Source organism: Brachyhypopomus gauderio, chromosome 3, assembly GCF_052324685.1.
Source record: "Brachyhypopomus gauderio isolate BG-103 chromosome 3, BGAUD_0.2, whole genome shotgun sequence".
Classification (NCBI taxonomy): domain Eukaryota; kingdom Metazoa; phylum Chordata; class Actinopteri; order Gymnotiformes; family Hypopomidae; genus Brachyhypopomus; species Brachyhypopomus gauderio.
The window spans coordinates 29,036,937-29,144,782 of record NC_135213.1 but is presented as its reverse complement, the minus strand read 5'-3'; the positions used below and the strand labels follow the sequence as shown (position 1 = coordinate 29,144,782).

The window sequence follows — 107,846 nt, the reverse complement described above, 5'->3', positions numbered from 1 at the left end:
GATGTGGGAGTCTCCTGTGTTAAACTGGCGCTTAGCATCTCCACAGATTGCAATTCGGGTACTAGCACACTGCTTTGGATAAAAGCATCTGTTAAATGTAGTGTACTTCAATGTGATATAATTAACAGGGGTATATAAACCTACTAATCTAATGGTGAACTTACTTTGATGTGTTTTTTCAAGTTTGACAGCGAGTTCCTAAATGATGACAACGATGTGTTCTTCGGATTGCAGAGGAGGAATACGAATAATTCTTCTTTTCGAGGAATACAAACACTTCGGCTAAATAAGGCCGGGGTGTTGGGGGAAGACATCTGTCGCAGCCATGTCAGATACTCAGCCATTTAGCGTACAAATCTTAATCTCTTACTGAGCGCTGATTGGTTATAGTCTGTGACATGGTACACTTTTACCTTTCGGTATTTAATTAAACGTTTATTTAAAAATGAAAAAGGAACGAGATGTTTCTGTAAATGTAACGAAGTGAAAAGTACAAATTTTCGCTTTGAAATGTAGTGAAGTAAAAGTATAAAGTCTTACCAAATAAAAGTACTTGAGTAAAGTACAGATACATGGAAATGTTACTTAAGTACAGTAACGAATTACATTTACTTAGTTACTGTCCACCACTGCCACTACCACATTTACATTTATGGCATTTAGCAAACATTCTTATCCAGAGCAACTTACAAAGTGCTTTTGCATCTGATCACAGAATTCATCCTAGGTAATAGTACGGATAGGCCAGATTTCAAGATACCATTGAGTCAGACTACTACTAAACTACAGGAGTCAGTGTCATTACCTAGTGTTTTGCAAGTAAAACGTTTACCAAGAAGCACAAATATCCATAGACAGACATACAATTTATGAACAACGGCAAGTGCTATCTGCTGAGATATTCAACTCAACAAACAGGTGAGTCTTCAGTCTACACTTGAAGACAGCAATAGACTCTGCAGTCCGAGCAGCTAATGGAAGATCGTAGCACCACCACAGGCTCATCTGGAGACAAGAGCGCTCTCCTTGACGTCTCCAACATCGTTGGTGGTCATCATTTCTGCTCAGTATGAATCGACTTTCATCAGTGAACAGCACTGAGGCCCACTGGTTCCTCGTCCAGCGTAAATGCTCCCTGACCCGTGCAAGACGATGACACCTGTGCCTGGTGGTGTGGTCAGGTGCCCTTGCAGGTCATCTAGCATACAGACCATGCTGATGTAAATAGCTTTGAATGGTCTGACATGAAACTTGGGTGCTTCACCTCCATTAAATGTGTCTGGAGTTGTGTGGCTTTCATCATCTGGTTCCACAGGGCACTGTCCAATGAAGTGGTCATCAGAGTGGGATGTGGCCAAAGGACATCCACTTCTATGACTTTCTGTGACTCTTCCAGTCTCTCTGTATCTCTGTTGCAAACTGATGATGACACTGTGACACTCTAAACTCAGTGGCCACGTCTGTCTGAGAACATCCTGTTTGAAGCCTCACAATGGAGAGGTGCTGTTGATCAATTGCTCATCTTTGTCTCATGATGTCAAAATGTGAGCAGCATGATGAGGAGGTCTGTTTAAATACCAATTCTAATTGAACCAGCACATTTATTGGTCGATTCAGGGATCAAAGACTTGTTGTGAATTTTGCCATAAAGCTCCTTGTTAGACAACAGCAGAAGTACCAAAAGTACTGAAACACCGACCAGTTGGACACGTGCATTCAGAGGTTTAGAGAAGGTCACATTAAGTTCACCTCTAAAGGTTAGAGTGCACTTTAGACTCATCCTGAAATCTCACCCACCTATATATGTACAGTGTGTATATATATATATATATATATATATATATATATATATATATATATACACACATATATATATATATCAATCAATATATATATATATATATATATATATATATATATATATATATATATATTGATTTTTTATTTGATCATATATACATGTAGTTTTTGAAATATCAACATTGTTAAAACACATTTGGTCATCACCATGCACATCCGCCCCACCCCCCACTGGCATTTCATTGGTGCATTTTAGTGAGAATTGTGGCGGTTTTAAGCCCAGTGCATGGTATGTCTTGCCCCATACGGATCACAAGCCCGTTTGTATGTGAGAGTCAAAAGACGGAGGAAGAATAAACTCCATTCACACAGAACTCTTCAGACACCTCCCACACTCTCCAGGGCCAACAGTGTATCTGCACGCGTGCGCGGGTCTCACTCATAACCACCAAGGGTCCCGCTCCAGTGAAAGTGTCCTGCTCCAGTGGGTCCTGCTCCAGTAAGAGTGTCCCACTCCAGTGTGAGGGTCCTGCTCCAGTACATTTTTTCTGTGTTGTTCAATATTGTATGTGTAGGCACACGGAGCATTCGTATTGTAGGGGAATACTTACAGACTAACTGACCTTTCGTTTTTGTTCCTCAAGACTTTAATATTCACCAAGGGAAATTAAATATTACATTGGCAGATACAGACTGGCAGAAGATAGACGTAATGTATGAGATAAATGCAGATCACTAATTCAGCCATACTAATCACCCAATTACAAATGCAATTCAAAAGCAGGTCTTTAAATGTTTAATTCATTAATCAGTAGAGGACATAATGAATTATGTAGGTGTTTGAAAACCCACCTTGGATACACAGAGGGACCACAGCACAAAGCTAATTGGGCTTATTTGATCATTTTTAACTAGGCCATATCCTACTTAATAAATCCAACTGATTAATTTCAGCAAACTCCTGCTTATTAACCTTTTAAACTATGAAAAGGACATTTAAAATGCATCATATAGTCAAATATAATTTTTGGTCCTGGGGAATTGTTGAAAATAAACAGACAGCATGGGCATAATATACATATATTATAGACTCTTCACAAATGTTTTGGCCCATAAGTCTTTATCTGGATGCTAATGGGATTGAGACCCATAACCCCCTTATGTACTGTACACTGTACAAAGGAGGGAAATCCCCAACACCACGTCATCAGTCGCAAGTCTATGACATCATCAGCCACGTGACAAGCCAGTATAAATAATACAAAGGATGAATAGAAATGGAAAAATTAGGTTTTGTCCACACACAAACCACAACTTCAGAGTTGAGGGAAGAGAACAAGTCTGTCCATGTTTATGGTGTATCTACTTGTGTTCATGTAGGTGAAACTACACGCCAGTTACAAACCAGAATCTGCGAGTATAAATGTGCTCTCAGAGACAGGGATGAGAAATTTCCCGCGTCAACATACTTCAATGAGGTGGGACATGAAGTCAGTTATTTACATTTTATGAGACTAGGGACCATCAATCAGCCTCTGGAGGTGGAGCCTGTGAGGAACTGTGAGACCATCAATCAGCCCCTGGGGGTGGAGCCTGTGAGGAACTGTGAGACCATCAATCAGCCCCTGGGGGTGGAGCCTGTGAGGAACTGTGAGACCATCAATCAGCCCCTGGGGGTGGAGCCTGTGAGGAACTGTGAGACCATCAATTAGCCCCTGGGGATGGAGCCTGTGAGGAACACCGATTGCAGACGGAGGCTTGATGCATTTTGAATCTCAACACCATCTCCTCATGGGATGAACATTTGAAATTTTTTTTCATCATGTCATTTATATTCATTTTGTATATAGTAATATGCCTCTCCCATTTTTATGTAAGATTAGCTGTACAGTTATTGTATATTTATTAATATATATATATATATATATATATATATATATATATATATATATATATATTAGTAAATATATATATATATATATATTCATCCCTTGATTGTATTATGGATACCAGCTTGTGATGTGACTGACGTCATTGACTTGTAACTCTGACGACGTGGTCAAGGGAATTTCCCTCCTTTATGTCACTGTATAAGGAGGTTGTAGGTTTGAATCCCACCAGTACACTGATGAAGATAATTATTATATGCAGGATTCAGCATGTTTCTTCATTTTTCTTAAACTGGTTCTGTGGAATTCCAACCATCAATCTGCTATAAAACACCTTCATTTGACAGCGTATGAGTCATCCTGAGGGCCTCGCTGGTGCAGGGGTGTAGCGTCTGTGAGCGCAGTCCCAGAAACTATCGCTTCAGATCCCCCCACCCCCTTCAGTCCTGGCTGAAGGGGGTGGGGGGATCTGTTGGAGGGGAGGGGGCACTGAACTGGGCCTGCTGGAGGGGAGGGGGCACTGAACTGGGCCTGCTGGAGGGGAGGGGGCACTGAACTGGGCCTGCTGGAGGGGAGGGGGCACTGAACTGGGCCTGCTGGAGGGGAGGGGGCACTGAACTGGGCCTGCTGGAGGGGAGGGGGCACTGAATTGGGCCTGCTGGAGGGGAGGGGGCACTGAACTGGGCCTGCTGGAGGGGAGGGGGCACTGAACTGGGCCTGCTGGAGGGGAGGGGGCACTGAACTGGGTCTGCTGGAGGGGAGGGGGCACTGAACTGGGTCTGCTGGAGGGGGCACTGAACTGGGCCTGCTGGAGGGGAGGGGGCACTGAACTGGGCCTGCTGGTCAAGCAGCAGCATAGCAGCCCCATTTGCCTGTCCCACAGCAGGGTCTATGGGAGGCCCTTCCTCATGTGGGAGTTAACAGACGGGCGGCAGATTTCAGCCAGCACCTCTGAAAGACAGCACCCCCCTACTGCATGGCACACCACAGACCACAGCAAGGAAACCCCTCCCTCTGCCTTCTGCATTCTAAGTCTTATTTCAGCCAAGGCGAGGTTGAGCCAGCGCTGGAGTGATGGACACGAGAGCTGTGCCTGGCATGGAGTAGTTCGAGGAGGGCAGAGAGAGCAGGGAGGGGTCTGGGGCACATCTCTCTACGGGCCTTCGCTGGGGCAGAGGTGCTCCAGAATGAATGAGCCAAACACCATTAAACAGTAAGAGAGTTTTATTTGTTTCTTTCTTAAAGCTTCTTCAACACACATCTATGTGCAGGGTGTCAGAAGAGGAAAGTGCATTATCTGGGGAGGGGGGTGAGAGAGAGCGAGGGAGAGAGGAGGGGAGGGGGAGGGGCGGGTCCAGAAGAGAAAGGGAGGAGGATGAATGTGCACAGGGCAAATCACAGGGAGAACATGGGTGGCCTCGTTTAACACATTGACAAGAACAAGGGGAAGTGGACGTGTCAGGATACTAAAGTGAGACTCCGATGTTTGTGGTAACCCCTTTGAGTGGACCTCCAGAGTCCATGGTGTTCTTCTCTAATGTAGTGAACCCCTGTAGGGGACCTCCAGTGTCCACGGTGTTCTGTTATAATGTAGTGAACCCCTGTAGGGGACCTCCAGTGTCCACGGTGTTCTCTACCCTTGTGCACTCGTGACTGCTGCAGGCTGGTGTGAGTGAAGGATGTGGAATGCACAAGAAAGTCATGGCTGCTCAGGAATATCTCCAAACGCCTGAACCGTCCTAACATCAGCCACCCCATCGGGGGAAATCAAAGAATGAATTAATTCCACTGTGTCTGGGGAAGAATTCAAAATGGTACATTAAGAATCATTCGTTTGATAAAAGCATTTCCTACCAGTACTAGCTACAGAGGGCTCATGAATGAGGTCATCTGGGGGAGTTTTTAATCCTGCAATCCTCAATCTCAGTGAGAGCAAACAAATCACAAGGAACTGGCCAAATGTGAACATGCCACTGCAGTGATCAGTGATCCCTGTGCAACATCAGACACGTCCAGACCGGACAGCCAAGGTAGGAAAATAACAAAAGGTCCTTCAGTTTAACACAACTCACTGCATACACTCCACATCCTCCCATCAGACCAACGTCTGGGTCACATCTGTAACACACACGGACACACCAACACACTCTCACCTATCGACTTTTAGCTCACACATGCCTGAAAGTCACACCAAAGTTCAAAAAAGCACCCAAGAAGGTCAAGCGTCCATGCTAGTGTTCAGTCCAGTTGATGTACACGAGAGATGACGAACCATTAGATTACAACCAGAGAGATTACGACCATCTGACAGGAGTGTGTGGCTGTACCAGGTGCTAGCAATCTGTGACATCATGGTGTTCTCAAACCATATCATGAAAAAAAGTAAGAAAACCGACATGACAAACTGGGGACAACCTTCAGTGGTTTATTTTCATGGTTTATTACCCCAAGCACCGGAGTTCCACATGAATATCATTTAGATTCTCCTGTAATGCAAGACTCTGAGGGTTTTCTTTATCACTGGCAACCACAGACCCCTGCTTCTACATATACATCTCCCTTTCGAGCACTTTAAACCTCTCAGAGAGACTATATTTACCCACCAGCTTACTGTCTTACTCACTCAAACACACACACGCGCGCACATACATGCACAGAAAGTGCACGAGAGCCAGTAGTCTGGCTGTTAAACACAAGTGTTTGATTTCTCCTTGGTGAGTATTTGTGAGTACCTAACGCACCCATGAACAAGCAAGAGAACAGACAAAGAAAGGCAAAGAACAGACATGGCACCAGAAAGTGGAGGTTTGTGCGGTACTTAAACAGATGAAACACACAGAATTACTTCTGAAACATGCAGGAACTGGTGACTAGTTAAGGCATCAAGACAAGACTCAGTGTCCTGCTTCATCACATCGGGTAGGACTCGGATATGGAAGGTCTTCAGAGCATGCACTGAACACAGCTGCACTGGTGAGTGTTACACGGTCACCATGAAAGGCTAAACACACACAGGAATCAAATGCAACACCCCCCCCCCCCCCCCCCCCCACACACACACACACACACACACACACCTGCCCCCACATGCCCATCCTTACATACACTCACCCCCCCACACACCTACACACACTCACGCAACCTCACCCCCACACACTCGCACCTGCCCTCACACCCACCCACACACCCACCCACACACCCACGCAAAGGTAATGTAGGCGGTGAAATGTATCTGCTCAGTGGTGAGATACCCTGTCCATAGTAGACCACCTCACGTTAAGAACACCGCAAAAACAACAATACAATAACAATGCACAGTGTGGTGAGCAATACACTCTCATCTGCACCTCAATAAAAAAGGAAAGAAAGGAAGAAACACAGAGGAAGGCTTCATGTCCAGACTCCTCTACTCCAGCTCTTCTGCTACCATTCCAGCTTCACCAAACAGGAGGAAGGAAGGAGAAAAACCACACGTCTGGCCACCATCCACAGCTCCACAATATTTCAACAAGAGTGCTCAGGTTTCAAGGTTCTCCACTGATAAAAGAAGATAAAGGTGTTGAAGCAGAACAGGGTGGAGGAGCTTCCGCTGGCTACACTGGGAAAGTGTCTAAATCTTTGGCTCACTGACCTGCTCAACCTCCCTAGGCCCTCTTCTGCTCTCTGCTGGTGAAGGCCAGTACTGCACCCTGAGGATGTACACACCAAGGGGAGCTTTGGGGGTGGGGGGGGCCTCAGAACCCAACAACACTGAACCGACCTGGAAGCCCTCCCGGACTCAGAGGTTTGACAGGCACCATACGCTAGCACTGGTTCTCAGACACAGCACCAGAACCGCACGTCGCACACCTCACACGGCAGGCTGTGGATATTCTTAAGACACTATGTACAGATGCTAGAGGTGTGGGCCATGCTTCAACAAACTCTCACTGAGAGTGAACTGTGCCAATACAGGTGTATGAAAACCAGATGTATTCTACTCAAGGCAAACATCAGTGAATGCAAAGATCAGATTTCTAACTGAACATGATGGGCACTCAAAGGAACAAGCAAAACCAAAAAAAATCCACAATAGAAATTTGGTAAAAAATAAGTTGTAAACAGACAGATGGAATTCATAAACTCGGCCACAGGAGTCATGCAGGAAACCACGGAGAATGAGACCCATCCCACTCCGGCTCCCGCTTGCCCTGATTGGAGGGATATGACAGGAGGGGGCGGGGCTCTGAGACCAGCTCCTCCTATTCTAGCTTGACTCCAATTTTCTCGGTGTTGAGGAGGTGGAGGCTGTCATCTATGAGGAAACTGAAGAGGACACAAGAGGTCAAGAGAAGGCCAAATGAAAGGAGTGACTGACATGCTGCCTTCCTGAGAGCATTCCTGTAAATAATCATAAATACGTTGAAAATATGCTACAGCTGTCATGCATCATACAACAAAACTTGTTTTGTTTCAGTGTTTGGGGGACACTCTAGTAGTCAGTCTCAACCTCAACAAAGAAAAACACGTCCAAGACGTATCAGTGTGATATCACACGATCTGCCAAAGGTGTGCACCTGTGAAACGGACCGCACTCACTGCTGTGTGCAGCTATGATTAATACTGTTCTTTGGCCTTCTAATACACAATAAGGCTGATATGTACGTTAAGACCAATGAAAGTTTGGATTCAATAACTGTAAAAGTAAAAGTATTAGCAGTAAAAATATAAACTGTGTATATATGTAATATACTGAATGTAGTATTAATAATATAGAGTCTGTGTTTAGACACGAGTATACACAGATGAACACAAGTAAACACAGACAAATACAGATAAACAAGTAAACACAAACACAGACAGGTCACTGTTGCTCACGAGCTGTTGTGAAGGGGCAGGGGTACCTGTAGAAGAGGAAGTGGACTGGCACGGTGCTGAGGTGCCACACGGCGTGGGCGTCCAGCACCCAGAAGAGCGGCGGGAAGTCCAGCAGCTCCAGCAGGGCCAGACCGTGTAGCAGCAGCACCACCACGCCACACTTCCACCAGTACGGCAGCGCACGACGGTGGAGCCAGCACCAGCACAGCCACCACAGCAGGTTCACCATACCTGCACACCAGCATTACAGTCCTTACAGGGGGACGAGGGGGACGAGGAGGGGACACAGGTGCCTTGTGTGTGTGTGTGTGTGTGTGTGTGTGTGGGGGGGGGGGGGGGGGGTACCTACCTATGGTGGCGTTGGCAGCCATGTTGTATCCGTAGTCAAAGCTGACGAAGGTGAGATAGGAGACGTGGGAGGTGAAGGCCAAGATGAGCAGGACTCCAACCATGCTGGACACACCGGGACGCCTCAGACCCAGAGTCCTGCAACACACACACACAGGGACACCTCAGACCCAGAGTCCTGCAACAAACACACACAGGGACACCTCAGACCCAGAGTCCTGCAACCAACACACACAGGGACACCTCAGACCCAGAGTCCTGCAACCAACACACACAGGGACACCTCAGACCCAGAGTCCTGCAACACACACACACAGGGACGCCTCAGACCCAGAGTCCTGCAACCAACACACACAGGGACACCTCAGACCCAGAGTCCTGCAACCAACACACACAGGGACACCTCAGACCCAGAGTCCTGCAACACACACACACAGGGACGCCTCAGACCCAGAGTCCTGCAACAAACACACACAGGGACACCTCAGACCCAGAGTCCTGCAACAAACACACACAGGGACATCTCAGACCCAGAGTCCTGCAACAAACACACACACAGGGACACCTCAGACCCAGAGTCCTGCAACACACACACACACACACACACACACACAGGGACGCCTCAGACCCAGAGTCCTGCAACAAACACACACAGGGACACCTCAGATCCAGAGTCCTGCAACAAACACACACACAGGGACACCTCAGACCCAGAGTCCTGCAACACACACACACACAGGGACACCTCAGACCCAGAGTCCTGCAACACACACACACACACACAGGGACGCCTCAGACCCAGAGTCCTGCAACAAACACACACAGGGACACCTCAGATCCAGAGTCCTGCAACAAACACACACAGGGACACCTCAGACCCAGAGTCCTGCAACAAACACACACAGGGACACCTCAGACCCAGAGTCCTGCAACACACACACACACAGGGACGCCTCAGACCCAGAGTCCTGCAACACACACACACCGGGACGCCTCAGACCCAGAGTCCTGCAACAAACACACACAGGGACACCTCAGACACAGAGTCCTGCAACACACACACCTAGCTGACTATACATACATGCACACACAAAAACAAGTAGCTCAGTAAATATACACATATCTATCTCAGTGAATATACAAATACACACCTCTCACAGAGTCCTATTACACACACAGCTCAGCTAACACACACAACACTATACTCATAAAACATGATGGCACACACAACGCATACACACACAGCTTACCATGCATAATGTGTGACACCGAATTTAAATTTTATTCAGAAATTCACCATGGTTGACATGATAATTAGCGCACCAGTGTCAACTTATCGCTGTGGTAAATTAATCTTTGCCCAGGATAAAAGCCAATCAAAACCAATATGTAAACGAGTCCTTACATATTAAAGACCTACGCCCACAGATGACTTACCAATGGCCAATTACTCAAACGTGTATCGTATTTTTAAGTTTTACCAAGATGGGAGCTGTGTGGGGACACAGTGTTGATGATTTCAGTTCTTTTATAGCAGAGGCACAAAACACTGTCTCCTCAGTCTGTGTCTATTCTGTGTCTGTTTTCTCATGGTTCACCGTCACTTTCGTCTTCATAAACTCCACCCACCGTAGCTGCTCGGGTTGCCGTGGAGCTCATTCCAAACACATCAGAAATATCAACATTGTGATGTCATTGTGATATCATCAGTGTTGCTGATGACCAAACATCGTTAGAGAACAGATCACCACACTCATCACGGTGCGCTTCTGTTATAAACCACCAGCGTCATATGCAAATGAGATCAAAAGACATCAGCACCTCACAGATCGTACGAACGAGGATACGTTAACAGGAAATACTGCCGCAATTATCACGCTGCGTTAAATCTGGAGAGGTTTTATGAATCTGGCACAGTGTCCTCTCTCTCACACAAACACACACACACACACACATTTCATCTCCTTCACAGGATTTTACTCCAACATCTAATTTGCTGCAGCCATTCAGAATGACGTAGAGGAGCCCAGAGCTTCTCCTCCAGCGTGGAGACCCCGCCTCCTCCAGCGTGGAGACCCCGCCTCCTCCAGCTTGCCCCTCCCATCCCTCCATCCTGACCACACATGGGGAGAGGTCTGCCCGCTCACCTGACGCAGCACAGGTAGATGGAGTAGAGGATGACAGCGGAGGCACAGAAGTAGTCCATCTTCTGCAAAGAGAACACAGTCACCCAACATGTCTAACCAACATGTGTTCTAACAAACGAGTGTAGCGTTCCGCTCTCGCCTCTTCTCCACGGTCACCCTTCACACCTGGACCCAGTGTATTAGTCTGGGAGGAGTTAGCAGGGCTTATATAACCTACAAGACCTTACACTACGCTCTGACAAGCCTGGAACTTATCAGTATACTACCGGCTCACTGTGATTGGCTGCTACTAGACACACCAGACACAACACCTGTGTGATGAAAAGGCCTTCACAGACTCGACTTGTTCATTCGGAGTATGATGCGAAGTTTGAAGCGCACCCACTCTCTCTGTGTGGGGTGTCCAGTACCTCGGTTAGATAGGTGTCTCTGGTGTGAAACACTGTAGACCAGAACCAGGCATTCAGGGACACCTGCAGAGAAGACAGACAGACCAACCTAACCTCTCATGTGCAACACCGCAGACCTGCTCACATTTGTTTGGATACTAAACTACAGATACTTGTTCCTACAGTTGTAGTTTTCCATGTCATGTAACCCTATGACTTTACATGAAGACAATGAGCAGACTGTGAATGAGTGTGGACTAGCCTACATATGCTTGCATCAGCGAGTTCGATTCTTGCTTGTAAAGCAGCCACACACACACAGACCCAATGCCCACACACACACACACACACACACAGCCTCTCTCTAACCAGGGAGAAGGCGGTGATGGTGTGGTACATGGGGCACTGGCGTGGCACGGCACTGCGATAGCGGAGTAGCATGAGCAGACAGGCCAGACCGTTGAGCAGAGACGCCAACGCAGACGCAGGCTCCTCAAAACACAGGAAACGCACAAACGGCCACTGAATCGAGGGGGGGGGGGAGGGGGGGGTTTGAGAGGGAGAGAGAGAAAGGGAGAGGTTTCAGCTATCAACACAACATAGGGGGCACAGTATACAAGAGTCCATGTAGAAATGACCACAGATCCTCCATTAGTATTACATGTGTGGTTCTGGAACGAGATGTTTCCATCACCGTCGTGTGGCATTGAGACCGTGACACAAACCTTCCCGTGGAACTGAGGAACCCCGAACCCCTCAGCCTGGTACAAGCCCACTGTGGTCCACATGCACTGATAGCGACAGTCGTCTCGGCACGTCCAGCCTGCACGACAACAACAGCTCACTCCACATTTATTCTGCAAACTGTCACCCATAAAAGCTTAAACACTGAAGCCCGTGTCCAAACGATAAATTAGCAGATAAATATTGAAGACATAGTCTGTTTTATGGCTTCATCAGTCACTTAGTTATACTTCAGTGATTTCCTATGTTTTCATCTTAAATTGCTTAGTCTTAAGTAATGTATTGATGTTTTTAGGTTATTAAATACTTCACTATCAGGAAAAACAGGTATTTCAAGTGACACTAATGCACGTGCTCGAACACCATGGAGGTGAAATCACCTGAGCTCTACCAGTGATGGTGGTCTGGTGCTTATCCTGCTAGGCAAGATCTCACATCTTTTCTACCACAAAGATGAAACCTGCGCGTTTCAACCGTAGATATATATATTTTCTCTAAAGTAAAAGCGTTCGTAAGAAATAACAGGAGCTGTCTCCGGTTTTGAATGCCGCACCATTGTCATTCTGATGGTTAGTTCGCTACCCACCTGGACATCCAAGTGACATTACTAAACAACAGAACGCGAAGAGGTGGACACGAGAAGCGCACAAGACAGAATGTCCTACACGGTACGACAGACAGAGAAGCGTCACTAACCTGTAAGGCGAAACTAACACACACACACACATACACTAACGAGGACCCGTCCTCGTCCTCTCACCTGTCAAACGCCTCACCTGTGAGCGCCATGTACGGCGGCTGAGCGGACTCGAAGCCCCTCAGCCTCGCCCCGGTGCAGTTCGTCCGGGAGCACTGCTTCACGCAGTCCCGATACACCGGCTCTTTGTCGCCCTGAGAGGCATTGGCGGCCGCTGACAGGAGCAGCACGGCAGCCGTGAGAGCGAGCAGGCCCGCGGTGCCGCAGCGGTGCAGTCCGGAGGCCATGGCAGCGCTTCAGAATCGGCCTCTCAAGAATTGCAAGGCACAGCGAGGCGGAGTCGTCGTGTCAAGCCATTGGAGCAGATCGACGGATATTGGCATTACCGTGACATGACAGTCATTACTGCGGTTCACTACAGCGCTGCAGATTAATTTACTGTAAACGTGCAGAGGATTTTGCTTCACCCTGAAATACACGTCTATATTTTGCAGGCAGACAAGCTACAGATAGTGATGACATGCAAGATGGTTCACTTCGGTTTCACCCGGAAGTACATGTCGCTCTCCCCCGCCCCTCTCTCAAGTCGCCTTTGTTGGCATGACAGTATAAAATACAAAATTGCAAAAGCACTGAAAATGTTTACATTTAACTTCACAAAATAAAAATAATATCATCAATAACATTAATAAAGCACTATCAACCACAACACTAACAATATTAACAGATTTGTGTGTTAAAGGAGTAAAGGAGAACGTGCATCTCTGTCTCCACCTCCATCTTGTCATGCAAAGACCTCTTTGTGCAGCACCTGTTTTACTGCAGGACTGCAGGACTGCCTGTATCTGCCCTGTTCTACAGCAGGACCATGGTCACTGAGCCTATACTTGGTTAGGATCCGTCTCAGCTCTGGCAGTAAGGAGATACTCTGTCAATTCATACTCGCTGTTTAGATCCATTTTAATTTACTTTGAGTTTTAGTTCCACAGTCCCAATGTTCTAAACAGATCATTTTACTTTGCTTTATAATCTGATATAGTTTGTGTGGGATGCTGGTCTGTGTCAGAAGTTATAGGGTCAGTGCGCCTCACAGCCAGATGACCAAGAGCACTAAGGGTTCAGCTCTTGGGTCTGTAGTAACTTAAAATGCAGTGTGTATCTGGGACTGGTCTTTAGATGCAGTGTGTATCTAGGACTGGTCTTTAGATGCAGTGTGTATCTGGAACTGGTCTTTAGATTTAGTGTGTATCTAGGACTGTTCTTTAGATGCAATGTGTATCTAGGACTGGTCTTTAGATTTAGTGTGTATCTAGGACTGGTCTTTAGATGCATCCAAAAATTTAGGAATCTTTTTTGTATGTTCACTGATAACGGAAATCACCTTATTCAGCCCTGTATGCACTTGTTGGTGTTTTTATGTGAGTTTTAAGAATCATTCAGCAGAGTCCTGCATGCAGGGCCCCTATTGGACATTTGTCCCACCTACTGTAGTTATGGTGACTGAGTGGACCCCATACGTCATTCCCATATTGTACACTAGCAAATAACATTTGAAGTTGAATTGACCAAATTGAAATGGGTTGTTGGAGCTCCTCATTATTGTATATAGAATTTTGTGAGCTTTTTCCTTTAGTGCATTCACTGCCTTGCTGATGAAATCAGTAATGGTGAGACTGAAACTCCCTGATGCAGAAATGGTGAGACAGAAACTCCCAGATGCAGTAATGGTGAGACTGAAACTCCCTGATGCAGTAATGGTGAGACTGAAACTCCCTTATGCAGTAATGGTGAGACTGAGGAAAGTGTACTCGTGAGTTCTAAGGCAGTGTTGCCCAGAGTGAACTAGTGTCTGAACTACTGAGGTCTGGGCTTCTTTTGGAAGATCATGGCATTTGTCTTTTTGAGGTTTACTGCCAGGGTCCAGTTCTGGCAGTATATCTCCAGCAGGTCCAATTCTGGAAGTAGTTCTCCAGCAGGTCCAGTTCTGGCAGTAGTTCTCCAGCTGGTCCAGTTCTGGCAGTAGTTCTCCAGCTGGTCCAGTTCTGCCAGTAGATCTCCAGCAGGTCCAGCTGCTGTAACCCTGTGTGGTGGGTGACAGCAACACCAGGTCATCTGCATAGAGCAAGAATTTAACTCGGGTCCCGGAGAAAAAGACTCTTCCAACTGGACCACCTACTCATTTATGTAACAGTGATGGACGATGCTGGACTGAGGCTGCATCCCAGTCTCACTCCTCTCTCTTGTCTGTCTGACTCATTCTGCCTCAGTCTCACTCCTCTCTCCTGAGTGAGGAATTCTGTATGTTTATTGTCAGATTTTACACTGCATTTGTTTCCAAAATACATTGATTTAATAACACCATAGACTTTATCCCTACACCACTTTGTAAACTTAATTAAGGTCTGTAGGGTGTACATGTGCTCAGTTGTATGGTGATTTGGAACTAAGCCAATCTAATTCTACAAAGTGCTCATGAAGGAAGGGAACAATCTTTGTGTCCAGAATACTGCTAAACACAGTCCCCAGGTTCCTGCTCACTCAGATGCCTCTGAAGCTGCCTCTGAAGCTGCCTCTGAAGCTGCCTCTGAAGTCTGTCTCCACTCCTATGAACTGGGGTTATAAGCCTGAGAATTGCTGTTGTACTTCAGGTGTGATGTATTTAAGCATCTCATTTACGATGCTGTCAGGGCCACAAGCTTTTTCTGATTTTAAGGATGTAAATGTTTGTGCCAATTCTTCCTGTGGTTTTGGATAATCCAGTGGGTTTTGGTAGTCTGTAATAGTGTGAATAATGGGCATTAACAGTCTTTAATCCACCCCCCTCACACACACACACGCACACACACACACACACACACACACACACACACACACACACACACACACACACACACACACACACACACACACACACACACACACACAGACACACACACACACAGACACACACAGCTTAGCAATGTTTTAATGATATTAATTTGATACAGGCAGGAATTAAGGAAAGGAAAGTACACTATAATCAACAGTAATGACCAGCTCTGACTGCATTTATGAGACCTATCAGTAGATGTCACCAGACACTCATGTTTGGTTAGGGCCATTATTGCATGAGTCTTGTTTATTGCAACTGTACATTGCATGTTGTGATAGTGTTGCTGACTAGCAGCAAATAGTGGAAGTGGTTGTCATAGAAAAATCCTGCAATGGCTGGAAAAGGCTGGATTGAATAGCGACAAGGTCTGAATAAAGCATTAGCAGAGGCTGGGATCAAGCCCACCAGGCAGGTCCCCAGAAGCAGGCTGGGATCTAGCCCACCAGGCAGGACCCCAGAAGCAGGCTGGGATCTAGCCCACCAGGCAGGTCCCCAGAAGCAGGCTGGGATCTAGCCCACCAGGCAGGTCCCCAGAAGCAGGCTGGGATCAAGCCCACCAGGCAGGACCCCAGAAGCAGGCTGGGATCTAGCCCACCAGGCAGGACCCCAGAAGCAGGCTGGGATCTAGCCCACCAGGCAGGTCCCCAGAAGCAGGCTGGGATCTAGCCCACCAGGCAGGTCCCCAGAAGCAGGCTGGGATCAAGCCCACCAGGCAGGACCCCAGAAGCAGGCTGGGATCTAGCCCACCAGGCAGGACCCCAGAAGCAGGCTGGGATCTAGCCCACCAGGCAGGTCCCCAGAAGCAGGCTGGGATCTAGCCCACCAGGCAGGACCCCAGAAGCAGGCTGGGATCTAGCCCACCACGCAGGACAACAACAACAATCCCACTCATACCCACCCCACACAGACACAATCCTAAGGTGACGGTGTTCACCTACACACAGACACACACACACGCACATAAACTCTATGCATAAACACAAACACTTCTTTCATGCCATATACACACCATCAATCACACACAATCACTCTCACACTCTCAATCACTCTCTCACACACACACCAAACTGTGCACACTTTCATACACACAATACACACCTTCATACACATCATACACACAATACACACTACACAACTTCATTAACATCATACACACAATAAAAACCTTCATACCCCATGCACACACCATATACAACATATACACAATACACACATTCATACACACCACTCACCTTCTCACACACCATACACAGGTTAATACACATTAGACACACTAGATTGGTCCCTATAACAGTGACCTCCTTCTTTCGTTTTTGAATGAACTCTACAAGCAGAAAGGGAACAGGTGGGAGGAAACATGAGGACATTTGTGATGGGACAACGTAGCCTTCCACCACTCTCATGTCATCACAAACTGGTTTGCAGACCATCCAAGAGTGACGTCCCTTTTCCTCCCGCCCTACTCGCCTTTCCTCAACCCCACTGAGGACTTGTTTTCAGTCCGGAGGTGGAAGGTGTATGATCATCAGCCACATGACCAAATGTCAAGTCAAGTCAAGTCATATTTATTTATATAGCGCTTTTTACAACACATGTTGTCACAAAGCAGCTTTACAATCTTATGGGTCCAGATCCCTAATGAACAAGCCAAAGTTGGCAGTGGCAAGGAAAAACTTGCCAGGAAAATGTCCCTCCTGGATGCAGTGGATGCAGGCTACAGAGACATTTCAGCTGAAGACTGCCAGGGGTGGATAAGGCAAGCCAAGCGGGTTTATCCTAGGTGCATAGCAAAGGACCACATCAGATGTGATGTGAATGAAAACATGTGGCCAAATGCTGAAGATGCTTTAGATCACACATAATATGACTGTTCAGATTTGTGTTCTGTTTTTTCCCACTTCTACAGTTTTTTTTTGGATATGTGTATTTTTACACATATGGGACCATGGTTAATTATGTTTACAATTATGGTAATTCTTTTTTGAGTTAGGCTACAATTTCATGTCCGTAATAAAATATCACCTTTACTGCAAGACTGTCACATACTCCTTTTTTGTCTAATCTACATTCCATACAATACGTTACAGTAAATATCACTCAAAAATGCACACATTTGCGTAAAAATTCCAAGCCGATTACAGTAAAATTAAACTGATTTATAAGAAAACAACAGATGTTATTGTATAATGTCTGATGACTGCTGGGAGAGAGTAAAATATTACATGTAATACTGTTTCTGTAATGCCATCAACTGTTAGTTTTTTGACAGTGGTTGTGCAGTGATTGACCTTATATTCCCCTCGAATAGAGAAACTGCGTTAGTGTTTGAAAGAATGATTGAATACTGAACCAGGTTAGCTGTGTTTTAACAAACTTGGTGTATATAGAGAAAACTTTGTTTGAGTTGGTATTTAGTTAAGTAAATGTGCTTTTGATATTAATTGATTAATTGGCTATTTGTATGAGGTAGATGTATTGCTATGTTTAGAGATTTGAAAAAGTATCTTAAGTATTGGGAATGTTTGTTAGCAGTCATAAAAAACAAAAACTGTATTATCAAAAATCCTATCTGGACTATCACAGTATCGCAGAATACTTAAGTACATCAGTAGAGACACAAGAGTACGAAAGACTTAAGAATTCTTTATTTTGAGATGGAGATTTTTTAGTTACAGTGTTTTTAACAGAATGGTGAAGCATTATAAAGTAAAAGAAAACCCAAGAAGAAATGGCACTGTGGAAAGGGAGGGAGGGAGGGAGGGAGGGAAGGAGGGAGGGAAGAGGCCAAAACAAAGATCTTCTCTTTTGTTTGGTTTTCTCATCTTCCCTCCGTCAGCCTGCTCTCTTCTCCTGTCAGTTACCCTTTTCACCTTTCCCCCCACCACCCCCTGTAAAGGGGAGACAGTGAGAGAGGGGTGTTGTTCTATTGTAGACATCCACCCTCCTCGTCCACCTCCCCTCTGTTTCACTCAAGCACTACTCCGTGTGTTCAGAGAGCCTGCACAACCAGCCCTGGTGACCGAGCTCGACACGCCGACCTGTTTCAAGTCAGAAGCCGCAGAGCACAAATCACAGCACCCGTGGTGACGGGCCTTCCTTGCTTCTCAGCGGGCGCTGAGATGAAGCGTGCTGAGAGTCCAATCAGGAGGAGATAAAGGGGAAAAAATTAAAGTAATGGAAAGGAATAGAGCCCAGCAAGAGGGTGTAGTTTGCTGACATTTTATTGAAAGCATTGCCACTAGCTCCACTGATGCTCGCATTCAGGCAGCCGAGACGCCAGCAGCCCTCTGGCTCGGGGGGTCAGTGAGAGAGCCGGTCTTTCATCGGCTGTGTGAGCGGGAGGAAGAGTGGGCATGCGGCGAGAGGGAGCATGGAGGGAATCGGAGATAATCGTCAGGGAGGTGAGGGGTGAGAGGTCAGAGGTCAGACAGGTGGTTGAGTTTACTCCTCCTTCTCCTCTCCGTGTGTGATGACGTAGCAGATGTTCTTGTAGTCGACGTTGCCAGCCACATCTGGGGGGAAGGCGGCCCACAGGTTCTTCATCTGAAGATGGATTACAGACAAAGAGAAGCACAATTACAAACTATAAGTATAAATTCAAAATCAAAGTCTGAAAAGCTTGTAATGTGTGTATTAGGTGTGGGGATTCACACCTCCTCTGCGCTAAACCTGTCGCACTGGGTGGTCAGAAGCTCCTCAAGGCTGCGGAGACACAAACACATCCAATTAATGTTCATCCAGAACAGCACCATGAACAATCACGACCAGACCATGCCAGATCACAGCACTGGGTTAAACAGGGTTAAACAAGAAATGCACATACAATTCCTTCTTGATGGAGCCAGTGCCTTCTGGGTCCAGGACTTTGAAAGCGCTCACGATGACGTCCTCGGGATCAGCACCTTAAATAGTAATCAAGAACAACTGTACTACTGAAATTATGCTAAATTATGAAATTATGCTGTAGGTATTATGTAGTATGCAGTGTAAAATGCAGTAGGTATTATGTAGTATGCAGTGTAAAATGCAGTAGGTATTATGTAGTATGTGGTTTATATTATGTAATGTGTAGTATGCAGTAGGCAGAAGGTGCCTCACCCTTCAGCTTCTCTCCAAACATGGTGAGGAACACGGTGAAGTTGATGGGGCCGCTGGCCTCCTTGATCATGGCCTCGAGCTCCTCGTTCTTCACGTTGAGCTGACCCATGGAGGCCAGCACGTCCCTCAGGTCATCTTTGCTGATAATCCCGTCTCTGTTCTGGTCGATGATCGTGAAGGCCTGTGTGTTTCAAAGACAGGACAGATACTTATGCCATATTCTAACACAAAGAAAATTATGATTACATTTCACTGATTGGGTTTATCTGTAGTTGGTTGATACAATGCTGAGATTAGAAATGCATTCCTGGACCGGTCTAACTCACATTCCTGGACCGGTCTATGTCATTCCTAACATTCACTGTCTTTCTTCCTTCTATTCCTGGCAAGCAGCAGGAAAAGTGGTGCCAAGGGAAATGCACTGTTGTTTCTTGTTAACACTTCTGTAGTACTGGTCAGGCCAGTCCGCTTGCTGTGTGAAGCTAAATGACAATCACCATCAAACATGTGTGAAGCACACTTGTTTGTGCACTGTGACATCTCTGAAGTCATACCTCTCAATCAGCCTGCTTGTTCCTGTCAAGCTTGTGCAGTAAAGCATGAGCACATTTTACACGATCACAAGGACACACCAAACGCCTCCATGGGGATAGTTCTGATGCTAGTCTGCTGACGTGAGTATGAACTTCCAACGGCGCAGCATGCTCTTCACGTTCCTCTGCCTAAGAGCCCCATGAAACTGGAGAGTACAGCTGAGATCGGCAGGGGTCCTGGCAGCTGCTGAACACTTGTCCTTCTGAGGTGCAAAAATGGTCTCGGAATTCACGACAAGACTTTGGGGACATTTAAGGAGAAGGGATCGATTACACTCGCCCCTTCTGTTGCCCCAGCCCCATATCACCCTTCTTTGCCCCTCACCCACCCCATCCTTCTGTTCTCTGCTCGGATGACACCGCCCTACTTCGTATACTCATCTTCTACTTGTCCTTCAAGGCTTCCTTACCAAATAGTTCAACAAGTCACGAAATGTTTTGAAAATGTTTCAAATCTTCCCCCCACTGCACACCAGCGGATCCCAAAGAGATGCTTGGATGCACAGATCCAAGGGGAAAACAGGATTCCTCGTGGGGAAAAAGACTTTCTCAAAATCCTTGTGAATGTGGTGATCCTCACATTTGGAGAACCATTTTGATCTATCCTTGCTTTCCTGAGAGTATGTCATCCACAAAAAAGCTCTGGGAGTCATATGGTGTTAGCGACTAAGACGTGTCAGCATCTCCCAGCTGTTGACGAGCACATTCTCTAGGGGTCATCAGACCCCACTGGAAAAAGGGCTGACAGCCAACAACAGCAGACTCAAGGTTAGGAGCTTTTCTTGCTGACATCATCCAAAACAGGTAAAAAAAATTCAGCTCTGTTAACCCTGGATCTCACTATTTTTTATGACATAAGTTAATGAGCTGATGGAGTAACTCCGGCACAAACGCAACACCTATAGAATACGTGGAGGGAGGGCTCAGCTCATGTGCTTGTGCAGCATTTAGCCATGTTCCCTCCACACATAGACACGCCAAGTGCTTCCTGCTTTCTGGTTATGTTAATGATAAGCTTAAGTGATGAATTGGTGACCTTGTGGATGGGATAGAGGCATGGCCTGCTGCTAAGCTATGCCCATGTGTGCTGCAAAGTGAGGAAATGGTATGGTAAAGGATTCTCACCTCCTTGTATTCCTGGATCTGGCTCTGCTCAAACATGGAGAACACGTTGGAGCTGCCGCCCTCTGCCTGCTGTCTCCTCTTGGCCTTCTTGGGTGCCTGGAAACATGGCCAAAGGATGACCTTCAAAACCTTTGCCAAACCTTCAAAACCCTTCCCCCAAACCTTCAAACCCCTTTGCCAAACCTTCAAAACCCAACGTTGATAACACACCAGAACCTGTTATGTCCTGGCCGACATATGTCCTTAGACGAGGTCTCTCTAATACTGTAAACATTCAGATGTGGGACGTATAAAACACATTGTTAAAGTCGCTAGTTATGTTGTAGCGCAGGCTCTATACTTTCTTAAGACAATGTGGCATTGCTGTTACTAGTCCTTGCCTGAGAATAACAGACGTGCAGAGCAGCATCACAAAGGTAAATGTTATCTGGCCAGGCACAGAGAAAGTGATATCTTGGCCCTTGAAGCCATTTTGGTCCCCATCTGCTTTCAAGGAAGGATCTCTAGTTAAGTCACCACAGTCACTCCACTGTAGCTTTGAGACCTGCCATGTTGCTGTGGTAACACCAAACCAGACCCACTCCAGCTTCCACAGCTGCTCTCTTCCGCGGGCTTTATTAGCCCTGAGCAGATTCTACTGAAGCTCCTTCACCATGTTGTTTTCTTGTATTGGTCCCGGTCGCTGGCGTGACTCCTCGTCTCAGCCGGTTGTGTGCAGGGATGGGGCAGCACTCACCATGTCTCTGTGGAGGTTTGGGTATGATGGTGAAGAGAGAAGCCGGGCGCCGAGCTGCTGTGACTGACATGTAAACGCAGTCCCTGTGGAGGGTTATATACCACTACCCTGTGGCTAACTATAGCCGTTCCGTCAGGTTTGGCAGCGAAACAGAGCAGGGGAAAGTAACAGAGCAAAGGAGGCGTGCGCCTGCTCTCAAGTGTCACCTTTCGCTCCCCAAAAATAGGATCCATGTGCCTTGGAATGAGATGAATTCAGTCGTGTGATTCTGACTGCAGTTTGGTACAGCCCTCGGACTTATTAGGAGAGACGTCCGACGCGCTGATCAGTTCTGCAGTGCTGTCAGACTTTTTCATTTCATTTGGTTCATTATTTGAAGAAATGTTTCTAGTTTCCTATGAGCTTCAGGTTCTTTACAAAAGGTCAGCTTCTAAGCCAGTTGGGTTAAACTCCCATGTGGCCCCTGAGAGTGTGTGTGTGGACTACTGCCATTTAATGAAAAGCCTCATGTGTCAATGTATTATTGTCATCATGGGATTATGAATGGACTGTACATTAGATATGCAGAATGTAAACACAGCCGTGACACTTTAAGCATGTTTGCCAAAGGACTGTCATGCTGTCACAGCTACCAAGGAGTTTTCTATAAGTGAACTGTAGTCAAGTCAAGTCTGTGGTAGTTATAGGGGGGAGGGGCATTCATCAAAATATACAGAAGTATTTATGAAGGTGATGAGCATGAGACATTTACTTGATGGAAATTATTTTCCAATTGTTTTATTACTTAATTTATCTAATTTATTTCTAGTTCTCTTTGCAGATCTATTCTGGAGAAAAAGTAATATTTCAGTTCAGTGGCAAAACTGTAAAAAATGCATTTTGTTTAGCAGTAGATCAGGCGGTGTGATATTTTGCACTACAGCGGCTCTATATGGGGAGAGCCCCAGTATAGCGTAGAGATGTACAAGACTTACCACCCCCCCCCCCGGTATACACCGCACCATATAAGAGGTCTGCTGTCAGCCATCCGTCACGACTCCGACCCGGTGGGTATGCACGGAAATACTGAGTTGTGAGAAGTGACACAGGATCCTGAAGAACGCCGTTCCTCTTTCTGCGTCTCTCTCACATTCAGCGCACTGCGTTCCCCTTTTCCGTGATCCGAGCCGCACGCAACGTTAGGTCTTGGTCAAGGCGACAGTTAAGGGCCTAAGCTCCGTCTTATATGTTTTTTCTGTCCCTTTCCCTAACAGCTGGAAGAAGAGAGAGGGACTCAGAAATATACGCAGTACAAGCATTCTGAGAACCCAAAAAAACATCAGCTGTTGAGACTGAAATAGCTTCCCCCGATTCCCCCAGCCGTTTCTCTTTTTTCTCACCCTTTCTGTCCAAAGCGACAGTTCTAGGCAGAGTTCACACATCACTATCTCTCCATCACACGCGCGCGCACTTCCTCTTGTCAGCAGCGATGCTGAAACGGCGGTGCAACCATCAGACTTCCCTACAGAAGACGAGGCGTATGAGCGCGCCATTCATCACCACTAGAGAGCGTTTGGGAGCCACTACGTACCCACTCATTTTCACGTGTCACTTTTGGAAATAACATCAATTATTTTTTTCTTATTATAATACCTTCTGTGGATTTTATTTGCATGTTTCCTGTGGGCATTTGTGTGTAGATGTCTGACGTACACACGCGCGCACGCTCCTCTTGCTCGCGCCTGTTTACTTTCTCTCTCTTCCCTTTTACTGCGACGGCTGCTGTGTACCACTGCACTCAGGACGGAGAGCTTTTTTTAAAATCCGTGGGCGACTGACTGACGGACTGACTGACGGACTGACTGTTTGTGTGTGTGTGTGTGTGTGTGTGTGTGTGTATATATATATACAGTATACTACTGTATATATGGCATATATTTAAGTGGGATATTTGGCTTTAGGGTGAAATATATAATATATATAGTGCTGCAAGAAATTATTAATACTGTATTATTAATACTGTATTATTATTATTATTATTATTATTATGTAGGAGGCATCATTGTAGTAAAAAATATTTCTCAGCTTTTATTTACAATTGAACAAAAAGGGGCATGTATGCCATGTAGGAAACTGGGATGAACTGGACAGAAGAGTGAAAGCAAATCAACCTACCAGTACCACACATTTACTAGTACCACACATTTACCATCACCACACATTTACTAGTACCACACATTTACCATCACCACACATTTACTAGTACCACACATTTACTAGTACCACACATTTACCATCACCACACATTTACTAGTACCACACATTTACTAGTACCACACATTTACCATCACCACACATTTACTAGTACCACACATTTACTATCACCATACATTTACTAGTACCACACATTTACCAGTACCACACATTTACCATCACCACACATTTACTAGTACCACACATTTACCAGTACCACACATTTACCATGACCACACATTTACTAGTACCACACATTTACCAGTACCACACATTTACCATCACCAAACATTTACCATCACCACACATTTACTAGTACCACACATTTACCAGTACCACACATTTACCATCACCAAACATTTACCATCACCACACATTTACCAGTACCACACATTTACCATCACCAAACATTTACCATCACCACACATTTACTAGTACCACACATTTACCAGTACCACACATTTACCATCACCAAACATTTACCATCACCACACATTTACCAGTACCACACATTTACCATCACCACACATTTACCAGTACCACACATTTACCATCACCAAACATTTACCATCACCACACATTTACTAGTGCCACACATTTACCATCACCAAACATTTACCATCACCACACATTTACCAGTACCACACATTTACCATCACCACACATTTATTACTGCCACACATTTACCATCACCACACATTTACCAGTGCCACACATTTACCAGTACCACACATTTACTAGTACCACACATTTACCAGTACCACACATTTACTAGTACCACACATTTACCAGTACCACACATTTACTAGTGTCACACATTTACCAGTACCACACATTTACTACTGCCACACATTTACCAGTACCACACATTTACCATCACCACACATTTACCAGTACCACACATTTACTAGCGCCACACATTTACCAGGACCACACATTTACCATCACCACACATTTACCAGTACCACACATTTACCATCACCACACATTTACCAATACCACACATTTACCAGTACCACACATTTACTAGCGCCACACATTTACCAGTACCACACATTTACCATCACCACACATTTCCCAGTACCACACATTTACCAGTACCACACATTTAGTAGCGCCACACATTTCCCAGGACCACACATTTACCAGTACCACACATTTACCAGTACCACACATTTACTAGCGCCACACATTTCCCAGGACCACACATTTCTGGGAACTTCTGCAAGAGATTTAAGAAGAACTTTCTGAGGAATATTTGGTTTCTATTATAGACAGGATGCCACGAGTATGTTCAGTTCTCATCAAACTTTTCACATCAAACGAGACCACTTGTCATTTGCAGAAAAGACTTTCACAAGAATGAAGCAATCACACAGCTCTCTGAGAGATGCTTTCATAGGCAGAACACCTCTGACATCACTCCAGTTAGTGTTCCATTCAGTACTGTTATTATGCCACTTCAGCAGCTCACCTGACCCTGTATGCAGTCTTACTGTAGAATGGTTAATATTCTAACCATCCATCTTCTCCCTGAAAGTTATAAGGAAACAATCCTGGATGTTCTATTTTTTGAATACTTAAACACATTTGCAGTGAGAATGAAATGTGGGAATGTGTTCATAACTGCAGATATTCCTTATGGAAGTAATATATGATGCTTTGCTCATGTGGCTGCACTGACCTATAAAAACCTACAACTAAGCCATCTAGAATTCCTTTGGTTTATTCCTACAAAATAAAAGTGTCTAATATTACACTGAAACATCCTCCAGGATGATGTAGAGGCCACATCCCTTTCAACTAATCTATTACAGACAAGACAAAAACATCAGACATGCTCATCAGGAGTGAGATAAATGACCCTTCATATCATAGCTGTGGCACTGCAGCCTGCAGCCGCTCTGCACCTGGTATGTTTATTAAAATAACAGGCACGATGATGATCACTTGCCCCGTGCTCCTCCTGCACTGCTTCAGGGGTTGCAAGAGATGCAATCAGGGTTCAAGTGGATAAACCGAGAGGTTGTCGTCAAACCATCAAAATGAAAGGATATGTCATTTTCATAGCAAAACATTTTAATACCACTGGACATTGTATTAATGTGTGTATGTTGTGGTGAAGAGAGAGCTGAGCCAAAAGGCAAAGCTCTCGATTTACTGGTCGATTCCGACTAGATTCCGACTCTCACCTATGGTCACGAGCTCTGGTGACCAAAAGAATAAGATCGCGAATACAAGTGGCTGAAATGAGTTTTCTCCGCAGGGTGTCCAGGCTCTGTCTTAGAGATAAGGTACGGAGCACGGTCATCCGGTAGAGGCTCGGAGTAGAGTCGCTGCTCCTCCACGTAGAGATGTCACCTGGTCCGGACGCCAGCCTAGGGAGGCGCTCCGGGCATATCCAACTAGGAGGAGACCCCGGGGAAGACCCAGGACACGCTGGAGACATTATATCTCTTGGCTGTCCTGGGAATACCTCGTTATCCCCCCCAGAAGAGCTAGACGAGGTGGCTGGGGGGAGGGAAACCTGGGCTTCTTAGGCTACTGCCCCCACAACCTGGACCTGGATAAGCGGATGAGAATGGGCATGTGTGCGTTTGCACTACCAGGCGTATTATGGAAACACAGACATTAAGAAACTCAAATAAATAAATAAAAACTAAAAGAACCGATTTTTATTCTTGGAAGTTTATGACCCATGGAATTATTGTTGATTTAGACAGATAACATACAGATCTATAAGACAAATCTATAAGACAGATCAATAACTCATCCTTATCTCTTATGGAATATAAACTAGCTCCTCCTAGAACTTCACCAGAACTGGGTCTGGGTGAAAATATTTCCAGAGAAACATTGATATTTCAGACAGACGTCCTTTCAGAAGTTGTGGAAGTAAAGTCTGTACTGTATGTTTATGTTATTTCACACTACACACACACCAGTACTATTCAGTCATTATATTAAAAGCACTTTGCCTAATAATGTGTGGGTTGCCCATACATAATAAAACAGAATATCAGATATCATAATACATTAGGTCATTTTATCCATAAAACGTTATTTACTAAAGTAACAGTTCAGTGAATTTGGGCCCTTTGCATCATCTGAATTCATTCACAATGTGATGTTAAATAATATTTATATAATATCAATTATATTACATACAACATGCATTCATATTAAAACATTCTTTAATATCGTCACAGGACTTTCAGTATTCCTCATACATTTGCATGTTGAAATAAGAGACGGTTCTACAAAAATGTCTTCACAGTAATGTTTGTAGTTTATGTCCTCAACCCAAGTCAATCAGGTCTTCCTCGGGCAAAGCCGCCTTCGCTGCCGCTTTTGCCTCCGACTTTTTCCTCCATTCAGCCATCAGTCGTCTCACCTCCATTCCGAAGTTCTCGTGCATCTGGCAGAAGTCCTCCGTGGGCTCTGGCCACTCCCCAGGGGGCGGGGCCATACCTTCCAAAGCTGGCACATGAGCGTGCCGTTTGGGCCAGAGTTTAGGGGACCGTTTGCTGATTGGCCTGTTGCTTTGGGCCACGGGTGGGGTAACCTGTCTGTTAATAGGCGCTCCTGGTCCTGTCACGCCGGGCTGCATGTAAAACGTGCATGAAGGATAAGATATACCTCGCGCTGCCACAGGGGGGCACTCCACCACTTCCACGCCAGCAGTTTTTGCCGCTTCTAGAAGAACAAGAAGACACTTAAGAGTCCAGACAGGTAACTTATATTAATCAGTACACTTCTCACCAATCTAGACTGCATGGCACCCTTATCGGAGCATCCGTGCGCCTCAGGAAAGGGAAAATGGCGGCGTGTGCGGATCGGGCCTCACCCAGGTACTGTTGCCGCAGGTCCTGCAGCAGCAAGGAGAGGAAGCTGTGCTGGGCGGAGTGGATGGCCTTCACCCAGGACTCCTGCTTCTCCTGGCTCTCCGCAGAAAACTTGTACGTGCGTAGGCCTCCGCCACCGGTGCCGAAGGCCAGAGAGAAGGCGAACTGTTCTTCCGACTCACAGAGCTGTGGCACGCAGCCCTCCAGCACAATCACCCCCAGCACCACGCGGTCGCCAGGGCGGTCTTGGTAGAACAGGAGGTTCCCACGGAGGGTGAACCAGCGTTTCTGATAGGAGGTGTTCACCTCACCCTGCAGCCGTGTCCCAAGGACCACCAGGGAGACACGGGGAGACACATCGCCACAAGTTTTAGTTTAACTTCACACAAAGACAAAGCTGTTCTCAAATGTTCCTGAACAGAAAACACCTGATTCAATAAAGTATCACAAAGGAGAATATATAGCCCACAAAATGTTACATATATACATATGGAAATATAATTGCAGTCTTAGAACACTTGCTGCTAAAATAGAGTACAATGCAAAAGTAATTAAGTGTATTTTATGTGCTAACTTTAAGTACCAAAACCAAAAGTTGAAATTGAACATCAGTGAAGTAACCGGACCGCACAATGTACTGATGCGTCCCAAAATACAGAACATGACCAAACCAAAGTGCACACAGTCTGTGGGACAGGGAGTCAGAAAGCGGACACAATGGTTCTCGTGGCTAAACAAATGTGGTTTGTTTTCGATTACAGCACTTAGCTGTGGATCCTGTGCGACTTATTAAAGTGCTTAAGGTTATTTCTTGTTTAAGATAAATAGACGCACGTAAATTGTATGTCTGTCTATGGTTATTTGTGCTTCTTTTTTTTTAAGTTTAACTAGTGTTTAAATGAGCCTGTTTTAACCAAAACACCAGGTAATGGCACTGACCCCTGTAGTTTAGTAGTAGTCTGACTCAAGGGTATCTTGAATTCTGGCCTATCTGTACTATTACGATAAATTCAGTGATCAGATGCAAAGCACTTTGTACGTCGCTCTGGATAAGAGCGTCTGCTAAATGCCGTTAATGTAAATGTAGCCTACTTTTTTGTACAGGTAGCCCTCCTTGTCCACGGGAGCATTGCAGAACAGATAGTGATTCAGAATTTTCCCATGAATCTTCATTACTGTGCCATAGCTGTGCAGCGGTCCGACAAAAGATACGTCAACATTTGATTAGCGCGCGACAATATAAAGCAAACACTAAAAACTATTTCGTGCCCGTTTAGGACTCAGGATTCAGGCTGACACGCTCATGGCTGACGCGATAAATATCCAAAAGTTGAAAGCAGCCAGCGTTATCACTACTTTTTAAAACAATATTTAAAATAAAAGTTACTAAATAATAATAAATGTTAAAAACTTTTCGTAATTTTCTCTAAAAGCTTTACACTGATCTAACGCTACTTACCAAGAATAGTCCAAGTACGACGAAGAATTTCAATAATTTCAAAGTCCTTACTTCCGCAAACCCTTACGCTGTGTACGAGGGTCTGAGTCGCGCGGGCAGCGAGCGCATCGCGTTCAACGAGGTGTCTGCTGTTGACTCGGCTGACGTCACTTCCTGGTCCCGAAGGTGAGCGCGCTGTTCGCGCACGTTCACCTTCGCGGTGCACTACAACCAACTCCGGACTCTGACATGACTCTAGTCTGTTTTGCATACGCTTTGAATCTGTCACGACAACGTATCAGAAAGGCAGCAGGACGCGTGAAGATTTATCACACTGATCACAGGAAAAGCGGTTACGTAGCACCTTTCTAAACGAGGCAGGTAAAGAGTTTATGGCTCGCTGCTATCTCTGTCCAGCTTGTACTTTCAACTGTCAAAGACAATGTCAGTTCACTCGCTAAACAGAGCAAGTTAATGTGACAAACTACATGAATCATGTCAATTAGAGCATAAAAGAACTCAAAACACATCAAGTTCATTTTGGCACTTCTACCTAGACACTTTTTTTTAGGAAAATTCTTTATTCGATTAAAAGAAAACATGATAATCCAGGTCAAATCCATGCTTTCTGAATAGTGCAGGAAGCCATCACGCTATAACTGCCTGTTTTTGAGAAGTCCACTTATCAAAAGAGGAAATTTAAAACCAAGCAAAACCACTGCAGACAGTGACCTGCTTCTCATATAATTAACATAATTACTACAACACAAACAAACTCCGCCCTGAAATGCGAGTGCAAATTAGCCTCTGGTTGCCAGTGTATGTCTACGTTGCCTCGCAGCTACGGTTTTGGACCACGTCATCCAAACTGCTCTGTTCAGGTTGCTAAACCCTGAGGGTCCCTCCAGGAATGCTGGCAGCGTAAGAGCTCGCCTATGTGGATCTTCTGATGCCGTTTAAGGTTCTCCCCGCGGCTGAAGCTCTTGCCACACTGGATGCAGTAGTAGGGCTTCTCGCCTGTGTGCACACGTTTGTGCTTCTTCAGGTCGCCGGCCTGGCTGAACCCGCGACCACACACCAGGCAGCGGTACGGCCTCTCGCCCGTGTGGCAGCGCTGGTGCGTACGCAGGTTCCCCACACGGCTGAACGTTTTCCCGCACGCCTGGCACACGTGGGTCCCCTCGCCCTGAAGCCCCGGGGGGCGGGACTGCGCCTCCACGAAAGGCCTCGTTGCCCTGACGACCCCTGTGCGCCTCACGAGCGTGCCGGGACTGGAGCGTGCGAGGGGCGGCCCGCAGAGGTTGGCGGCCAACGGCGACAGCCTAGCCGTCGGGCCCCGCCGGTCCCCAGATCCCTCCGAGCCACCCGGGCAGTCACGCGTCTGCGTGGGGGAGCAGTCGGCACCGGCGGGTTCAGTCTTAACGTATGAAGCAGTGGGCCCGAGGCCGTGGTGTGCGGGCAGGCCGTCTGAGTCACACCGAGCCTGTTTGCCCGCGTCATCCAGAACCGCATCGTCTGTGTCCCGCTCCATCTGCTCCACCTCACCGCCGCAGGCGTCTGCTAACGTCAGTGCCATCTTCACGTCGCACACCTCCGTCTCCGGGTCTCCACTCTGGCGTGGATCACGGAGGCCGTCCTCCACTTTAACCGCCTGATCACTGGTCCAAGGCGGGCTGGAGTCCGGCTCCCAGTTGGGCACATCTGAAACGTCAGGAGCCTCAGACGTCTGCCCAGACTGGGCGGAGAAGAAGTCGGCCGACACGGAGATGGAGGCTCGTCTCGATGCTGCAAAAGCAGAAGAAATGACGTCTGATTCACACTTCGCAGCTTCTACCAAGCATGTTTATTTTGGCTGCGGTCCACTCGCCTTCACGCTCCTTCTGCAGCGTCTCCAGGGCGTCGCTCAGTCTCAGACGCAGCCGCTCGTTCTCGCGCTGCGTCCGTGCCGCCCTCTCCTGGTACTCGCCCACGGTCTCCCGCACCGCCTCCAGCACCTCGCGCACGGCCGCCGCCAGCAGCCTGCCCACCCGCGCATTCAGACGCTCCAGCTTGGACACACTGCTGCTCCTTCAGGGGGAAAAGTGTAAACACACGCGTGCACACGCACACACACACACACACACACACACACACACACACACACACTCCATGAATCTTATGATTCAGAGGACTGCAAAAATTAAACAAATACCACACTATAGCAGAAGGAGATACTAAGTAAGTGGTTTGGAACAGAGAAAGTACACATCATCAACACGCAGTAAACCAGCCTACAATTCAGCATAAAAGTCCTGGTTGCAAAGGAGAAAAGATGTAGTGGGAATGTGAGGGGGTGATTATTCTGCTCCAAGACTTCTGTAGTCCAAGAAAAGTAGCATTAGGTGGGAAGTGACTCACTCCCACCACTATTACCATAGCTTTTCACTTCCTGATCTCAAAGTCACATGGCCACCACTGCACATTTCCTGCTACAATGAGCCTTGGTTAACCTCAGCCAAACAAACCTGCATGTCAACACCGTAACTGCACACGGTCATTAGGACTGAGTGACCTAAAGGTGAAGCCTGTGCTAAACATCAAAGCCAACATGCACGTTTGCTCATGAGGCTGGAACCATGACAATCATTTATTAACTTTTAACCCCTGAAGAGGTTAAAGGGGCTGTAACAGTAGGCCAGAACAATGGTTGAGGAGTGTGATTGGTCGTGCCTGAGTTCATCAGCTTAGCTTATTGGTTACCACTCCACCACTTAGATATGCGCTTTCCTACACATTTTAAAGTTCAACACCTACTGAGTAACCTAAGTGCATGCATTATATATCATAAATGAAACAAGTTGACACAGTTAAAAGCAGAATAATTAGCTTAACGAACCAATTCTCAAAAGTTTCGAAAAACCTATTTAAAAAGTACAAATGTTAAAACACAAAAACGGGGGTGGGGGCGTGGTCTATTGGCTGCGCAATAAAAACTCTTAACGAGACGTAATTAAGGACGTCGTGACGCAGCCCTCTCTCGTGGACGGCTGAACCGAACGAGCGGGCCCGATCACACAGTACACACGCCCTCCTGTGCTGGTCAGTCCTGGTTCACAATTTGTTCTTTTCTGTAAACAGAAACCATTACTGCATCTGTGGCGTGGGGCGCAGATCATGTGGAGGGAGGTAGGACGGGGGAAGCCATTTCTGTAGATATCACCTTTAAACGAGAACTACACACTTAACGTTGAGAAGTAATTGCCCGCTTTCGCTTTACACTAGGGGAGAATTGCATCGTTGGGTGGCACACGGGCAGTCGCACATGAAGCCATCCAGTAGTACATATAGGGAATATGAATTTCTTCCCCCGTGTAGACATGAAATGGCTGACAACGCGGGCTTAAAGTAGCTTTGGATGGTGACTTGGTCGTATGCGTCTTGTCTGCTGATGTGAGACTGTAGGATTAATGTGTTCTGTTGTTGGTCTGATGTGTATTGAGTAAAGGTAAGAGTGTATGCTGATGTGAGACTGTAGGATTAATGTGTTCTGTTGTTAGTCTGTGTATGGAGTAAAGGTAAGAGTGTCTGCTGATGCCTTGTTCATATCTGAACTCTGATCTGAACTCTGGTCTGGCAAGCAAATATTTTGGACACTTTTTACAAAACCGAAAGTGATAAACAACTAACTAATTAAAATGGAGAAATGACCAGGAGCGCTGAAGTCTAATTAAACTGGTTTTGAGAAATGCAACAAATAATGTAATCACTAACAGTGAACACCATCTGCTTGTCTAGGGTTACTGTTGATTGATAACTGCTAATTATACATGCATGAAAAAGTTATTACTCAGGAGCAAATAAGTGAATAGCTGTCGGGTTGATTTGAACCATCGGCTCATTTTGAACTGAACTTAAGGCAGTTTTCCCCTCACGAACAGCACGTTAAGGCGACGCTCACATTCCAAATTCGTAGAAATAAAGGGTGATTAAACGAGTCGTGCATTACCGGGAGAAAGCCTGACTCTTCTCCAGCGTCGCCGTGGACATGGTGGGTCTGCTGGGCTAATACCGCTGTTTCCCTCTGTGGTTATTTGTTCATAACTAGCTAGTCCGCTAACGTTAGCTTTAAAATCGACCAGCTGGCAGACCGGTGCAGTAAACGGACACAACCAACAGCCAGAATTCGTTGAAGCTCAGAAGTACGCCAGCTTCTTTTAATTACGAAATTAACTTGGTGTACTCTGACGAATAAAGCCAGCTAGCTAAAACGAATTAATTACAAATTTTCAGTGTTTATAAGTCTATGACTGTCACCTTTCCTGTCCTACTACGAGGACTTATTTACTTCCCGTAACACCCTGTATTTTAAATTAAAAGTCCCTGTACCCAGAAAGTTTACGTATTGGCACTTTACGTATGACTCATTCAGGGTCGCAGTGATGCTTGAGGGGGACGACGACACTGCTCATGACATCCAACCAAACACATTATATGAGCTGTGGGAGCAGGCATTACTGGGGATGACATGTCCCCAACGTCCTCCTGCCAAACTACACCTATGTAGGGGACTCAACTCATAGAACGTGTGAGGATACTTTTTTCCAGAATTGAACAGTGTTATTAACAGTTATATAACTATTTATTTGGTGATATGGTTATGGGGATGCCCACTGAAACTCTTATTTTGAATTTAAGAAACAAAAGGTTTAAAGCACACAGAGCTCCAATGTTGTTGCCATTATTGCTAGACTAATGTAAAATCCTTACATATAATTTACTTATTGTATCCTTCTGTAAGTATGTAAGCACCATAGGCAGCTGGTACAGAATATCATTTTATTGTTCAGTTGATAAATAAGACAATAGTCAAGATCTAAGAATTAAACTTGATAGAATGCACAATTTTAGAATTAACTCATCAAAATAAAAGTATTTCAGTTTTTAATACATTTGTTTGGTGAATGCATTATTGAGAGATTGACACAGACATTGTGGAGACATGGCTGCAGTCTCCAACCTCACAGAATGCAACTTGGACACAGAACCTTGTCACCATCATCATCATTTGGGTACAAAAGTAAATCATGATCTTGAAGCGCATTGACGTAAATGCGATTCGTTGAAACGCGAGCAGAGCCAGCAACACGTTCCCTCAGAGTTCCATCTCTCTCCTCCCCGTGGTCACGTGTCTGCCCGTGTGGATCATCTGATGCTTCTTCAGGTGGCTGGACTGGCAGAAGCTCTTGCTGCACTGTGGGCAGCGGTAGGGTCTCTCCCCCGTGTGAACCCTCTTGTGTTTCTGCAGGTTCCCGCTGTGGCTGAAGCGTCGTCCACAGTGCAGGCAGCCGTACGGCTTCTCCCCGGTGTGGCAGCGTTGGTGGATGCGCAGGTTCCCCACGCGGCTGAACGTTTTCCCGCACAGCAGGCAGCCGTGACGCTCCTCCCGTCCCTGCTGGCTCGCCCGCTGCCTCCAGGCGTCCGGGATGGGCGCGGGAGCGGGCTCCTCCTCGTAGGGGAACCGCTCGACGAAGGCGTTGAGCGCTTCCGCGTTCACGCATGGGGGCGTGGCGGGGAATTCTGGCCCGGCCACCAGCAGGTCTGGACGGACCTCCTGGCGGACCTCGCTCCGAGCCGCATGGAAGTTTGAATCTGCGCAGGAGAAGAAGTCCGTCTGCAGCACGGCCTCCTCCACAACGGGGTACTCTGACCTCTCCATCTCTGTCTTTATGTAGGAAGGACACGGAGCCTCCTGGCTATCGGCTGGTGGCTCCTGCTTGAGGGCCAGATTGTCCTCAACCGCCGTGTTCAGCTGCTGACTGAACACAGACGGGCCCTCCTGCACAGAGGACGCAGCCGCAAGCGTGGAGGCTGTGAGCTGGACAACTAGAAGGTCATTGGGAGAAAGATCGAGAAAACAGCAGTAAGACGCAAGACAAGGCAAAAGTACAGATCTTTAAGAGATAAAAATTAAAATCTGGCACCCAGAAAACACGGTTATTACATGCTACCTAGCTATATAAAGCTAAATTGAAAAGTTGGCCAAGAAAAGCAATAATGTCGATTAATTTATTAGTTAAATCATCAACATCATACTCGCGCTGTCTTTGTCCAGCTGGTCCTGTAGCTCTTGAACTCGCCTCCGTAGTCTCTCATTTTCTCTCTGTGTCTGCGCAGTTTTCTCCTGATATTCGGACACAGTCTCCCGCACAACCTCAAGCACTTCGTGCACGGCCACAGTCAGTAACTTTGTTACCCGGTCATTCAAGCGTTCAACTTTTGACATGTCGTTGACGATTGTGTTTCTCCTCTTCTGTGCACTTGATCGTACGCGAGACGAAGGTAACGTTTGATTTCTTTAGCTAGCTAGCTCGCTGGATATGAAGATGCTGAGTAGAGATTCAATTATGTAGTCTTGGTACTGGCAGTGCCAGAAATTGAACAGATATGGTGGCGCGTACGGTATTTTGAGGAATATATTTATTAATAACGAAAATTGTCACCACGAACACCTCTTCAATAGCAAAACTCGATGTTGACAACGACCAAAAGCGGTTCACTTCCGGTTGAGAGGACGAATAAAAAATTTGTCATAATAAAAGTTAAGACATCATATTACGGCCAAGCTATAAGTGAAATGTACGCGTGTTAAATTGTAGCTAAACTTAAGTCATAAATGTCATTTATATAGGTATATTCAATAACTTGTACATCACTGCCAATTTTGTCTACAACTACATGCTATTTCAAGGTAGCAAAATGAATGAAAAAACTAAGAACATAAAAAAACCCCACAAATTGCTACTACAGAAGACGCAAAATTCTATAGAGTATATGAAAGATAATGTACAGTCAAATACTAGTCCCTTTTAAAAACACTTGGAAATATGACACTATTAAAATATATTTGAAGCAAAAAACCAATTACTTTTAATAAAATGTTTTGAAATGAGAAAAGACGTCTGCTAAGAGCACGTCTGCTAAGAAGGAGGCATACATGCATCATTCCAGTTACACAGTGACAACCCGTCTGCACAATAAAGCACAAACTATATATTTTTTCACAAACTTTGAGAGAAAAACAATCGCTGCAGGACAAACAAGCGGTACAAATATTATTCCAGTTTTGTAACATGCCTGGGGAATAAAAGTGTGTTCCATTCATAAAAATTAGTGCACTGGACAACACATAACTTAAATGTACAAACAGACGATATAAAATGACCATTCAAACAATCAGGAAAACAAAGAACTGAATAAAAGTATGAATGTACAAACTATGTATCTAATATGATTATAGTAATTATGGTATAATCATAATGAATGTGAAATGTTAAAGAACAAAGACGCACTTTGAAAGTTAGCAGCTTTGTGAACTGTATATATTCATGAATAGTTCATATTCATAAACTCTTTGAGAGTAAGAATAATGCTTCATGTGGTCAATGCTGCCATTATAATCAACGTATGAACTTTTAAAACATTTTGTATCTTTGAACATTGATGGAAAAATGCACATGTACACACAAGCTCAAACCTCTTTGCCACGGTAACAAATCAAGATTTACATGGTGTTTGGTAGTGACGGAGCCGAGGGTGTGGGTGTCTGGTGGTGACGCAGCCAAGGTTGTGGGTGTCTGGTGGTGACGGAGCCGAGGTTGTGGGTGTCTGGTGGTGATGGAGGTGAGGGTGTGGGTGTTTATGTGAGCTGTTGAGGCCCCCCTGCTCAGGTCCATCTACCTCTAACCAGGATTCTGAGGCAGGCAGCATCCCTCCGCCCTCTTAACTCAACAGAACAGTACAAGGCACCTTCTGTTTAATCGGAAATCTTGGAGCACAAATATTAACAAATGCAGAGGCTTCGTCACGCAGCAGATCTGAACCACAGCTGCACACTGTGCTGCAGCCCTTGTAAGCACACAGTCAGCACAGGAGCGTTCCACACAAACAGCCAAAGAAAATGAAGACCACAGTGTCACACCAAGCATGCCAAAGACCGTACACAGACAGACCATCAGTGACAACGCCTCCTTAGTCTTATTACATACAGAGTAACATTGAATATGCCTCCTTAGTCTTATTACATACAGAGTTACATTGAAGTTGGATATCTGAAGCTACCAGATCAAAGGCAGGTTTGTCACACAGTTTAACCCCTGTGTACATGCCAGTTTAAGTTCACTTTTGAAATCATTTACAGGAAGCATAATTACAGAGGGCAGTGCCTTATTCCAACAGAAACCCAGTGATTATTGCATTGAAATCAAAATGTTATTTTAAATATATGACAAGACTTGTGCACAAGATGCATTTGTGCTGGTATTCTACATTAAATCCAAGAATGGGTCTAGAGTATGTAGGTACAACCACAGTTCCATTAACCTTGAAAATGTTAATTGCATGGCAGATGTGTAGTATTGCGAACAAGAATTACTGGCAGAGCAGAACCAAACAAAAACCCCAGATGTGAACGAAACCTTTGAGATTAGGAGCAAATGAAAAACAGTGGGGTTCCTTCATGTGGAAACAATTCCAGCTCACATGCTGTAGCTCTAGCCAGTTACCCCATGCTCATTGGTTGCTAACTGACATAATGACCATCCAATTGGAAAACAGAGCAAAGTTAATAAAGCCAGCCTGTATGTGGCCAGGTGCACTGGTGTCATCACTCCTGGAATGTAGATCCTGGCAGATCATTGGTCAGTGTGTGCCAACGCTCCACCTTCGTGCCCTTGTTCTTCAAACAGTCTATCCAGTGCTGTAGAGCATCACCCTGTGAGTGACAGCCAAGAGACACGCCCCCTGGGAGATGCAAGCAGAGAACAATACATGAAATTATTACTGGCATTGTAGGGGGGCAGTGATGTGCATGAGTACACACGTAATCAGCCTTCTAAAGCCTGGGATGGACTGTCTGTGTGTAATCATCTGAGAAGAATGTACTGGAACAACACAGGGGCAGTGGTCACTGCTATGACAGGTTCAGAGTTTTTGGGTATTTGCCAAATGATCACATTTTTCTGGAAGAACAGTGCGAAAATAATTCACTGAAAAGCTTCCCAGTTACCAATTTAGTAAAAAAAAAAAAAACTAGCAGTAGGCTGGTACATCCATGACTGAATGTACGGGTGGATGACTCTGAACTAAATGAACATTTGTAGCTGGTGCAGAGTGAAGCGCAGCACTAATTCACCAATGAAGTCGTTGGACTTTCCCAGATCGTAGTCCCATACGGTGACCTCCAGAGTCTTGCCTGCCAGCTCGTTAAATGTGATCTCATAGAAGAACTCCTGCAGAGAGATGAGCAAGGAGATGTGGGGTTTGCCGGTCAGGACAGGGAAAAAAACATGCATCCATTACAAAATGACATGTCACACAAGTGACTTTAATGCGTACAACACTTCACACAACCACTTGAAATGTTAATACATGAAAACATGTTCTGGATTATTATCATGTGTAGGTTCAAAACATCAATTACTACAGATTAAGATGCAGTTTAATACTGAAAATGCAATCCATGTATGTAAACAGATATGAACATGAACACACACACACTCATATACCTCATTAAACTCAGGGTTCAGTGTTTTTTTTATAACAGCAGTCTTGTGTTTTGATTTCTTCTTCAAGTCTGGTTTGAGGTACCTGCAATTGAGATAAAGTATGTGTGTATGTGTGTGTGTGTGTGTGTGTGTGTGTGTGTGTGTGTGTGTGTGTGTGTGTGTGTGTGCGTGCGCGTGTGTGTGTGTGTGAGGGAGAGGGAGAGAGAGTGAGAAAGACAAACAGACAGTGATATTCTCAGTGTTATTAATGCAGTAGATTGCACGTCTAGAGGCTCTCTGGCCATTGGCTACCATCTCTGATCCTCCTCAGCTCCTGAGATCACACGCGTGCCACTGCATACTTCACACTCATCTCAGAGCTTCAGCCACCCATCACAGGGAACTGAGCGTGTGTGTGTCAGTCTGCTGAATATAGTATGCAACAAAAATGAGTACAACGCTATGCAATAAAATATGAACGTGAAATGATTCAAATGGCATCACCTTACAGTATCTGCATTACTTCCAAGTTAAGCAGCAGGGCATTAGCTCCGATGTCAAATCTTTACTGTGTTAAATCATGTTTTTACTGTTTTAAACAGTCCTTCTCAATCAGGGTTCCTAGGGAGATACCAACTCGGATGCTCTGCCTTGCTGCAGGGATGTGTAAGTGTAGGTGGTGCTTCTCCACCTTTTTCTGCTACATCCCTAAGGTGTTCTGTTGGACTCATGTCAGGCGGTACACTTGGACAGGTGCAGGTTTTCCTTTAGAAACTCATTCCTGAATTTGGCAGTGTGTGTTGGATCATCATTCTGGAATATTCTTTCTCTGCCAAGTGTCTGGTGACGGGAAGTCATCTGATGTGCCAGTATTTTGGTACATCCACAGGAATTCATGGTACCATCTATAACTGTCAGGTCTCATACAGAAGACCTCATACAGCACTCGTACAGCCCCACATCACCACACTCTCAGCCCCAGCTCATTCAAAAGGCTTCATGTTGTATTCTTTAGCAAAGATTAATCACCAGCAGGGGTTTTTTTTGTCTGTGTGTTTTTTGGATGCCGTCCATAGAGGCTGACTATGTAATGTCCTTCACATTGTCTGAGTTGTAACAAAAACTCCGGTTTCTGGTGACAGCAAAGCCCCCAAAATGTGGAGTTGGTCCCTCCCCTTTGCAGATATAAAAGCTTCCACTCTTCTAAGAAGGGTTTCTTCAGGATTTTGGATTATGTCTTTGGTACTTTTTGACCAATCATCCAGATGATCATTTGTGAGGTCAGACAGTGATGTGGGATGATGGTGCCTGGCTTGCAATTTACATTCTAGTTCATCCCAAATGTCTTTGATGGAGTTGATGTCTGATGGGGTTGAGGTCAGGGCTCTGTGCTGGCCAATCAAGTTCTTCCACACCAAATTCACCCAACCATGCCTTTATGGACCTTGCTTTGTGCACTGGGCCAGAATCACAGAACAGAAAAGCTAGAACAGAAAAGGTGTTCCCCAAGCTGTTCCCAGAAGGTTATAAGTAAAACAGTAGTCAAAAATGTATTGGTATGTTGAAGCACTGAGGTTTCCTTTCACTAAAACCAAGAGTCCTAGACCTACCCCTGAAAAACAACCCCATAGCATTATCCCACCTCCACCAGACTAAACAATCAGACTAATCCACCAGACTGCCAGATAGAACAGAACTTTACTGGTCTACAGAACTCTACTGGTCACTCCACAGAACACGTCTCCACTCTAGAGTCCAGGGGTAGTGTGCTTTAAACCACTCCATCCCACGCTTGGCGTTGTTCCATGTGATGTAATGCTTGTATGCAGCTGCTCAGTCATGGAAACCCAAGCCATGAAGTTCCTGGCGTTTTAGTGCAGATGTTAATGCCAGAGAAGGTTTGGCGTGGTGCGGTTATGCGGTTGCACTCAGCAGCCCCGCTCTGGAACTTCAACGTTTGCCATTTTTAAATTAACTTTGTGGCTGAGTTGCTGTGGTTCCTAATAACTTCCACTGTTCAGTAACACATAATTGATGGAGTATCTAGGAGTCAATTTTAGACAGTGTTCCAACAGTGGCATCCTATTACAGTATCAGTGACCTCTTATATACGGTTTTCAGACACACTCTTTGTAAATATGCCCCAATACATTTGTCCAAAAAAGTGTATCTACTCTCTGTTCTAGTGAAATAATTGTCGAGCTTATTTATGCCAGCAAAAGTGTGTGTGAGAGTAAGACAAATGGTACCTAACAATGAAAGAGAGAATGAGAAGAGCAGAAAAGCAGTAGTAAATGAGATGTAACCTTAATGTTTGCACCCCAAGAACCAGAGTGATCCTCAAGTAAATATATCAGAGATCTTTCTGTCTGATTTGTGCCACTGTTGTGACACGGTTTGTGTCTCAGTGCCCTCGCAGACTTTAATTTAGCAGCTACACAGTACAGGTCAGACTGGATATAACATTAAAGTCCCCACTCCGATCTGTGCACAGAGACGCTTTACTGTCTGAATGCTTGTTAACTAAGCCTTTTCTGCTTTAATGACCAGTGTGTGAACTCAGTGGTCCAGGACAGCCCCAATCTGCAGTTAATGGGAGAGACGATGCTCACGTTTTGACGTAGGGGTCAGAGAAGCCGTTGACGTCCATGGCGGCCAGGTGGGCACAGCGGCGGACGCCTACACACAAGCCGCCCTTGAACCGCTCCTTCATCTCCGGGAGGACATCTCCGCCCTCGGGGGCTGGGGGCAGGAACTGTAGACACAACAGCAAACGGCCACGCTCCTCCAGATTCTGCTGCTGTTCATTCTCCCACTGTGGGGGCGTACACATACACACACACACACAGACGTGTCACTTTGATGAATTATCTGCTCTTCCCAAAACAATGAGCTCTCTACTGCACATCACAGCGCGCTACTCTGGGCAAGATCTTTTGAATTTCCGGTATTCATCCCCATCAAGCCTGAAAAGCTCTGTGCTGAAATACATGAATAGCAATCACACCCCTACTGAAGCTGTGTGTCCAATCTGAGTGTCTTCAGAGGCACCTCCCCAATTAATTGGCACACGTGTCCTGTGTCTCCACCTGTTGGTTGGTTTGAAGTGTGTTGTTTTCTGCATTATTGTTTCTCACACAGCTCTTTCATCAGTCTGTATCGTACTTTCATCATACCGTAGGTGACAAAGTGATTCCACATTGTCTAACAAGACCCTTGTGGTACTTGTACATAAAACAATACTGTCAGTCCCAGATGTCACATGGATCCTCAGAATGGTTCAGCTGCTGAGCAATAAAGTAGGTTTCACATGAAACCAGTGATCACCAGCCTAGCATCACTGGATCCAAACACTGGGCTGGAGGGCAGTACCCAGAGGGCAGCTGGGAAGCCTTTACAAAGCTCCTCCTATTCATACTGGTTCATTTAGTTTGAGTGTTTGCTGGTGAATACTGGTGATCTGTTGGAGAAACCTGGAGTCCTGTTGGGGAATGCTGCTGTTCTGTTGGGGAATGCCGCTGTTCTGTTGGGGAATGCCGCTGTTTTGTTGGGGAATGCTGCTGTTTCGGTAGTTCTATTGGTGAATAGGCTCATTCAGTACTTCTCTTGATTCCATAGCTGATGCTTTTAAGTGTAATTTAAAGTATATTTATATTTCCAGACTTCTGAGTCTTCTTAAATGCAGGGTTCGTACGGTCATGAAAAACCTGGAAAAGTTATGGAATTTGAAAATAGCAATTTCCAGGCCTGGATAAGTTTTGGAAAAATAAAAAATACTCAAATGTTTTGGAAAAGTCATGGAAATTTGCTTGCCACAATAAATGTATGTTGTTCTGATAACCGGAAGAAAAAATTAATAAATATAATATAGCCATTTTTTTTCATTGTGCGGACCGCTAACGTAACTTCACACATTAGTTCACTGCGTTAGCGTCGGACTCCAAGCGGAGCTGTAGATTGTACTTTGATGTAAATCAGCGTAATGCTGGTAAATGCCGATTAAACAATGACTGCTTCAGTTGGACAAATACAAGCTATGGCTTGTGAAAGACAAGGACACGGGGCGTGCAAAATGTGCACGGTTAACGATGGGGTTAGAGACTGAAAAGTCCGTCATAAAGCAGTTTTCGTCGTTAAGCGCGACCCTAGATTTAGATACGTTTTGATCATAAACACAGTATAGAAAAAAAACTAACGATGTCCTCGTGCGTACAACGCGAGAAAGAGCGATCGTGTTGCCGAGATGGGCTGCAGTGGAGCCTGTGCTGCCTCAGCTTATCGTACACAACACTCCACAACACTCCACTGTGCTGCCACTGCTCCTCCGTGCACGCGCGAAAAAAAAAAAAAAGTAGGTCGTAACTCCGGTTTATATTGATATTGAAAATACGGTAAATGTTTATTTTTTCAATTAAACCACGTGGCTTGTGATTAATTTATGATATACTGTGGAATTTTGGCCTGGATTTTTTTCTTATTTTTCATGTCTACACATATGTTTAGAGAATGTATAGTCATTAAAATTTGCCTCAAAGTCATGGAAAAGTCATGGAAATTGATTGTCAAAAAAGTGTATGAACCCTGTAAATGGTATTAATGCATTTTTATTGTTTTTCCAGGTAAACTCCTACTTTGATTTGACTTTGATATGCTTGTTTTATCCTTTGGTTTTATGTTTTACAATTTTTGCTATTCTTTTAAATTTTAGTTTTAAGAAAGTTTATTACAGTTTTTTATTTCATGCATTTGTTTAAAATTGTTCATCACTATGGCCAGCTCTGCTTCTCCTTTGAAATGTTTTCTAAAATGAAGCTGACCGACTTCATAATGAGCAATGCCACAGAAGCTCTGACATATTCTCTCTCCCCTGCACCGCTACACTAGACACCAATAACTCAAAATCTCAAATCCCATCCTGCATGATGCTGTAATAAACTGGCATATAACTTATGAATAACGATCGCACACCAGGTCAGAGGAAGGGAAGACGACCGGTTAGCAGATGGAAGAGTGTGCAAAAGCGCGCAGGGGTACGAGGCCGGGGCTGGGGGGGTGGGAGGCGTTAGGGAGTGAGTCACTCGTGACTACGGCAGCGTCAAACATGCAACTGTGTGTACTTATAGCCGTCCAGTGGCACGTTGCTTTTTAGATGTACACACGGCTCGGTTCCCTGCAAGACATATTTGCAACTCATCACAGAAACAGCCTGCTGAGCATGCCTGGGTCAGTCGCTCTAACGGAGGGTTGTGGGTGCACTGAGACCTGTTATTCCACCGGAGCGCTTCGAATGCAGTGAAGAGACACAACGCACCCCATTCGAGAAGTTTACACTCAAGACTTCCCATTTCTGTTTACCCAAGGAAACAATTTAGTTACCGGTGAGATATTCATATATTCGCTAATTCCATTCACTGCGAGCCTCGTCAACGAATCCATAAACTTTAAATTGTTGGGGACAAACTGGCTTCCTCCTAACGTTCCCCTACTGTTTATCCGGTTTTATTCGTCAGGCCTCGTCCTGCGCTCATGCATCTAATTAGCGGGAAGTGGCCTGCCAAAGTAGGCCGCCATGTTGAACGGCGGAGACGGGAGCGATGAAGCGCCCTCGGCCCATTACTGAAACAAAAGAGATAACGGACTGGTGGGGAGAGGGGGGGGGGGGGGGGGAAGGGAGGGGAAGAGAGAGTGCTTTACCTCTCTGAGGTAGCAGGAGATTCCTCTGAGTGCAGAATTCATAGCAGTTGGAGATGCAAGCTGAGGAACAGAGGTAGCAGACTGTTAGCATAACGCTCTGATAGTGCACCCCACTAATAACACATGTAAGCTAATGGGGATAGGTTAACCTGATTTAGCACAGTACTGTGGAGTGCTAAATGGATTTCACTAATATCTGGCTGTTGATCATTGTTAGTTTTCTTTGTGACTATTTTCTGTTTGTCTTTTGTTTATGTCTTTGTTTATTTACAGTTAAAATCCCAAGTAGACGTGTCTCCAGGCCACAAGCAACAGGAAAGCCACAGTAGAATACAGAACAAGCTGACTTTTCCCCTATATCCTCTTGGGCTCTTAGTATTACCACAGTACTCTAAAGCAGAGGTTGTTCAGTGATTCAGCCACTCCTAATCGGGGTTTAAGGAGTCTAATCGATACATGTCTGAGCTGTTTGCTTCCCCTTTGTCTGTATCCTCCTTGTGAACCTCTCTGCACTTTGATCACAAATGAGAAACTTGTTGAATAATTCATGTGTTGTGTTGGCCTCATCTGGTCATACTGAGTCACTCTTCCAAGGCTAGACACACACACACACACACACACACACACACACACACTCACAGGGGGCGGGTGTTCCAGACAGACATTGAAGTGTTTGGGTTGGTCAGGTTTCACTCTGCGAAGGGCTACCCGCAACTCCCCGATGAATTCATTATGCGTTAGTTTGTCTTCATCGCACACAGTCACCCTGAGAGAGGAGCACCAGAGACATATAGAGGGCAAGAGAGGGAGAACAGAAAGAGGAGCACAGTCATGCCTTGTTAGTCTTTACATAGGAAAACTGTAACAGAGACCTACACCCACCCACAAAGGTGTATACCATGACCTTCCACTTCATTAGTGGATTGTGTGTGTGTGTGTGTGTGTGTGTGTGTGTGTGTGTGTGTGTGTGTGTGTGTGTGTGTGTGTGTGTGTGTGAGAGAGAGAGAGAGAGAGAGAGAGAGAGAGAGAAAGAGAGAGAGAGAAAAAGGCCTGTAGGCTCAGGCTAATCAGGAAAATAATTTACAGCACTTATTCAACACTACCTTGTGTTGCTATGGTGACAAATAAAATAACAATTTGCTCAACTAGAAATATTATTTTTTACTTTTTTGAACCTGTGGCCAATGGGCAGGCTTTTTGAAGATCAGGATAAACAAATTATTCATTATTGCTTATTATTCATTTTTATTATTACTCCATATTATTTTTATTGTCTGTCCCTTGCTCTTCCATTATTGTTGTATTATGTTGTTCACCTTCAGACTTTCACTTGAAAACTTCTGATATTTGAATTGGCCACAGACTAATCAGATGGCTTGCAACATAGGGTTTATCATTTAAATAATATGTTAACTGTAGCAGTTTTAATTAGTCAGTATGCACTGACTTTCTAACTGAAGCATTTAAAGCAGCCTTTAACATCTGAGAGCTGAACCGTGCTTGTTTCTCACGTGTGGTCACATTGCATTTCCATCTGTTTGTGTTTCTTTGCTATTTTGGTCTATGGACTACAGCTTCATTATACTAATGGTGTCTGCTGGGGAACAACACCAGTATCTCCTGGGACGCAACGCCAACACCAGCACTGGTCTGGACTGCTGTAGCTGCTGCTAGGCTGTTAAAATTGGTTATTTGTTGTGTTTGTCATTCTGTCCTGTTATGGCACAGCAGACCTGCTGGACTTTACATGTGGTAATGTGAGGTACACGTGAGGTGGTTATGTGAGGTGGTTAGAGGTACACGTGAGGTGGTTATATGAGGTGGTCATAAGTACATGTGAGGTGGTTAGAGGTTCATGTGAAGTGGTTATGTGAGGTGGTTATAAGTACATGTGAGGTGGTTAGAGGTACACGTGAGGTGGTTAGAGGTACACGTGAGGTGGTTAGAAGTACACATGAGGTGGTCATAGGTACATGTGAGGTGATTAGAGGTTCACGTGAAGTGGTTATGTGAGGTGGTCAGAGGTTCACGTGAAGTGGTTATGTGAGGTGGTTAGAGGTACACGTGAGGTGGTTAGAGGTACACGTGAGGTGGTTATGTGAGGTGGTTAGAGGTACACGTGAGGTGGTTATGTGAGGTGGTCATAAGTACATGTGAGGTGGTTAGAGGTACACGTGAGGTGGTTATGTGACGGGGTTAGAGGTACACATAAGGTGGTCATAGGTATATGTGAGGTGGTCAGAGGTTCATGTGAAGTGGTTATGTGAGGTGGTCAGAGGTTCACCTGAGATTGGTTATGTGAGGTAGGTACACGTGAGGTGGTTATGGGAGGTAGTCATACGTACATGTGAGGTGGTCAGAGGTTCACCTGAGATTGGTTATGTGAGGTGGTCATAGGTACATGTGAGGTGGTTAGAGGTTCACATGAGGTGGTCAGAGGTACACGTGAGGTGGTTATGTGAGGTGGTCAGAGGTACATGTGAGGTGGTCAGAGGTACACCTGAGGATGGTTATGTGAGGTGGTCAGAGGTACACGTGAGGTGGTTATGTGAGGTGGTCAGAGGTACATGTGAGGTGGTCAGAGGTACACCTGAGGATGGTTATGTGAGGTGGTCAGAGGTACACGTGAGGTGGTTATGTGAGGTGGTCTGAGGTACACCTGAGGATGGTTATGTGAGGTGGTCAGAGGTACACGTGAGGTGGTTATGTGAGGTGGTCAGAGGTATACGTGAGGTGGTTAGTTGAGGTGGTCATAGGTACATGTGAGGTGGTCAGAGGTTCACCTGAGGATGGTTATGTGAGGTGGTCAGAGGTTCACATGAGGTGGTCAGAGGTACACGTTAGGTGGTTATGTGGGGTGGTCATAGGTAAGAGGTAGGAGGTTCATGTGGTCAGTTAGCCTTTTTCCCCCTCCTTTTCCTAAGCCACGTGGACATGTGAGAGCTTCATACTGCACCTGTTCTGCAACTGTGACCCACTAACACTGCCAGCACACCCTCCTGGCAAACCGGCTGTGGAGTTTAGACCTCTGACTTGGGGCAGTGGTGTTTGTGTTATTAAATCAGCACTCTGACTGGGAGTTATCAGCATGTCAACAGAATAAGCCAGAGTACAGACCACACTAGGCCAGAGTATGCAGTCTCCTCATGGTCCTAGAGCATGCCGGTCTTGACACAAAGCAGTCTGGCTTCACTCATGAGTAGGTAAGTCAAGAGAAGACAGCAGGAAGAGGACGAACACGCAGACCTTCAGCTAAGCGTTCTGAACGGACAGTCTGGCTTCATCCATGTTCTCTCATTATTCTACCACCAGCCCACCACAATAATCACTGGCTTTCTGGAACTGTCTGGCCATGAGAGGGCAGGCAGAGTGTGCCAGACACGCGTTGCCCTGGGAAACGGAACAAGACGGTGGTTGTTTAAGGACTGGCTGGTAATTTAGAGCAAGCCACCTTGTCATCCCAGCAGAACATGAGAATCCAGCCTCACACACTTATACTGGAGGGAGAGAGAGAGAGAGATGGAGAGAGAAGGGGAACAGCAGGATAACAGGTCATTTGTATGCAGAGCTGCTGATTCTGAGTAGAATTTATCATTAATACATCCCATCTTTAATATCAACCCATCATTTTGCTGACTGAGAGTGAACAATCAGTATGAAATGGAAAGCTAATAAGGTGAGGTATTTCTAATGGAAAAGACATCTAATGTGTTTGGAGTGCCTTAACACTTAAAAGTTATGACAGCACTGATTCCCATTTTCATTAATGTGATTCTTTTGTGCAGTATGAGTTAAGAGAGTTTGAATTGTCATGTGGCATTGTGTGTAGCAGACCCGGCTGCAGAAACATTTTAAAGGGGGGGCATTTTTTTCAAAAAGCCTTTTATTTGCTTAAAATTGAACAGCGGCTCTATGGCGACTCCAGTGCTGAGAAACAACAATCTGTCAATAAAATCCCAAAATCTAAACAAACAAACAAAAAAAACAATAGTGCAGTGCTTTGTTCATTAAATTAAATTAAAAGTAAAATATATGCAAAAACACATGCAGTGAAAAACATAAGCACTGATGTCAGAACACTGACTGAAGTAAACATTCATGCTAGGAGGGTTAACTACAACAGCTAGGGAGTACAAGCAGCAGAACAGAGAACTGTCAGGCCTGCAAGAAACCTAAGTTTGTGCATGTGAGGGAGGAGGTGTGATGAGCAGAAAGAGGTTTACTCCACTTTTAGTAGAGTGGCAGACGGCGTTTGTGTAGTGTGTGAAACTAACTAACCCTCCTAGCATGAATGTTTACTCCAGTGTTGACTTCAACGCTTACGTTTCCAACTGAAATGAATGGTGCTGCTTCCTGTCCATTCTCATGTACTCCAGTGTCACTTGTTGTCCTCTTATTTGTTTGGAAATAAGTCCGAATATCCATGCCACACGAACAACGGTGAGCGTAGCTGTTTCTCAATTATGAACTTTAGTCAGTGACCCGCCCCCCTCCAACTGTAATTGGCTAGAACGTTGCCTTCCTTCACTGATTGGTTGAATTGTATGACTGACAAACTGAGATAGGAAAAATAGAAAGATGGTCACTCAGAGGTGAAAACAAAACAAACAAAAAAAAAAACATATACGGCTTCCAGTCCAGTCAGGGGGGGCATAGCTGACTCTGTGGGGGGGCACTGCCCGCCAATGCCCGCCCATGCCGCCGGGTCTGGTGTGTAGTTGGCCAAACCTCAGTGAAACAGTTTCTAACGAAGGTTCCTACTGAGGTAATTCCATACTGTTCTCAATACTGTTCGCGACACTGTTCTCAGGATGTCCACTGACAGCATCACTGTTAGTTTCACTATTCTCTTTTAATAAGGCATGGATAGTTTTCTCTCATTCAGAAAGTGTACTACAGTCATGGGGTCACCATGGGAAATTTAGTCCACTAGCACAGTACAACAAACCTACCTAACTAATTAAATAGAAGCTGGTTATTATACAATAACACTACATATATAATAGTACATAATAAAGGAACACCATAAAGATAAAGCCACACTTCTTCCAGACTTCAACCTGCTTTTCTTTCCATTTGTAAAGGTTCACAGAGGGAGGGTATTTAGTAATGCTGGTAGTTTGCCAGCAACTTGGAAGCTCTATAGTCAATGAAGTGCAGCTGCTACAGAAATTCACACGTACGTGTGTGTGTGTGTGTGTGTGTGTTTCTGCAGAGGTTAATGTGAGTTCTCATTAGCCTTAAGCAGTCTAACAGCCCTGTAAGCCCTCTGTTTCTTTCTCTTATGTACGCGCGCACACACACACACACACACACACACACACTGCTCACAGCCTCTCTAAGGGTCAGTGAAATTAAATGCCCCAGGGAAGTAATTCTGACCTCAATCTGTCACTACTGCTGGAAGTGACAGAGAGAGAGAGAGAGAGAGAGAGAGAGGAAGAGAGGTAAGAGAAGAGGAGAAAGAAAGAGGAGAGAGAATGTGCTTAGAGGAAACTACTGGACAGGGTATCAGTCCAGACTAGATAAGAACGCCAGTCTCACTGTTTCTCACACAGAAACAATTGTATTGAATCAGATTTCAATACAATACATATAATCCCCTGAGTTCCTTCGCTGGTATTTTAGCAGCATTCCTAGGAGGACCTTTCCCTAATGTACTAAAAGAATGCAGTGCACAGCACAACAAGGACTTACATCACTGTGAGTCAACAATGTTACCACAGTGCTCAACACACTCGACAACATCTAAATGTAGCTGACACAGCATGACACGTCTTTGCATCATTCAGCCCTAGCAGGTACATAGAGCGGCAGGTAAGCAGAGAGGGATAGAAACTTATGTATGTAGCCCAGTGAAAAGGATGCTGGGAAGAATGCTGTGATCCAGCTGTTGTTGTGAATGCTAGTTGCCGTACTTGTGAGTGTTTTGGTTCGGAAACACTGCAGAGAAAGAATCTGGACAGGCTTGCTGGAGCGTCCATGGCACAGAGAGAATCTGCAGTTGATCAGGAATGAGGAACAGGTGATGGAGAATGAGGAACAGGTGATGGAGAATGAGGAACGTGTGTGGTGCCCAAGTCAACTCCCAGCCACTCCTGGCCAAAGGCTCCACCCATGGCTCCGCCCACCTCTACTAACCTTCAAGTTTTAAGACAGAGGAGGTTCTTCAGGTGATGGACTCTTAAATTATATATAATTAAAATAACTTGACTCTCAAAATTCATAAGTGCAAGGTGTTATGAGGCGGAGGTGATTGTCGGAGCACCATCTGTAAACAGTGTCGTACAGCACGGCAGCCATAACGCAGAAGCCACGGAGCAGCTTGTCTGCGTTGTCGGCCACGCCCGCTGTGGAAGGTGAGTCAGGATCAGGGCAGCGTGCTGGGTTTCTGTAGCTGTGACAGAATGTCATGGATTCTGTCATGGTCCAATAGACATGTGGTGCCGGTGGTCCTGCAGGCCCAGATGTGCCAGAACAGATGTTGGTTTGGCTGGTCCTCAGTCAGAGTGCTGACTTTCAAGGCAGAAGACCGCAAGGTTAGAGAAAGGCAGAGTTCTCTGTGGGGTATTCCCCATTAGTCTGAGATCTGTTCGCTTAAGAAGGCCGGCTGCACGCTAGGCTTCTCAGAGGAACTCAAGGATCGAGATGCACGTGCCCGCTGTGACCCTGGGGTCCATCAGAGACTGGGCAGGAGACCTTTATGAGGCCCTGGGGTGACTCATTAGCTGGACATGAATGTAGAACAGGTACCTGTAATGGTTTTGCTACAAAAGATGAAGCAGAACTTTTTTTGGCTAATTGTACTCTTTTATACTGTGTGCACCATCATTTTTTAAAGGGTGCTTGTTAAGTTAGGCTGCTCCCGTTCAGATCTTCAGATCTTCAGATCTTCGGTTCAGACGTTTTGAGACATCCTCACAGAAACAGCAGCCTTTCCAATCGCTCCTTTCTTCCTCAGTAAACCTGGCTTGCCAAGGCACATCATTTCTCAGGTGTGTGCAGACAGCTGTTACATGTGCAGACAGACACCTTGGCGGAGCAAGAACATAGCAGCGTCTGCCAGCTGCCGGGTGGGTGGAGTAGGCAGGATGGAGGAAGTGTGCTGTGATTGGACGAACTCCAGACGAGCTGCGTGTGGTCCCAGACCTATTGTTATGTCTCAAATGCACAGAAGGGAGACAGACAATCATCCTGGCTGTAAAATCAGAGGACAGTTCAGGTGGCAAGCTGGAATGTCTGGGGACCCCAGCACAGGAGTTAACCTGGGAAGTGCTACTCCATGTGGGTGTTAACCTGGGAAGTGCTACTTCATGTGGGTGTTAACCTGGGAAGTGCTACTCCATGTGGGTGTTAACCTGGGGAGTGCTACTCCAGTGTGGGTGTTAACCTGGGGAGTGCTACCCCAGCACAGGTGTTAACCTGGGGAGTGCTACCCCAGCACAGGTGTTAACCTGGGGAGTGCTACCCCAGAATGGGTGTTAACCTGGGGAGTGCTACCCCAGAACGGGTGTTAACCTGGGGAGTGCTACCCCAGAACGGGTGTTAACCTGGGGAGTGCTACCCCAGAACGGGTGTTAACCTGGGGAGTGCTACCCCAGAACGGGTGTTAACCTGGGGAGTGCTACTCCAGTGTGGGTGTTAACCTGGGGAGTGCTACCCCAGCACGGGTGTTAACCTGGGGAGTGCTACCCCAGAACAGGTGTTAACCTGGGGAGTGCTACTCCAGTGTGGGTGTTAACCTGGGGAGTGCTACCCCAGCACGGGTGTTAACCTGGGGAGTGCTACCCCAGAACGGGTGTTAACCTGGGGAGTGCTACCCCAGAACGGGTGTTAACCTGGGGAGTGCTACCCCAGAACGGGTGTTAACCTGGGGAGTGCTACCCCAGGGCGTGTGTCAACATGAGGGATAGATTACCTGAGCTGCGTGCAATGTGAGCCAAAAGCAAAGTTCTGTATGCTGTGAAATGGAAGCTCATCATAGTATAGTCTTTAAATTCACAACCTTTGCACATGTGAAAGAAAACACTGCAGTGTCCCTGTGTCAGTCATTAAAGTGACCCGACTAGTGAAGAGAGAACATTACAAAAGGAAAATAAGGAAGCTGAGAAAACTGGAGAGAGAGGGAGGAAGAGAGAGAGAGAGAGAGAGAGAGGACGAGAGAGGTATAGTGGGATATAGTGGGGTAATGTGAGGTATTGTGTAGACTACCTGAGTGTTTTCCTGCTCATATCTTCCTCTGTAATGCCACAGTAGGTTAAAGTCTCGTTCCACACAGGGTTCAGGTTGTTCTTCACAATCTTAGTCTTCAGTTTATTTGCCTGCACAGGTAAACATCATCATCATCATCATCATCATCATCATCATCATCATGACCATCACCATCAGGGACTCTGTAATGATAGTGTCAGGAAGAATGACAAATTCACAACAAAATCGTGTTTTATGTCACAGCCCTGAAGCATGTCCTTTGGAAAACGTACAGGCTGAAGTAGACATGCCTCTACATAAAACCTTTCACATTGTAATGATTCACGGGGGCGGGTGTGACGCAATTGCAAAAAAGATAATTTATTAAACAGAACAGAAACCAAAGGGGACCAGAGAGAATAACCAAGGGTAGAAGAAGACACACTAGATCGAACATAACACTATAAACACGGCGACTAAGTAACGTACTATACAAAACACTAATGAACACACTACTAGAAATATTCGAACATAAACACACTATGAGGAAGGGCTCCGAAATTAAAAGGACTCCTTTACACACGACAACGGACGAACTAACAACTCAAAGGCATGACAACAACAAATATAAACAGGACAGAAAAAAGCTGGAAAACAAAACTAAACGCACAGGGATAACTATACGAACCAAGGGGCAAAACGAAGGCTACGACAAGGTTTAACTGCAAAAGAGAAAACTGGTAGACGGAAACAACGACAAACGAGGAAACTAAAACAGAGTGACAGGGAGGCGGGGTACAAAATACTAGGGAAGACCTAACTAACCAGGAACAACTAAATGAATAAGCAAAGACACAAGAGAATACAACAGGGAAGACAGAGCTAGGACTAACCATACCAGCACACAGGGAACGAAGGAACAACACAGGTACAGAGCATGGAGGTGAGCAAAGGCGGGCAATACAAACAAAGACCGACACGGGAGTGAAACACCACGGGGATTAAATACACTGAAACAAGGGAGGTAAACGAGACTCAGGTGTTTGTGCTAACGATGAGGACAAGACCGACAGAGGGAGGAACAAATGGGAACGGGGAAGCTAGGCGGGACTAGGGAGGAGGGAGGGGCTAAACGTGACAGAACCCCCCCTCAAGGCGTGCAACTCCGGGGCACGCCAAACAGGGAGGGCCGGACAGATGCCGGGGACAGAGGCATCAAGACACAGAGGGAGACGAGTGGGCGAGGCCGGGGCAGGGACTACAGACACAGGGCAGGATGGACATAGTGGATCAGACACCAGACGTACGGGAGAACCGGGACAAGGAATGGGAGGCGACGTGGGAACAGGACCAGACAGGACAGGACAGGGAACCGGCACAGGAGGCGGGACCAAAGGGGCCGGACAAGAAGGGGTCAAGGGCACAGGACTGGACACTCGGGAAGACTGGGACACCGAGGCAAACAGACGGAGGACGACGGAGACAGGGACGGGAACAAAGTGGGTGACCACCTGGGGAACAGAGACAGGTACAGGGACATGGAGGACACCACCAAGGACGGACACAGGGACAGGTACGTGGACGCGGACGGAGACGCACACAGGAACAGGGACCAACAGGAAACCAGGGAGGGGGCATGGCAACAAAGGGAACACAGGTAAGTGCAAAACAGGTCCAACACGGGGGCTAGCATCCAAACGGTTCAGCACTGCGTCAGTCTTAGACCCACAGGCGGGCAAAGTAGTCATTGTGGCGACGTGCGCAGACTGAGGAATGTCCAGGGGAGCCGGCGGAGCCGGAGGAGTGTCCAGGGGAGCCGGGGAAGGGTCCAGGTGCACAGGTAGGTTCAATTGAGGGACAGCGGAGACCGGGGAGGCCGGACGGCGGGCCACAGGGACCGGATGCCGGGCCGCGGGGACCGGTGGGATCGGACGCCGGGCCGCGGGGACCGGTGGGATCGGTCGCCGGGCCGCGGGGACCGGTGGGACCGGACGCCGGGCCGCGGGGACCGGTGGGACCGGACGCCGGGCCGCGGGGACCGGACGCCGGGCCGCGGGGACCGGACGCCGGGCCGCGGGGACCGGTGGGACCAGCCGACGGGCCGCAGGGACCGGCAGGGCCTGTCGGGCGGCAGCGGGAACAGGAGGAACAAGGGGGGTCTTAAGGAGCCGGGACGTAGACTGGACCCTGGGGAGCCTGAGAGCCGAGGAGGCCCTGGGGAGCCTGGGAGCCGAGGAGGCCCTGGGGAGCCTGGGAGCCGAGGAGGCCCTGGGGAGCCTGGGAGCCGAGGAGGCCCTGGGGAGCTTGGGAGCCGAGGAGGCCCTGGGGAGCTTGGGAGCCGGAGACGTTGAGGCGACGCCGTCGGGAGCAGGCGGGAACGCAGGGCAGACGTCGTCGAGAGCTGGCGGGAACGCAGGGCAGACGTCGTCGAGAGCCGACGGGTTCGCCACGCAGACGTCGTCGGGAGGAAGCGGGTTCGCCACGCAGATGTCGTCGGGAGGAAGCGTGGTCGCCACGCAGACGTCGTCGGGAGGAAGCGTGGTCGCCACGCAGACGTCGTCGGGAGGAAGCGTGGTGGCCACCGGAGCGCAGTCGTCGGCGTGGGGCGTGGCCACCAGAGCGCAGTCGTCGGCGTGGGGCGTGGCCACCAGAGCGCAGTCGTCGGCGTGGGGCGTGGCCACTGGAGCGCAGTCGTCGGCGTGGGGCGTGGCCACCGGAGCGCAGTCGACGTCGTGGGGCGTGGCCACCGGAGCGCAGTCGACGTCGTGGGGCGTGGCCACCGGAGCGCAGTCGACGTCGTGGGACATGGCCACCGGAGTGCAGTCGACGTGCACGGGGGTCCTGATCCTGTCTATGACCAACAGGTCAGCAGGTATTCCCCGTGGAGCTGACTTGCTTGTCTCCTTACCGAACCTGTCGAGCAGTAGCTGACAGAATCCCTCCACTGTCCATGCGTCCGAAACGCGACGCGCCAGGATAATGTTCGCCCATTCCAGGGCTTTTCCTCTCAGCAGAGACCTTAAAAACAGCACCAGTATCTCCTCCGATGGAGTGGGGATCGTGAGGAACTGAACATAGGCCTTACTCTGAAAAACAAACACCCTGACATGCCCGTTCTCGCCATCATACTCCTCCGGACAGAGGCATAAGGAGGGTAGAGCCACAGGCTTACCCACGGAGTCTCTAACGAGCAGAGACTGGACAGAGTCTAATTGTTCCATGAACAATTCCATGTTAAACGGCTCAATCGGTAAGATTAATGTTTTCTGATCTTGCTGCGTCATGTTAAACTGTTCGGTCTTTTTGTAATGATTCACGGGGGCGGGTGTGACGCAATTGCAAAAAAGATAATTTATTAAACAGAACAGAAACCAAAGGGGACCAGAGAGAATAACCAAGGGTAGAAGAAGACACACTAGATCGAACATAACACTATAAACACGGCGACTAAGTAACGTACTATACAAAACACTAATGAACACACTACTAGAAATATTCGAACATAAACACACTATGAGGAAGGGCTCCGAAATTAAAAGGACTCCTTTACACACGACAACGGACGAACTAACAACTCAAAGGCATGACAACAACAAATATAAACAGGACAGAAAAAAGCTGGAAAACAAAACTAAACGCACAGGGATAACTATACGAACCAAGGGGCAAAACGAAGGCTACGACAAGGTTTAACTGCAAAAGAGAAAACTGGTAGACGGAAACAACGACAAACGAGGAAACTAAAACAGAGTGACAGGGAGGCGGGGTACAAAATACTAGGGAAGACCTAACTAACCAGGAACAACTAAATGAATAAGCAAAGACACAAGAGAATACAACAGGGAAGACAGAGCTAGGACTAACCATACCAGCACACAGGGAACGAAGGAACAACACAGGTACAGAGCATGGAGGTGAGCAAAGGCGGGCAATACAAACAAAGACCGACACGGGAGTGAAACACCACGGGGATTAAATACACTGAAACAAGGGAGGTAAACGAGACTCAGGTGTTTGTGCTAACGATGAGGACAAGACCGACAGAGGGAGGAACAAATGGGAACGGGGAAGCTAGGCGGGACTAGGGAGGAGGGAGGGGCTAAACGTGACACACATTTTGGTCTCCCCTGTCAATCAGGGAAAGGCAGTCACATGCTTCCTCCAAGGAGTATACAGCCAGTCATCATATCTTATCAAAGTGCAGTTCATGTGTAACGGTGTTAAGAAATTGTTAATTTAATAGAATAAATCCTGCATAAATGGTTTGAGACTGTTTTGTATTGTGCGATTTCTGCAGGGAAGAGAATTCTATTGCTGCAGGTAGGTGGGACAATCGTGGGTCTGAGAAAAATTATTTAAAGCCATATTTACACTATCCCAGTTAAACATAATATACTGTATAAGATCTATAAATTGCATTTGTGGGATATTTTACTTTGTTACAATTTTTGTTGGCCTTAATGTGTTCGTATTGGAAAATGCTATTTATAATGCGGCATTTGTTTTGTTTAGGCGGACACACGATCCAGAGTGACTAGCTTGGAACGTCGTGGCTGCACTCCACGTGCAGCACCAGTGGTGACCAGAATAATACTTTTTCATTTGTAGAAAAAAATGGATGAAGCAATGTTTTATGGGATAATACTTTTTCATTTGTATAAAAAATGGATGAAGCAATGTTTTATGGGATTTCGGCAGAGAGAAGAGAATTCCATTGCTGCAGGCAGACTCCACATATAATTCCACCCTAAAAGCAAATTTAACAACCCTTGTGCAGGGAATAAAATGTCTTCACCAAATTGAATCATTTGCAACGACACATCGCAGAGTCAAACACAGACCAGTGACACATTTAGCCTCAGGGGGTGGAGTAACACACTCAGAGGCTGGCACTTTCTGATGCGTATCTCACAGACACCTGTGATTGGCCAGTGTGACCGTGATTGACAGGGCAGAGCAAGTATGCCACACCTCCATCTGAGAGTATGGCCGGTTTTGCTCTCTCAGGCTGTCAGAGCCAGTGATATCATCAGGCATGACATCATCAAAGACGAAGCTCACGATCACGACCCAACAGTCTTCAGGAGCCTATAAAACGCTTTCTGATGGAGCTGGTCAGCATGGTTATAGACAATAAGCAGTTAACCTTTATGAGGAAGAGCTAGAACAGATGGGCACATCTGTGCTAATGCTGGAGAAACATCACAGGCAGTCCAAGGATTCAGCTGCAGTTCATGAGTCACATAAACTAAACGAAATCTTACCTCCAAACGTCATTCTGACTCACTGTTTGTTATTGACTCTAACAAGACTGACAGTAAGGCTGAAGTCAATTACTCTGACACTAAAAACGCCTAAAATGTCAGCGCCTGCAATAAATTGGACAGTGTGCGTGTGGGGTGTAAGTGTGTTTTTACTTCACACTAATGAGACTCCATGAAGTGTGTCAGTCAAGTGTTTTGAAGGCTTCCTCTTTTTTTCCCACCATGTGGACAGAGAGCGTGGGACAGGACACGGCGTGCCTTCACACTGCTGGTTCTGATGCCCGAAATACCCTGTGTGGGGGCGCGTGTGTCAAGGAGGGTGTGCTATGACCCCTACCAAGCTAGCCGGGTGAAACGACAGCTCTCAACATGCGAGTGTAGGAACAGACAGAACACCAACTTTGGCATTCACAACAATGCTATTGATGCTTGTTCAGTAGTTGGTGGTTTTTATAAGTAATTAGGAAATGTGTATGTGCAATATGGCCTTGATCTGCTAAACACACGTCACTGCAATCACGCAATTAGTGGAATGAAATTATGCTGAAATGTTACCAGTAAAATTGCTTGTAAGAAAATATGTGACAAAACTCTAAGAAATGTCCTGACACCAATCTGAATTATTACAATTTGTTTAACAATGTAATAATACCTTTGTGCTGTTCACATATCTTTAATATCTTGAGTGACTCCATGTTCTGGCTCTGGCTGGTATCTGTACATTAATGAGCAGAGTCATCTCAGACTGGATGTGTCTTGAGCCAAGGTTGAAACGTTTTCCAAAGTCAACATGACCCTCACGATACACCCACCTCTCACCTATACACCACATCTGTTCCACTGCCACACAACGCACACTGCTGTGATCTAAAACTCACAACGTCAAACTCAAGATGGATCTTGGCATATTTCTGAGAGAACAGGGCTAATAAACTCTACAGGTGAATATTATTAATGGAGCTAATAATAGAACTACGGCACTGGATCAAAAAGAAAACATGCAATAAATGTGCAGTGTGTTTCTCTCCTCTGCTGTTTGGAATACACTGTTTCCTATAGACATAAGCAGGCTTCCAATCTTCTGACACTCAGGTTTCCAGGCGTATCTCAGCTTGCTTAACACATTGTGTCATGGTGTGTTGTCGTGTACATCCCAGGAACTGCCGACCCTCCCAGGACCTCCCTGGGGTCACCGTCTGATGCTCATAGGTCATAACTGGACACCCAGCAGTCTCGTGTTTCAAATCGAAGTCAGTCTCATCCTCCTTTGTAACGTATGAGGCATTCAGCTCTTTCTCTCACAGGAAGCTACCCGGGGGTTTGTGCAGTCTGGAGTCTCAGAGCTAGACTAGGCTAGGATACGTTCCATGAGTAGACGACTGAATGGCATAAAATGTAAATGTATGAATGGACTATTATAATGAAACCATAACTATGTCTGACACTACAGTAGTATTTTGCTTTAGACTTGCTCCATCGCCATGGGAATCAGTGTTAGTATGATGTCATTTATGCCTTCATAGTAATTACTTAACTGTTCAATGACAGGGGACAGGTTGAATGCAACTGTCAGATTGTCAAGGTTACTTTGCTGTTAAGTGGGAGGGGACAGGATGATTGACAGTAACAAAGTGTCATGGCTGTGTGGCTGTTTAGTGGGAGGGGACAGCATGATTGACAGTGGAGGAAGTAGATCAGACCTTGCAGGCACCAGGGAGCAGATGCAGTTTCACATAAGGGTCAGCCAAACCATTGAAATCCATGGATTTAAGACCCTGTAACAGAGAAAGAGAGGGATAGAGAGATGTAGCTGTGTGCACAGGTGCGTAAACACAACCTGGTAACAGACAGCATATTCAGATCATCCCGGTATCATGTTCAGACGATGTATGTCTGTGTCTCTGCAACAGGCCCACTGGCTCAGGTTCTGCTGAGTGCTTCAATGTGTTCACAAGCCAAAAACCAGATGCTCCTGAACCTGAGAGACTGGGATCCTTTGGGAACCCTTGGGATTTTTCCGCCCGTTGGGGTTAGTAATCATCAGTTAATGACTAGCTTTCTCACTGACAAATGGGACTATACAAGATTCTCCTCAGACAACACAGCACAGACGACTAAGACAAAAACAACAGAAAGGTTTTCATCAATCAGAAACAGCTCTATGCATGGTCAAATACATCTACATGTCTTCTGCATCTTAAGGGTTGGGGGAGGGGGTTAGGGGCGGGGCTTGATGCATGTAGGACTCCCTGACCTGTCAATCTGAGCTCATTAGCATAGACTGGCTGTTTGCATTAGTACTGGCAGTCGACATTAAGGTCTATAGCCTGCCCCAATTCAGTACATCACTACACTACAGCAGAGCAGAGTACACCACTTTACTACGGCAGTGTGGAGCTACTTTACTCTGGATGCATCATTCTACTGTAGTGACCTAAAGAATCATGGAGTTAAAATACTTTTAACTGTTAATATTGTAACGGACCAACTTTAATCATGGATGAAATTAGTGAAGTGATATAGCGGGGGAAAGTTGCACCCCTGCCAATGGAGATCTACTAGCTCCTAATCCAATATAACCAGTGTCCAGTATTAAGGTAATTCTAAAGGCAACAGCTATGTTGTGAATGTAGATCTGTGGTGTAAAGATGCTGTTCAGGGGAGAGGAACTCTGGCAGGGAGCCAGTGCTCATGCGCTCTGTGTCCTGGTTTACATGCTGGGACAAAATCTCTAAATGCTAGAAAATTATAGTTCTGTGAAAAAACTGCAGAAAAGTTGTGTGATCAAACAAGAAATCTGGGCGTCATTCCCTAATCAAATCTGTGGCTTCAGCTCAGCATTCATCTCAGGGGAATAAGAATCATTCCTCTCCAGGTGCCTTGGAGCACAGAGTGATGGAGTGAACGTCATGGACATCGCAGGAAGCAGGAAGCAGGAAGCAGGAGTGGTGTGGGTACCTTGGCTCTGAGGATGGTGCAGTGCAGGGAACTGCTGGCCGACTCATAGAGCAGGTCAAACTCCAGCGTACCTAAAGAGGCTGCACACGACAACCAGGCCACACACAACTCACGCAACACATTACATTAACGGCATAGAACAAAACGTTTCCTACTTCTGGAGACATATGGCCTTATTTAATACAAGATGGCGCATGTGTGTTTACACTGTTGGATACGGATGCTGAAGCCACATTCAGAAAACATTAATGTGTTGAACCCATTCAGTGTTGTATGTCAGTGTACTGTCAGTGTTTTGTATTGAAAGGTTTTTAAAACCCCATACTACATACTATGTAGATATTGTTAGCACTTAGTGTTCTGTCATCAGTTAATTCATCAGCTAGTAGCCTAATTACATCACCTGCTGTAGTGCTTCAACAGTGGACAAATGGTAATAAACTCCAGGCAGAAGGGAGTGCATTTCAAGCGCCCATGAGTATGCTCTGACAGAGCTGATCACGATGTTGAACACGTGAGCAACCGGACACAGTCCACTCGGCTCCACAGACAGGCTGACATATCTAAAGGTCACTGCAGAACCTGTAGTTGCATGATGGAGACGAGCTCTCCACAGCTACGGTGTGCACCACACTCACTGTTGTCATCACTGTCACCGCTGTCAATCTCCACAGACGTGTCCACGCTGCTCAGCAGAGACAGTGTCCCTCCGCCTCCTGCCAGGCCTGGAGAGACGGGAGAGAGAAGACCGCCTCCTGCCGCCAGTGCCGCTCCTCCAGCTGGACATGTTGTGGAAGGAAACCCCGCCTGGTTTGGCGACAGCGAATCAGAAAGCGAAGATGTAGGGGAGAGGCGGGGAAAGTAAGAAGAGATTTGCCTGATTGGTCGAATGGGGCCAGGGCAGACATTAATTGCCATGTGCTCCTGGATGGAGATGGTCATTCTTTTTCCTTTCTGCACCGTCATCTAGCTGAAAAAACAGACAAAGAAGGCAACAGACAGGTGATCAAATGAGCTAAAATGATTCTGACAATTACTCAGTGATGACAATCAACAGTGATCTGACCTACTGACAATAAACAACTATTCTTGAATTTAGAAAATGCACACAATGTAACTCCAAGTCAACCACACTTCTCTGTTCAGTTAGGAAGCAACACCGATTGTGAATCAATTTCACCTGCTCTTGTGCAAATTGAACAGACAACTTCTAGAAATGAGAGGCAATTAGCAAGACAGTCCCTATAAAGGAGTGGTTCTGCAGGTGGTGACCACAGACCTTTTCTCTGTTCTCATCCTTTCTAATTGATGTTTTGGTCACTTTGGCATTTTGTCAGTTCTCTCCCCTTAGAAGTAGCATCTCTCACCCACAGAAGTGTCTCAGCTCATCCAAAATAGCACATCAATGCGAACTGTGGCAAGAAGGTTTGCTGTGTCTGTCAGCAGTGTCCAGAGCATGGAGCAGATACCAGGACACAGGCCAGTACACCAGGAGACATGGAGGGGGCCGTAGGAGGGCAAGAACCCAACAGCAGGACTGCTACTTCCTCCATTGTGCAAGGAGGAACAGGAGGAGCTGTGCCAGAGCCCTGCAAATTGACCTCCAGCAGGCCACTAATATCCACGTTTCTGCTCAAACTGTCAGTAACAGACTCCATGAGGGTGGTATGAGGACCTGACGTCCACAAGTGGGGCATGTGCTTACAGCCCAACACCATGCTGGGAGATTGACATTTGCCAGAGAACACTGAGATTGGCAGATTCGCCATTGGCGCCCTGTGCTCTTCACGGTTGAGAGCAGGTTCATACTGAGCATGACAGACGTGATAGAGTCTGGAAACACCAAGGAGAACGTTCTGCTGCCTGCAGAGGGCCGCACAGACCTCCATGTGCTAGCCTGAGGTACCCTGATACCCTGATACCCTGTACCCTGTACCGGGATGAGATACTCGGACACATTGTGAGACCATATGCTGGTGCAGTGGGCCCTGGGATTGCAGGACAATGCTAGGCCTCATGTGGCTGAAGTGTGTCAGCAGTTCCTGCATGATGAAGGCACTGATGCTATGGACTGGTCTGCCTGTTCCCCAGACCTGAATCCAATCAAGCACATCTGGGACATCATGTCTTGTTCCATCCACCAACACCATGTTGTACTACAGACTGTCCAGGAGTTGACTGACGCTTTAATCCAGGTCTGGGAGGAGATTCCTCAGGAGAACATCTGCCACCTCATCAGGAGTATGCCCAGGTGTTGTAGGGAGGTCATACAGGCACGTGAAGGTGTGTGTGTGTGTGTGTGTGTGTGTGTGTGTGTGTGTGTGTGTGTGTGTGTGTGTGTGTGTGTGTGTGTGTGTGTGTGTGTGTGTGTGTGCGTGTGTGCGTATTGATGTGGTTTGCAGCAGGGCTTAATTTGTAAATCAAACGTTGCCAGAACGCAAGCGTAAATTGTTACACTGGCGGTATAATATTTTATATTTTGCCGGATCGAGGCAGACAGTTCCCGGAACGCACGCTTCAAAATGAAAGAGTTCCCAGATCCTGTTCCGGCAGGATCCGGCTCAAATTAAGCCCTGGTTTGCAGACTTTGCATGTTCCATAAAGCAAAGCATGAACATAACAGACAAATGGATCCCTGGTTCATATCATACTGCACTAACAGACAGCACTTATTAGTGGAAGTCACATGTCTCTGGTCCAGTTACTCGAGGAGTGCCCCAGGGACCAGTTCTCCTCTTCACCATTTACCTGCTCGTCACTTCAGCAAATCATCCATGATATTGTTCTCAGATTTAAATTTTCATGTAGAGTAAATCTGATTTGATGTCAGCGATAAGAATACTAATGTTTTATCACTTATCACCGGTTCACCTGGTCTCCCAGCAGGCAGGACACGCCCACTCTTTCTCTCTCTCTCTCTCTCTCTCTCTCTCTCTCTCTCTCACACACACACACACACACACACACACACACACACACACACACACACACACACACACACACACACACAACACACACACACACACACACAGTGTTTCTGCATTAGATGAACCCTCTGAATCATTATCACTGACTTCATTGTCAGCTTTGTTTTCCAAGTACACTCAAGTCAAGTAGTAATGGAGGAGGAATGGAGCATAAAGTAGGGATGGAGTAGTAATGGATATTATATATATATATATATATATATATATATATATATATATATATATATATATATATATATATATATATATATATATATATATATACACATCTGAAATGTTCTGTTCATGTTTAATCTAGAAGCCTTGAGGACAAATTACTGTACATTGCATATAACCAGTTCCTAAAGATTCATTATGGTTATCACTACAGACATTGTGGTCTGGGAGTAGGACTCTCCAGATGTGCATAAATATGTGCAAATATGCACATATTTATTAATATATGTACATATATATCATGTAAACTTTTCTTAGAATAATGCATAATTCATTATGCATCATTTCAACCCCATTCAAAATGGAAGGGATGACATGCCAGCAACATCGTATGTGCAAGTAAGACATTCTCATGCTAACCCTCATGGGATTAAGACCATTGGAGGATTACGACCACACTCATCTTCAGGATAGTCTTCATTACAGCATCCACCAAGAACGAGCTGTGCTTAGATGGCTTTGCCAACTGGGCCATAGTGATTGTGATGTGATATTGATGTATTTCATGTCCAGAGACATTCTCCTCAGCAACCAAATCCCAAGAATTATTCTGCTGGACTGATCTTAAATGAATATTTTTGGGAAATGTCCACATATATAATAGATGCAGGTGTGTTAATGTGTTGACAACTAATTCACTATTTGAAATCATTCCTGAAAAGCCCTGAAAAGTTCTGCAATCACAATAAAGTGAAAAGATGATGAATCAGCACTTCACACTTATCCACAGCTCAAAGCTGGAATGCTATATGCAGAACTCTTAGCTCTTCAGAGCCAATAGGTGTATAGGCTATCTAGTCTCTGAAACTTTAGAAATGCTAACTGATTGTTCAAAGATTTTTACTGAAGCAACCTCCACTCCGCCTCCTGAGACGTCCTCTTTAACTGCAACGCTCGTGAGACTTCCACTTTAACTCCAGTGCTACTGAGACCTCCACTTTAACTCCAGTGCTCCTGAGACCTACACTTTAACTCCAGTGCTACTGAGACCTCCACTTTAACTCCAGTGCTCCTGAGACCTCCACTTTAACTGCAACACTGCAGTCCCATGGGTAGTCTAGGCTGTGGAATTTGGGTGTAATATTTGACCAGTCGTTGTTGTTTGACTCTCATTTAAAGTAGCTGACAAGTAGCTGTTTTTACCAGTTGAGGAATATTTGTAAATTGAGGTCTATAGTTGCAAAGCCAGGGTTAAAGATGCTTGTACATACATCTCGTATTGATTATTGTATTTTAGCATTGTAAAGCACTTTGTGGCATTTGTCTATGAATAGTGCTCTATGAATAGATTTTACTTACGTACTTACTAACCACTGCTGGAGACTCTCCAAAGACACTAGGTCACTAGGTACCACCTAGCTGTGGGAAACCCGCTTTCCTCACGGTGGCTCTCTGGGGAAACCTTGAACTAGGGCAGATGCAACTGTCCACCTCACCCTGCTGCCCGCACTTCCTGCCCTCCTGGGCTTGTAGTGAGGGAGCAGAGTTATGGTCTCATTTATAATATGCTGAAATACACTGAACAGTGTAAGAACAGTGTGATGATCACTGTACACACATCTGTCATCATCGTTGCTCGGATTGCAGACTCTCTTGCCGTCTTCAAACGTAGACTCTCACCTATTTGTTGAGTACTTATATGAGCACTAACAGCGCAGATAGCACTTGTTGTCCTTGTACTTAAATTGTATGTTTATCTGTTTATGGTTATTTGTGCTCCTATGTATAAGTTTTAATTCCTGTTGTTTAAGTGAGCCTATGTTTATTTGCAGTACTAGGTAATGACATTGATTCCTGTAGTTTAGTTGTAGTCTGGCTCAAGGGTATCTTGAATTCTGACCTATCTATCAAAGGCCAACAGCCCAACATTCCAGCAGCCCAACACTCCAAAGGCCCTACACTCCAACAGCCCAAAAGCCCAACATTCCAGCAGCCCAACACTCCAGCAGCTTCAGCAACACATGGAAACTCAAGCCAGGTACATTTGACCTTCTCCTGCAGGACACGCCTGCTCACCTGACTTGGTTCATACTTGTGTTTTATCGTGCAAAAAATGTAATCGCTCAGCTGGCTGTGAGTCATCATTCAGGATGGTAGAGAGCAACAGATGGACTGTACTGATACCAACAGGGTATACAACAAAGGAGTTGCCTCAAGAACTATTGAGTTGAGGTGTCCTACTGTTCTTCTGTTCTTCTCCTTACCACCCTGGGGACAGCCACACTCTATTCTCTATTTACACTGTTTTCTATCCTGTATTTCTCTGTTGTGATATCTCTGATGAAGGTGTCATTTTTCCAGCCATAGCCCTGTCCTACATTCTCAGCCTGTATTCTACACCTTTGCTTGGCAAAACCGTTGTTGTGTATTATCTGCTCGACCATCACTTTGTCTCCAGCCATTATTTATGATCAAGGTTATGATTTGGTTTTTTTATTTTATTTTATTAAATGTGGGCTCCTGCCTCTAGTGGGACCTAGCAGTCTGTGTAAATGTGTGGATGCACCTGTGTGAGTGTGTGTGTGTGTGTGTGTGTGTGTGGGAGTGTGTGTGTGCGAGTGTGTGCATGTGTGTGTGTGTGTGTGTGTGTGAGTGCGTGCGTGCGTGCGTGCGTGTGTGCGTGCGTGCGAGTGTGTGCGTGCGTGCGTGTGTGTGTATTGTTTCGAACTTATGCCTGAGGTGTAATTTTTCAGGTGTAATTTATGTTCAGAAAATACTCTCAACTTGCAAACTGCACAGCACAAAGACAAGGAGTCAAATGGGTCACATGATTTAAAAAGAAAACGTTCCATAAAAAATTCTACATGATTGGACCTGACATTCAACTGACATGTTGACAAAGTGACACAAAGATATTCAGTGGCCAGTATTCACTGTACAGCTCTCAACAGTCATGACACAGACAAACAAAGTCATGACATAGTCAAAGTCATGACACAGTCAAACAAAGTCATAGTCAAACAAAGTCATGACACAGTCTAAGTCATGACACAAACAAAGTCATAGTGAAACAAAGTCATGACATAGTGAAAGTCATGACACAGTCAAACAAAGTCATGACATAGTCAAATTCATGACAGTCAAACAAAGTCATGACATAGTCAAACTCATGACACAGTCAAACTCATGACATACTCAAACTCATGACATAGTCAAACAAAGTCATGGCACAGTCAAACAAAGCCATGACATAGTCAAAGTTAGCATGGGGATAACTATAATTATATACCCCAGGGTGGTGGTCTTTGGATCCCATCCTGCCCCAGTTTGCTTCTATGGCCCCATCACACCTGGTCCACCTGACGAAGAACTCGATGAGGAACTAAACCATGTGTGTTGAGCACAGAGACAGCAAGCTACCGAGACTGGAGATCAGACCCCCAGAGTACTGAGATTAGCAGCAGGATGACGGATAACTGCACCCTGTGTCATTCTGGCTTTTTCACAGAAACTGTGTGTGGGATTTGTTGTGTGTGATGCCCTGAAGATCTCAGGATTAAAGGTTTGGATATGAGAATGATGGAACACCACTGTTTAAAAGTTGCTGTGCACAGTGGGTCGTAAAATCAAGTTTGATCTGAGCACCTAAATTCCCTCCTGCACACAAGTCCCGCACACCCATTCCAGTCTCACCCAATCCCTGAAGCGTGTTAGTGGCACCTTCCCTGACAACAAACATGTCTCCGACGATTGGGTCCCTCAGCACCGCTACATTCTTTAGGCTGCAGCAAATTAGGCTGCCTTCCTTCAGACAAGGGAGCATCAGTCTGCTGTGTCCATGATGGTGTTGGCCTTCCTGCATCAGGGCACTTGTTAATGATGAAGGAAGTTTCTCGTAACAGCTCATCAGTGTGAATCTCTGTCGGTGTCGGACCTGGTGACTGGTGCCTGTGTATCACATCCGTCCCCCTGTGTCCAGATCAGGGTGGGACGTCCTCTGGGGATGCGTTTGAAACTGTGGTGAAAAGGCTGTTGATCTAGGTGGTGCGGTCTTTTATGATGGTATATGTGGTGTGGTCTATTAACTTTGGTATAGGTGATGTGATCTGTTAACACTGGTCTAGGTGATGTAGTCTATTATATTTGATCTAGTTGCTGTGGTTTATTATATTTGGTCTGGGTGCTGTGGTTTATTATCTTTGGTCTAGGTGCTGGGGTCTATTAACTTTGGTTCATATTTCAAATCATACTGAGCCTGCTTTTCAAATTATAAAATTATAAAAGCAGAATGGAAAGGTAACCTAAAGTTCTAATAGGCTACATGCATGTTAAAATGAAGAGTGTATTGAGAGAAAGAAATAAGTCTCCATTAGGTCTGATATGAAAAAGGTGTATTCAAAAGAGAAATGTATTCATCCAGCAGTTCATTTGAAGAAAGATCATTTTGTTTTACAGATCAGCTGGTTGTGAAAGCTGGTTGTGATATCCAGGTGAGGCATCTCGGTTGCAGAGCAGACAGATGGTACATAAAAGCTTGACCAAAACGACCAAAACGGAATCATGCAGGAAAGTACCAGCAGGTAGTTCCAACAGGTAGTTTCCAATAACTGAGAAACATGTCAACAGAATCATAGCAACATCAGAATCAAATGTCCCAGTGCTGCTCTCAGCTTGGCTGGGTGAAATGACGGAGTGACTATGGATAAAGCTCCCTCGGCTCCCTAAGACCTTTCAAAGGATCTAACGGTGTTGACAGCCCATGCAGACAATATAAACTCCAACTATCCTAGCAAACTGGGAACGTCAGTGGGCTCAATGGACCTTAATTAGCTCATCAGTGGATGAGAGGAAGAAGAGGGGTACACCAGCTGCACGAGTGTAAATGCAAGAGGAAAAAGCGCAAATGTCCACGCTGTCAGCAGAGGAACGGGCCGTCCTGCAGCACATACGTCACCTCCATCACTACAGAGGAGAGCAACCCCTCCAGAGGAGCAGCACGAGCCTGTAACGCAGCGCAGTGACAGAACCGCCTGGGGAGCAGCATGTGGCGGAGACTAGCGGGCTCGGCTCGGAGGACAGACACAGCAAGCGAAAGCATCAGAGACCGAGGGCAGTTGTGTCATCACAGCTGTCCTGCTCTGTCTTGCCACTAGCTGTCACGGGGCTGCTCACATCTCTGTATTCAGAGGAGCTGCATGTGACACATCTGCTAAACGAGTTCTATTATATAACGGCAGTTTACTAATATATAGCACAAGAGCAATACGTCTCATCCATGACATCTAGGCACACAGGGAGCTGTAACTATTATTCAAATACTATTATTTGTAACTCCACGTTGGTGTGATGTGACACAAGTGTGCTGACAGAGGGCATTCTGGGAATAAAAATGGCCAATAGGAAAAAAATGGAAGCACCATGTGAACCAAAACACCCCACCACCACCACCACCATCACTGTCTTTCTTTTTCTCTTTCAGTCTCCCAGTCACTCCACTCGTCTACTCTGCTCTTCTCTCTCTCTCTCTCTCTCTCTCTCTCTCTCTCTCTCTCTCTCTCTCTCTCTCTGGTTTCCTGCGTGTATCTGTTCATCCTCCTGGATGCTCTGCTCTTTGCCTCAAATCCACTCCAGCCTGTTCCTGTCTGACTGAATCATGTGGAGTTTGTGTAGAGTCAAATGAGGAAATTGCTAATGCACCTGCTTAAGCACTTAACACCACAGAGGGGCATCATGGGCATTAACACCAGCACCAATAACACTGAGGAAATAACACGAGTTTAAACTTAGTAAAATGACTGTGAGCACGGCACACCTGTACGGTTAACTACAGTCATATTCATTACACTCTTCATTACAGTATAATAGTAGCATATTATTTATTGATATTTATCATTTATGGGGATATGATTACGAATACAGATCCTAATGTCATTCACAACACTAAGATTACAGTGTTGCAAATGACATCATTACAGCAAACCTCCACGTGTGTCAGCACCTGCCTGTTAAGTACTAGTATTTATAGAGCGTAACAAGTTCATGTGAACCAACAGGAGTGTTTGTGTGCAAGTATGTATGGAAAAGAGACCACAGCACCACACTGCATCTAATAATACATATGACTCAACGTGTGTGTGCACATCCACAATAAATCGCTTTCCTCCTCAAGCCAAGGCAGGTCAGTGGCACATAACGTTGCTTTAAACTGACAGCACATGTAGAGGGGGAAATGTGTACACACGTGTACCAAACGCAGGCAGGACCACGCGTGACCACACTGCTGGAGGCTGATCCAGTGCACTCACATTAAGACAGCAAGCAACAAAACATCTCGGTTCATCAACATTACGGAAGGATGCAAAGAGTCATGCAGGACTGGTGAGGAGATTTACGAGATATACAAGATATGGGATAATATATACGAGATATATATGAGATATATGCAAGATATACAAAAGATATACAAGAGATATATGAGACAAAAGAGAGACTGACAAGCCGCAGCAGGACAGTGAGCGCTGACACACAGGTAGACCACCTCAGGGACGCAGCCCTTGGCAAACATGTGGGTACAGGAAAGGACAAAACCAGAATGACTTCACACCAAAGAAACGGCGCGAGTGTGTGAGTGGCAGCGCAGAGACACGTGCCAAGGCTTTTCTTACCTCTGAGATCAGCTCGAGGTGAAAACTTCTCCTAGACGACTGAATTCCAGAGCGCCTGAGCTTGGACTAACAGGTGGTAAGAGGAGGAGGACGAGATGAGATGATAAAATGAGGCAAGAACCCCCGGCAGGAAGAGAGAGTGAGTGAGAGAGGGAGAGAGAGAGAGAGAAAGGGAGAGGGTGACAGAGTGAGAGAGAGGGGGCGACAGAGAGATAGAGGGACAGATGAAAAGTTGCTTATTCCTCTGTCAGGTTTAGTGTCAATAACTTATCAACACATAAGAAAAAAACAGAACAAAACAGGGAGGAAAGAGCAGATTTACAACAAGGGCAAAACAAGCTGCAAGAGTGGGCAGGAATTCCTAGAGAGTATGGTATGTGTACGTGCCTGTATCTCCTCCCCACTCCTCTCTCCTCCTCCCCTATCATCTCCTCTCCTCTCCTCCCCTCTCCTCCCCTCCCCTCTCCTCCCCTCTCTTTCCCTCTCATCTCCTTTCCTCCCCTCTCCTCTCATCCCTTCTCCTCCCCTCCCCTCTCCTCCCCTCTCCTCTCATCCCTTCTCCTCCCCTCCCCTCCCCTCTCCCCCCTCTCCTCTCCTCCCTTCTCCTCCCCTCCCCTCTCCTCCCTTCTCCTCCCCTCTCCTCCCCTCTCCTCTCCTCCCTTCTCCTCCCCTCCCCTCTCCTCTCCTCCCTTCTCCTCCCCTCTCCTCTCCTCTCCTCTCCTCCCCTCATTTCACCGTGAGGTTGGATGCCCGGGTAACCCTTCCTCTCAGAGTGAGCGTGTGCTCACCCTCCTCTCATTGTCACCCTGCTCTGTGCCAGGACCTGACGCTCACTCTCTGGGTATAATTACAGTAATGGCACCTCTGTCTCAGTAACACGCTCCTCTGTGCTATTTATCACCATTTGTTCACAGTTTTTTTAGGAAACTAATCCTTTCTTATCTCTCTGTTAGACACACAGACACACATTCATGCTGCTCTCACACATGGCACAAAGATACCCACACACACACATACACACACACAAAGACCTACACACACACACAGAAGTATGGCACAAAGATACACACACACACACATACACACACACACACACACACACACATTCTGAAGCTTCAGCATTACTTCCAGGAGTTGCCGGAGTGATGGTGAAGGGGTGTGTGGGGTTACTGAGGGTCGTGAGGTGTTGGGGGTGTGGGGGGTGGTATTGAAGGTCATGGGGTTTTGGGGGGTATTGAGGGTCATGGGGTGTTGGGGGTGTGGGGGGTATTGAGGGTCTTGGGGTGTTAGGGGGAATTGAGGACCTGGGGGTGTTGGAGTGTTGGGGGAATTAGGAGAATGAGAAACGTCTTTTCCTCCAGCAGTATCTGAGACAGCAGACGCTCCACGTAAGTAGCTCATGAGCTCTGTATCCTTCTGGGAGTGCGCACACACACTCACACACCACTTTATGTTCAAGCATTTGAACTGACACATTGAGACGTTCAAAACTGGATTTGAATGGGTTCATCGGTGTGCCATCACTGACAGTGGTGACGTATCGACAGCCTGTGACCACTCGTGTGCCAGAGTCTGAGACGGATGCCAACGCTTCCTGTGCTGCTAACACCACGCACGGCCAAATTTCACAAGCAGTCATCCATCAACCCAGCACAGGAGCACAGGTGCACGATTCCTCTCTTCCGCATCTCTGGGTAGCAAATCCTCAAGAGATCTGCTGCCACCTCATAACAATACAAAGCAGTACGACAGTCAGAAAATAACAAGTCAGTTACTGTCATGAATTAAACATCATTACAACTACAGTAATACTCGATTGAGTTGGAGATGTCCTAGGACAATGCTTCTCCTCGGAGGAAATCTGTGATTCCACAAATGACTCCTTAGTCTTCAAATACAAAACTGTAGTGAGACGTTTAAAAATGAAAAAAAAAAATCGTAAAAAACACACATTAGTCCTTACAGATTCCACAGTAGTTTTGAGACAGTTAGTTACATAGACAGCAGCCTGTGACAAACTTAAACAATATTAACTACACCAATAATGAACATTAATGTTATTTAGTTTTACACCACCCTGTGTAGTCCGCAGCTCAGTTGCTAGGCAACAAGGGTGATCAACATGTAAAACCATCATGACTGCAGACATAGTGAATTGAGTCTTGTGCCTGTTTTGGAGGGATGGAGTATGGTAGGAGGGGTCAGTTGGGTGGAGTCTGGTGGGAGGGGTCAACTGGGTGGAGTCTGGTGGGTTGGATCTGGGCAGTTTGAGGTTTAGAGAGACTTTTTTCTCATTGTAATGGTTCCTTGGGGATTTCTAATGAGCAAACCAGACTCATAAAGTTACCAAAGCATTAGGGCAAGACAAACTACCTCAGAAAAGGATTTGACGACATGGATTCCTGCTTCGCTCCATTTGATTCTTTCTTATGTATGAGGGAAACACGTGTTCGAGCTGCTGCTGTCACACTTTGCTCCCCCGTGCCTCCATACTTGGGCCGATTTTATTTTTCGCACTGGCCACTGTGATGCGTATTCACAAAAATAAATGTAACTGGACCAAAATGAAATTGCCTGCACACAATTTTGGAGGGCCTGCACACAATTTTGTAAACCCAAGTTTATATTGCATTTCTTTAGAAATTTAGAAATGTACATCATTTGGTTTACACTCGATAATCATCCAATATAAGTTCTTTTTGCCTTGGATGTAGCTTCCTTTGCAATAAATTTCAGATGTGAAGTAATTAGTCTAGTCCCTCAGAGACAGGTCAGAGTAGTGCTGATGGATGACATCATTATTCATGGCAGCCCACTGGTGTGTTGTTGTCTCCTTGTGTTTATTGCTCCCCTGTTCTGCTTGTGTATGTCTTTGAAGGCAGAGCTCTATTGAAAGCAGGGGGATACATTTCCATATATAAAGGCTGGAGAACCAGGGTCTTGGTTTGCATTTGAAGTGCACCCAGATTAATTAAAGTTGCATGTCATTTTCATACATGTATTTGCAGTCACAAACTCTTTTATACCTGTTGCTGAAGTCACATCACTGTGACACATTACTGATGGCATGAAAAACAAAGAAGCAGAATAGAGAAGAAGGGTGTAAAGGCCAAGCATACGCCAGCACACTAGCACCCTATTATACGCCAGCACACTAGCACCCTAGTATACGCCAGCACACTAGCACCCTATTATACGCCAGCACACTATCAACCTAGAATATGCCAGCACACTAGCACCCTATTATACGCCAGCACACTAGCACCCTATTATACGCCAGCGCACTAGCACCCTATTATACGCCAGCACACTATCAACCTAGAATATGCCAGCACACTAGCACCCTATTATACGCCAGCACACTAGCACCCTATTATACGCCAGCGCACTAGCACCCTATTATACGCCAGCACACTATCAACCTAGAATATGCCAGCACACTAGCACCCTATTATACGCCAGCACACTAGCACCCTAGTATACGCCAGCACACTAGCACCCTATTATACGCCAGCACACTAGCACCCTAGTATACGCCAGCACACTAGCACCCTATTATACGCCAGCACACTATCAACCTAGAATATGCCAGCACACTAGCACCCTATTATACGCCAGCACACTAGCACCCTATTATACGCCAGCGCACTAGCACCCTATTATACGCCAGCACACTATCAACCTAGAATATGCCAGCACACTAGCACCCTATTATACGCCAGCACACTAGCACCCTAGTATACGCCAGCACACTAGCACCCTATTATACGCCAGCACACTATCAACCTAGAATATGCCAGCACACTAGCACCCTATTATACGCCAGCACACTAGCACCCTATTATACGCCAGCACACTATCAACCTAGAATATGCCAGCACACTAGCACCCTATTATACGCCAGCACACTAGCACCCTAGTATGGGCCAGCATAATAGTATCCTTCCATGCTCGGTTGTACTGTAATCCTTTTTAGGATGTTAGTGGAATTGAGATTACACTGTAATATACTTGCACAGATTACTCCTTAATGCAACTTTGCCATGTAACGAAGGTGTGTCAGCTCTAGAAGTGTACAGTAGAGTAAAGAAGAATGTGATCCAGTGTGTCTGTCAGGAGTGAATTTAAATCACAAGAATAAGAATCATAATCATGATACCTTGAAGGAAGTCTATCTTTACATCTATTTTACTGAGGTGGAAGAATTAACAGTAAATGTTAACACCTTCAGTGCATGTTTATACTCCTGGATCGAGAATATAGATGTTGTTTTGGTTGGGACTCACAGCCTGAGGAACATGCTTCTGCTGTGAGGGCGTTGTGCTGACAGGACTAAGGAAAAGCTTCTTGGCTGCTTCTCGCCTGCTAGCAATGTCAGCCCGCTATTGTTCAAAATTCATTTGAAACTATTGAGGTGGGAATTTTTAACCTGCCAATACAGTTTCCCTTCAACATTTCCTGAGAGTGCATGCTGTGCTTGTTAAAAGAACAAAAAACAACCCCCATCCACCCCCTCCGCCACCACTACCCAAAAAAACATTGTTTTAACCTGACAAGATCTGGAGCAATGCACCTCTAAAAGCTGTTATAAAAACAAAAAGAAAAACAGCACAACCTTTCAAATTATTCACAGCCACTTAAAACCATTCCTGTTTAATATGCATATTTTAAACCATTCCTGTTTAATATGCATATTCATATGTGATATCTGAGACTCCTTCAGCACCATATGTTGCTTCTCTCACGGTACTGTCAGTGTTGAGCTGATCGTCTTGATCATGCATTATGCATTTACTTTCTCTCCTCAGTACAGCCACAATGCTTTGTACTTTATACTGCATGTCTTGTTATGCGTGGGTAGCCCAGCTTCTACACACGTGTGGTAGTCTGCCACACACACACAGTCTCCCTGTGTCCCCTCTCAGGCTATTACTGTTACAGCTATGGACACTGTGCACAACCCAAATTGTGTGTGGAAAGTCACTCACCTGCCACTACACTGCAAACATCCACTATGCTCTCACATTTGCTTGGGTTGCTGTGAGGCACATTAATGCTGTGGGTGCATTTCTGGGGTACACCACAGTTGTGGGTGCATTTCTGGGGTACTCCACTGTTGTGGCTGCACTTCTGAGGTACACCACTATTGTGGGTGCATGTCTGGGGTACACCACAGTTGTGGCTGCTTTTCTGGGGTACACCACCCTTGTGGTTGCATTTCTGGTGTACACCACTGTTGTGGCTGCACTTCTGAGGTACACCACTGTTGTGGGTGCATTTCTGGGGTACACCACAGTTGTGGCTGCTTTTCTGGGATACACCACTGATGTGGCTGCACTTCTGAGGTACACCACTGTTGTGGGTGTATGTCTGGGGTACACCACAGTTGTGGCTGCTTTTCTGGGGTAAACCACCCTTGTGTTTGCAGTTCTGAGGTACACCACAGTTGTGGGTGCATGTCTGGGGTACACCACAGTTGTGGCTGCATTTCTGGGGTACACCACCCTTGTGGTTACATTTCTGGGGTACACCACAGTTGTGGCTGCATTTCTGGGGTACACCACTGTTGTGGCTGCATTTCTGGGGTACACCACTCTTGTGGTTGCATTTCTGGGGTACACCACTCTTGTGGCTGCACTTCTGAGGTACACCACTGTTGTGGGTGCATTTCTGGGGTACACCGCTGTTGTGGCTGCTTTTCTGGGGTACACCACTGTTGTGGCTGCACTTCTGAGGTACACCACAGTTGTGGCTGCATTTCTGAGGTACACCACTGTTGTGGCTGCATTTCTGGGGTACACCACTGTTGTGGCTGCATTTCTGGGGTACACCACCCTTGTTGTTGCATTTCTGAGGTACACCACTGTTATGGCTGCATTTCTGGGATACACCACATTTGTGGCTGCATTTCTGGGGTACACCACTGTTGTGGGGGCATTTCTGGGATACACCACAGTTGTGGCTGCATTTCTGGGGTACACCACTGTTGTGGGGGCATTTCTGGGATACACCACAGTTGTGGCTGCATTTCTGGGGTACACCACTGTTGTGGCTGCATTTCTCATACACCTTTAGACCTTTAGCCCATCCGTTGGCATGCATCCACCCTCTAACCCATTAATCACAGTCAAATTCTGACAACTGGACTTGTCAGACTTGACTTCAGCAGTGACACTGACACGATATGGGGACACATGAGCAGGGTGGTTAAACAAGAAAAACAACAACAAAAAGCAACAAACTTGTGTGAATGTGTAAAGAAACGGTGAGTCTTAAGCACCACTTCACATCAGGATTCCTCTGCACACCCAGTAGAAGGAGAGGAATAAGTCCATTAATGTGAATCCATGTGAAAATGCGTTCAGTTTTTCTCAGACTGACTGGCTCTAGGATTTGATCCCATGTCTTGCAGGTTTCCCTTCACAGGTACCTGCGCCTGTTTTGAACCACATCACTTCCTTTACTTCATACACCAGTTGAACTCCTGTCCAGCCGACGCTTTGTGGCTTAACTCTCTCGCTCTTCTGGGTTTTTTGTAAATAGCCCCAATTCCCCCGAGATGTAATGAACAGTGACATCTACTCCACGCGACAAATAACCCTGTCTACACTCATAAGATGCTGAACGTGTGAAGTGCCTTGGCCTAATAAAGGTGGATTTGTAGAATGCTGCCTCATATCTGGTACATTACTGGAATTTTTATTACGTTTTAATTGAACAAAGTCACAACACTTTAACTGGGTCCCTTTAATCTGATGTTTATATTAGCATTCAATGTACGCTATCTAGTGGACATCTTTGTTTTCAACTTCCAGAAAAGTTAGGCTACGTTCAGCATTATGTTGTTTGACACACCCTCAGCAGGCAGGTGGATGTTTCTGGCATTAGATGACCTGACATTTTTATAAAAGTGCTATGTCCTGTGCTTGTTGTCGTATGTATGTCAAAGGGCTTTGCCTTTTGTCTGGCTGTTATTGTAAATAAGATAATTGTTCTTAATGACTTGCCTGGTGAAATAAAGGTTTAATAAAAAACAATTCTTCACAAAAGTGAAGTTTGAAGGAGGTAGTGATGGCAAAGCTTCTTGGTATCATTTCAGAGTTCCCTAATAACACAATCAGAAAATGCTTTTGCTTGTATTTTATGTTAAACGAATAAACACAGCATTTTGTAGAACACATTTTTTAAACAAAATAAAATGTTAAACAATTGTACTACAAATATATTTGAAGCTACAATGCTGATACATCTTGCATTATTCAGCACCATCAGGCCAAAACCCTCTGTCCTGTTGTAGTTGTAGTTTCTAGATTAAAAGTTAAAATACAGAACGACAGAATTGAATATTTAGTCTGTTTCTCTATTCAGAATGAGTTGAGATTACTCCTCATCTCTGTTCCTCACCGATTTTACCAAGGGGCTCCTGGTCATTGCTATGAGAACATCACATGAAGAGAGGGGGCTAACACAGAAGGGGCCAACATACAATCTTTCATTATACGCAAATGACCTTCAAACAAGTTCATACCTACTGCAGTGAAAACAATCTCCACATCAGAGCCAGTACCTAGACACCAAATAAATGTAAACAAAAAACCTCCTCTTTCCTATTAATGAGAAAACACACAAAATGTCACTCCTTCCCATTTTTTGATCAATTAACCTATCTAGGCTTGTCTGTAACCTGTACAAAGACCTGTTTGAAACCTCTGGATAAGGCCAAGGATGATGGGAAGGAGTCATGTGTTCTTCACCTCTCACTGGGGGAATCAGCAGAGTAAAAATGAAAATAATGCCCAAATCCTTATGCCTTGTTCTTTATTCAGATATCTAAATTAATTTGGAAGAGAACAGATTATATAAGAGTTCACAGAAAAACAGATAGAGAGAAGAGGACTGATCCTACCATTCTGAAGGTGCTACTAATGAGTGTCTATAGCTGTCACCGAGGGTGTGGACCTGTAGATGTAATGTAGGGGATTGCCACACTGGGGAAACCCCCTTAAAATTTTAAATAGCTGGCCGTTTTTTTAAAGGAGGTAAGAACCCACGTGCTAGGTACTGTCCGAGATACTAGCAAACAAAAACCTCCACTGATATGATGCGTGTAAATATGTTCTGGCATCGTAAAAATCAGAAGAAAAAAACAAAAACAAATAAAGGATGCTAAGGGAAGAGCTGAATATCTCAAGGAGTGAGAGAAACTACAACAAAAAAAAATTCCCTAAAACCAAAGACAAAAAAAATCAGGTAAGAAAACGTTAGAAAAACCTGAGAGTGGCACAGAGAAAAATAGATAAATGGAAATGAATCCCAGGAGGGAAAGGAGGATTAGGAGGAAAATAACCACAAATCAAGATATCGTATCAGCTGACTTGTGACATGAGAACACTCATTATTTAAAAGACAACTACAAAGAATCAGCCTATATAAAGCCCTCAAGACAGGTGTAGCTCATCCCACCTAATTAGGCTGGCTTAGTGGATCAGCTCCGTCTAGTGGTGATTGGTGGTGTCGTCCGGGAGCCAGACCTTACAATAGATGTATGAGAGGAGTGTACTCCAGTGGGCTATGCTGGAACAGTGTTCCCGCAACCCAGTTTAATGATGTTTTTTATATTTTTACATAAATATTTTTACAAATAACACTGTGGTCAGTTTAAGTTCAGGTTACATGTTAATAACAAAGAGGCTCTTCCTTCTGCACCATTGCAGACAGTGCTTTATTTCTACATCGGCTAAGGCAGCAGTGAATGTTACAGATCAATGAATACCCTCTCCAATGACAACAATGAAACACCCTCACAATGAACAATACCCTCATCATCAACAATACAACAACCTCACAATGAAACACCCTCACCATCAACAATGAAACACCCTCACAATGAACACCCTCATAATGAACACCCTCACTATCAACAATGAAACACCCTCACTATCAACAATGAAACACCCTTGCCTTCACAATGAACACCCTCACAATGAAACACCCTCACTATCAACAATAAAACACCCTCACTATCAACAATGAAACACCCTCACCCTCATAATGAACACCCTCACTATCAACAATGAACACCCTCACAATGAACACCCTCATAATGAACACCCTCACTATCAACAGTGAAGCACCCTCTCTGTAACGATGTGCAGACAGGGATCCATATGCAGGAAGGGAGATATTTGAATTGACAGTATTACTCAGGGGGAGAACACAAAAAAACCAAGGAAGGGCAAAGTTCACAAGATAACAGCAGGCAGAGAAAGGCTGAGGTGTCCAAAAAGGGGCAAGGCAGAGAATAAACCAGAGAGAGCAAAAATAGTCTAAACACTAGAAGGCAATGAGAGAACAACCGCTCAAGATTTGGTACGCACGTTAGAAAATAGTGGCAATACTTCACACAGATTCAGGTGAGGTGATCATGACATCTGATTGTAATCAGTAGTCCGGGGATGTGGACCTCTGCAGGCGAAGGGTGGAATCGCCGGTGCTAACACTCACAATAAACACTTTCACCATCACCAACGAACACCCTCACCATTAACAATGAAACACCCTCACAATGAACACCCTCAACATCCAGAAATGAAACACCCTCACAATGAACACCCTCACCATCCAAAAAAAAAACCTTAACCATCAACAATGACCACCCTCACCATTACCAATGAAACACCCTCACAATGAATACCCTCAAAATCCAAAAATGAAACACCCTCACAAAGAACACCCTCACTATTAACAATGAAACATAACAGAGGATGTCATCCTCTAAAGAACTAATTTCATTCTTCAGCATTTCCCTCCCTTGAATTATATATGGTGTTGCTGAAAGAAAGTTTCACTGACTCTTTGTCCAGCACATGTACAGACATCATCACTGTAGAACAGGGGTACTCAAATAGAAATGATGACGGGCCACATTTTATTTTTTCAATCACTGAAGGGGCCATTTACGGGGGGGTGGGGGGGTGGGGGGGGATTGTGGCGAACGTAAATTGTTGACGGGGGGCATGGGTGGGGGGGGGGGGGGGGGGGGGCTGAACGCATTTGGGCGTCTGCTACCTGTTTGTTGTTGCCATAGACGCAATCTCCGGCATCGCGGTGCGCGATTTCAAAATAAGAGCGGATAGCGCGATTGAAAAAAAAAATCATTAAAAAGAAAACACTTTTCAAAACAGCTCGCGTGCCAGAAATAGATGGCGCGCTGGCCGCATGTGGCCCGCGGGCCGCTGTTTGAGTATGGGGGCTGTAGAAGGATGTTTTCAACTGTACGTTGACGAACTAGCTGGTGTTAACATAACTGATGTTCCAGTTTTGCACATGGACCATCACACAAGTTGACTGATCCATGAGAAAATGTGCAGGTGGACTTGCACCATCACACTCTGCAGCTTTATACGTATTGTTCAGTGTGTCAGTTGGACCATGTCAGGACCTGGAGCTGTAGGTGTGGACCATGTCAGGGTCTGGGGGAGTCTAAGCCTTTCTTGAACATCTGCTAGTGTGCTGGTTACTGGATCCTGTTCAGTTCCAGGTTGCTGTGGTCTTATCTCAGGTTCAATGACCAATGTTGTGACGTGCCTCCTTCTCCCTTATACGTTAACAGTATTGTTTAGTTTCCAGCTCTGAATAGAATAGAATGCATTTTATTGTCACTATACACAGGTACAGTGTTATTGAAAGCATCTCCTTTTCAGTGCAAACATGTATGTATTTAAAAGCATACGATTAAAAATTGTAAGGTGCAGTTTGGAACTATATATACTGTTGGGCATTGAACTTCTATCAACCACTTTAGCCCAGCGCGTTAGTTTGATGCAAAAGGAGATAGCAGGAACAACATACCAATTATTGCAATAGCAAAAAGGCCTTTATTAAAAACAGAGATATCTCTGGGGATTTCACACATTCCAAACATTTACATCAGAGAAATCAGAGAGACCAGTTTACTGGTAACAAGCAGGTTTTATATACTACTGCTCCACCCCTTCAGTCCACTTGAATGGTCATACATAGAGTTCTCGTACATACATACATGCATGACTTTGCGCTATTTCATGTTCACTGTGTCCCAATCTGATAGGGTGTCATTACAGCCAGTTGGTGCAAGTCACCTTCTGTGGAGCTTATCAGTACCGAACATATTCTACAGTTTGCAAGAGTCTAACACTTGCCTTAGACCAAAGTATTTTCTGATGCAACAATAGGCTGTAATTATTTATCTAATTAGCAATTATATATCTATTTTTTATATCAATTTTACTGATGAGCAAAATATACTTTTGCTAATGTTATTGCTAAGCAAAAATTTTCCCAACAATACATACAAGTTTAGAGTGGTTATGGCTTATGGGAAGAAACTGTCCTTAAGTTGGTTTGTCCTCGTCATGATGGTGGGTCTCTGGTGGGTCTGTCCTTATGCTATGACTCTGCCACTGAGAGTGCACTCGGAATGGTTCATTGGAGAACATCCTGTTTGTTCTCCTGTCTTCTACTCTTGTGTGCTTCTTCAGAGGCCGCCAGAGCTGTAATTCTTTGCTTGGCAGACTCCAAGGCCTCGAGTATGGACATCCTGTTGTACGTCTCCGGTACATCAACCTTCATGCTGTCCCGCAGTCCTGACAGCTGGCTAACATCTCCACACGACGTCCTCCTCGTGGCCTCCATCCTCCTCCATGGAGGGAGCTGAACTATGATGCTGATCATCTTGACACCAAGCAATGAACCATTTTGGTTTTTGTTTGGTTCTCACAAAGCCAAAGTACAAATGAACTTCCAGATTGAGTGTAAACACCTACTACAGGGGAAAGTTTCTGCCACACATCAATTAATGCAGCAGATGAGTAATCCAATACAATGCGAGATGAAACCGGAGCGTATCTCATGCACAGGGCCCAGTGGGCATTGTAATGTAAGTTCTGGACATACGTCAGAAGAAGCCATCCCAGCACAGTGGAACCAATAGACCTTTTCTGGACTAAACATTACTGAAAATAAAAGATTTGCATAAGCTCTTTCCACAAATCCCCTAAGTGATGACTCACTTTGCCATTTTGCCAACGATGACATCTTTCCCATAGCCAATGACATTTAACATTATTCCCAATTATTTATAAATCATTCTATTTTACCACCTGACATCTAAATATATCAGTTTATCTATAGTAGTTCATCTCTGGATGTACAATGATTCATGTCAAAAAGGAAACTCCGCCTTCTGCTATATTGTTTACTGTATTTGTCACTTACAATTTTTGCACACCACTAGATGTCGCAGAGTTTAAGAGTGCTTTCAGAGACTGAACTCTTCCTGTCACAGTTTCCAGGTTCGCGGTTTTCACGCCAAATTGGGCTTGTTTGAAAATCCAGTCGCGGGTAAAAATTCTGGGGTCGCGGGGTGCGGTTTTTTGGGCTACTTTTGAGATGGGCTACCGCGGTAGTTACAAGTCAACACTAATAATCGATCGCGATATAATACTCAATTTGTCTCCATTTTAACCCCCCCCCCCTCCCCCCCCCGTCAACAACTTTGGGCTTTGGGCTAGTTTAGGCTTCTGAAGGGCGGGTTTTACACTGACTTTGTGCGGGATATTTTTGGAGGACCTGGCAACACTGCTTCCTGTACAGGCAAACGGGACGCAGCGAAAGTTTCACGACACGCTGGACCAGCATCAGCAAAAAAATTTATAATAAAAAATAGAGCACGATCCTCCAATCGAAATCGCTCCTCAACGCTCTGCTCGGCGGAGGCGCTTATACATGGCGATCGATCACGATATAATACTTAATTTGTGTCCATTTACACCTCCCTCCGCTAACAATTTACACTCGCCACATATATATATATGATGTACAAATGATGCAATACGTGCCATAAAGGAAAAAAAACATGAAAGTGCCGTTCCAGAATAACAAGTGAGAAGTATTTAAAACTTTTATTTAAAAATGTCTAAAGTCATGGCTCTTCTATGTATTTATTTAGCTACTTTTGTGCAATAATGGCATATACTTCTGTAAAAAGAGCTTCTCCGTGCAGTTTCCGCCTTCTTTTGGCAGATCTGTTAAGATGATTGGCTGCAGTAAAAAATGATTGACAGCTAACTCTGGCTGATAATTGGCTTAATAAAAATTGATTGACAACGAAAGTCTAGTATCTGATTGGCTGCATTCGAAAATGATTGACACATGCTCCGCCCTTTACCCACGCCCACCGGGGCTCCGGGCTGCAGCATTACATATATGAAAGTTTCTTCCGCATCTGTCCGTCACTGTAGTTCAAACACACCAAACACACCCGGCAAAGCGCTGAGACGAGCGAGGGAATTCAACATGTCGTGGTAAGCAAACGCAGTCCAGACTGTTTTCCGTCCTTATATCATTATATTCAACGTCAAACGCATTGCCAACGTCATTTCCTCGCTAATCTGACGCATTCCTCAAATTGTGAATATTTTGGTACGTTTCTTATAGATGTTCACATACACGCGGTAGTGTGTTTCGGCGTGTATGCACGCCCTCGTCTGGAGTGATTTAGGGGACTGTTGTCGCCTTCAAACCCGACCCTCACTCCGCAATAGCTTACTCATACCTGTCAAGTCTCCCGTTTTGGTCGGGAAACTACCAACTTTCCCGTCGTCCTCCCGTATTAATATTTTCCCGTAAATTTTCCGTATTGTAATGTAATATTTTCAGGGTTGCCAACTTTTGAAGATCGCTTGGAGTGAGATTTGAACCTGGAGGAGGTGGCGAGTGTAAATTGTGTGAGTGTAAATTCAATTGCGAACGTAAAATGGACACAAATTAAGTGTTATATCGCGATCTATCGATCGCCGGTGGTTGGCGCCAGAGCGAACTAGTAACTCATTGAATCATAGATGTGGATCAGAGGTAAATAAACTAGATTTTTTTCGGCGTGAGATATCGGAAGTGTGGCGTGAGAGCGTGTGAAAACGGTCAAATGCGTGTGTCTCACGCTCAATGCGTGAGAGTTGGCAACGCTGTATTTTTTTAATGCATTCGAGTGCCCCTCCAAAATGATTTATGTCGCTAGCCCCGCGAGAATGTCAACCTGCAGTAGCCCGAGTGTCCGTTCTCGCGAGATAAGTGCTGACAGCGGGAACAACAAACCCGAAAATCAAATCAGAGATGGATGAATGTAACGAGAGAAGGCGATCCTACCAAAAAAGTGAAGACTTTGTGTAAATATCTTGAAAAATGCGACAGCGAATTTACTTTACTTAATAAGAGTAGAATGAGCCACAATTACGCGTTTTGTAAGATTTGTAGCTGCAATTTTAGTGTCTCTCACGGGGGAAGGAACACCGCGGTGAAGTTAGTTTCAAGTTGGATATTGGATATTCAAGCTCCGCGGAGATTGCGGCATCTACCTCACGGTTAATCCGAATCAGGCACTATGAACTCGGCCAGCCGCTCTCTGTCGCTCCCTCCTCTCACGCGCGGAGGTTCACTTAGGGACCATCAATACATTTCCCAACTAGACACTCTTGAGAAACCAAAATAATTATTGTTCTGCCCTCAGTTAATGAGTAAGTTTAAATAAATAAATTAAATAATTCCTCATTTGATAATTCATGTTATTGTGTAAAGTTAAAAAAAAAAAAAAAGAATTGTATAGCTTACATTTGTTACCTGAGTTTTATTTTGAAACAAAACATTCGTTGTGACAAGCATCGTGGGTAACATAACGGAAAAAAGAAAAAGGGCTGTTGCCAGTGCGAACGAAGTGCAGTTTAGTTATGTCCCTCTGCCGTCTCAATCCTCCCCTAAGCCTTCAGAGAGCAATGGCTGTAAGTTTATTAGTGTTTTGAGATTATTTTGATTACATTGTGTGTTTCATATGCTTGTTGGAGATAGTTTGTAGCTTGTTGTTTCCCGCTAGCATGCTGTAGCTACCGAATTAGCATTTCAAAGCAACTATTTTTAGACATTGTAACGAGCTCGTTGGCATAACGATGAATCGATTTTTCTGTTGCCTTATTTCTGATTACAAACTGATGTATGTTTTTCCTTTCTTGTTTCTGTACATTTCAGTTTCACTCGACCTTTTAGAGCCAGGAGTTCTTAAAGCATATAATAAAGAGAATAGTGGCTTATGAAAGCGAGTTTGGCTTGCTGTTGATCTACGTTCACGTACAGCATAGAGTATCAACACGTAGTGGTAACAGTACAGTGAAAAGCCAAACCAGCAGTTGGCGATAGGAGAAAAACGAGATACAGCGATGGACAACAATAAAGCAAGCAGTTACAAAGAAGATAAGGATGTCTTGGAAGCTGTGTATGCTCGTTCAACTTCATTCAAGGCATCATCGAAAGGTAACTCTAGACATTCATCCTCCACGAGGTCAAAAATAGCCGAAGCAGCCGCCATGGCCCGAGCCTCAGCAGAAGCCGCACTAGCTAAAACATCCTACATCAAAAAACAATTAGAAATCAAACAACAACAAGCAGCACTTGATGCACATTTAGAAATATTAGAAACGGAAAAGGAAGCAGCAGCTGCTTCAGCGAGAGCCGAATTCTTGGAAGCAGCCGCAGAGCAAGACGACGTGGTCAGCACAAGAAGCCCAGTCTCACCACAACTTGCCCAACACAGAACTAAAGAGTATGTGCAACATCAAAATCAGCTAGGTGTCCCAGCTCAACCACCCCAAGATAAGGCATTTAAGTATGACAGAAATTCCCCTCCAAAGACACTGCCAATGTTCACACAAGTGAGACCTGTGCAAAGCCCTTTCCCCTCAGTCTACAATGAAGCAAACACAACAAATCTACCTTTAAGCGAACAAAGGGATCACGTAAGCCCATACAGTCTCAATCCTCCTCCCCATGGGTCTAGTGACACACCTATGATAGACTTTGCTAAGTTTCTTGCACGCAGAGAGTTAATTACCACAGGGCTCTTTAAGTTCGATGACACCCCAGAAAACTTTAGAGCATGGCGGTCATCCTTTTTAAATGCAACTGAAAATGTGGGGCTAACATGCAGTGAGGAGTTAGATCTCCTTGTTAAGTGGCTCGGTAAAGAGTCCTCTGACCATGTTAGAAGAATTAGAGCTGTTTACACCACTGATCCCAAAGCTGCCTTAGAAATGTCATGGGATAGGCTCCAAGATTGCTATGCTGCTCCAGAAATCGTTGAAAATGCTCTCTTCAAAAGGCTAGACAACTTCCCTCGCCTTACTAACAGAGACAATGTAAAACTAAGAGAGTTTAGTGATTTGCTTATGGAGCTGCTGATTGCCAAAAATGAGGGCTATCTTCCAGGTCTAGCTTACCTTGACACCCCACGTGGCATCAGGCCTATAGTTGAAAAACTGCCCCCAAGCCTACAAGATAAGTGGGTTCACACAGGCTCAAAATACAAGCACAATTACGAAGTGACATTTCCTCCTTTCTCTTTCTTCGTAACATTTGTTCAAGAGCAGGCCAAAGTCAGAAACGACCCAAGTTTTGCCCTAACATATGTCAGCCAGTCCTACAACAAAGGCGACAGAGCCCCATTCAAACAAACCAGTTACAAAGTGCCTATTTCTGTCCACAAAACTGACATTAACACAGCTGCTACAAGTGACAAAAATGAAGATCTAACACGTTACTGCCCAGTTCACAAGAAAATGCATCCCTTAGCCAAATGCAGAGCCTTTCGGATGAAATCACTCATAGAAAGACGTAACATCCTGAAAGAATACAAACGCTGCTTCAAATGTTGCTCTCCTAATCACACCGTAAGAGACTGTGGAATAACACTGAAGTGCGACGAATGTCGAAGTGAAAAACACTGCTCTGCTATGCATCCTGACACCGCACAACAACCTCAGTCACCATCTACACCTGAGTCAGAGGTAGAACCACCAGTCAGCTCTCCTCCTGAGGTAACGTCACGGTGCACCGAGATCTGCGGCGGAGCCAGCCTTCCACATTCTTGCTCTAAGGTATGCCTAGTCAAAGTATTCCCCAAAGGTCAGCCCGAACGCTCTGTCAAGATGTATGTGATCCTTGACGATCAGAGTAATTGCTCGTTAGCTAGTCCCGAATTCTTTGAGCTCTTTGGAATAGAAGGAGGCTTATTAGCATACAATATGAGAACGTGTGCAGGTTTAACAGAAAAGCTTGGCAGAAAGGCAGTGGGGTTCCAAATCGAGCCAGTAAGTGGAGGCTTATGCTTGGACCTTCCCCCTCTCATTGAATGTGACGAAATAATGTTTAACAGAGACGAAATACCGACTCCCGAAGTCGCCCTCGCACATGCCCACTTGAAACATCTCGCTCCTCACATTCCCAAACATGACCCCAATGCCCAGATAGCAGTCCTATTGGGTAGAGACCTTATTTGAGTCCACAAAGTGCGGCAGCAAGTCAATGGACCCCACGACGCCCCCTTTGCGCAGCGGTTGGATTTAGGGTGGGTAATCGTGGGTGAAGTGTGCCTCAGTGCTCATAAGACAACCGTTAATGTGTACAAAACTCAAGTGCTTCCCAATGGACGTCCATCTCTCCTCACTCCTTGCCACAACAGCATCATCATTAAAGAGAAACCATGCTACGGCGGGGAGCACAAGTATGGCCTCTCTAAACACGCAGTAAAGCCCACTGCAACTAAAGATGAGCTTGGGCACAGTATATTTGAAAGTACAGAGAGGGATAACAAATGTGCCATGTCTTTTGAGGATGAAACATTTCTAAAAATAATGGAAAAAGAAGTTTATCAGGATGAAAACAGTAGCTGGGTCGCACCCTTACCATTCAGGTCTCCTCGCTTACCACTCCCAAACAACAGGGACCAAGCAGTGTCCAGACTCAACTCTCTAAGACGTAACCTAACTAAAAAGCTTCAAGTGCAACAACAGTTCCTAGAGTTTATGGAAAAACTGTTCGAAAACAAGCATGCAGAAATCGCACCACCTATCAATGACAACACTGAACGCTGGTACCTGCCTATTTTCGGGGTATATCACCCCCAGAAACCCGGTCAGATACGGGTCGTCTTTGATTCAAGTGCTGAACATTTCGGTGCGTCCCTTAACTCAGTGCTGCTAACAGGTCCAGACCTCAATAACACTTTGCTTGGCGTGCTCATCCGGTTTAGAAAAGAACCTATCGCAGTCACTGCCGACATACAGCAGATGTTTTATGGATTCCTTGTCAAACCCGACCACAGAGACTATCTCAGGTTCTTATGGCACAAGGACAACGACCTATCAAAGGAGGTGCAGGAATACCGCATGCGTGTACATGTTTTCGGAAACAGTCCATCGCCAGCGGTGGCTATCTATTGTCTACGGAAAGCTATCCAGGAAGGTGAGCAGAAGTTTGGAACTGACACAAGGCACTTCGTTGAGAGACACTTCTATGTGGACGATGGGTTGATTTCACTTCCCACAGAGTCTGCAGCAACAGACCTGCTCAAACGCACATGTGCATCACTAGCTGAGTCTAATGTCAAGCTCCACAAAATCGCCTCAAACAGCATTTCAGTCATGCGAGCCTTTGAACCCAATGATCTAGCCACAGGCATCAAAGACCTAAGCTTAGACAACGACACTCTACCAGCGCAAAGAAGCCTAGGTCTATGCTGGGACATTAACACAGACACCTTTACTTTCAAAGCAGCTGTGAATGACAAACCCTACACTAGACGTGGCGTGCTCTCAGTGATCAACAGTATCTTTGACCCCTTGGGGTTAGCAGCGCCAGTAACAATAAAGGGCAGACTGTTGCTACGTGAACTTGCAAATGGAGTCCAAGAATGGGATGCCCCTCTCCCAGAGGACAAAATGAACACATGGGAAACATGGAAAATGTCACTACAAAATCTAAGCAGCCTGAAGGTCCCACGCTGCTACGTGCCAGCTTCTCTCTCACAGTCCACTTACACCGAACTGTGTGTCTTTTCCGATGCGTCAAGCTGGGCCATTGCTGCAGTAGCATACTTAAGAACTGTCAATGAACACGGACAATGTAAGGTCGGTTTTGTACTTGGAAAAGCAAAACTGTCGCCACGGCCAGAGCCCACAATACCTCGCCTCGAATTATGTGGAGCTGTTCTAGCGGTAGAAATAGCTGAGCTCATCCTGGATGAACTGGATCACAAACCGAACATAGTCAATTTCTATTGTGATAGCAGAGTGGTCCTTGGTTACATCTGCAACGACTCGAAACGCTTTTATGTGTACGTCCATAATCGTGTCCACCGTATACGTCAGACCACAACTCCTGAACAGTGGCACTATGTCGTATCAGAACAAAACCCTGCCGATCTAGCAACCAGATCTGTACCAGCATCACAGCTTATGGACACTATGTGGTTTAAAGGACCTGACTTCCTCTATAAACCTCCTAAATCAGGGACATTTGAGCCCTTTGATCTAATCCAGCCTGAAAGAGACATTGAAATCAGACAAGTCACTACCCTTGCAACAAACATTCAAAAAAGAGGCCTCACACCAGAACGCTTCCACCGCTTTTCTACATGGAACTCACTAGTGCGTGCTGTTGCCTTTCTGATTCATCAAGCTCGCTCCCACACAACTAACAAATCATCTCATCACTCATGCAAAGGCTGGCACCAGTGTAACAAGCCACGCACACCTGAGGAACTGGGAAGAGCCAAAAACATCATTCTTCAGTCTGTTCAAAGAAATACTTATCCAGAGGAGTGCACTGCTCTCCTAGCCAAGCAAGTTGTCCCTAGCTCAAGTGCCATCTTACCTCTCGACCCTTATATAAGTGAAGGCCTCATCAGAGTCGGGGGGCGTCTCAGACATGCTTCGCTGAGGACAGAGGTAAAAAACCCTATTCTCCTCCCAAATAAGCTCCATGTAACTAAACTACTAGTAAAACACTATCACAAAAAAGTAATGCATCAAGGAAGGCAGTTCACAGAGGGAGCCATTAGGCAAGCAGGATTCTGGGTTGTAGCTGGCAAAAGACTTGTCTCATCTATTATTCACCAGTGTGTAACATGCCGAAAACTCAGGGGAAAACTAGAGACTCAAAAAATGGCAGACCTTCCTCCCGAGAGACTCAACACGTCCCCACCTTTCTCCTATGTCGGCCTGGATGTATTCGGCCCATGGACAGTAGCCACACGACGCACACGAGGTAGTGCAGCTGAAAGCAAAAGGTGGGCCATACTGTTCACGTGTATGACTACCAGAGGTGTACACATCGAAATCATAGAGTCTATGGATGCAAACAGCTGCATAAATGCATTACGTAGATTCTTTGCAATTAGAGGACCAGCCAAGCAACTCCGATCCGATAGGGGCACAAACTTCATCGCAGCCAGTGTGGAACTAGGCATGGCGCAAACAAATGACAACCAACCAAACATTCTCAACTTTCTCCATACCAACGGCTGCACGTGGGAGTTTAACCCTCCTCATGCCTCCCACATGGGTGGCGTTTGGGAGAGGATGATCGGAGTGACACGCAAAATACTGGACTCTATGCTCTTGCAAAATAAACATGCACGTCTGACGCATGAAGTGCTTTGTACCTTGATGGCCGAGGTAACCTCCATAATCAATGCTAGACCCTTAGTTCCCATCTCAACAGATCCATCATCTCCATTCCTGCTTTGCCCCGCAATGCTCTTGACCCAAAAGCAGCACGTGGCTAGTCCACCTGGAGATTTCACCGCCAAAGATCTACTCAGAAACCAGTGGAAGCAGGTGCAGGCACTTGCAAATGAGTTTTGGAACCGCTGGAGGAACGAATATCTCAGCACCCTTCAGTCCAGGCGCAAGTGGCACAAAACACACCGCAACCTCCAAACAGGTGATGTCGTGCTGCTAAAACAAAGTCAAGCACCGAGGAATGAATGGACAATGGCGATTATCACATCAACCTTTCTAAGTAGGGATGGGAGGATCAGGAAGGTCGAAGTGAGGACATCATCTCAAGGTGTTACAAGGACTTATCTGCGTCCCATCTCAGATATTATTGTTCTCATAGAAAGTGGACAGTGACTGATTAAAAGTAGTAGTGGCATCAGTAATGCCAAGCGGGGAGTGTTCTGCCCTCAGTTAATGAGTAAGTTTAAATAAATAAATTAAATAATTCCTCATTTGATAATTCATGTTATTGTGTAAAGTTAAAAAAAAAAAAAAGAATTGTATAGCTTACATTTGTTACCTGAGTTTTATTTTGAAACAAAACATTCGTTGTGACAAGCATCGTGGGTAACATAACGGAAAAAAGAAAAAGGGCTGTTGCCAGTGCGAACGAAGTGCAGTTTAGTTATGTCCCTCTGCCGTCTCAATCCTCCCCTAAGCCTTCAGAGAGCAATGGCTGTAAGTTTATTAGTGTTTTGAGATTATTTTGATTACATTGTGTGTTTCATATGCTTGTTGGAGATAGTTTGTAGCTTGTTGTTTCCCGCTAGCATGCTGTAGCTACCGAATTAGCATTTCAAAGCAACTATTTTTAGACATTGTAACGAGCTCGTTGGCATAACGATGAATCGATTTTTCTGTTGCCTTATTTCTGATTACAAACTGATGTATGTTTTTCCTTTCTTGTTTCTGTACATTTCAGTTTCACTCGACCTTTTAGAGCCAGGAGTTCTTAAAGCATATAATAAAGAGAATAGTGGCTTATGAAAGCGAGTTTGGCTTGCTGTTGATCTACGTTCACGTACAGCATAGAGTATCAACACGTAGTGGTAACAGTACAATTATAAATCATTGTCTTATGACCACCTGAGTGGAAAATGATATCAAATCATGCCAAAAAGATTACATCAGTGAGGCACACTCATTTAAATGCCATTTTAGGCTTTTTTCCATTTTTAGCGATTTTTTTATTTGAAAATATCACGATTTATCTTCAATAGCTTCAAGGTTGTTTGACCCACTGTCTCAGAATCAGAGTGAAAATATTCTGCTAGACTGGACAGATGAGGCACACTCATTTATATGCCATTTTAGGCTTTTTTCCTTGTAAATCTCTTGTAATGCTATCAGGTAGACTAACTGATTTAGCCTAAATTTAGGCTAAATTTAAACATGGGTCTGTGGCGGGAGCTGAGTGCAGAGCATTGAGAAGCGATTTCAATTGGAGGATCGAGTGTTCAATGTAGAGGAGGCAAAAATATCTTTGCCAACTCGACAAGCGGTTCATGTGCAACATTTCTCTGTCGACAATAATGTGACTCTTTGGCACGACTGTCCCATTCACAGATGAAACAACAGGACTTGGTATAGCCGAGCTGCAGTCCCAGTAACAGAGCAACGACTTTCAGATCTCCACAGATATCCCAGTTGTACCTGCTGTACTGGATGTGGTTGAGCAACAGTTACAACAGAAACTGTCTACTTGTGCAAAAAACAGCAGACACCATCCCTGCAGTCTGGAACCCAGCAACTCTGCTTTTGCTTTTGACACACCCAAATCTCTGACCAAATCGTTCAATTCTGACTGCGTTATCAGATGTGAATCACCTGATGAGCAAGGTTCAAAATCTGGGTCAATGTCACTATCAGTACCCTGCACTGGAGTTCCTTCATCTGGTTCGTCTAAGGTCCAGTCCTCGCGTGGTTTTGGAATTGGGAGTTGTCATATGGCACAGGTCTCATTGCTGAAGGCAGATTAGGATATTCAGTTAATTCAGAAGTTGACTTCTTGTTTTTGGCAGAGAAACCAGATACATTAGTCAAACAAAAATAACCGTCACATGGTGTTTTTGTTCTCGGCAGATCATCAGAACAGCCAGGCTCTTATGGCGCATTTCCACTAGGGCCTGCTTGGCGCGGTACGGTTCGATTTGCAACGGAACGGTACGGTCGCGTTGTTTCCATTACAATGGTGAACCACCCCAATGTGGGTGGAGTCGCTGTTGGCGCGCGGGTTGTAGTGTCGTGACATCATTTGTATGCGACCACAACACCGGTCGATGCCCCTTAACACATAGCATTATTGTATCTTATTTATCTTTATCTTCATTATTGTATGTGGTTGCTCTAATTATTGATAATAATTTGGTATTACTCAAACAGGCTGAACACACCCTGCATAAAAAGCATCAGCCATACAATCAAATGAAATCAAACTTTATTATGAAATATAGATATTTAAAGTACAACATATGTAAATAATATAGTTATAGTTTAAAAAAGTGCAAAAAGCAAATTACCTAAAAATAACGTATAGCTTTATATGAAATAAATATTTATAGTACTACAAGCAACATTTTGTGTGCTTTTACTGGTGTCCGTCTCGCATGGTTCACAAGTTCGCCAAGCACCCCGAGGAAAGCCCGGTTGAAGGAAACATTTTCCGCCAACTCCACTCGCCTCGTCAGTGGAAGGGGAATCTTGAACGTAAAAAATAACAAATATTAAACACAAGCATTCCCGTGAAAGCAACAACAATATAGCGTAACTGCACAAAATGTGTAGCACGTCATCGCTGCTTATGCTGTGTTTATGGCTACAGCTAACTAGCAACTAGCAAGGCTAAGAGCTAGCTATTGTACAGTAGTGACTGTGGTGGTAACTAACTACAAACACAGCTCTAAATTCCTGCGTTTACAATAGATGCGTTCCTATTACGTTCATATTACATCTTTTACGAGCCTAGTAGTAATACTGTGAAATCACAATACACTCACCATTCTCCGTGGCCTCCAGCACCGACATTGTCCAGCACGTTTTCTCTTCCGTTACTGGCTGGCCGGTGACCGTATATGGCATCCATTTGCTGGAACCATTTCCAGTCTTTGCGGTTTGCTCCGCTGTGTCCGTTATGGTCCTTCACCGCCCGGTAATCGCTTTAAGCTTTTTTAGCTTGGACCGACCGGCACTGCTGAACGGACCGCTGGTAGCCATGAGTGGCCATTAGCGCGGAAACCTCGCTAAAAACCTTTACATTTCTAGTGGCCCCGTCCAGTTCGCCCTGGATTTTTTGATCGCTGATTATTAACAGAAAGGTTTGTACCTCGGCATTTGACCAGGGAACAGACTTCGCTCCTTGAGTTTTAAAAATGGCTGAGGAGTCCATAGCATAGCGGAGGAGTCGCTCTCCTGATGCAACCTGTGACGACACTCCCTGGCCAATCAGTGTCGTGCTGTTCCTCCACGTCACAGAACTGTACCGCTTCGGAACGGTTAGAACCTTGAGAGAGTCGGTACGAAAAAAGTACCCGAAGGAGCCGGCTCACTGGGAACTGGTACTAATGGAAACAGTCACAAACCGTCGCGAATCGAACTGTACCGCGCCAAGTAGGCCCTAGTGGAAATGCGCCATTAGACAGTGCATGTTGTGAAGCAAATGTGAGGTGTCCATTTCTTGTCTTGGTCACCAATTTTGCAGCCGAAATACAAATGATAAGCTTTCTTCACAAGAGCAGTTATAGAACGTCTCTGAGACGCAAGTGTATATTTTGCCACAAATATAGCAGAATGTATCGCGGCTGTTACGACATTGACAAGACATATCGCCAGACAGCAAAACGGCTATAGCATTAAATTTACTTACTGTTATATTGATAGACACTGTACTTTACTAGAATGATGCACACATACACACTAGCTTACTGTATTAACCAAAGGAGCAGGATCGGTTTATGCAAGCCACCTTCACAGCATGCTGAGAAAGCGCCAAGCTTGTTCTGACTTGCCCAGGTATGCCCAAGATGTCATATTTCCACAGAACAGCTTCCACCCTGGTCACCTAACAGTGTTCAAGAAGCAAAAAAAATGTTGTACACTGATAATTATCAGTGTAGGCTAACAGATAGAGTTTAAACTTTAAGGGAGCTTAAGGAGTGAATATATTGAAGTCAGGCTCTGGAAGACTGCAAAACTACGCAGCAGGCCGAGAAAATGCCTCTATCGGTTGAAGACAAGTAGGGACACACTTCCTCCTTCCTCTAAGCCTTGAGCCACACTATGACAGCGAGTGGGCGTGGCCCCAAGGAGACAAACCAGTACTAATGGCAGGAAACTATCAAAACAAATCCACACTATCCATAGTAGCTCTGGAAATAATCTGAGCAAGGACTAAATTTGAAACATTGATTGTGTTGCAGAAGAGGCTATAAGGCAGGTAAAATAACTACAGGCAAAGCTCTAATGAATATGGGCTATAAGGTGCTTCCGTAAGATGCTGTTAGTTTTTAGATTGACTGTAATTGAATAGAAACAGAGCCCAGAGTCTGGCTGTTAGCGACACTGAGGTTTGAGTGCAGTCACATTGGTAATGAACCGTGCTCTGTGTAAACACTGAGTGTTTATGAGCACAGGGTGACTGCATCACTGCAGTTGAAGGGCATGAGTGTGGATGGGACTGACGCCTGTGTTCTCACTTCAGCTCCGCCTCCCTCAAGCACTACCAGGCCGGCATGGTGCTTAGCGGCACTGGAGACGCTCTCGGCTACCGCTGGGAATTCGTCTTTTCCGGGAAAGCCATCCACCAGGTAGGGTCTGCACACATGGTTCTGACTAATTAAACAGGGCTGGATTAACAGCAATACAACAGCAAAGCAGTGTGTGATTCTAATGCAGTGTATGATTCTAATGTAGTGTATAATTTTGCTTTGCTTCATTGATGTGCTCTTACAAACCCCAAAAGATATTCCGTGATGGTTGTTAACGATGGTGATGATAACTGTAGTGGATGTCTGGTGTGGTGTTTAGCAGCAAAGCGCCTTGATGGAGGCACAAGAGGGTGAAGACATGCTGCCTTTATATCTGAATAACTGTTTTATCTGGACAACTAGCTTTCTTAAACCTAATAAATAATATAAAGGTCAACATGTGAAAGCATTCCAAAGAAGGATGTTGTGATGGAATGCTGAAACTATGGTAACGTGTGATGTCACACCTTTGCCCAGAATAAAACAGTAGCATCTCTCTTGGCATCTCTTGGCTAACAGCAGCAGTGGTCTGGAAGCTCGTTTCTGGTTTTAGCTTCTGGATTTAGCTTCTGGCTCCTGCATGGCGTGCAGATGGCCACACAGATGTTACCACCTTGGTTTGGTCATGATGCACCAGTAAGGGGTCTGGGTGGTCTTAAAGGAAGCTCATACTGGAAAAACCAACTCTACTCACTCTCCAGTGAGCGACATGACAATCCATATTCGGTTTCATGTCAGCTGTTCTAATATATAAAAAATAGATTTTTATGATTTATGTCCCCTGTTCAGTCTCTCAACCTTCTTGTTTTCTTTTGGTAGGATGTTCAGAAGCTGGGAGGTGTAAAGAACATCAGTGTTAAACTGCCTGACTGGCCGGTCAGTGACGACACGGTCCTTCACCTGGCCACGGCCGAAGCCTTAGCAACAGGTCTGTCCACCGAACCACCTAGAGATGATCCCTCAGCTCACCATGTGTGAGAAGAGTACCAATAACTCCTCACTGCTGTCTTCCAGGAAAGGAAGGGGAGGAGCTCCTGCAGGAAGTGGCTTTCCGTTATGTGGAAGGGATGAAGGACATGGACGGGAGAGCACCGGGAATGACTACCATCAATTGTATAAATCACAAATTATTTCAATGGCATTTTATAATACTGTTGCAGATGAGCTTGTTACTGTTTCTATACTAGATTTGGTGTGTGTGTGTGTGTAGCTGTGGCTCGGTTACAGCCGGGCAGGATTGGGGGCTACAGGATCCCGTATGATGAGAAGAGTGGGGGCTGCGGAGCTGCCATGAGGGCCATGTGTATCGGCCTGAGGTGAGGCCACGTGTTCACGTTACCATACAACACGAGGTGAGGCCACGTGTTCACGTTATCATACAACGCGAGGTGAGGCCACGTGTTCACGTTATCATACAACGCGAGGTGAGGCCACGTGTTCACGTTACCATACAACGCGAGGTGAGGCCACGTGTTCACGTTACCTTACAACGCGAGGTGAGGCTACGTGTTCACGTTACCATACAACGCGAGGTGAGGCCACGTGTTCACGTTACCATACAACACGAGGTGAGGCCACGTGTTCACGTTACCATACAACACGAGGTGAGGCCACGTATTCACGTTACCATAAAACATGAGGTGAGGCCCCGTGTGAATGATAAAATAAAAACACGAGGTAAGGTTACATGTGAGTTACAATAAAAACACGAGGTGAGGCCACGTGTGAACGTTACAGCATGAAGTAAAAACACTTCTGTGCTTGACCCCTCGTGCTTGTGCCAGGTATCCTGGGCCGGAGCAGCTGTCCTCGTTGGTTGCCGTTGCTGTGGAGACTGGAAGAATGACTCACCCTCATCCAACTGGATTCCTCGGGGCTGTGGCTTCAGCGCTGTTTGCAGCTTATGCCATCCAGCGACGTCCAATCACAACCTGGGGGCTTGGCTTACTGAAAGAAGCCTGTCCAATAGCGAAGGAGTTTGTGAAGTCTGCAGGATACGCTGTCAGTGAGACAGAGAGAGACTGGGGATACTTCACTGACAAATGGGAATGGTGAGGTGCAGGAGATCTAAAGGACCTAATGGAAGACCACAACCATAAAAAATAAACAAGTATTTCTTTATGAAGTATAATTATAAATTATACATTTCTTGTTAATAATTATGGTGAGAGGTCTGCATGAGACAATTCAGATTTTCAAATGATAAAATTTTATATAAAATTATCAAATTTGTTATATAAAAAAGTACCAAACTACCTTTTTTCACTTCACTGTTTTTCTTTCTTCAGGTATCTCGAACTCAGAGGCTTGTCATCGGGGACTGGGCCTGTGGAGTGGCCTGACCAATACGGGCCTGCTCAACGTGATGCAGCCTATAAGAGCTTCAGCTGGTCAGGATGGGGTGGAAGTAGTGGTCATGATGCACCAATGATAGCTCTGGATGCCCTTCTTGGGGCGGGCTCAAGCTGGGAGGAGCTTGTGAATAGAGCAGCATTCCATGGAGGTTAGCACGTCTTGCCCGTGTGTGTTTTGAGTGAAGGTGTGAGGTAGCTGTTCCTGAGGGTGATGGTGGTTGTCTCTCCGTCTGTAGGAGACTCCGACAGCACCGCGGTGATCGCCTGCTGCTGCTGGGGCCTGCTGTATGGAACAGAAGGAGTTCCGGAATGTAACTATAGCAACCTGGAGTACAGGGACCGGCTGGAGAAGAGCGCGGAGAAACTGTACGAGCTGTCACACTGAAACGGAGGAGGAGTTATTTCCCCCTGGACCCCAAATCCTTTAACCTTCTCCGGGTTCCCAAATCCTTTTTCTTCATGTGAGAAGGTCTGAAGTTTGGGCGGTTCTATGTTATAGCGATGCGAAGACTCTGATCCTGCTGTGAACCAGAGTGCCTGTTTCTGGGCTTTTAAGAACATTCACTGATGTAAACAATGATTCGCAGATAAGGGTGAGGGGAATCTTGTCAGCACTACAGTCTCTTTTCACATAACTGAACGGAGGAGCCTTATCATGGGTTACTCATTGACCAAATCAATGTTTGAGTAGATATAGGAGAAACCCGTGTGCTTTATTTTTAAGAAACAGCGGCTGCCCTCTGAAATATGCCACTGTAATAACACTGTGTGGCGTGACTCCACATGCCTCAGCAGAGCCTGCCATTTTAATTCAGTTCAATGTTTACAACATGTTATGCAATGCTTGGGTTTTATGTATGTGTTTAGTTAAAACATGTATTTTTTTTACTTTCTGGTGGCTTGGTGGTTAGCATTGTTGCCTGTCGGAGGTTTAGGTTTGTGTCCCTGTCTGGGTGGAGTTTCCATGTTCTCCCAGGGTCTGCGTGGCTTTTCTTCAGGGTGTCTACTTTCCACCCACAGTCCACAGATCAAAATTGGCTGCTTTAATAATTGTCTGGGTATGTGTGAATGCCTGCATGCCCAGTGATGGGTAGTGCTGTGTCCTGGGTGTTGTCCTGTCTCCCCTCCCTGTGCCTGTTGTCCTCCAGGGGGCGCCATTTTCTGGTTGAAAAGACACTAACGCTTCTCAACAATGTGACAGGATATCGTGCCGTGTCTTGATTTTAAAGTGTCCTTGAATACTGAGAACGTACCTATTTAAGAAAAACTTCACATCATAATATGACCTTGAAAAAGCTATGCACTCAAAATAGTGTTACTTGCTATGAAAATGCCTTTCTCCCCTTCTTCTGTGTTGACACCATTGGATGTGGGACGTAGCCAATCATCGTGAAGCAATCAAGCGATGCATCAACAATCCAGAAAAGAAGCGACGACAAGAAGCCAATGGAAACGGTTACCAAGTACTGTGCCCGTCATGTGCATGTCTGGTCCAGCCAGACCCAAGTGACCTGGTTGGCTGGGGGTGATGGTCAAGAGACTAGCATGGCTGAGCCCGGCACAGGAGAGGCCACACTACCACTAAATTATGCAGTGAGGGACCTCCATGAGTAGATAGAATAGAATAGCTTAATTGTCACTGAATAAACATTTTTGTGAGACAGTCCTGGAGACAGTGAAGTACAGTTTAGCTCCACAAAGCAGCAATTGGGGGGGAAAGAAACTACATGTGCAGACAGAGTATAGTTAAAAAATTTACAAAAGGAATATTTACAGTATAAGAAAAATATGAATATATATAATAAAGATATATGAATGAATGAATTATATATATATATATATATATATATATATATATATATATATATATATATATATATATATATATACACACACACACACACACGGTCTACAGGATAATTAAAGTGATAGGCCTATGTGCAACAGGGGGGCAGTTCATCGAGATGGATGATAGGGTGTGTGGTAGGGTTGCAGCGGTAACCGGTTTCACGGTATACCACGGTATTAAAATGCACGGTTATCATACCGTGTGCGTTTGCTTATTACCGGTAAAAAGCAAGCCAGCGGAGAAACTGACCCGCGCATGCGCAACTCCGCTCCGGTTCAGCTACTCAGCACACAGCAGTGAGAATGGCAGAAAGTGCATCAGACTTAACACATTTTTTAACAAAAAAAAAGCTAAACTAAAATCAGTGGCGAAAATGACGTAATCGCGGTGGCTCCGCCCGTGCGCGAGGGTCTCGCGCGCTGTCGATTCGCGAGGTCGTGCACCTCTCGAATTTTGTAACTTTGCGCGCGCTGCGCCTCAGCGCAATGAACAAAGTCATGTTTGCAGGATTCATACACGTTTAAAAGGTGGAATTAAAACACTTTTACGTCACTTTAAAGGTCCGTTTCAATATTTCCCAGCACCTTAAACTTAATTAAGTTAAATATTTATACATATACTCGAAATAATTCGCTTTTTCATCACATTATTTAATGGTTGTTTATTTCCAAAACGCCCAATCTTAACGTCTTCACGTTCTCTCATGTTTCGTCCTGGAATTAAAAGAGGCTCGTATTTGTTAACGTAAGACAAAAGAACTGTGCGGAGTCGCGTGCTACGGTCACTAGTGAAAGTATAAACCTAGCTTTTTATGGTCCTTGCTTTCACTGGATGTGAAAGACGCTATTAATTTACATGCGTTCAAATTCTAACGTACCTGTTTTTGATATGTTAAAACCAGACTCGATGTGAAAACCTTAAAATAGAAATCTCTATTGTGATGATGTCAGAAATAAATCCTCTCTTCCTGCAGTATCTGGTTATATTCCAACTTGGCAGTACAACGGACGTTTACAACAGTTGTTGATCAGACGCTGACCCAGGCTGAGTTTATCAGATATTAAATAATTTAAACTTAAATAATTGTACTGAAATCCATGATTTAGGTTTCTCTAATTTTGCAGTATTTATATAAACATGTGTACAGCTTATTTTTTTAAAGGACACATTTTGTATACAATAGTTCCAGGTTTCTACAATAAATAGTTAATTGAACAAAAATAACTTGTTGTAATTTCTTTAAGGGTCGGTGTATCTTTTAATAATATACAAACTAACTGTGATACCGTGATAACCGTGATACCGCGGTATTTTCTGAGATGGTTATCATACCGTGAAAATCTCATACCGTTGCAACCCTAGTGTGTGGTGGGGTGAGGAGTGTGTGTGTGTGGTAGTGAGGTGCCAGTGATTTTTCATGCCACGTGTCCCCCAAGTGAGTGGCGACAGGGTGACTGGTGTGTTGGAAGTGAGGTCAGCGTACCATGCAATGATGTGAACGAGTGCAGGAAGCATCTTACCAGTGAGGGATGTGCAGCTACTGAGAGGAACGACCCTGAGCATCACTCTGAGATGTTCAGCAGGGAAGATCAGCATCCATCACACACTTCAGGTTGGTGGAAATAAAGTAGTTGCCCTCACGGACACGGGCTCGCCGGGGTCCCTCACAACACGAATTGCACATTTGATGACTGATGTCCAACTCCAGTCCATCAGTAGAAAGCAGCTTGTGTGTGGAGGAGTTGTGGCTCACATCTAAACAGAACGCATGCACACACAGCTTGGACCTTCTCACGGTGGGCAGGGCTGGGTTCAGCCTCAAAAACAAAGATGTTGAGCTTGAATCGGAGACCCATGCAGCTGTCACATCAGCAGTAGAGCAGACTTGAAGTCATCCACGGCTGAGACGTCTCACGTGGCATCAGAGCCGATCCGTGTGTCTCCTGGTGCCCTGGGCAGTGCACACACCGCAATGTGATTGGTAGAGGCCTGTGTTCTTCAGGTAATGTGTTTGGGGTGCATGGCTGACCCTTGCCAGGATGGGTGGTTATATAGGCTCTGTGGAGCACTGTTATGTATTATGAAAAACAATTAACCATTGTATGTGGTTTAAAACTAGTGGATTTACCGTCTCATTTTTTGTCTGACAAAAAACTGGAAAACGTAACTTCCTTAATGAGAAAGCACACCAGTACAAAGACCTGTTTGAAACCTCTGGATAAGGCCAAGGATGATGGGGGAGGAGTCATGTGTTCTGCACCTCTCACTGGGGGAATCAGCAGAGTAAAAATGAAAATAATGCCCAAATCCTTATGCCTTGTTCTTTATTCAAATATCTAAATTAATTTGGAAGAGAACAGATTATATAAGTTTCCAGAAAAAACAGATATAGAGGAGAGGACTGATCCTACCATACTGAAGGTGCTACTAATGAGTGTCTATAGCAGTCAGCGAGGGTGTGGACCTGTAGATGTACCCTACATGATGTCCATGGTAAAAAGCCAATCCATACAGTGAACACTCAGAACCTCAAGCTTGGCTTGACTCGAAACTCCATGCTTAAAGTCTCATGGAAGACAAAGCTCCAGACTATTCTCCGCCCTGGCTCCAAGATGGTGGAACGATCTTCCATTAGCTGCTAGGACTGCAGAGTCTATTGCTATGTTCAAGCGTAGACTGAAGACTCACCTGTTTGTTGAGTTCTTACCAGAGCACTAACTCAGCTGATACAATTTAAGAACGGCAAGTGGTATGTCTGTCTATGGTTATTTGCGCTTCTTGGCAAATGTCTAACTGGCAAAACACTAGGTAATAATGCACTCCTGTAGTTTAGTAGTAGTCTGACTCAATGGTATCTTGAATTCTGGCCTATCTGTACTAGTACCTAGGATGTATTCTGTGATCAGAGGCAAAGTACTTTGTAAGTCACTCTGAATAAGAGCGTCTGCTAAATGCCGTAAATGTAGATGTAATGTAGGGGATTGCCAACACTGGGGAAACGCCCTTAACATTTTAAATAGCTGGCCGTTTTTTTAAAGGAGGTAAGAACCCACGTGCTAGGTGTCCGAGATGCTAGCAAACAAAAACCTCCACTGATATGATGCGTGTAAATATGTTCTGGCAACGTTAAACCAGAAGAAAAAAAACAAACAAAGGATGCCAAGGGAAGAGCTGAATATCTCAAGGAGTGAGAGAAACTACAACAAAAATTAATTCCCTAAATCCAAAGACAAAAAAATCAGGTAAGAAAACCTGAGAGTGGCACAGAGAAAAATAGATAATAAATGGAAAAGAATCCCAGGAGGGAAAGGAGGATAATAACCACAAATCAAGATACCGTACCAGCTGACCTGTGACACGAGACCGCTCATTAAAAGACAAAGAATCAGGCTATATAAAGCCCTCAAGACAGGTGTAGCTCATCCTACCTAATTAGGCTGGCTTAGTAGATCAGCTCCGTCTAGTGGTGACTGGTGGTGTAGTCCGGGAGCCAGACCTTACAATAGATGTATGAGAGGAGTGTACTCCAATGGGCTATGCTGGAACAGTGTTCCCACAACCCAGTTTAATGATGCGTCTTATTTATGCCCCTTCATCTGTAAACAAAGACCTTGTTACAAAAAACCCTGTGGTCAGTTTAAGTTCAGGTTACATGTTAATAACAAAGAGGCTCTTCAAAAAAAATAGTCTAAACACTAGAAGGCAATGAGAGAACAACCGCTCAAGATTTGGTACGCACATTAGAAAATAGTGGCAATACTTCACACAGATTCAGGTGAGGTGATCATGACATCTGATTGTAATCAGTAGTCCGGGGATGTGGACCTCTGCAGGCGAAGGGTGGAATCGCAGGTGCTAACACTCACAATAAACACCTTCACCATCAATAATGAACACCCTCACAATGAACACCCTCACCATCCAAAAATGAAACACCCTAACCATCAACAACGAACACCCTCACCATTAACAATGAAACACCCTAACCATCAACAACGAACACCTTTACCATTAACAATGAAACCCCCTCACAATGAATACCCTCACCATCCAAAAATGAAACACCCTAACCATTACCAACGAACACCCTCACCATTAACAATGAAACACCCTCACAATGAACATCCTCACCATCAACAATGAACACCCTCACAATCCAAAAATGAAACACCCTAACCATCAACAACGAACACCCTCACCATTAACAATGAAACACCCTCACAATGAACACCCTAACCATCAATAACAAACACCCTTACCATTAACAATGAAACACCCTCACAATGAACACCCTCACCATCCAAAAATGAAACACCCTAACCATCACCAACGAACACCCTCACAATGAACACTCTCAACATCCAGAAATGAAACACCCTCACAACGAACTCCCTCACCATCAACAACGAACACCCTCACCATTAACAATGAAACACCCTCACAATGAACACCCTCACAGTCCAAAAATGAAACACCTTAAATGCAGAGGACAAATTCCAATTGGAGTGAAAATCATTATTAGCAAATAGGTAACTTAACTGCACTCAGTTTTGGGGGGCAGTATTTTCAATATACATATTTTAAAGTCTTTATTTTCTAAATGGTCAATTTGTCAACTTAAGAGGTGATTGAAAATGCCACTTACCACAGCATTTAGAAAGAATTTGCACATTTCAGCCTGTATTGTGGCTATAATTTTGAATGGATATAAATGCTATTTTTATACAATCATATGACACTTCTATGGTGTTGGTAGCAGACCCTCTTAAGCCCCACACACTGGATGGGGAACATGGGTGAACTGCTGTCTGCATGTCTCGCCACAGACGTCCAGTGAAGTTTAAGTCTTGCCTTTGGCTGGGCCATTCGAGGATGTTCAGAGGCTTGTCCTGATGCCACCTGTTTTAACTGTATATTCCTTTAGAAAATCAAGAAGCACATTGTATTTTCATCAACAGTGGGTTCCATCTCTGCCATAAAGGCCTGCTTTATGGAGTTCTGCAAACATGGTTGTCCATAAAAGTTCTCACATCTGTGCACAGGGTTAGGGTTTAAAAATTATTGGGACTATTGGAGTCCCAGGAACACTCAGCCTTAGATGTCAGTTCCTATCTCTGCCATGAGCTTTGTCTTGCCAGATTGAACACTTAGATCAATGCAGCTCTTGTGACTTTGTGGTTTGGTTTCTGTCCTGATGTGGACCCCGATAGACCCTTAAAGACCCACATGTGCTTTCTATGTCCAAATCAGAGTGCACACGGTGCACTTCTACTGATTTATGTCTCAGGGATGATTAAAGTGAGCAGGATTCTACTGACCATCTGGCCTCAGCAAAAGGCCTGAATGCTGTATGAATAAGTTCAGGTTTTTGTTCTTTTTTTTTTTTAAAGAATTTTCAAAAGTCTTTTCACTTGAAGTGTTTTCACTTCATCGTTTAAGTGTTGATCAATTGATAAAAATGACCAAATCTACAGCACAAAGTGTGCAACAAGAGGTCTGGGTTCTTCTGAAGCCACTGTATTCCACTATATTCCAGTGTGACAGTATGTGCTGTCTGAAGAGTCTGAGAATTACAACGAGGGATATGACAACATAAGAATTTTATTATTTATCAAACAAATTTAAATATTTACAGGAAACACTGACATTAATAGGGTCATTTATATTTTAAAGTCAGATTACAGTATGGTAACTGATTTCCCCAGATTGGCTTCATTAGCATGTGAAGATTAGAGACTGCTGTTTAGACAGATTTACCACTTCAGTGCCCTACTGTGTATTTTTCTACATGTACAGTTTCCCTGGCTAAGCCATGAAGAGTCTCTCTGCTGCTAAGACCCAAGTGTGTCCATGGCGATAAGGGCTGCCTGTTCTCTTCCTGTTTCAGTGTGACAGCTCGTACAGTTTCTCCGCGCTCTTCTCCAGCCGGTCCCTGTACTCCAGGTTGCTATAGTTACATTCCGGAACTCCTTCTGTTCCGTACAGCAGGCCCCAGCAGCAGCAGGCGATCACCGCGGTGCTGTCGGAGTCTCCTACAGACGGAGAGACAACCACCATCACCAAACACCCTCAGGAACACCTACCTCACACCTTCACTCACTGGCCACCAGCATGGTGCTGGGTGCTGAGCTGGTGTATCAGAAACGGTCAGGAACTGACCTTCATTGAGGGCTAGAGGACGGTTAACACACCGTGTGGAAACATTGTTAGCCAAACAACTAAAAATTTCTTTCTAATGAACTGGCTGATGACTGATGTGAGATTAGCCATTATACATTTTTGTGCACTTAGAAATCAATACGTACTTTGACTGGTTATGTGGTTACTGACCTCCATGAAATCCTGCTCTACTCATAAGCTCCTCCCAGTTTGAGCCCGCCCCCAGAAGGGAATCCAGAGCTATCATTGGTGCATCATGACCACTGCGTCCTGCCCATCCAGAGAGACTGAAGCTTTTATAAACCTCATCACGTTCAGCCGGCCCATATTGGTCAGGCCAGACCACAGGCCCCGTCCCTGATGACAAGCCTCTCAGTTTCAAATACCTGCAAGAAGTAAATAAGAAACAAACAAACAAAAATGGACTTTTTGACACATTTACTGAGAAGAAATACTTGTTTATAATTATACTTATTATACTTTTAATTTTTTAATGATACTTTTAATTATAATTTATTATAGTAATTTATTTATTAAATAATTTTTATAATATTTTTTTTATAATTATACTCATTCTATGAGTTGTGGTCTTCCATTAGGTCCTTTAGATGTCCTGCACCTCACCATTCCCATTTGTCAGTGAAGTATCCCCAGTCTCTCTCTGTCTCACTGACAGCGTATCCCGCAGACTTCACAAACTCCTTCGCTATTGGACAGGCTTCTTTCACTAAGCCCAACCCCCAAGTTGTGATTGGACGTCGCTGGATGGCATAGGCTGTAAACAGCGCTGAAGCCACAGCCCCGAGGAATCCAGTTGGATGAGGGTGAGTCATTCTTCCAGTCTCCACAGCAACG

The 107,846-nt window shown here is 45.3% G+C and overlaps 8 protein-coding genes across 15 annotated transcripts in view; 1 reads left to right on the top strand and 7 right to left on the bottom strand.

Annotated features, from left to right (window-relative positions):
* Positions 1-6,808: 6,808 nt before the first annotated feature.
* pgap3 (post-GPI attachment to proteins phospholipase 3) lies at positions 6,809-13,429 on the bottom strand. 4 transcript variants are annotated; one of them, XM_077000981.1, is made up of 8 exons: positions 12,951-13,427; positions 12,156-12,253; positions 11,800-11,952; positions 11,452-11,514; positions 11,042-11,103; positions 8,896-9,032; positions 8,573-8,777; positions 6,810-7,994 (listed from the first exon to the last, which is right to left on the bottom strand). In XM_077000981.1, exons 1-8 carry the CDS (start codon positions 13,156-13,158, stop codon positions 7,931-7,933), a joined length of 990 nt encoding a protein of 329 aa, XP_076857096.1. In that variant the 5' UTR covers positions 13,159-13,427; the 3' UTR covers positions 6,810-7,930. The 4 variants fall into 4 exon arrangements, 3 of the variants coding, with proteins under 3 accessions (XP_076857097.1, XP_076857096.1, XP_076857098.1); XM_077000982.1 differs by lacking the exon at positions 11,800-11,952 and having other exon boundaries at positions 6,809-7,994; positions 12,951-13,428; XM_077000983.1 differs by lacking the exons at positions 6,810-7,994; positions 8,573-8,777; positions 8,896-9,032 and adding an exon at positions 9,039-9,902 and having other exon boundaries at positions 12,951-13,429.
* Positions 13,430-18,366: 4,937 nt separating this feature from the next.
* mylpfb (myosin light chain, phosphorylatable, fast skeletal muscle b) lies at positions 18,367-22,449 on the bottom strand. The gene is made up of 6 exons (XM_077000980.1): positions 22,296-22,449; positions 21,560-21,655; positions 19,842-20,022; positions 19,567-19,645; positions 19,397-19,445; positions 18,367-19,286 (listed from the first exon to the last, which is right to left on the bottom strand). The coding sequence occupies exons 1-6, from the start codon at positions 22,296-22,298 to the stop codon at positions 19,185-19,187; spliced, it is 510 nt and encodes a 169-aa protein (XP_076857095.1). The 5' UTR covers positions 22,299-22,449; the 3' UTR covers positions 18,367-19,184.
* A 4,738-nt stretch (positions 22,450-27,187) lies between these two features.
* LOC143509637 (sesquipedalian-1-like) lies at positions 27,188-28,741 on the bottom strand (the record flags this gene model as incomplete). Its single annotated transcript, XM_076998489.1, has 2 exons — positions 27,188-28,223; positions 28,375-28,741. Coding segments are annotated over 2 exons (765 nt in total), but the record flags the coding sequence as incomplete, so codon positions are not given.
* On the bottom strand, positions 28,547-34,128 carry LOC143511008 (uncharacterized). The gene is made up of 4 exons (XM_077000977.1): positions 33,796-34,128; positions 31,678-31,877; positions 29,832-31,595; positions 28,547-28,684 (listed from the first exon to the last, which is right to left on the bottom strand). The coding sequence occupies exons 1-3, from the start codon at positions 33,834-33,836 to the stop codon at positions 30,688-30,690; spliced, it is 1,149 nt and encodes a 382-aa protein (XP_076857092.1). The 5' UTR covers positions 33,837-34,128; the 3' UTR covers positions 28,547-28,684; positions 29,832-30,687.
* A 492-nt stretch (positions 34,129-34,620) lies between these two features.
* Positions 34,621-36,332, bottom strand: LOC143511009 (uncharacterized). Its single transcript, XM_077000979.1, has 2 exons — positions 35,883-36,332; positions 34,621-35,672 (listed from the first exon to the last, which is right to left on the bottom strand). The coding sequence occupies exons 1-2, from the start codon at positions 36,070-36,072 to the stop codon at positions 34,942-34,944; spliced, it is 921 nt and encodes a 306-aa protein (XP_076857094.1). The 5' UTR covers positions 36,073-36,332; the 3' UTR covers positions 34,621-34,941.
* Positions 36,333-36,400: 68 nt separating this feature from the next.
* On the bottom strand, positions 36,401-95,949 carry LOC143511006 (double C2-like domain-containing protein alpha). Of its 3 annotated transcripts, none has more exons than XM_077000975.1 (11): positions 95,849-95,949; positions 62,076-62,407; positions 61,438-61,517; positions 60,180-60,254; positions 53,237-53,346; positions 45,665-45,791; positions 45,026-45,085; positions 41,944-42,146; positions 39,353-39,434; positions 38,980-39,076; positions 36,401-38,588 (listed from the first exon to the last, which is right to left on the bottom strand). In XM_077000975.1, exons 2-11 carry the CDS (start codon positions 62,401-62,403, stop codon positions 38,452-38,454), a joined length of 1,299 nt encoding a protein of 432 aa, XP_076857090.1. In that variant the 5' UTR covers positions 62,404-62,407; positions 95,849-95,949; the 3' UTR covers positions 36,401-38,451. The 3 variants fall into 3 exon arrangements, with proteins under 3 accessions (XP_076857090.1, XP_076857089.1, XP_076857088.1); XM_077000974.1 differs by lacking the exon at positions 95,849-95,949 and adding an exon at positions 71,246-71,601 and having other exon boundaries at positions 36,402-38,588; positions 62,076-62,403; XM_077000973.1 differs by lacking the exon at positions 95,849-95,949 and adding an exon at positions 71,246-71,601 and having other exon boundaries at positions 36,408-38,588.
* Positions 84,451-101,215, top strand: LOC143511007 (ADP-ribosylhydrolase ARH1-like). Its single transcript, XM_077000976.1, has 8 exons — positions 84,451-84,588; positions 96,584-96,689; positions 97,449-97,557; positions 97,644-97,742; positions 97,840-97,945; positions 98,414-98,680; positions 98,918-99,132; positions 99,220-101,215. Exons 1-8 carry the CDS (start codon positions 84,491-84,493, stop codon positions 99,366-99,368), a joined length of 1,149 nt encoding a protein of 382 aa, XP_076857091.1. The 5' UTR covers positions 84,451-84,490; the 3' UTR covers positions 99,369-101,215.
* Positions 101,216-106,417: 5,202 nt separating this feature from the next.
* The window catches only part of LOC143511004 (ADP-ribosylhydrolase ARH1-like), a 4,576-nt gene continuing 3,147 nt past the window's right edge, over positions 106,418-107,846 (bottom strand). For all 3 annotated transcript variants that reach the window (XM_077000968.1, XM_077000970.1, XM_077000967.1), the window contains 3 exons: positions 107,616-107,846; positions 107,163-107,377; positions 106,418-106,864 (listed from right to left, as the gene is read on the bottom strand). The exon at positions 107,616-107,846 is cut by the window's right edge and continues 36 nt beyond it. In XM_077000968.1, coding sequence (XP_076857083.1) covers positions 106,716-106,864; positions 107,163-107,377; positions 107,616-107,846 — 595 coding nt within the window. In that variant the 3' untranslated portion in view covers positions 106,418-106,715. The remainder of the gene's footprint in view (positions 106,865-107,162; positions 107,378-107,615) is intronic.

Bases quoted from the DNA above. Each gene is read 5' to 3' on its own strand.
- LOC143511009 (XM_077000979.1), bottom strand. From the start codon at position 36,072: ATGTCAAAAGTTGAACGCTTGAATGACCGGGTAACAAAGTTACTGACT. The intron at 35,673-35,882 runs GTATGATGTTGA...ATGACCTTCTAG, and splicing joins GCTGGACAAAGACAGCGCGA to TTGTCCAGCTCACAGCCTCC.
- LOC143511008 (XM_077000977.1), bottom strand. From the start codon at position 33,836: ATGTCCACGGCGACGCTGGAGAAGAGTCAGGCTTTCTCCCG. The intron at 31,878-33,795 runs GTAATGCACGAC...TTCCCCCTGAAG, and splicing joins AAGAGTCAGGCTTTCTCCCG to GAGCAGCAGTGTGTCCAAGC. The intron at 31,596-31,677 runs GCGAGTGGACCG...CTGCTTTTGCAG, and splicing joins GCTGCAGAAGGAGCGTGAAG to CATCGAGACGAGCCTCCATC.
- pgap3 (XM_077000981.1), bottom strand. From the start codon at position 13,158: ATGGCCTCCGGACTGCACCGCTGCGGCACCGCGGGCCTGCTCGCTCTC. The intron at 11,515-11,799 runs GTTAGAGAGAGG...TCTTCTCTGCAG, and splicing joins CCATCACCGCCTTCTCCCTG to GTGTCCCTGAATGCCTGGTT. The intron at 9,033-11,041 runs GTGAGCGGGCAG...TGTGTGTTGCAG, and splicing joins ATCTACCTGTGCTGCGTCAG to GACTCTGGGTCTGAGGCGTC.
- LOC143511006 (XM_077000975.1), bottom strand. From the start codon at position 62,403: ATGACGGTGCAGAAAGGAAAAAGAATGACCATCTCCATCCAGGAGCAC. The intron at 39,077-39,352 runs GTATATGAGTGT...ATCTCTCTGCAG, and splicing joins TGAACCCTGAGTTTAATGAG to GAGTTCTTCTATGAGATCAC. The intron at 38,589-38,979 runs GTGAATTAGTGC...TGCATCTCCCAG, and splicing joins AAAGTCCAACGACTTCATTG to GGGGCGTGTCTCTTGGCTGT.
- mylpfb (XM_077000980.1), bottom strand. The intron at 20,023-21,559 runs GTGAGAATCCTT...TGAAACACACAG, and splicing joins AGATCCAGGAATACAAGGAG to GCCTTCACGATCATCGACCA. The intron at 19,646-19,841 runs GTGAGGCACCTT...TTACTATTTAAG, and splicing joins GTTTGGAGAGAAGCTGAAGG to GTGCTGATCCCGAGGACGTC.
- LOC143511007 (XM_077000976.1), top strand. From the start codon at position 84,491: ATGAAAGTTTCTTCCGCATCTGTCCGTCACTGTAGTTCAAACACACCA. The intron at 84,589-96,583 runs GTAAGCAAACGC...TTCTCACTTCAG, and splicing joins AGGGAATTCAACATGTCGTG to CTCCGCCTCCCTCAAGCACT. The intron at 96,690-97,448 runs GTAGGGTCTGCA...TTCTTTTGGTAG, and splicing joins CCGGGAAAGCCATCCACCAG to GATGTTCAGAAGCTGGGAGG.